General features: G+C 46.8%; 2 protein-coding genes and 1 long non-coding RNA gene across 6 annotated transcripts in view; 2 read left to right on the top strand and 1 right to left on the bottom strand.

The window, feature by feature from the left end:
* Positions 1-6,693, bottom strand: part of LOC142497736 (17-beta-hydroxysteroid dehydrogenase 13-like) — a 70,768-nt gene extending 64,075 nt beyond the window's left edge. Inside the window, exon 1 of the mRNA XM_075605983.1 lies at positions 6,391-6,693. Within this exon, the coding sequence (XP_075462098.1) occupies positions 6,391-6,600 (210 nt within the window). The 5' untranslated portion in view covers positions 6,601-6,693. The remainder of the gene's footprint in view (positions 1-6,390) is intronic.
* A 54,830-nt stretch (positions 6,694-61,523) lies between these two features.
* Positions 61,524-124,886, top strand: LOC142497724 (uncharacterized). Of its 3 annotated transcripts, none has more exons than XM_075605970.1 (5): positions 61,524-61,947; positions 111,292-111,387; positions 112,544-112,669; positions 117,177-117,440; positions 122,385-124,886. In XM_075605970.1, the coding sequence occupies exons 2-5, from the start codon at positions 111,337-111,339 to the stop codon at positions 124,482-124,484; spliced, it is 2,541 nt and encodes an 846-aa protein (XP_075462085.1). In that variant the 5' UTR covers positions 61,524-61,947; positions 111,292-111,336; the 3' UTR covers positions 124,485-124,886. The 3 variants fall into 3 exon arrangements, with proteins under 3 accessions (XP_075462085.1, XP_075462075.1, XP_075462067.1); XM_075605960.1 differs by lacking the exon at positions 61,524-61,947 and adding an exon at positions 64,109-64,643 and having other exon boundaries at positions 112,544-112,636; XM_075605952.1 differs by lacking the exon at positions 61,524-61,947 and adding an exon at positions 64,109-64,643.
* An 11,018-nt stretch (positions 124,887-135,904) lies between these two features.
* On the top strand, positions 135,905-139,006 carry LOC142470800 (uncharacterized). 2 transcript variants are annotated; one of them, XR_012789334.1, is made up of 4 exons: positions 135,905-136,105; positions 137,163-137,298; positions 137,904-138,064; positions 138,789-139,006. It is a non-coding gene; the product is annotated as an uncharacterized LOC142470800 (long non-coding RNA). The 2 variants fall into 2 exon arrangements; XR_012789333.1 differs by having other exon boundaries at positions 135,907-136,105; positions 137,157-137,298.
* The last annotated feature ends 5,173 nt before the right edge of the window (positions 139,007-144,179 follow it).

Raw genomic sequence — 144,179 nt, 5'->3', positions numbered from 1 at the left:
CAGCCAAGGTAGCTGAATTGGGGAGACCCTTGAGGGGTATAAAGTGTATGTGCTTGGAAAATCTGTCCACTACTACAAGGATCATATTCATCCCCTTAGAAGTTTGGAGTTCCACAATTAAGTCCATGGAAATATGCTTCCAAGGCCGTTCCGGAATAGGAAGAGGCAGGAGAAGACCGGAAGGTTTGTGTCGGGCGGACTTGCTCTGAACACAGACTGGACAAGCTCTGGTGAAATCAAAAATGTCTTTGTTCATTTTAGGCCACCAAAAGGTCCGTTTAATAAGATCCACTGTCCTCTTGAAGCCTGGATGACCAGCAGATCTGGAAGAATGCCCTCATTCTAAGATCTTGTGGCGAAAACGTGGAGCAGCGTACAGACGTCCTTCTGGCACCTTAAATCTCCTACGGATATGAGCCTGGGCTTTATTGATCTCATCCAGGATATCAAAAGTATTGGCAGAAATAATAAACTTTGCAGGAAGAATAGTCTCCGAAGATTCGTTAGATCCTTCCTCCGTAGAAAATTGGCGGGAAAGAGCATCGGCCTTGATATTCTTGGTACCCGGAATATAGGAAATCGTGTAATTGAAACGAGAGAAAAACAGTGCCCAACGTGCTTGACGGGATCCCAGGCAACGAGCCCCCTCAATGTACAATACATTTTTGTGATCGGTGAGAATAGCTACTGGCTCTTTGGTACCCTCGAGGAGATGTCTCCATTCTTGCAAGGCTAGTTTGATAGCCAAAAGTTCACGGTTCCCGACATCATAATTTCTCTCGGCCGAAGAGAATTTCCTAGAAAAGAATCCACAAGGATAGAGTCTTTCTTGGGGAGAAGATCTTTGTGAGAGTACTGCCTAAGCTCCCACATCAGAAGCGTCAATCTCAAGGGTGAAAGGAAGGGATTTATCCGGGTGCCGGAGGATGGGGGCGGAAACGAAAGCTCTTTTGAGAAACTCGAAGGCTTTGATGGCCTCAGAGGACCATATTGTCGGATCAGCCCCTTTTTTGGTAAGAGCAGTAATGGGTAGAGCGATAGTGGAGAAATTACGGATGAATTTTCGATAGTAGTTAGAAAACCAAAGGAAACACTGAATGGCTTTTAGGGAATTCGGCAACGGCCAATCCAGAACAGCCTTCAATTTCTCAGGATCCATGGTGAAACCTTTATCGGAGATTATATAGCCAAGGAAGGCAGTGGATGATTGGTGGAAGAGACATTTATCCATATTTGAGTAGAGGCTATTTGCACGAAACCGAGTGAGAACCACTTTGGTGTGACGAATTTGCTCTTCCAGGTTCTTGGAGAAAATGAGGATATCGTCTAGGTATACTATGACGAAAGTACCCAAAATGTCCCGGAAGATGTAATTCATAAATTCTTGGAAGACGACTGGGGCATTGCAGAGGCCGAACGGCATCACTAAGTATTCATAATGACCCATACGTGTGTTAAATGCAGTTTTCCATTCGTCACCGTCTCGTATTTGGATTAGATTGTAAGCTCCTCTTAGGTCGAGTTTGGAAAATATGGAGGCTCCTTGAAGTCAGTCAAAGAGTTCCGAAATTAGAGGAAGAGGGTACCGGTTTTTAACTGTAATTTTGTTAAGCCCACGAAAGTCGATACAGGGTCTTAGGGAGCCATCCATCTTTTTCACGAAGAAGAACCTGACCCGGTGGGGGAGGTGGAATTCCGAATAAACCCTTTCTTAAGATTCTCCTGGATGTAGGTCTCCATAGCCTCGGTCTCGGGCACGGATAGGGGATACGACTTAGACTTGGGGAGTGTGGTTCCAGGAATTCATTCGATGGGGCAGTCGTACGAACGATGAGGTGGTAGGACTTCAGCCTGAGTCTTGTTAAAGACATCCAAAAAGTCGTGGTATAACTCCGGCAGGGTAGAGAGAGAAAGTGAAGAAGTGTCGAGATGCGCGAGCATGGTAACGGGAGGAGTGACCGTCTTCTTCAAGGTAGGAGCCCACTGGATCGGTAGTTCGTCTGTCCAATCAACACGCGGGTTGTGAAGCTGAAGCCATGGCAATCCCAAAATGACCTGGACAGTAGGTGAGTGGAAAACATCAAAGATGATGACTTCAGTATGACCATCCGTGGTGGTCAGGGTGAGGGGAACAGATTCCCAAATAAGGAAGGCTGGTTGGAGCGGTCAACCGTCGATAGCCTCAAGGCCGACGGGTGACTTCTTCTTGACTAACGGGATTTGGTTGTTGCAGGCATAGTCGTGATCCAAGAAGTTACCACCAGACCCAGAGTCGATGAAGGCTTCAACCTCTACCCGAAGATTGGGACCCTCGAGAGTTATGGGAAGAAGGATTCTCTTCAGTAGCTCTTTGGGGGAAGAGGGACAAGGAGAAATGGTACCCAGTAAAAGCCCCTCTACCTTTACTGGGCGTTCACGTTTCCCGGTTTCACGCGACAGTGACGTAGTTGGTGTTCCGGGGAACCGCAGTAGTAGCAGAGACCCTCATTTCGGCGGCGTGTTCTCTTAGCGGTCCGAAGCTGTTGGCTACCGATTTGCATCGGTTCGGGAGCGTCCAACGCAGGAAGAGCCAAGGGAGGAGACCTAGGAGAAACAGGCAAGGGCGACATTAAACGGGAACGCTGGCGCTCGTGGCGTCGCTCCTGAATGTGCTGGTCCATCTGAATGCTGAGGGCAATGAGATCCTCTAGAGATGAGGGACGAACATGTGCTGCAAGATCGTCCTTGAGGGATTCGGACAAACCCTGCCAGTATGCCGCGGCGAGAGCTTCATCATTCCACTGAGTCTCTGCAGCGATGATGCGGAACTCCACCACGTATCTTGCAGCCGACCTGCGACCCTGGGAGAGATGAAACAAGAAAGAAGCGGTAGTCTCCTACATGTTGGTGTGTCAAAGTGAACAAAATATAAGTGCGCAACTACAATCAATATAGGTGAAGTGATAAAGTGATGTAATTAATATGTGACCTTAAATAAAATTGAAGTTTACGGAGCGTCTGCAGCTGTGACACCAGGGATGGCTCTGGTCCCCCCTATTAGCACACAAAAATACAAAAAACACAGCGCACAACGCTCATAGTGCATTAAAAGGTATCTTTAGTAACCAAAAAAGAAGGTAAGTATTGTGCGTACAATTAGATAAATATTAACAAGCATTTCAGGGTTAATGTTACCCAACACCAACGGACGCCCGTGATAGTCTCGTGGCTCTCTCCTTCTCACTCCATCAGCCTCGGGGTAGGGCCTGGGTAATCTTTAATCCAATCGCTGGTATTCAAGCCCTCAGCCTCGAGGTAGGGCTTCTACGGTCTCCGGTTAGGTGAACAGCAGTCCAGGTCAATCTCCGTTCATGTATGCAATGCCCGTCACTGCACAGGTCTCAATTGCAACGGAGCAGTGGAGCGCATGCTGTTCGGCGACTTGGTCAAACACTTCCGGGTCTGTGACGTCATACAACCGCGAGAGTTCGTCGCAAGTCTACAGATCACCGGACCGGTTCTCTGGGAGTGCTGTGGTATTGAGGGTTCGCAAAGTTCTTTAATCCAACGCGAAATCGAATCGAAACGCGTTGGATTAAAGAACTTTGCGAACCCTCAATACCACAGCACTCCCAGAGAACCGGTCCGGTGATCTGTAGACTTGCGACGAACTCTCGCGGTTGTATGACGTCACAGACCCGGAAGTGTTTGACCAAGACGCCGAACAGCGTGCGCTCCGCTGCTCCGTTGCAATTGAGACCTGTGCAGTGACGGGCATTGCATACATGAACGGAGATTAATCTGGACTGCTGTTCACCTAACCGGAGACCGTAGAAGCCCTACCTCGAGGCTGAGGAATGAATACCAGCGATTGGATTAAAGATTACCCAGGCCCTACCCCGAGGCTGATGGAGTGAGAAGGAGAGAGCCACGAGACTATCACGGGCGTCCGTTGGTGTTGGGTAACATTAACCCTGAAATGCTTGTTAATATTTATCTAATTGTACGCACAATACTTACCTTCTTTTTTGGTTACTAAAGATACCTTTTAATGCACTATGAGCGTTGTGCGCTGTGTTTTTTGTATTTTGGTGTGTCAAAGACCTGCTGGAACTCTCGCCGGAATTTGGGGCAGTCTTGTATTATGTCAGATCTGTGTTCCCAGAGGGGAGAAGCCCAAGCGAGAGCGTCGCCCGTGAGCAGGGCATTAACATAAGCCACTTTAGAACAACCTGAGGGAAACCGAGATAGGGACATCTCGAACTGGACGTCACATTGGTTCAAGAATCCCCGGCAAGTAAGGGGTCTCCGGCATACTGGTTGGGAGGTGGAATACGTGGCTCAGAGTTGCCTATAGGTACTGGGGCAGGAAGGGACGGTGCAGCTGGAGATTCCCACAGGGAGAGTTTAGAAAGTTCTTGCGCCACGGCTGTAACTTGGTCGCTTAAAAATTGCCAGTGATCCATAGTGACACCTTGGCCCACCTCATTGGATCTGCATTTGTTGGGCTCTGCATAATGTAACGCCTGTATGCCCGCAGACCTGGCCAGTCCCCAGTACTGAGGTGGGTAAGGGTAAAACACGCACCCACAGCAGTGAGGGCATGCCCGGAGTGTGGTAAGATGTGTTGCCGGGCCTGGTGAGAAAGGGTTAACGAGATACTTGATGCGTCCGGGGTGCCAGAAGTCCGATGGTTAATGTCCAAGAGCCGTGGGTTAGGGGCAGGAGAGAGCAGCGTAGTGAGGTCCAAAGCCGAGTCCAGGGGTAGCGAGGTACACGTAGTCAAATAAGAGCCGAGGTCAAATCCAAAGGTATCCAACAGGGGCAGGGACAGGAACAGGAACAAGAGCTGTAACAGAGAACAGAGCTTGGTATAGACAACTGCACAACAGGAGTCTCAGAAGAACTATGCAGAGCGAGGAATGAGAGGGCAGACTGGGGTTATAAATGCAGGAGGACCAATGGTAGCAAGGGGTGGAGCAGAGGCCTATCTGAGCAAGCCCAGGGATAGGTCCAGGTGCTCAGAGTAGGAGTCAAACAGGTGAGTAGTGGAAATCGCTTGCAGCCGATGGGGGTGGAGCCAGCGACACGGGAGGATGGACAAGAGGATCGGGTGTGCGCGCTCTCTGTAAGATTCCCGTGCGTGCGCCCCTGCAGCGTGTGCGAGGATGTGGCGAGCGCCGCGGAGGAGTGGCATGGCGCCCGAGCAGCAGAGGTAAGGAGCCGACAGGGAGGGGGACCGGAGCTAGCAGCCGCAGTGGGAGCCGAGGTGACAGGAACCCGCTGAGAGGCGCATGTCCCCCGATCCCTTACAAACAGTCAACCAGAGGTATACACAGAGCCCTGTTTTCCTATGGCACCTACCCCACCTTGTGATATGGTAATCTAATTACTGGAATTTAACGAAACTACCCTCTCTTGAGTTATACTTCTAACTCCTTACCTATTAACTCTTAATAATAACAAACCCCTATCCCTTGTAAGGGCTAACTTACTTCCCCAGTACCTTTCAGCAGGGCTGGAGGGATAATCCCATTACCAGCCTACAGTATTCCCCAAAGTCTCAAGAGATACCTTAAAGCAGATGGCCCTTAATGTCAGCCTCTGGTATGTTCCTGGGTCCCCTGTGTCCGGAAATATAGGTCTCTGGGTGTCTGGGTGTCTTGATCTCAGCACAGCCTTCCTGCTCAAGATCTCTTTCCTCTTGTCAGCACCCTTGTGTACTAAGGAATATCTGTATCCAGGTATAGAGGTCTTGTCCCCTTTATCTTGTTGTCAGCCTGCAGTTCCTCTGTAGCTCAAGACATCTGTTGTTCCCCAGGTCAGCCAAGTTGTGGGCTAGGGGAATCTCTGCTCTGTCCTTCCTGAGTTATCCCCAATTGTGAGCTCAGGAATCCTCTTCCTGTGTCTCAAATTACGCTATTTCACAGAGCTCTGATTAGGCAGGTGGGGTCTGGTTGATTACCTGTTGCACTTAACCAGCTCCCTGCTGGATTTAGAGGCATTATCTTTAACAGTAATAAGTCCCTGCTACAAGTCTGCACACTAATTATAACATATTTCCTTTAACAGTGATAAGTCCCTGCTGCAAGTCTGCACACTAATTATAACATATTTCCTTTAACAGATATGTGTTACAGGAATACAAAAAAATATCAACCTACGGAACCAAAAGTAATTACAAACAACGTAGGTTCTTACCTTCACATAACTGGACCCTACACCTAGCTGAAAGTAAGACAAGGCAGTTTGTAGATGTACTGTAGTTACTGAGCAACAAATAATACATGGAAAATCTCTGTATATAATGAACCAAGTTGGTGAAATTAATGTGAGTTGCCACTATATTGTAAGTGTTTTGCCTACTATTTTTACAGGAATGAAAAAGAATTAGACTCTCTGCCACCTCACCTTGTTGATATCCCACAAGACGAGAATGCTCTGGCGTTGAGCAAACTCAAAGGCTGTAGACCGTCCTATGCCGTGACCAGCTCCTGTGATCAGCACAATATTTCCACTCACAGATTTCCTCTTCAGCGGAATGAAAAGTTTAACAAACGACTCCAAATATGAATAAACTGCAATGGACAAAAGCAGCAGAAATTCCAGAATGATATGCATGGTCTCTGTTGAAATCTAACTATCTAAATGAGCACGTCTGCCTCTTGGCTGCAGCATATACAGTACACAGCACGTCTCTTCTATTGAATAAACTTGTGTACATGCCAAAACTGCTGCAGCCACTCACACCAAGTAACCCTGTTCGTCAACAGATCGTAGACTAATTTGCATGTATGTACAATAGTTGAGGAAGTTTTAATTAGCACTAATAATACACCTGGATTAGGAGAATTTCATCTAAAGAGGAATTCATGCGAATTTGATTACTTATAAGAATGCTGATTGAATTTCAAAGTGATTGCTAAATGAAATGTACACACCCTTAAGTAAGAAAAACATATTCACTGTTGCATGAATAGAACAGGGCTTTTCTGTGCGACAGTGCCAGAACAGCCTATTTTCTACTCTTGCAACTGATAACTCAATAAACAGCATCTGATTGGAAACTAAAGTCTGGAAATGAAACTATAAAGAGAACCATACAGAAAGTATGTTGTATAGACCGCACTACCGTGCGAGTGATTGTAATACCGATATAAGTACCATGTGGGTGCACGGGAACAGTGAAGAGACCCCTAATCTCTCCTAAGTACACTATAGAACACACGCACTCTAAATGAATACGAGAAAGTTAATGATGCTTAAAATACTATTGTGTAAGTACATACATATAACAACAATATGCAAACACAAGTTACAGATAATCAATTGCAGATCGTACACTAGTGTGTTTTTGTTCTTAGGTCCATTCTTTGCAAGGGTGTGCCAGGTGTTCATTGCATTAGGTTACATACATGCTAATGACATAGTCCATAGTATGTAATACAGTTTGCACTGACCGTTTTTCACAAGTGTTTGACCTTTCTTCACTTGTTTATTTTTAGACCAGGAGGATTAAGTTGTGAGGGAGTTGGGAAGTACCGTAGTCCCACTCTGTGGAGGCTATGAGAATGGGCCTGTAGTAGGGGTACATAACCCCGAAATGTTGCCCCCTGCTTCTTCCTACATTAACATCCTTCCCCGTTAGGGGTTTCTTTACCCTACCCTCACTTTACTAGTGATATCACATCCCCCTTCCCTCACCACCCCCCTCCCCTTCTTGCTTCCACTTATTATCTGTAACTTGCGTTTGCCTATTGTTGTTATATGTTCTTTTTGCTCATTAATACACAATAGTATTTTAAGCATCGTTAACTTTCTTGTATTCATTTGGAGTGCGAGGAACACCTGGTGTGTTATATAAACAGAACCAATTTTCTCGTGCACCTGTAAAATAAGAAATAACGTGCACTCAAATAAGGAGGGGGAGTTAGTAAGAAACCTTAAGGGGTGGTAGTGAGCAGAGCACCCCACTTAAGACCCACTGGGAAGTGAAGTCTTGTATCTGCCCAGCGGCCACAGCGTGGGTGAACTGTGCTCGGATATAGGAGCTCAACAGAGTCCGATACAGAGCCTGACAAGCAAGGGGAGCCTCCTCAGCCAAGCGCTGCTTCCTGGACTTATACTGTTTATAGCCAGTTTGGTTAATGCCAAGAGCAGGTTGGTTAGGAGGTCCCAGGCCCTATTGTTCCGGGTCTCTGGGCACCCAAAAATAAAAAGGTGCGGGGAGAAATACAACCAGAACTGCAGGAGGAGGCCCCTCAAGAATGACAAGAAGGGTTGCAGTCTGGCGCAACTAAAGTGAATGTGATACATGGACTCCATAGTGCTGCAAAATGGGCAAGCGGCCAGGGAGTCAGTGAAATGGGAAAGTTCTCTCCCCTACTGTGACCGTAGGGGGTAACCAGGCTCTCAAATAAAGGTTAAGCCCACTTGTTGTTACCCCTGATCTGTAAAAAAGGGTTTAAGAGAGTTAGCTCTTGGACCCAGTAACAGTGTATTGTTTTTACATACTGTCTGCAATAAAGATATTTTTTGTGTTTTTATCTCTCCGGGCATGCCAGCAAACAGGGATTGCTAGGGCATGAGTTTCAAGAGGAATTGTTGTCAGAATGTGCCTAGGTCATTTGGGTCCGGAGTTGTCGGTTCCCCTAAAAATGTACCCGGGAATCATGCCTGATTCTCAGATACATGTAAGCACATTGTCCCCATCAATATCTCCCCATGAAACCGCTTGCGCGACTCACCGGTAGGGTTCCCTTCTTCAGCATAGCCTAGAAAGGTATATGGGGCACAGGGATGAAAAATGTCCCTCTAACTATTGTGATACCTAGGTTAAAGGGGGTACCCCAGTTAATGCCCAGGTAGCACAGAACCTGTATTGGGTTTGTGGGTGCTCCAACCGTAGATAAGGTTGTGAGAGGACTTTCAGAGTCCAGTCTAAGTCCCATAGATAGTGTGTGGGGAATAAAGGCTGATAGAAATAAAAGTACACTTTTCTATTCTATTCCCCATACCCAGGGCTTAGGGATGTATTAAAGTAACTTTTATTAATGCATTGTAACATACTGTAATGTGTTGTTGTGTACTGTAAGGCGTGGACTTTCAGAACTGATGTCCAATCAGGCTGCCAGGGCTACCAAACTGGTGCCAGTAAGTCTGTTGGACATCGGAGTTCAAAGTAACCAGAGGATGCAGGAGGTGTGAACACCATTTGGGTAGCAGGGAAGGGCTCAAGTACCCAGGTCCGGAGGACAATGGCAGTCACCCGGGCTGCCATTTGTTCTGCCAGACCTAGTTGAGGCTGACCCAGTGGGTGGCATGTGATAGCCAGGGACGGAGGTGGCAAGCTTGCGCATGTCCCTTGGCAATTTCAGATTTCCCGCTGACCCAGCTTTTCATACCGGCTTTGCTCTGATTGGTGGCTGAGAAAGTTCCCTTGCAATAATTGGCTGCTGAGTTTCATGAATGCAACTCAGAAATACTATAAGAAGCTGTGAACCTATTAGATTGTAGTTCCACAGCAGTAAGAGCGCGGGCTGGCTTTTCAAATTTGCTTCTGTACTAACACCCTGTCAAGAAAAGTCCACGTTCTCAGAAGAGAAGGGAGCAGTGGCGTGTGGAACTTCAAAACGATTTGGGAACCAGAGGATTTCGGGCTAAGTCTCGGCCAGGAGAAAACTGTTATTTAGAGTTCTCTGCACCTAGAAGAGTCTAGTTTTTGACCCCCAGTAAGTGTGTTTTTCGTCTGTATTTTGTGTTTCATTGTGTGCATGCGAATTTATGCCGAATAAATTACAATTTATTTAATTACCTTGTTTTGCTCAATGAATGATCCTGCTAAAAAGGTGTAAACTGCCTGTTCGCCTGTGACACATTCTCAGTGCACCATGGAGGAACCTCCAACTCAGATCCCCGGTGGGATGGGTAACTAACTCTGAATAAAGTTTGCTCCTCCCGGGATTATCGCCCTTTTTAGTAGTATCTGCCTCCAGATGGTATTGGGATGGGCGACGAGAGTGAGGGAGGGAGTTACACATCAGCACTATTCGCACTTTACAGAATATGGAATGTAGTGTTGAGTGACTATGTTAACAATGAATTCACAAAATGTTTTGCATTTTTTATCTTTAATGTTGCCCTTTTGACAAAACAATTTACCAATGAATACAATACTTTTGATTTCGCAAACTTAGGGGCCTATGCAGAAACCTGCGAGAAGCCCTATCTCGCCAGTTTTTTGGCAAATATGCCTACAGCAATCCAGTAAATGCCGGAAAACTGTCAAGATGAGGAAAATCCGCCGTTTTTTTCCCCGAAAAAAAAACTCGCCACGCGGGTGGCGAGAATTAATATTTGCCAGTTTTAAAAAACGTCGTATTCTAGTAGCGCAGATCATCATCTCGGCGCTGATCGGCGCTCTAGAATGAAGAAATTTTCTCCAATTTACTCCGCCAACAAAAGTTGGCAAAAATCTGGTGCTGTGCAGCGATACATAGAAAAAATCAGGCCCTTTTCCTGGCTCGAATTGATGCCGGGGGTCTCCGGAGCTGATACCCATTAATACCAGCACCGGAGGCCCTCGGCATGCATTTGAGGCAGGAAAAATGCATTTAAAGGCCACTTCATTGCCTTAGCGGCTAACCGCTAAGGCAATGAAGGGGTTAACCAGCCATGCCAGGTTTATTGTGGGAAGCGGGGGTGAGCGAAGGGGGTATTTGGCCCTTGGTGGCTGTTTAGGGCTTCAGGATGGACTTAACCCCTTCATGACCGTAGCGGTTAATACCGCTACGGTCATGAAACGGTTAAGCCATCCCGCTACCCACCAACAAGCCCTAAACAACCACCGTAGGGGCTAATACCCACTTCGCCCACCCCCGCTACCCACAATAAAAAAAATACACACACAACAGCCCCACAATAAATAAATAAAGATATAATAAATATATATATATTACACCAACAACCCTCTCTCTTTCTCTCTCTCTCTCACACAAAATAACTATTCAAATATAGAAAAAAAGGCTGGGAAACAAATAAAGATACACTAACATTAAAAACATAAACACACTAAAGGCAGCAAAAATACATAAAAGCTGTGACTAACTAAAGATATACAAAATGAATAATGCTGAGGAATGAACCAATAACAAATATGTGTCTAAATAATGAGCATAACAACAATATAAGGCGACACAAAATAGCTAAATGGTACAAAAAAAAACTAAAAAAACCCTAGCTACAGAGCTTATAGCTGGACTAAGGGCATGAGGAAAAGTATGACATAAATAAACCTATATACATAATAATGTACATAAGAAAAAATAATTACTTAAACCAAGGGGGAGGCATAGGGGAGAGAAAGATAGAAAATACTCAAACCCTGAACAGCAAAAACCAAAAATAATATGAACAAATCAAAAACCATGAATGCATAAAATGCCTGTGATAACTGCACAGAAGCAAACAGGGTACATGGCTATGAAATGCAGAGAAAAGCCAGTGCCCTATGCCAAATCAAACAAACATGAGTATAAGTCCCACAAGAGATAATGACTCCAGGCAGCAGAGAAAATGATACTCAGCTGTCATTGAATTGTAGAAGAGTCAGTCCCGAGGAGTATAACTCCAATATTTGTAGAAGTAAATCATGCAGTCCACAGGAATAGCACGCCAGCAAAATCATGAATATCTGCCAATGGTGAACACTCTACGCGTTTCGCCCGTTGGGGGCTTCATCCCGGAGTGGTAAAAGAAAAGTGGAGGTGTGCTAGACTTTATACCGTAGCCAATACATATCGGCATCGCCTTCTGATTTCCGCAGCCAATAGAAAAGATGTAACTGGAGGGCAGCGTCATCTACACCGGTGCCCGTGATAGAGCAGTAAGTGCCCATGCATCAGAAAGAGGGAAATCCCAGCTGACGACGTAATTGCTCTGGTGCACAAGCTCATAAGCTGCAAGCAGTAGCATCTTGTTATAAGAGCCCTAAATGACGTCATCAGGACATGGGAGACGGACATAAACAGCATACATAAAGTTGTTATCTGTATGATGAAAATCAAAAGATAAAAGTACACAGATGTTAAACATTGTAGGGGAATCAAATGATTTCAAATGTAATAATGCATCAGAGCTCATCACGTTGTGACGTCGCGTGCGTCATGACGCGACGCCGCTCAGTGACGTCAGGGGCATGCACAATTAGGCGGTGAGATTAAATGCAGCTTGCACTTTTGGTTGTTACTGGGGAAGGTAATTATTTTGACCTTTGAAGGTAATTATTTTGACCTTTGGGGGTATATATAGATGTACTAATGTGTTATCACTTTTGAGGTGTTTGGTCTGAGGAAGGGACTGCTTGTCCTGAAACGTTACCACTGTTAGCTCTGATGCATTAATACATTTGAAATCATTTGATCCCACTAGAATTTGTGTGCCTCTTCCTTTCTCCTATCTGGCTATTACTTTGGATCCAGCTTTGGGACGCCAGGATCAACGGAAGGTGAGCACCAAATGTAAACTCCTTAAAAAAAAATTCTTTAAAACAGTGGTGTGCCACCTATAATCTCCTTTGTATTGCTGTAAAACAGAGGAGGGAAGGTAAAGTATAAGTAAGGGGAGCAGAGAGAGTAAAGTAGAATATGCTTGTAATAATATAGAGCGTAAATATTACTACAGTAGGTCCCATAGCTTCACTGAGCACTATAATCAAAAAAAATGAATGATGTAAATAGAAAAAGGGACAAAGTGAAGCTATAAGAACATAGCAAAACCAAGGGAATCATTCATTCCCTTGGGTTGCATATTATTTAAAGCTGCAGTTCAGTCTTTTTTTTTTTTAATTAATTTTTTTACTTCAATAGTTTCATGTGGGCAATCTCTAATTACCTAAATAACTGTATAGCTGCAGGTCAATTCGTTCTCCATGTATTGATCGGCAAAATTTGGTGACATCATTAGAGAAGGGATATGTTTTTCTTCTGCTTCTGTCACTCAGTGGAAGCTCATGAATATTCATGAGCAATCCTGCACTGACATGTGCTAGAGGGAGGGCAGGGCTTACAAAGGGGTGTGCCAGAGCTTGTGACAGGACATGAAGGGGCAGTGCCTTAGCAAATGGCTGTTAAAATAGAATATAAGAAAATTGGTCTTTCAAAGTTGTTTTTTAAAAACAGAAAATGCTAAAAGTATTTTTTCTTACTACAGAACTGATTTATTAAAAAAACCACACATGCAGGATATTGCCTGAACTGCAGCTTTAAAAGGACAATCCATCGGCATTTTTTTTAAGAAGGGCTTTCTCCAAGTCCCCTCCTCTAATACCCATGGACACTTTATCAAAGGCAAATGCTGAGATATATGTGCTGTCAGCAGCATGACATTGTAAAAAATGCCTTGCTACAGAAGTCATTTTTTTTAAAGCATCCAAATCCCGCTGAGCTGATCCAATATTCCTTGAATGCTTTAAAATTCTGAACCGAAGTTCGCGGGTCATCATGCCTATGTATTTTAATTTACAAGGACAGGTTAGACAATAAATGACTCCTTTGGATTTAGAGTTTAAGGTATAGCCAATATTGTAGATTTTAGTATGGTCACTGTTGGAAAAATTGTCAGTCTGTGTCATAAATTTAAAGGCCGAGCAATTGCTGCATTTGGAAAAGCCTTTTATTCTAATGGTTAGAAATGTCTCACTGGTATGGGGGGTGTAATGACTGTGTACCAGACGGTCTTGTAAGTTAGGTGAACGTCTGCTTGTTAAATTAACCCTGTCACCCAATGTGTCCCTAAGTTCCCCATCGGTACACAAGATGTGCCAATGCTTTTGGAGAATAGATTTAAGTTCTCCCCATCTGTCATTGTAAGTTCCAATGAATCGAATTTTGGAATCAATATTTTTCTTTTTTGGATGTGTAACAGGGGAGTTATCCCTGTTCAGGTAATGTGCCTCTAATCCAGCAGTGTGATGGTTAACTGCTGGTGGTCAATTAACAAACACCACCTGATTAGATTGCTTAGAAAAGCCTGTCTTTTGAGACAGGAAGGGAGATTGTCCCTGACTCTCACAACTTGTGAGACTGACATGGGGGACAGGCGTCTTGAGTCTACCAGAAGAGGCTGCTTGCAAGACACAGGGGAAACTTCTAAACCTGAATGCTGACAAAACCCTGAGGAAAAGGTAGCAACCAGGGACAGAGAAGATTTTCCCTCCAAACCACAAGGAACAAATAAGACTTTCATTTATAAGACTTTTTATATCTGCTCATTTCATGATATATGTTTGGGGCTGGGAGACATGCTTATCTAAAGGGAGTTGTGGACTGCATAGTATTTCACTAGAAATACTCCCAAGTGAATAGAAGCTTTGTTTACCCCTTGTTTGGATGGTTTCCTGATATTAAGCAAACAGGCGCAATAAAAGCCTTATTTAATTTCACCATAACCAGTCTCCCTTGCATACCTCTGTGAGCATCCGCCTACAGGATATAACAATGTTGTACGTTCATTCATTACACTGTGTTGGTACCCCTGATGCATATTTTTTCTGCTATATCCTCTAGATATAAATCTCTCTTTCATCTCTGCTGCCCTAAGTTCAAAGCATTCCTCTGTAGAGCAATTGCGTTTTAACCTAATAAATTCGCTACGAGGAATGCCCTGAATCTGGTCCTGCTGGTGGAAGCTGGAAGCGTGTAAAATAGAGTTGGTAGATGTGGACTTCCTGAAAATATCAGTCCCCACATTTCCACTAGCATCAATGAAAATTTTAAGATCTAAAAAATTAATCGATGTGGGACTAAATTTGCAGGTAAGTCGAATATTATGTTCGTTGTGGTTGAGTACATCGACAAAACTCCTAAACTCAGCGGCAGAGCCCTGCCAGAGGATAAGAATGTTGTCGATATATCTCAACCACAACAAAACATGCGAGGTCAGATGAGCATTGTCCTCACAAAACACTACTTCCCTCTCCCACCAGCCCAAAAATAAATTTGCATACGAGGGGGCACAAGTGGCCCCCTTTTCTGTAGATAAAATCTGTTCTTGAAAACAAAAAAGTTATGGTGTAAAATAAAGGACAGGAGTTGTAAAAGAAAATCAATAAGATTGGAACTGAGCTGTGACATTTTGAGGAAAAACCCTGTAGCAAATAAACCGTCTTGGTGGCTTATAGACGTGTACAGAGCTTCCACGTCACATGTAGCAATGATTGTATTTGCATCAACCGTGACACCATCGAGTCTAGAAAGGACATCCATGGTGTCACGGAGATACGATGGTAATGCTTCAACCGCTGGGCGTAAAAAGGGGTCCAGGAATTTGCTGATGGGCTCACATAGGCTACCAATACCGGCCACAATCGGCCTCCCTGTTGGATTGGTTAAGCTTTTGTGTATCTTAGGTAATAGATAGAATGTAGCAGTCGTCGGATGTTTCGTGATCAGACTGTCTCTATTTTTAGTTGTTATTGTACCCAAAGCACATGCTTCACTGAGAATGGTATCAAGTTCAATTTTAAACTTGTCAGTGGGGTCAGCAGCCAATTCCATATAGCATGTTCGGTCTCTTAATTGTTTGAAGGCCTCGCGCTCATACTGTATTTTAGGCCATACCGACGTTTTAGACACACGACGTTGCCTCCCTTATCCGCTGGCTTGAATTCGACTGTTGTCATTTTGCCAAGTTCCTTAACGGCAAGCCATTCTTGATAGTTTAGATTCTTCACCCCTGGTCGTTCAGATAATTTGAGAATGTCATTGATCCTGGCGTCCCAAAGCTGGATCCAAAGTAATAGCAAGATAGGAGGAAGGAAGAGGCACACAAATTGTAGTGGAATCAAATTATTTCAAATGTATTAATGCATCAGAGCTAACAGTGGTAACGTTTCAGGACAAGCAGTCCCTTCCTCAGACCAAACACCTCAAAAGTGATAACACATTAGCACATCTATATATACCCCCAAAGGTCAAAATAATTACCTTCAAAGGTCAACATAATTACCTTCCCCAGTAACAACCAAAAGTGCAAGCTGCATTTAATCTCACCGCCTAATTGTGCACGCCCCTGACGTCTGACATCACCGAGCGGCGTCGCGTCATGACGTACGCGACGTCACAACATGATGAGCTCTGATGCATTAATACATTTGAAATCATTTGATTCCACTACAATTTGTGTGCCTCTTCCTTTCTCCTATCCCGCTCCTCTGTTTTACTATTTATCTTTTTAACTAGCAGTTATTTTTTAGATGCTCATTATGATATATTGTTTGTATCTGCTTCCTTCTAATTTATGCCTTATATCTTGTAACCATATCACTCTACTTATGTTTAACATCTGTGTACTTTTATCTTTTGATTTTCATCATACAGATAACAACTTTATGTATGCTGTTTATGTCCGTCTCCCATGTCCTGATGACGTCATTTAGGGCTCTTATAACAAGATGCTACTGCTTGCAGCTTATGCGCATGTGCACCAGAGCAATTACGTCGTCAGCTGGGATTTCCCTCTTTCTGATGCATGGGCACTTACTGCTCTTTCACGGGCACCGGTGTAGATGACGCTGCCCTCCAATTACATCTTTGCTATTGGCTGCGGAACTCAGAAGGCGATGCCGATATGTATTGGCTACGGTATAAAGTCTAGCACACCTCCACTTTTCTTTTAACACTCCTGGATGAAGCCCCCAACGGGCGAAACGCGTAGAGTGTTCACCATTGGCAGATATTCATGATTTTGCTGGCGTGACTTTAACTTTATGGTGCTATTCCTGTGGACTGCATGATTTACTTCTACAAATATTGGAGTTTTACTCCTCGAGACTGACTCTTCTACAATTCAATGACAGCTGAGTATCATTTTCTCTGCTGCCTGGAGTCATTATCTCTTGTGGGACTTATACTCATGTTTGTTTGATTTGGCATAGGGCACTGGCTTTTCTCTGCATTTCATAGCCATGTACCCTGTTTGCTTCTGTGCAGTTATCATAGGCATTTTATGCATTCATGGTTTTTGATTTGTTCATATTATTTTTGGTTTTTGCTGTTCAGGGTTTGAGTATTTTCTATCTTTCTCTCCCCTGTGCCTCCCCCTTGGTTTAAGTAATTATTTTTTCTTATGTACATTATTATGTATATAGGTTTATTTATGTCATACTTTTCCTCATGCCCTTAGTCCAGCTATATGCTCTGTAGCTAGGTTTTTTTTAGGTTTTTTTTTGTACCATTTAGCTTTTTTTGTGTCGCCTTATATTGTTGTTATGCTCATTATTTAGACACATATTTGTTATTGGTTCATTCCTCAGCATTATTCATTTTTGTATATCTTTAGTTAGTCACAGCTTTTATGTATTTTTGTTGCCTTTAGTGTGTTTGTGTTTTTAATGTTAGTGTATCTTATTGTTCGCTATTAAAATCAATTCCTTTTCTACTTTGACTTTGTTTCCCAGCACTTTTTCTATATTTGATTAGTTATTTTGTGGTATATTTAGAGTGCTTTTTTTGGGGATTGTCTTAGTCTTTTGTGTGTTTTATATTATCTTTATCCCCTGCACCAGCAGTTCCCCTTTATTATTATACTTTGGACTCTCTTGGTTTATCATTCAAGATAGTCAGTATTATTTTTGCATCTGGTTTATCCACATATATATAGTGTGAGCAACATCCTTTTTGTGTGTTTGTCATATATATATATATATATATATATATATATATATATATATATAAAACTGTAAATATTACTGTACGTTCATTTGCATGTCTTAGACAGGTCTGCAACCCTGTCTTTCCCCATTATCGCCCAGCATACAGCGCTTCCACTGCAGCAAGGGATTCTGGGAAATGACATGCAAATATGTATATGTATATATGTAACGGTGTTTCCCCCCAATCTCACATTGGCCCCTTACGTGAGGAAACTGCCCCATGTTACATGTAATGTAGTGTGGTACACCTGCTGGCTTACAGGACTCCTGAGTCTTCCGCGGTGATATGGGGAAGTACATCAGGACTGGCTCATGAGGTAATGCTGAGAACTACTCACTTCTGGTACAGCGCCTCCATCCCTTCCAGGTCCCCACGACAGCAGGGAGGAGTCTCTGAAAGAGAACCTCTGGGTACAGCTTCTTCCTGAATGACTCCACTCTCAGGCAAGAAGGTTTTTTCAAATTGGACATTCTTTATTGTCATCTTTAGTGGCAAACTGCCCATCATTGCGGCCGGTCTCTAGCCGCACATCATAAAGGTTGCCCACCTCAAGGAAGTCCCTGGACACCACTCCTAGTCAAGGGCCTTGAAGCTGTCCTTGCCCTTCCCTTACTCTCTAATAGAGTAAGGGGAATAGTCTGCTCACCTCTCCCCTAAGGGAGGGCCACAATCCTTACCAGATCCCTGGCACTGTGTTGGGTCAGACAGTCTCATTTAAGTGGGATGAGACACTCACACACACTAATTTCAGGAAGTGATGCATTCTATATAGCTCCAGTAGGCACCACCCCTGTGTCATTGTAAGTGGACACAGAGAATGATGTCACTTCATTCACTACACAATACACATCACAGGGGATGAGGGCAAACCTCATGATTACTCCTGGCAAACCTGCCCTTTTAATAGGGATTATTGCACAGGAGGAGAGAGGCATGTAACCCCAAAATTACACAGGGCTACAATCTCCCTCTGGTGTATTCAATGGTCCCCACTTGGTCCTAAATTTGCGGGCCTTCTTTCAAACAGGCAACTGCAAAACATACAGGAAACAACAGTATCATCAATACAAAAATACATTGGCACACTCCATACATAATTCAACTTAATGCCTAATCACATAACCGCATTACTGTATTCAGAACTTTCATATTACTACAGATAGTGTACTACTAACATTATTCCCTAGGAGAATTCAAACCTCAATAGTAATTTCTGGGGTCAGGCTTCTTTACCTCTCGCCCGTTGTGATCAATTATTGTAATACTGTATGATCTAGGCGGCCCATTTTCTGGTCTATACTCCATTTTATGCATGTAAATGTTGCGCCCAAAATTCCAAATCCTCATCAAATAACATATCCTAGCCTCTGTTCTGTGTTCAGAGTAACTAGACTTGGACTTGAGGTAGTCTCCACTGCTTACCTTAGCCAGGTACCCCGATTGTCCTCTATCTCCTGCATTAGAGGCTCGGGAACATAAGGATACTCCAATGCATGAGATTGCTTATATCTCGCTACTATGGCCCTCTCAGCCTTGCTTATCCTCACTAGCTTCTTATTCCCCGCTTTGCCTGGCAGGACCCAAGACAGTGTTTCTTCAGGGGCAATGAGATCATATAATATAGATGACCCCCTTGGAATGACTATTCCCTTCTGGATTTCATACCACCTCCTCACTAACTTCTCATGGCTTTCCTCAGCTGAGTATTCACCCACATCCCACCAGTGATCAACTACATCTCCCAGCATTAAGATAAATCTGGTGCGGTCCAACCACTCAGAATACCCCTAATACAACGGAGCCCACCACTTGGTACTATGCTCCGAGGACTGCTTCTTTACTGCTAACGTAGTCTCAGACTTCTCAGTCCCTCCACCAGAAGAGACACCAGATGTAGTATTTGAACAGGTGGCCGTCCCATAACGTTTTGGCCTTCCCTTTACAATATGGGTATTATTTGTGGGATTCATTTTCGGGGGTGTCACAGCAGGTATTACTTCCCTCCCCGACCCTTCATCAGACGTAAAACAGTCCCCCCAGTCCATGGCCGACCCAGGCTGTTCCTCCGACGTGTCCCGTGACTCCCCAGACCACCCTTTGCTCGATCGGGACCCCGAGGGAGACATGACAGGGGCAGGGATAGGGGCAGTGGCCTTGGGCAAAGGGAATGGGGAAGTGTTCTTACGTTGCGGTATCATAATTAACAGCTTGGCTATGCCATGACCCGTTGTGACGTTGGGCAGGGCAGGCTCACCACTCTTCTTGTTGCCCTGATTCTTCACCGCTTGCCGATACCTGTCCATTTCTTCCTGGGACAGACTGGTACTGATCAGCTGCGATGACGGATGCTTCTGTTTGGCTCTGCTGTGGCTACCGGAAGTGACATCATCATTCTCTCGTGAGTGCACGCCATCTTGGGTGGGGTCCCCCACTGGAACTTCCTCCTCCATCTCGACGTCCAGCGCGGATATTCGATGTCGCCCCTCAGCTCCACTTGGGCATTGATCGGGCCTTTCTCTTCGGCCGCCTCCATCGGAGCCTGTGGGAGGTAAGAGGGTATCTCACCACTCCGCTGGCTTGCAATGGGATTCTCTTCCTCCAATCTCACCTCAGGTGGTTCCTCCGATATGCTGAGAGTCGCCACGGCCATGGGACTCTTCCGCTGCTCCGGTCAAACCAGCGCGTGCAGTCGGGGAATTTCTATACTCAACAGCTCGAGATCACTGGTAAGTAGCTTTTCCTTCTTTTCAGCACCGCTGTAATGGCCCGCCGGTAGGCGCATCACCATCGATGCATGGCTTCCGCTCTCATCCTCCGACGAGGCAGATGCCGAGAACGGTAAGGGTACCTCCACAGGGTCCAGGTAAACAAGTGAAGGGGCTCTGAGCACTGCTGGATAATATCAGGCTGGAGGCACCGTGCGGTATGAAAAAGCTTTATTGCGGCATGACAGCCAAAGTTAAAAAAACATGAAGATCAATCCTCTGACGCGTTTCGTCTTTCGACTTTATCAGGGGACTGACAGCGAGGTTCCAGGTTCTCGCTGCGGTTGCAGGCCTCAGCGCCATCCTTCTTGGGTACCATAATTAGTAGCGATCCCCATTCTCCGGGATCGACCTCCTCTTTCTTGATTTTTGGCAAGGCCCCAGCCGTCAGCATGGCTGTATCTCCGCCCGCCTCCGCGTGCCCAGGCATGAACGGCTCCACGGCCCATAAGTAATGGATGCCGCATTGAGGGCATCTCGCTGTGGTGCTCGTTTCTCCGCCCGGTAGCCTACACTGCATACATAGGCACAGCAGAATCTCTCTATCACCCATCTTCACTACCAAGAAGCCTCCTGGAAGTTGGTAGGGGTGTATGTCAAAGTTCGCCATGACACAATTAGTAGTTGCACTGGGTAAGGGAGACACATGGCACAGCAGTCTCTCTTGCTCACCAGCTCTTCGCAACTGAGGGACAGGAAGCGCACATCCGGCTCCTCCCACAGTTAGTCCATTGGCAGATGCAGGGACCCCTCCCTCTGGTGGAGATTAGAGGAGTGTCCCACAGCTTCACGTCATGACCCGGAATCGGCTCTGAGCCTGTCACATCCCAGGAGGGTGTGGCCACGGCTTTCGCGCCACTTCCCCGATCGGGTGGGGTTCTCTTTTTCGCGCCACTCCCGGCCAAGTTCTTGCAAAATCATTTTCTGCACACAGCCCATGCGCTCTCCCAGGGAAGCAGGAGCCGCCATTTTGGATCGCTCTGCAATCCCTACTAACAGCAGTTGTGACTTGAGTAGTAATCACCGTCTGGCAATCAGATACTCCATCAGCCTTCTCATGCATAATTGCATCCTCCAGGGTTGCACCCCGGGAATTTAGGCAGGACAATAAAGGTGCGGCTACCGATTTCGCGCCACTCCACAGCCTACTCAGTATAGGCACCTCCGCACACGGTTCCTCCACTGTCCATAAAGTACGTGCGCTTCCAATCTCTGGCACAAACCGCCATTTCGGACTCTCCGCACCGCGCGGGACCTCATCACTTGTCGCCATCTTTACTTTTTCTCTGCAATCGCACATGGTGCTCCTCTGCTGGGCAGTCGCCATTTTGATGCAATAAAGTATGACAGGGCACCTTTACATGTATCTCAAGTGTGTCTTACTCAGTTGTGTTGCACTACCTCAGGCTAGGCTTAACTCTTTCTGTATATGCGGTACACGGTATCAGTCCAGTATGTGTGCTCTGTGGTTAGTAGTCTGGTTACTGGCTAGAAGTACTCTGTGCTTCTCCATTTAATACTTAGGGCGTCACCTACTGTTGGCTACATCTAGCGCAGACCCTCCAAGGAGTTCCTGACCCGCGTTAACTAGGCTACCCCTAAGGCATCCTATGACTAGCTGCCTCAAGGTAACAAGAACAGCAATAGCCCTGTCTCCAGATCTACTTTACACCATACAGGGCCCTAGGGTGTGCTTTGCGAGCAGACATCCCACCCCTGACTACCCCTAGGCTCCCTTCCATTCCGCAGCGCTTTCCTGGTAGCATACATGTTCCTTTCCTACAATTCACCTAGCTAAAGCCTGTCCTGATGATCTCAGCAGCGCCTCCAAAAATGTAACGGTGTTTCCCCTCCAATCTCATATTGGCCCCTTACGTGAGGAAACTGCCCCATGTTACATGTAATGTAGTGTGGTGCACCTGCTGGCTTACAGGACTCCTGAGTCTTCCGCAGTGATATGGGGAAGTACATCAGGACTGGCTCGGGAGGTAATGCTGAGAACTACTCACTTTTGGTACAGCGACTCCATCCCTTCCAGGTCCCCACGACAGCAGGGAGGAGTCTCTAAAAGAGAATCTCTGGGTGCAGCTTCTTCCTGAATGACTCCACTCTCAGGCAAGAAGGTTCTTTCAAATTGGACATTCTTTATTGTCATCTTTAGTGGCAGACTGCTCATCATTGCGGCCGGTCTCTAGCCGCACATCATTAAGGTTGCCCACCTCAAGGAAGTCCCTGGACACCACTCCTAGTCAAGGGCCTAGAAGCTGTCCTTGCTTTTCCCTTACTCTCTAATAGAGTAAGGGGAATAGTCTGCCCACCTCTCCCCTAAGAGAGGGCCACAATCCTTGCCAGAGCCCTGGCACTGTGTTGGGTCAGACAGTCTCATTTAAGTGGGATGAGACACTCACACACTAATTTCAGGAAGTGATGCATACTATATAGCTCCAGTAGGCACCACCCCTGTTTCACTGTAAGTGGACATAGAGAATGATGTCACTTCCTTCACTACACAATACACATTACAGGGGATGAGAGCAAACCTCATGATTACTCCTGGCAAACCTGCCCTTTTAACAGGGATTATTGCACAGGAGGAGAGAGGCATGTAACCCCAAAATTACACAGGGCTACATATATTACACCAACAACCCAATAAATAAATATATATATATATATATACACATATATACATATACATATTACACCAACAACACCTATACCCCCTAACATACTGTAAGGATCCGCGCTGTGGGTACACCCGCTTCCAGCTCCTCTTTACCTTGTCTCCGTGCCGCTCGGGCTCCCCGGCGGCATGCCTCACTCCTCGCGGTCCCCCCATGGCTGCTCCCGCACTTCCGGACCCAGGCTTCCATTTACTGTCGCCGGGCGCCTGACCCCGCCTCCTCAGGTGCAGCGCGCGCATCAAACGCTTCCCTGCCCCTGCTCCACCAGGTCCGCCTCTAAGGCCCTTCTCCCATATCAGGTCCTCCCTCGGGCCGCTCCTCCGCTTCCTCTGATAGGCCCCAGCCCCCTATTTAATCTCCCCTCACCATTACCACCTTGCTCTGCATATCTTCTGTACCTTGGTGCGTTCTGCTCTTGCCTGGCTCTTTGTTTTTCAGTCACTGTTCCTGTCCCTAGATATTCTGCTGACCTCCCTGGATTTTGACCCTTGGCTTTGGACTTTGACCACGCTGCCCTCTGGAACCCCTTGGACTTGGCTTTGGACTCTCTACCTTGCAGACTTCTTTATCCCCTGGACACGGCTTACGGACCCCTACTACGCTAGTCTCTCCGCTCGACGACCCAGGCTTACGGACACTCTACTACGCTGCTCTCTCAACTCCTTGACCATTGGCTTTCGGACTTTACCCTTCTACGCTGGAGTTGGCAAGTACTGTAACGCTTTCTATTTTTGTTACCTGGACCGTCTACGCTACTTCCACACTCCGGCCGTGCCCCCGTTTACTGTTAGGTGTGTGGTATTTCTCCTTTCCACCTCAGTCCCGGGGTCTTGCCTGGCTTGTGGGCAGGCCGAGCGTTACATTATGCAGAGCCCATCAGACCAAGACCCCCCCTTAGGTGGAAGATACCCTAACTACCATCTCAAAACACTTTACCTTCTTGGACAACCAGGTCACCGCTCTTAACCAATAGGTTGCTACCTTAACCGTTCAGATTCCCAAGGTTAATGTCTCCAGTTCCGTTATCTCTCTCACTGTCTCCCGTGAAGGAACAGGGTCTTCGGAGTTGCGTATCCCTACGCCCAGTAAATACGCGGGAGATCGCTTGTATGCCGTGGGTTTTTTAATCAGTGTGAGATACTATTCGAACTGTCACCATCTCGCTTCCCCACGGATCGAACCAAGGTAGCTTATGTTTTTTCCCTTCTCACCGGGGATGCCCTTGCCTGGGCTTCACCAATCTGGGAGCTAAAACCTGAACTCACTTACAGCTTCCCTAACTTTAAGAGAGAATTTCGTTTAGTCTTTGACACCGCTGGACGTAGTGATATGGCTGCTTCCTCCTTGTTCCACATTTCGCAGGGTCGGAGATCAGTGGCACGTTACGCTCTGGAGTTCTGGACTATCGCAGCTGAAACTGATTGGAACTATGGTGCACTTTCCGCGGCCTCCTGGCAGGCACTTTTGGAATCCTTAAAGGATGAGCTGGTGGCTCGTGAGAGGCCATCCTCATTGGAGGCCTTATTCGCTTTGTGCATCAGGGTGGATCAATGACTTCTGAATGTCAACGTCCTCGTACTTCTGTTCCTATGAATTCTACTTCCAGGTCTCCTGCTCTTGTTCTACCAGCATTGGATGCTCGGAATCCATACAACTGGGCAGTCATCAACTTTCTTCTATGGAGTGACTACGTCGTAGAAACGAGGCCCTGTGCTTCTATTGTGGATCTCCTGGGAACAACCTGCCGCGTTGTCCCTTGAGGCCGGGAAACGCCAATGCCCAGTGAGGTATACAGGGATCTCACTGGGTACCATCTCTTCTTTTCCCTCTCCTGCACAGGGTCTTCCCAAGCGCATCTTACTGCCTGTCCTCCTTAAGTATGCCAGCGTTCAAATCCCCGCTCTGGCCTTCTTCGATTCCGGATCCGGAGGGAATTTCATGAATCATGCTTTTGCAATCCAGTACAACATTCCTCTCCGGGAGAAGGCCTTTCCGGGTGGGTTGGAGGCTATCGATGGTCGACCCCTGCAGCCAGCTTTTATTTCCTTGGAGACACTTCCCATTGAACTTTCTATGAATGATGGACATTTGGAACTCATTTCTTTTGATGTCATCCATTCCCCTTCGGTCCAAATCATCCTGGGCTTACCATGGCTACAACTACACAATCCCATCATCGATTGGACTGCTAAGTTCTTCGTTCAATGAAGATCGCCCCATGTGGAATTGCCTCCTCCATCTGCTGCGGTATTGGCCGTCTTGGAAACCTTTCCCCCGCAAGACGCCACCCTACCGGATGTCTATTCGGAGTTCCTGGATGTCTTCAGTAAGACCAAATCCGAAGAGCTTCACCCTCATCGCCCTTTCGACTGCCCAATTGACTTAATTCCGGGTGCCCCTTTTCCCAAAGCCAGGTCAAATCCATTATCTTTGCCTGAGACGGAGACCATGTCCGAGTATATCACAGAAAACCTTCAAAAAGGCTTCGTCCAGAAATCCACTTCTCCCGCCGGAGCAGGATTCTTTTTTGTAATAAAGAAAGATGGGACACTTCGCCCGTGCATCGATTTCCGTGGCCTAAACAAAATTACCATAAAAAATCGCTACCCTTTGCCTCTTATCCCGGAGCTCTTCGATAGGCTGCAAGGCGCGACGATCTCTCTAAACTTGATCTACGGGGGGCATATAACCTGATTCGCATCCGCAGTGGCGACGAGTAGAAGACCGCGTTCAACACACGCAATGGCCACTATGATTACCTGGTGATGCCGTTTGGGTTGTGCAATGCCCCTGCAATCTTCCAAGACTTTATGAATGAGGTTTTCGTGATCTATTGAATTCTTTTGTGATTATCTACTTGGATGATATCCTCATTTTTTCCAAAACCCTCGAGGAACACATTCTCCATACCAAGATGGTGCTCTCTCGTTTACGTGCCAACAAGCTCTACACCAAGATGGAGAAGTGTCAGGAATCGGCGTTCCCCTCGCTTCCCACACAGAGCACTCCCTCTCCGCAGGGAGCCCCCTGGACACACAAAACAATCCTGCCTTACCGGCCTCCACGGCTCCTCGCCCCTGCCGCCGTCGCGGGATCACTCCCCTCTGCGATTCCTCTGCTCAGCACCGGGCGCGCCCACGCCCTCCTGCACGCACACCTACACGCACGCCAGCCCCAGACGTTATGTGCATGCATTCCCAGCTTACAGAGCACACGCATAACAGAGCACTTTTAACCACTGCTCCTGCAGTGAGGCGTCGCCCCCAAGCATCACACAGTTCCATGCAAATCAAGGATTACACTCAGCTGGGCTGTAACACCTCCCTCCTATCAGGGAAGACTCCTTGTAGTCCTCCAGGCCTGCCCCCTTTTCCCATTGGCCTGCCCAGCTTTATTATGCCTGTGCTTCCCATCACTCGTCGCTCGACATAGTCTCTGTATGGAAGTACTTCTGGATTCTCTCAGTGTTTTCACAGGTTCTGACGCGGCTTGTACGACTACCCCCTCTGGCTCTCGATCTCGGCACCCCTTGGACAACGCTCACTCTGGTAACCCCTTGAACACGGCTTGGACTACGACCTATCTCCACTCTCCACTCCCTGACCTCGGCAAGGCATTCATCACTCTATCTCTACAACCGGTACCGGCAAGTATTGTCTACCTTACTACACCTGGCCTGGCAACGCTTCATACCACACTCCGGACATGCTCCCTTTGCTGCGGGTGCGTTTATTACCACTTCCCCCTTCAGTTCAGGGGACGGGTCTGGTCTGCGGGCAGCACCGGCGTAACATTATGTTGAGCCCACAAGACGCAGACCAGACCGAACTACAGCAGTTTCTCTCTAATCTGCTTCAGCAAAACCAGGCCATGGCGGATCAAATTGTGGCACTTACACGCCAGGTCGCAGTACTCTCAGACAGGGTACCGACCGCGACCCCGCCAGATGTAAGCCCCCACTCCGCAAGCGCAGTTAGCAGCTCAGATGTAAGGATTCCTCCCCCCAAGCCTTATGCAGGTGAACCGCAAGATTGTAGGGGTTTCCTAAACCAGTGTCAGGTGCAGTTTGAAATGGCCCCCCATCTCTACAATACTGATCGCAAGAAGGTAGCCTACATTTATAATCTCCTCACTGGCAGCGCCCTGGCTTGGGCTTCCCCGGTTTGGGAGCGACGTTCTGACCTTACCCAAGATTACCCGGCATTTAAAGCCGAGTTTCAACGGGTATTCGATTCCCCCGCTCGTCGGGAGATGGCATCTGTTTCTCTCCTCCAGATCACTCAGGGACGGCGGATGATGACACAGTATGCTGTGGAATTCCGGACTCTAGCAGCCGAGACTAACTGGGGACAAGAGGCTCTCGTCTCCGTATTCTGGCAAGGCCTGGCAGATCCCATCAAGGACGAACTCTCTCGCCAATCCAGGCCGGATCAACTGGAGGTCCTGATTGATTTGGCCGTCCGAGTGGATCAACACATCCAGGTATGCCGCTCAGAGCGTCAGTGCACTCGCTTCCATAACTTTCAAGTTCCGTTCCCCAGTACTCTCAGCAGCACTCCTGCTCCCCCAAGTACTACCACACCTCTTCGTCCTGCACTGGAGTTGCCAGAGCCAATGCAATTGGGGGTACAACGCATCCGCACACCGATACGGCAGTTCCGCCACGCCGGGGGATTGTGTTTCTACTGCAGATCCATGGAACATCTGGTTCGGGAGTGTCCACTGTGTCCGGGAAACGGGAACACCCAGTGAGTACAGAGGGGCTCTCTCTGGGTGTAATGTCTCCACGTCCCCTTCAAAAAAATGAACTCCCTAAGAAACTTACTTTTCCAGTCTTCCTTTCAGGCGATAAGTTCAAGACTTCTACCGCCGCATTCATTGACTCAGGAGCTGGAGGAAACTTCGTGGATCTTGAATTCGCCAGGGTAAACCGAATACCACTAGTGAGAAAGAAGTTTCCCATCGCACTCGTCGGTATCGATGGACGTCCTCTTACCCCGGCCCACATCTCCTTAGAGACGGCTCCCTTGCTTCTGTCTTCACATCTGCAAAAGGAGACCTTAGTTCTCGATGCCATTCACGCTCCTGGGATACCCATCACCCTTGGTCTTCCTTGGCTACAGCTTAACAATCCTCTCATTGACTGGACTGCCTCCGCTCCCATTTCCTGGAGGTCGAGGTGAGGCGAGACTCATCAACTGCTGGCCAATACCTCTGTTCCCGAAGTTATTCTACCTTCCGTTTACCATCAATTCCGGGACGTTTTCAATAAGGTACAGTCAGACCTCTTGCCGCCACACAGGACTTACGATTGTCCAATCGATCTAGTTCCAGGTTACTCCCTACCCAAGTCCAAGACCTACCCCTTGTCGTTACCAGAATCTCACGCTATGGATGAATATATCCAGGAGAATCTCAAGAAAGGCTTTATTCGTCACTCCAATTCCCCAGCAGGGGCTGGGTTTTTCTTCGTCAAGAAAAAGGACGGGTCATTGAGGCCTTGCATCGACTACTGGGGTTTAAACCACATAACTATTAAAAATCGTTACCCCCTTCCCCTTATTACCGAACTGTTCGATAAATTACAGGGGGCCAAGATTTTTTCCAAGTTGGATCTGCGTGGTGCCTATAACCTGGTGCGCATCAGGATGGGGGATGAATGGAAGACGGCCTTCAACACGCGTAGTGGACACTACGAATATCTGGTAATGCCTTTCTGCTTATGTAATGCTCCCGCTGTCTTCCAGGATTTCATCAACGACGTCTTTCGTAAGGTACTCAATATTTTTGTTATTGTATACTTGGATGATATCCTCATTTTTTCCAAAGATCTCCAGGACCATATACGCCACACCTCCTATGTCCTTTCCCGTCTCCGTGAACACCATTTGTACGCCAAACTGGAGAAGTGCACCTTTCATACGACCTCTACTCCGTTCCTGGGGTATATAATTTCTGATGAGGGGTTTATGATGGACTCCGGTAAACTTCAAGCAGTCACTGAATGGCCAAGACCCAATTCTCTCAAGGCCATACAACGTTTTTTAGGGTTCGCTAATTACTATCGTAAGTTTATACGGAGTTTTTCCACCATTGTGGCACCCCTCACTGCGCTCACCAAAAAAGGAGCTGATTCTTCTGCTTGGTCATCCGAGGCCATTTCCGCCTTCGAGACACTCAAGGAAGCCTTTATATCCGCACCTATTCTCCGTCATCCCAACATCGAACTTCCCTTCGTCCTGGAGGTCGACGCTTCTGATTGCGGTGCTGGTGCCGTTCTCTCCCAGAGACCCACGCCCCAAGATAAGTTACATCCCTGTGCATATTTTTCCAAGAAATTTTCGTCTGCCGAGAGGAATTATGACGTGGGTAACAGGGAACTTCTGGCCGTGAAGATGGCTCTTCAAGAGTGGAGACACCTGCTGGAGGGGTCAAAAGAGCCGTTTACTATTCTCACGGACCACAAGAACCTTCTTTACATAGAGAACGCTCGACGCCTTGTTCCACGACAGGCTCGTTGGGCTCTGTTTTTTTCTCGATTCGATTTTCACCTTTCCTATATACCCGGGACCAAGAACGTAAAGGCAGACGCACTCTCCCGAATACATTCTTCTGAAGAGAGGCCAGAGGAGTCGTTGGAGACTATCCTTCCACATGAGAGGATTCTCGCCACGTCTACGTTCAAGAATCTTGACAAGATTTTGCACTCCCAGAGACGCATTCCCAAGGGCTTGGTCGTTCCCGACAACAAACTCTTTGTACCATCCAAATTTGTTCCAGAGGTCCTGTCTTGGAGTCACTCTTCTAAATCTGCAGGTCATCCAGGTTTTAAGAAGACTACTGATCTCATTCGTTGGAATTTCTGGTGGCCAAGGATGTCTCAAGATATTCTGAGTTTACCCGCGCATGCCGCACGTGCGCTCAAAGCAAGACTCTCCGTCAAAAGCCTCAGGGTTTTCTGTTACCCCTTCCAGTTCCCGACCGCCCCTGGTCCCACATTTCTATGGACTTCATCGTGGAGTTGCCCAAGTCCAGAGGAATGAACACTATTTTGGTGGTCGTGGACAGGTTCTCGAAGATGTCCCATTTCATTCCACTTAAAGGATTACCCACCTCCCCCGCCCTTGCAGATATCTTTACGGAGAAGATTTTCCGGATTCATGGGATCCCTTCGTCCATTGTTTCTGACAGAGGTTCTCAGTTCGTATCCAAATTTTGGTGAGCTTTCACGAAGAGATTGGGCATTTCTTCTTCCTTCTCTTCCGCCTATCATCCTCAGTCCAATGGACAAACGGAGAGAATCAATCAATCCCTGGAGAAGTACCTGAGATGTTTTATATCCGATTTCCAGGATGATTGGGCTCAACTCCTCTCTTGGGCAGAGTATGCCATCAATTCTGTAAAAAACGAGTCCACCCGGGAGTCACCCTTCTTTATAAATTATGGGTTCCACCCTCCCTGTCTTCCCATCCCCAACATTCCTTCTGGAGTACCAACCGTAGATGAACGCATTTCTTCCCTCCAAACCGCATGGTCCAGGATTCAGTCTACCCTTCTCAACTCCTCCCGCAGATCGAAACTACAGGCCGATTGTCGTCGTCGTTCGGCGCCCAGTTACAAACCAGGGGATTTGGTATGGCTCTCCTCTAGGAATATCCACCTCAAGGTACCATCTCCTAAACTGGCACCTAAGTTCCTGGGACCCTTCCCTATTTGTGAACAAATCAATCCTGTGGCATTCCGGCTCCAACTACCACCCAGTATGAAGATTCCCTATGTCTTTCATGTGTCCCTCTTAAAACCATTCATCTCCAGTCACTTCTTTCCGGATCAGACTCGTAAACCGGATCCCATTATTGTACAAAATAACGAGGAATACGAAGTTCACTCTCTTTTGGATTCTCACCTATCCAGGGGTCAGCTCCAGTTCTTGGTGCAGTGGAAGGGCTTTGGCCCTGAAGAGAGATCCTGGGTACCTTCAAAGGACATTCATGCCCCGGCCCTTCTTAAGTCCTTCAGGAAAAAGTTTCCAGAGAAACCGTTCTTGGACCGTCCTGAGGCCGTTCACAGGTTCTGACGCGGCTTGTACGACTACCCCCTCTGGCTCTCGATCTCGGCACCCCTTGGACAACACTCACTCTGGTAACCCCTTGAACACGGCTTGGACTACGACCTATCTCCACTCTCCACTCCCTGACCTCGGCAAGGCATTCATCACTCTATCTCTACAACCGGTACCGGCAAGTATTGTCTACCTTACTACACCTGGCCTGGCAATGCTTCATACCACACTCCGGACACGCTCCCTTTGCTGCGGGTGCGTGTATTACCACTTCCCCCTTCAGCTCAGGGGACGGGTCTGGTCTGCGGGCAGCACCGGCGTAACAAGAAGTGTGTCTTTCACCAATCCTCAACTATCTTCCTGTGATACATTGTCTCGGATCAGGGGTTCACCATGGATCCGGAGAAGCTCAATTCTGTATTCGAATGGCCACAACCTAACTCTTTAAAGGCGATTCAGTGTTTCCTTGGCTTCGCAAATTATTATAGGAAATGTATTGCTTTTTTTTCTACCTTGGTAGCACCTATTACGGCCCTTACCTAAAAAGGGACCAATCTTTCCTCTTGGCCATGGAAGGCCAGCCGGGCCTTTGAGTTTCTTAAAAGAGCCTTTTTCTCTGCTCCCATTCTGCGACATCCCGTCCCCACCCTCCCCTTTACCTTGGAAGTTGATGCTTCCGACATGGGAGCCGGTGCGGTTCTCTCTCAAAGAACCACCACCGAAGATAAACTACACCCCTGTGGGTTTTTTTCTAAAAAGATTCTTCAGCAGAAAGAAATTACGACGTGGGGAATAGGGAGTTGTTGGCCATCAAAATGGCATTACAAGAATGGAGACATCTTCTGGAAGGAACCAAGGAACCCATTCTGATCCTGACGGACCACAAAAATCTTTCTTACATTGAAGGTGCTTGTCGTCTTGGGCCCCGTCAAGCTCATTGGGCGTTATTATTCTCAAGGTTTAACTTCATCATCTCTTATATTCCTGGGACAAAGAATATCAAAGTGGATGCATTGTCCCGTCAGTTTATCACTGAGGAGAAGTCACAGGAAGTCCCGGAGAGTATTCTGTCCCCCCAATTGTTTATCTCTGCCGCCTCCTTTGACTTACTGGATAAGATTTTGGAGTCTCAAGCACAGGTCCCCGAAGGGCTAGAAATCCTTGATGGTCGTCTTTACGCAGCCTCACGTTTTCATCTCAAAATTCTTGAATGGGGTCACTCCTCCAGATCAGCCGGCCATCCCGGGTTTAAGAAAACTACTGATTTGATTCGGCGAACCATCTGGTGGCCAATATGTTATAGGACATTAGAGCTCTCACCTCCTCTTGTCCAGTCTGCGCACAAAATAAATCTGTCCGTCAAAAGCCTTCCGGTCTTCAACAACCCCTCCTGGTCCCGGACCGTCCTTGGAGTCACATTGCTTTGGACTTCATCGTGGATCTTCCCCGTCTAATGGTATGACTACTATTCTAGTAATTGTTGACGGATTCTCCAAGCAAGCTCATTTTGTTCCCCTCAAGGGTCTACCCAATTCTAGTACTTTGGCTGATATTTTTGTAAAAGAAATTTTCCGTATTCATGGCGTTCCATGGTCCATTGTCTCGGATCGTGGTACTCAAATGTTTCTAAGTTCTGGCGTGCATTTTCCCAGAGGTTGGGAATTACCCTTCTTTTTTACTCAGGCTATCACCCCCAAACGAATGGGCAGACTGAACGTATGAACAGTATTTGCGTTGTTTTTCTTCCGATTCTAAGGATAATTGGGCAGAGTTACTTCCTTGGGCAGAATTTGCGATTAACTCTCTCAAGAATGAGTCCACTCAAGAATCACCGTTTTTTGTAAACTACGGAATTCATCCTACCCGCCTTCTCATGCATTCTTCCAGGTCCGGAGTTCCCGCAGCAGATGATAGGGTATCCACTTACAGGGGTCATGGAGGAAGATTCAAACAGCTTTACAGTAGTCCATGCTATGACAGAAGAGACAAGCGGATAGGCTTCGTCGGGAGGCCCATAAGTTCGTACCTGGAGAGAAGGTCTGGCTTTCTTCTAAAAATATCAAACTGAAGGCCCCAACCCCTAAACTTTCTCCCAGGTTTCTGGGTCCTTTCTCTATTCTGAGACAAATTAATCCTGTGGCCTATCAGCTTCGCTTGCCTCTCTCTATGAAAATTTCACCCGCCTTCCATGTTTCACTCTTGAAACCGTTCATCCAAGGCACACGATTTGCTCATCCTTCACTTCGGCCTCCTCCCCCCATTATACCAGGACAACAGGAGTTTGAAATCCAGTCCATCATTGACTCTCGCATCTCCAGGGGCAAACTCCAATTTTTGGTCCACTGGAAAGGATACGGACCTAGAATCGTTCTTGGGTCTCGCATGCGGATCTTCACGCCCCGTCTCTACTCATACGATTCCACCAAAAATTTCCCCTCAGACCTAGGATGGTTCATCCGGAGTCCAACCCTCGAGGGGGGGATACTGTAAGGATCCGCGCTGCGGGTACACCCGCTTCCAGCGCCTCCTTACCTTGTCTCCGTGCCGCTCGGGCCCCCCGGCGGCATGCCTCACTCCTTGCGGTCCCCCCCACGACTGCTCCCGCACTTCCTGGTCGCGCGCGTCACCCTTACAGGCTCGCGCGGACCCAGGCTTCCATTTACTGGCACCGGGCACCTGACTCCACCTCCTCAGGTGCAGCGCGCACATCACACGCTTCCCTGCCCCTGCTCCACCAGGTCCGCCTCCCAGGCCCTTCTCCCCTATCAGGTCCTCCCTCAGGCCGCTCCTCCGCTCCTTCCCTTCCTCTGAGAGGCCCCAGCCCCCTATTTAATCTCCCCTCACCATTACCACCTTGCTCTGCATAGCTTCTGTACCTTGGTGCGTTCTGCTCTTGCCTGGCTCTCTTTGTTTTTCAGTCACTGTTCCTGTCCCTAGATATTCTGCTGACCTCCCTGGATTTTGACCCTTGGCTTTGGACTTTGACCACGCTGCCCTCTGGAACCCCTTGGACTTGGCTTTGGACTCTCTACCTTGCAGACTTCTTTATCCCCTGGACACGGCTTACGGACCCCTACTACGCTAGTCTCTCCGCTCGACGACCCAGGCTTACGGACACTCTACTACGCTGCTCTCTCAACTCCTTGACCATTGGCTTTCGGACTTTACCCATCTACGCTGGAGTTGGCAAGTACTGTAACGCTTTCTATTTTTGTTACCTGGACCGTCTACGCTACTTCCACACTCCGGCCGTGCCCCCGTTTACTGTTAGGTGTGTGGTATTTCTCCTTTCCACCTCAGTCCCGGGGTCTTGCCTGGCTTGTGGGCAGGCCGAGCGTTACATTATGCAGAGCCCATCAGACCAAGACCCCCCCTTAGGTGGAAGATACCCTAACTACCATCTCAAAACACTTTACCTTCTTGGACAACCAGGTCACCGCTCTTAACCAACACGGCTTACGGACCCCTACTACGCTAGTCTCTCCGCTCGACGACCCAGGCTTACGGACACTCTACTACGCTGCTCTCTCAACTCCTTGACCATTGGCTTTCGGACTTTACCCTTCTACGCTGGAGTTGGCAAGTACTGTAACGCTTTCTATTTTTGTTACCTGTACCATCTATGCTACTTCCACACTCTGGCCGTGCACCCGTTTACTGTTAGGTGTGTGGTATTTCTCCTTTCCACCTCAGTCCCGGGGTCTCGCCAGGCTTGTGGGCAGTCCGAGCGTTACACATAAAATACATATATGCACAGCAATTATACTATAGGCAGACGGTTGCCCCCGGGTGTTACCCGCAGGTGGCATTGGCCTGCAGTACCGATTCTGTGCCCCCCCCCAAATTAATTTAGAAACACAAATATTAATAAAGAAATACCCCCCCCAACCCCCACCTAAAACATACAGTATAGTAATGGACACAATTACTATTATCACATCTGGATAATAGCGAATTTGCCCATTTAAAATACATAAAGCCATGTCCGGCTGGCACAATGAAGGTCATCCTCATCTTCATCACCATCCATGCCCCCCCCCTCCTGCTACAAAACATAAACAAGAATAAAAACAGCCAATGTAATGTCCCCTAATCCCTTAATCACCACAGCGGTTATTAACCGCTACAGTCATTAAGGGGTTAACCCACCCTCACCCACCACTCGGGAGGCCTAAATATCCTCCCCCACTACCCACCCCGTGAGGCCTAACCACCCTCACCCAATACCCAGCCGGGAGGCCTACCCACATACCCTTGGGGCCAATACCCACTTCCCCCACCCCCAGTACCCGCAATATAAACAATACACAGCCCCCCAATAAACATCATTATATTTATTAAATACATAACCCACCCCCTGTGCCCCCCCCATAAATACATGATTTATTATTTTACATATAGGGTTAATACCCCAGGACCACGGGAGTCCCCTGTGTGCATGACGGGTCACCTCACAGACCTACCCATGTTTCAAACAGATTCTGGAGGCCTGCGGATGGTCCCCGACAGGCGCCATGGTCCACCAGGTGGACCACAATGGAGTCTCCACGGTAGGCCCGCGGATGTCTGGGGGGCCCTGGGTCAGACCCACAGGTGTCTGAGGGGCCTCGGGTGGTTCCCATGGGGGTCTGGGGGCCCTCGGGTGGTCCCTATGGGTCTGCGGTGTCCTCACATATGTGGGGCCACCGGTTCTTCCACACAGGTGTCCCCCGTGGACCCGGCAGCTGTTTACACGTGAGAAGTCCGAGGAGACCTCAGGTGGTCTCCATAGGTCCCCCGCAGACCTGAGGAAACAACCCTCTATGTAAAAAAAATAAACATGTCCTATTGTCAGGAATCTGCCCCTGGGTTTGGCTGGAGCCCATCCATCCGGAGCTTTGCAGGTTCAAAAACAAACTAGTCCCTGCTTCTGCAATCACCTGCCTCTTGCTGCCGTGCAGTTCCGGCCCGATTGGCCTCCTGTGCTATTTAGTTCCTGCCCCACCCGCAGGAAGTTGCTGGACATAGACTTTGCAATCCAAGTTGCAAGTAACTGTGCTTGTCACAGACTCTCTGTTTGGCCTGCTAGGCCTGCTAGGCCTCCTTGTGCCTTTTATCCTGCTTCCAGTCCCCTGCATCCCAAGGCCTTCTTGCATAGCATCCCCGGCGCTGCTTTCCTTGTTCCTGGTAGACTTCGCCGCGCTGTAGCGACAACACTGGTTTCCCCATCGTTTCCTGTGGCGTGTCTGCACCTCTGGTTCCTGCTTCCTCCAAGTGGAGTTTACTCCTGGCCTTTTCCTGACGCACTGCAGCACCTTCGCTGAAGTATCTCCGCTGCAGTGGGTTCTCTCAAGGTTCTAGCCTCCTATGCTGAAGTACCATCACCCAAGATTTCCTGTTGATGACCTCGGCTTGTTTCCTCGACCACCGCTCCGGTGCCGCCTGCCTTAACCCCTGCCTGGATAACGTTAACCCTACTTTCTCCAATCCTGACCTGCTATGTCTGATTATGGAATCCACACTCCGGACCTGTCCCCGTGGCTTAAGGTTGGTGCTTATACATCCCCACATCAGTCCCGCGGTCCGGTACCAGTTTGTGGCAACCACGTACGTTACAGTATGTCCAGCCCCACAAACTCGGACCCCGCTGACGTGGGGTTAGGCCAGTTCCCCTCTAAAAACCTGGCCCTCTGTGAAAGCAGGTCCCTGTCTGAATTGCTCTCTGAAAACCGGTCCCAGTCTGTAAACCCGCCCCTGTCTAAAGATCAGTATATATTTGAGAGACTGCCTCCGCCTGAAACCCAGTCCCTGTTTATTGGCCTAACCCCGTCTGAGAAACAGCTCCGTAAAGAACTCCTGATTAAGGCCCAGTGCCTTAGAGAGTTAAAACAGACTATGATCTCCTACTGTAGGTTCCTGCCCCTGGCTCCCCTGTGACCTGGGAAAACGTGGATCCTGTGAAATTGGCGCAGACTCAAAATATGTTTCATGAATTATCCCTATCTTTGGGCCAGTACATAAGAGAGCAGGATCCTATCCTCGCCTGTGACGCTGTTATGGGACTGCTTCCCTGTGCTACCAGTCCTGTTGCTAAATACTTGGGGTTACCTCCTTCTCCTGGAAATTACCAAGCTGATTTTGTTCCTCTTAAGCCTAAGGGAGAAGCTGCCACAGTCCCTAGCCCTGATTTAACCTCCCTGTGTTCAGACATCGAGGTTATGCCTGCTTTAACCCCTGCTAATGAAACCTTTGAGCCTCCCTCTGTGTATCTTTGTAATTCCCAAGCTGATGTTGCATCCCCAGAGCAAAAAGTTGAACTTACTATGCCTTCAGTTTCAAAGTCAAACTCTCCTTTTTCTGACTCTCATGCAGGGTCTGCTGTTACCCATGCTACTTCTCACTCTGTGTTTAAAGACAGACCTTGCATATTATGCTCCTCCTAAAGCTCAAGCTACCGAGCCTGTTGGGATTTACTGCTTTCACCGCTCTGCCCCAACTAAAGTTCCCACTCCAGAGACCAGTGTCCCTGTCTCTAAAACCTTTGCAGCACCTAGTGTTACCCCTTCAGTTTCTCAGAAAGTTGAAATCCCTGCCTGTGTCTCTAAATCTCTTTCCTTAGAGCCTTCCTTTCCTGCATTGACAATTCAGCTTTCCAACTCAAAGTTCTCTTTCACTCCTTCCACTGCAACGTTTCAGCCCCATGCTACGGTATCTCAGAATCAAGTTTCTAAGTCAAAGTTTTCTTTTTCTCCTTTCCCTGCAAAGTGCCAAATTCCTGTTATTGCGTCTAAGGATTCTCCAGCACTTCCTGTGTTAACCTGTACCACTGTTAAAACCCCTGATGTAATAGCAGCCTTCCCTTTCTCTGATTCTCCTGTAGTACTGTATGTGATATGTCTATCACTAATGTTAAAACTCATGCTTTAAACAGTACCCTCTCTGATATGTCTGAGTTTTCTGCCATTGTTTCTGAGTCAATGTTATCTTTGTCAAAGTTTCGTAATCATGTTGTAGTACCTAGCAGTAGCTCTCACATGCCCATTTCAGAGACCAGTGCACTTTTCTCTAAACCCTTTACAGGAGCAAGTGTAATCACTGCTGCCCCTCAGACATTTGCAATTTCTGCCTTTGACTCCAAGCCTGTCTCTTTAGAGCCCCCCACAGCATTTGGCTCTCCTTTTGCTGTTTCTCAATCTACCACTTCAGAGATCAGCCTTTCTGTCTCTGATTCCTTAGCAAATTCTCAGTTCCCTGTTACTGCATCCCAGGATTTTCCAGCAGTTCGTGAGTTAATTTGTGAAAGTTACAAAGCTCCTGATGAAAAAACATGTTTTCCTCCCTCTGCCTCTCCTGTAGTAAGTGATTTGTCTATCACTAAAACTCCTGCTGTAAGATGTGTTTTTCCTGATGTCCCCGCATGGTTAAATGCACCTTGCCCTGTTTCTAAGGTTCCTGCCATGAAGATCTCCCCAGGTTCTGTTATGCCTATTGTTGTTCCTCAATTATTCCCTTCAGAGACAAGCGCAACTTCCTCTGATTCTACTGACGCATCTACTCTGGCCCTTGCTGTTTCACAGATATCCACTTCAGAGGCTAGCGCAAAGCCTTCTGACTCAATCAAAATACCTAGTTTGGCTCTTGCTGCTTCTCAAATACTCATTGACTGTTCTATACGTCCTGTTATAACCATAGATGAACCTAAGATCCTCACAGTAAAGCATCCCCACCCTTCCCTCCCTATCCCCCCCACAGTACCTCATGTTACCTCTGAATCTGGGATTCCCACTCCTCAGACAATACTGTTTCCCAGTGACTCCTCCACAGGATTTGAGGTACCCGCTGCATGACTGCTTCTGCGAATTTAGGATTATCCCTCATGGAACTTTCTGTTCTACCTCATGTGTTCTCTCTGTATTTCACGTTGTCATCGTCAAAGACTGCAACGCTCCTATTGGACTTCCTTGCCTTGCCTGAGGTGCCCGTCCCTGTTTCTTGTGCTCTCACTCTGGGCACGGGCATGCTTCTCTGCTTTTTCCTTCGTGCCTACTGCGTTCTATGTGGATGTCCAGACTTCGGACCTGATGTTCTCTAAACCTCACCTACCTTGGGGTGCTGACCCCCTATTGATTGCAGTGCCACTGCTTTTCCGTTTGAAAAAAGCGTTCATTGACAAACGCCCTCGGCGCACATCTACAACCATACCCAGAGGGTTCAGAAATAATTCCATGTCGCCCAGACCTCTGTGGGACCCTATCTCTGCTCGTCCAGAAGTCTCGCGTGAAGGGGGGGGGGGTAATGTCAGGAATCTGCCCCTGGGTTTGGCTGGAGCCCACCCATCCGGAGCTTTGCAGGTTCCAGACAAACTATTCCCTGCTTCTGCAATCACCTGCCTCTTGCTGCCTCCTGTGCAGCTCTGGCCTGATTGGCCTACTGTGCTATTTAGTTCCTGCCCCGCCCGTAGGAAGCTGCTGGACATAGACTTTGCAATCCAAGTTGCAAGTAACTGTGCTCGTCACAGACTCTCTGTTTGGCCTGCTAGGCCTTCTTGTGCCTTGTATCCTGCTTCCAGTCTCCTGCATCCCAAGGCCTTCTTGCATAGCAGCCCCGGCGCTGCTTTCCTTGTTCCTGGCAGACTTCGCCTTCGCCGCACTGTGGCGGCTACGCTGGTTTCCCCAGCGTTTCCTGTGGTGTGTCTGCACCTCTGGTTCCTGCTTCCTCCAAGTGGAGTTTACTCCTGGCCTTTTCCTGACGCACTGCAGCACCTTCGCTGAAGCATCTCTGCTGCAGTGGCTTCTCTCAAGGTTCTAGCCTCCTATGCTGAAGTACCTGTTGATGACCTCGGCTTGTTTCCTCGACCACTGCTCCGGTGCCACCTGCCTTGACCCCTGCCTGGATAACGTTAACCCTACTTTCTCCAATCCTGACCTGGCTATGTCTGATTATGGAATCCACACTCCGGACCTGACTTCGTGGCTTAAGGTCAGTGCTTATACATCCCCACCTCAGCCCCGCGGTCCGGAACCAGTTTGTGGCAAGCTCGTACGTTACACCTATACATTAAATACATCAATCCCCCCAAACAAATACAGTATAGTAATGTGCAAAATAACTGTTATCCAGATATGGATAATACATTATTTGCCCATTATTAAACACATTAACTATCATAATAAAATAAATAAAGTTCTATTAACCTCATCAATATGAATCCCCCTCGACAGCAAATTTCGTGTCCTCAGTTGCCAACCAAATACATAGTCAATACATTGCAATGACAGTCTGATATCAATTAACCAGTTAATCACCTTATCGGATAATAACCGCAAAGGTAATTAAGGGGTTAAGCCACCCTGGTCCGATACCCACCCTTCACCCATTAATTTGTACAGTGGCTTAATCATTCACATAATATAAATATATATATATATATATATATATATATATATATATATATATATATATATATATATATGATAAAAAATCACTGGCACTCCAATAGAAATTCAATAATAAATAGGTGTATGTCCCATATAAATAATAAAAGTATACATTAGCGCATAGCAGCAAAAAGGAGACAGCACTCAGGTGAATGAAAATTAATGTATGTAATACAGCACATAACTCCAACGTTTCGATCCCACAAGGTGATCTTCCTCAGGGTGGTGCAACAGACACAGGACAGTGAGTGACTTATATACCCCAACACCCAAGTGACTTAAACATCTCCACATCATCAAAAAGCCGCATCATCGGCCGACAAAACAGCTGTGAATAATACAATCTAATTAGATCATGCTCCAACTCCATGTCTATACTCCTATTGGGGATCCAAGTCACATGATCAAACCCAAGCTGTCAGTGTGATTGCATGTAAACAAACTGATGCTGCATCAGCAGGCCCGGTTGTCAAGGCAACAACAACATGTGTGCTCAACTCTTTAAAGGCAGCAGACACCAGTGGTAGTCATGTGTACTGCACGTGTACAGGTACACCACTGCAAATGTGTATGTGCTGTAGAAGTGATGAATTTAGTCCTAAACAGCACCTAAGAATAACAGATACTGGCATGCGTATATCTGTAGAATCCTATGGCAGATGGAACCCGCTGTAATCCCAGTCGAGTAACCCATAATACACCTGTCGGCGTCACATGCGGCATGGTTATACATAGGTTGCTAGTTAACCCCTAGTATACCAGTACTGCTGAAGGCACAAAGTGCGGTCAAATAAAGGAACATGCTGTCTGTAGGACTACATAAATATACAATATACGGACCTGCAAAAATGTGGAATAAAGAACACCCAATACACAGTGAGGGTAAAGTGAAGAGAACCGGGAGGGGAAAATAAAATCAATGGAAGAAGCTGGACGACAAGAATATGCAAGCTGTAATAAAATATACTCTATAAAAAATGCATTTTAAACTAATCATTTTGAACTACGCTGATCCATGTATACATACAGTTGATGTTGAACAGTAATAATTACAAAAAATTACAAAAAACAACCCAAGTTCATGTCCTCATTCAGGCCTTTGGGGGCCATATAATCCAGTCTGTGAATCATCCTCGCCTCAAGCTGGAGCAAAAGCCTGTGTCTATTTCCTTTCCTGGCTGGAGTATGGGCTTGTACAATGGGCATACAACGAAAGGTGGCCAAGCTGTGCTGTTTTTTTTTTTTTTTTTCAAAATTTTTTATTAGGCATTTAGATAATTCACAGTATGCATGAAACAAACGATAATACAGCCTAATACAGATTTTCTCCTTTTGTTGGTTAGAGAAACCGGAAATAAAAGAGGAAAGCTCACCGCTCCCCTGACCCTCCAGGGGCTATGTGGGGAGCGCGAGTATGGAAACAGAGAGTAAGAGTGGGAATAGGAAGGGGAGGGTGGGTGGGGGGGGGGGAGATACCCATTGCTTCCCGTATCCTCAGTCTATTTTCATTGGTGCCCCTGACCTGATTTTCCTTTCTCTCTCTCTCTTTTTTTTTTTTTTTCTCCCATATGTGGATTAGTGGCGTAGAGGTGCCATATGGGATAGCCACGGATCCCATATTTTGTTAAAGGAGTCAGTGGATCTTTTCAAGAAGGCAGATAGTTTCTCCATATTCATCACCTCTTGCACCCTATTTTTTACCGTTTGTTTTGAGGGGGGAGACACCTTCTTCCAGGCGGCTGCCACCGCACATCTAGCCGCTGTAAGAATGAAGGAGATTAATTTACTTGTTGGTCGGTCCAAATTTTCTAAGGGCCTGGCCAACAGGTAGGTCAACGGGTCAATAGGGATTTTGAGGTCTGTGACCTCCTCTATTAATTTTTGTATTGTTCCCCAATATTTTTGAATTTCCGGACATGTCCACCAAATATGGGCCATGTCCCCCTTCTGACCGCAACCTCTCCAGCATAAATCGGACGCCTGGGGGTAAATTTGATTTATTCTAACTGGGGTAAGATACCAGCGAAACAGTATTTTATATATGTTTTCTTTGATTGTGGTACATATGGAAGTTCCTGAGGCATTTTCCCAAATTCTTTCCCAATCCTCTCGGTCTATAACTATTTCCAATTCTGCTGCCCAATGCAGCATATAGTCATGTGTAGGGGCTTCTATGGCCCTTTCCAATTCACCGTAGATTTGTGTTATAAGACCTTTCTGGTGGCCTGTTTCTCTACAGAGCCGCTCGAAACTGGTGAGAGGGGGAAATTTCAACGTTGGGGATAAAGTTTGAATAAAATGCCGAATTTGTAGATACTTGAAGACATCCAATCTTGCTATTTCATATTTGGTTTTTAGGTGTTGATAACTCAGGAACTCCTCAAAGCTCAGGAGGTCAGCAACCGCTCTAATATTTTTTGTTTTAAATTGGTCCCATTGTCTGGGCTCACAGCCAGGGGGGAATTTCGGATTTTTATAAATTGGTATGAGTTGGGATTGAGGTGTGGTGAGCTTAAATTTAAATTTGCATTTTGTCCAAATCTCCCATGTGTGTCTCATTGGGCCTAACTTAAATTTACTGTTCTGCATGTCTTCCCTGCTCAGGGACCAAAGGCAAGCCGGCAGTGAAGGCGTCCCGGCATAGTATGATTCTATATCTAGCCAACAGTATTGGTTTGGGTTGGCATTCCAAACTACTACCTGTCGCAATTGGGCGGCTTGGTAGTATTTTGTGATGTCTGGAACACCAAGTCCTCCTCTCCCCCTTGATGCCAAAAGAACTGTCCTGGTGATTCTGGGTTTCTTACCCTGCCAAATAAAGTGGAAGATTAGTTTTTGAATGTTCTTTAATTCTGAGCCAGGGATGTGGACCGGGAGAGTCTGAAAATAATATAATAATCTAGGGAGTATGTTCATTTTAACTGATATCATCCTCCCGATCCATGATATCTGATATCCTCCCCATTTCTCTAGATCTTGTTTGATTTTCCGGAACAGAGTCGGATAATTTTGTTGATATAGGGATTGGTAGTTCCTCGTTATCTTTACTCCCAAATATTTGATACTCGAGGAGCTCCAATGATAGTTAAAGTTTAGTTTGAGGAGTTTCACCTCTGGCTCTGACAGGCTTAAATTTAGTGCTTCCGATTTGTCATTATTGATTTTATAACCTGAAATATCTCCAAAGTCCCGGAGCTCTTTTTGGAGGTTAGGTAGGGATGTTTGGGGTTGTGTAAGGGTTAGGATGACATCATCTGCGAATAGCGATATTTTGTGCTGCCTGTGTCCAATTTCTATTCCTTTGATGTCTCTATTGGCTCTAATTGCAGATGCTAGGGGTTCTATGGTTAATGCAAAGAGGAGAGGAGATAGGGGGCATCCCTGTCGAGTTCCATTAGTGATCTCAAATCTCTGGTTACTGCCCCCTGGTAGTTTTACTGTTGCAGACGGGTTTTGATATAATCTACGGACTCCTTCTAGGTATGCGTCTTTGAATCCGAATTTACACATAACTTGGTCCATGAATAGCCAGTCTATTCTATCGAACGCCTTCTCTGCATCTAGGCTTAGGAGTAGTGCTTTGGTCTCTGTGAGATGGACATGTTCGATAATGTCTATTATCTTCCGAGTATTGTCCGAGGCCTGTCTGCCTGCTACGAATCCTACTTGATCACTATCTATTAATCTCGGTAAGATGGGGTTTAATCTATTTGCGAGTATTTTGCTATATAGCTTGAGATCACAATTGAGCAGGGAGATTGGACGATAGCTTCCACATTGCATCGGGTCCCTGCCTTCTTTATGTATAATGGCCAGGGTGGCCAGGGACATTGACGTGGGGATTTGATTTCCTTCCATGAAATCGTTAAATATCTTTAGAAGATGCGTGGATAGTACTGGCAAGAATCTCTTATAGTAGACATTAGTGAACCCGTCGGGGCCAGGAGACTTAGTAATTTTTAGTGCTTTGACCGCCTCTTCCAGTTCCTCTTTTGAGATCTCAGCGTTGAGGACTGTGTTTTCCTCCTCCGTTAGTGTGGGGAGCTTACATTTATCTAAATATTGCGCTATTAATTCGGATGCTATTGATTCAGGCCGGCCATTTTTTGATCTTAGATTATACAGTTCGGTGTAAAATTTTGTAAATTCAGCTGCTATTTTGCTATCACTATGTTGTATTTCACCAGACCTACTCTTGATTGCCGTGATTTGGGACCGTTTATGTACCCCTCTTAATTTAGTCGCCAAAAGTCTGTCTGCCTTGTTCCCCTTGTCATAATATTGTTGATTAGTCCATTTGAGGGCCTTCTCAACATCCTCCAGCTGGATTTGTCTAAGTTTTACTCTGGCTGTTGTCAATGTTTTATATATTTTTTTTGAGGGGTTGGTTTTATGAGATTGTTCTATTATTTTGATATTATCCGTAAGCTCCTTTATTAATTTTTGGCGGGCTTTTTTCCTGTGGGATGCGATAGAAATGAATTTCCCTCTAATGGTTGCCTTATGGGCCTCCCACAGGATTGCTGGTGAGGAGACGGATCCTGAGTTAAAAAAAAAATAGTCCCGAATAGCGGCTCTGATCTCTCTTTCTATCTCAGGATGATTGAGTAATGAATCATTTAGTCTCCATGAGTAATTTATTGTTTTTTCAAAGGGGGTCGTCAAGGTTAAGGTAATCGGGGCATGATCAGACCATGTGATTGGTCCTATGTTGGAGTCGGATGTCGCCGCCATCACATTTTTTGTGGCCAAAAAGTGATCTATTCGAGAGTAGGTCTGGTGAGGTGCTGAGTAAAAAGTATAGTCTCTCTGGCCCTGATGTTGGGCCCTCCATATGTCCACTAGTGAGAACTCGCTTAAGATTCCCCTAAACCTTTTCCCTATGATCTGGGAGGGGGTTGTGCGGGGGGGACCCATTGTGGTTGATCTGTCCTCGGTAGGGTTAAGGACCATGTTTAGGTCTCCTCCCACTATCATCGATGACAGATATCCCGGGTCTATGCCCTCGAGAACTTTCTTTAGGAATTCTGTTTGATTCTCGTTCGGGGCATATACATTGACCAGAGCGATTGCTGAGCCCGCTAAGGAGCCATATACCACTAGAAATCTACCCTCTGGGTCCGCCGTTGTTTTGATATGATTAAATGGGGTGCCCTGTCTGATCAGGACAGCTACACCCCTCTTTTTACTAGTAAACGATGCGCAAAAACACATTGGGAACACTTTTTTGAATAAATTTGGGGGGTCTTGTGATGTGAAATGGGTCTCCTGTAGGAATATGATGTCTCCCCCTGATCTTTTCATATCTTGAAGTGCTACTCTCCTTTTTCGGTTATTTTGGAGCCCTTTTACGTTGAGTGAGGTTAATTTAATTGTGGCTTGGCTAGCCATTTGGGTTCTTTTTTTTTTTTTGGATAATACCATAAGGCCTTCTCTTTCCCACTTGAGAGGCCATGATCCAGTAACTCTGAGTCTGGTTTAAATTTCTGAAGGTATAGAGGTTGTGTGTTTTTTTTTCCGGTTAGAATAGATATCTTAAGCTGAGGAAGGGGGGCGTGGGAAGGGGTAGGTGGGGGTGGGGCGGAGATCTGCTGGGACAGGGTCAACAGATAGAGATAGGTTGTAACAAGGCCCACAAAAGGCCTTAACATATTTTCACCAGCCTTAAGAACGGCTGGCATTTGGACCAGGTGGGTCCCTTGGGGGTGATTCCGGGTTCGTCAACCGCTGGAGGTCAGAGGAGTCCAGACCCTCTATAGAATTTACTTAACCCATTTAGTATAGACCCCCAGTCCATGTGTGTGGGGAAGCAAAGAAGGCATAGGAACATTTCAAGTAATTCAAACATTTCACATCTCAAAAGGACAACCATATTGTAACTATGCGTTGTGAGAGTGGAGTAACCTCTTAAATATCTAACTTAAACAATTTCCGTTTTCTTTTGTATGCTCGCTTCCCTTGGGTGGGAGGGATAGGGGGAGGAGGGGAGGGGGGGGAGGAGGGGAGGAGGGGGTAAGGAGGAAGGGAGGGGGGAGGAGGAGGAGGGGGGGGAGGAGAGGGGGGGGGAGGGGAGGAGGAGGGGGAGGGGGGGGGAGGAGGGGGAGGAGGGGGGAGGGGGGGAGGGAGGGGGGGAGGGAGGGGGAAGGGGGGGAGGGGGGGGGGAGGGGGGGGGGAGGGGGGGGAGGGGGGGAGGGGAAGGGGGGAGGGGGGGGAAGGGGGGGGGGAAGAGGGGGGAGGGGGGGGAGGGGGGGAAGGGGGGGGAGGGAGGGGGGAAGGGGGGAAGGGGGGAAGGGGGGAAGGGGGGGAGGGAGGGGGGGGGGAGGGAGGGAGGGGGGAAGGGGGGGAGGGAGGGGGGGGAAGGGGGGAGGGAGGGAGGGGGGGGAAGGGGGGAGGGAGGGAGGGGGGGAGGGGGGGGAAGGGGGGGAGGGAGGGGGGGGGGAAGGGAGGGAGGGGGGGGAAGGGGGGGGAAGGGGGGGGAAGGGGGGGAGGGGGGAGGAGGGGAAGGGGGGGGAGGGAGGGGAAGGGGGGGGAGGGAAGGGGGGGGAGGGAGGGGAAGGGGGGGGAGGGGAGAGGGGGGGGAGGGGAGAGGGGGGGGGAGGGAGGGGAAGGGGGGGAGGGGAGAGGGGGGGGAGGGGAGAGGGGGGGGAAGGGGGGGAGGGGAGAGGGGGGGGAGGGGAGAGGGGTGGGGAGGGGGGTGGGGAGGGGGGGAGGGGAGAGGGGTGGGGAGGGGGAGGAGGGTCTAGGTGCAATTAAAACATTTCAAATATTTCACTTCACATTTTTGTGTAACATAACTCTTATACAACTCTGCGCAGAAAACATATTTTATACAATTCTGTGACCATACAAGATAAGTTCGGCTTTCTTTCGTATGTTTGTTTTCCTCTTAGTGTTTTTCCCTCTTATTTATCTTTGCGTTTATGTGAGGTACTAGGTAGGCTTGTTAGCAGGGGTAAGAGGGGGGGGGTCTAGGTGCGGCCCAAGCATTTCACATTTCTGTATAGCACAACTATTATGTAACTCTACACAGGGAGTATAGGGAGGGGAGGGGGGGGGGAGGGAGAGAGGGGAGGGGAGGGGGGGGGGAGGGAGAGAGGGGAGGGAAAGAGGGGAGGGGGGGGGGGAATGGGGGGAGGGGGGGGGGGAATGGGGGGAGGGGGGGGGAATGGGGGGAGGGGGGGAGGGAGGGGGGGAAGGGGGGGAGGGAGGGGGGGAAGGGGGGAAGGGGGGGAGGGGGGGAAGGGGGGAAGGGGGGGAGGGGGGAGGGGGGGGGGAGGGAGGGGGGGAAGGGGGGGGAGAGGGGGGAGGGGAAGGGTTTGGAGGGGGGAGGGGGGGAAGGGGGGGAGGGGAGGGGAAAGGGGGGGAGGGGAGGGGAAAGGGGGGGAGGGGAGAGGGAGGAGGGTCTAGGTGCAATTAAAACATTTCAAATATTTCACTTCACATTTTTGTGTAACATAACTCTTATACAACTCTGCGCCGAAAACATATTTTATACAATTCTGTGACCGTACAAGATAAGTTCGACTTTCTTTCGTATGTTTGTTTTCTCCTTAGTGTTTTTCCCTCTTATTTATCTTTGCGTTTAGGTGAGGTACTAGGTAGGCTTGTTAGCAGGGGTAGGAGGGGAGGGGCCTAGGTGCGGCTCAAGCATTTCGCATTTCTGTATAGCATAACTATTATGTAACTCTACACAGGGAGTATAGGGAGGGGAGGGGGGGGGGAGGGAAAGAGGGGAGGGAGAGAGGGGAGGGGGGGGGGTATAGGGGGTAGGAGGTGGGCCTGGTTGCAGTTCAAACATTTCAGACATCTCCCATGTCTGTATAACACAGCTATTATGTAACTCTGCGCTAAAGATATATTGTGAATCGTTTTGTGACTAAATAAGATTAATACAACTTTATTTTATATATTCGTTTCCTCTTAGTATGTTTCTCCCATTGTTTTTGTGCTTAAGTAGGGTGCTAGGTGGGTTTGCTAGTAAGGGTGGGGAGGGGAGGTGGAAGAGAAGGGGAGATGAGGGGGGGGTGGGGGAATAGGGGGGAGAGGGAGGGGGAGAAAAAGGGGGGGGGGAGGGGGGGAAAAGAGGGGGGGGACACGTGGGACATGCGAGTGTGTGGGGGGAGGGGTGGAAGAGGGGGGGGTATGCATGGGGAAGGGGGGAAGGGGGAGGGGGGGGGCGATTGCGTGTCTGGGTTACAGGGGGGGGGGGGGGAAGGATAGAGGGGAAGCAAGGTGTTAATTGAGATATAACAGTTATATTATTTTAATCTACTCACGACCTCCGGATCATCACTATTAACTTATGATTTTAAGTTCTTTGATTCAGTCTGGGTGGTCCGTCTTCCTGGTATCCTAGCCGCCCCTAGTCCCACAGACTGGGGAGTCCTCTGTGGCAACGGGGTCCATGGATCGTTGGCGGAAAGGCTGGATGCCGACACCGACCCCCCCCCCTCCCCCCAATCCAGAGCCCCGCTCCACGGGACCGGAGAAACCGGCAAAAGGAGGGGGAGGGAGATCATATTTAAAGCGGGACCGAAAAGCCGGAGATTGAGGCTGGTGGGGGCAAAACCGGGATCTAAATTCCTCTTATGCTCCGGAGTTAGAAGATCAGCGATCCTACTGCTCCGGGTTGAGTCAGTCGGTTTCCCGGTCTTACCGTCGGCGGACGGGATCCTCTTCTGAGTCATCGCAGGAGTAGGCGGTGTTCTGTGTCAGCTCATCCTAGAAGTTGGCGGCTTACTTCTTGGTGCTGTTCTGGTCTGGTAAGATGATTTTAACGATGAGCAGAGGCGTCCCCCCTCCTCGAAGTCTCCTCAGAGCCATCTCGAGAACAGGCGCCTCGTGACTTCACATTGGGAGTGGAGGTTGGCGCCGGATTACCATGGGGGTCCGCAGCCCGCGCTCCAGTGCGGCCCTGGACCAACAAGGTAAGTGGGGGCACTCTTCCCCCTCCGGGTCTGTCCGGGGGGATTTCTCTGAGTGCCGCGGCGGTTGTCATTTTTCTCTAGGGTGTTGGGCCGCAATTCTCTCCGATGTTCGGGGGGGGTCTCCTGATGTATTTTCAGCGGTAGGATTGGTCGTTGTCCACGTTTGAGGTGGAGTTAGACCTAATGCTTTTGCGAAGGGGGCCATGTCCACGGGGTATTTCATGGACAGGAACTTTCCATTCCTGTTAACTGTGAGTTTGAAAGGGAATCCCCATCTGTATTGGATTCCTTTCTCGCGGAGTAGGTTGGTTAAAGGTTTTAATTCACGTCTGCGGTCTCTCGTTGCCTTTGACAAGTCGTTATAGACTTGGAGAGTTTCGTTTTGAAAGGTTATTTCCCCCAGGTCCCGGCAGGCCGCAATTATTTTTTCTTTTGATGTGTATTTATGCATCTTTATTATAATGTCCCTACGCCGCCTCGGGTCGTCTGATTTAGGTCCTAGGGCACGATGAGCCCTATCCATTTCGAGCTCTTTCTCCTCCAGCTCCCCGCATACTAAGTTAAAGAGCTCCATGAGGTATGGTCGGAGTTGATCCTGTGCGACCGACTCCGGTACGTTCCGGACGCGGATGTTTTGGCGCCGGTCACGATTTTCTTGCTCCTCCATAGCTTCTTTAAGGAGGGTGATCTCTTCTCCTAGACGGCCTATCTCTTCCTCCGCTTCACTCTGTCTTTGTTGAGACTCAGTGAGTTTTTTCTCCAGGGTAGTTGTTTTCTCTGTCAGCCCTGAGATTTCCTTCCTTATGTCGCTCACTGCGGTTCTGAGCTCAGTCTGAAAGGAGGATTGGAGCGTCGTTGCCATAGCCCCCAGGAGTTCTTCCAAGTATGCCCTGGTTATGGGTTGATCAGGGCTTGCTGGGGTGTGATCTTTTGGCTGGGTTTTTTTCCCTGAAAGCGCCGTGGCGCCATGCGGTCCGCCGCCATCTTGAGGCTCCATCGTGCTGTCCCTGGCCCGTTGCGACGGAGAAAAGTATTTGGCAACTCCCTGATTGCTCGCTTTTTTGGTTTTTGACATCGCCTAGTTCTTTAGCTATCCGGGGGTGTAAGTGTTACCCGGCAATTTTGGGGAAAAATGTGGGTTTTTGCGTCTTTTAATGCGCGGGTCTATGGAGCTCCTCTTCTACCCGTCCATACCGGGTGACGTCTCCGGAAGTCCCCCCATTAGGTTTTATTTTAAATCATGCATGTCCCCTTTAATTATGGGGGGGGGGGGGGTGGGCTGTGTACATTTGTTAAAGCCCTCTCCTCTGTGGGCTCTTTGTGCACTTCTGCAAAAGTGCTCTTTCCCCAGGGGATGTCTCTTCTGGGTCTTCCCAATCTCCTGGAGTCCCTGGTCTGTGGTTTTTGGGGAGTGGGGAGGGGGGAGGGGGGTGGAGGGGGCCGGGGTAGTCCGCACACTCCGCAGGCACTTCTGCAGAGTGCCGGGTCAAAATGGCCGCCCCCGCTCCTCTCAACTCTCTGCCCCACCAACCTCCAGTCGCACACTTGCAGCCGCGCGGGGACTAACGGCAGACAGCCTCTCGTCCCGCTTCTTACCCGGCCACCCACGCACTGTGGGGTCAAGGAGGAGCGCCGCTCTCAGCCGCGTCCGGGCCGTCCCCTGGGGAAAATGGCTGCTGCACCGCGTCTCCCGGCTCCTACTTGCTCTCCGCCGGCTGGTTGGTGTTTTTTTTAAAATATTTTATTATTTATTTAATAGCTCCGCCGCCCGCGCCTTCCGCTGGTATAATTCCCTGTGGGTTTGCAGGGGAAAGGCTGCTTTACGGGGCTTTGGGGCCCGGAGCTCATGAGCTGCACGTCTTCTCGGCTCTGCAGTTGGCCACGCCCCCAAGCTGTGCTGTTTAAGCTTAAAGTGCCTTGCCACTGGTAACAATTTAAGATCATCAGAATTGGTGGGGTCAGCAAGGGCCTTGCGTATTGTGGAACGATGCATTGCTATTCGTTCCTTAAGCATACGCGATGTCTTGCCCACGTAAACAAGCTCACAGGGGCATATGATAATGTAGACTACAAATTTCGAGTCACAATTGAGAAAATCCACAATTTTTATTGGATAACCTTTATGCGGATGCATAAAAGTGTTGCCCAGCATTAAATACTGGCAATTTACACAACCTCTGCACTTGGTGCACCCCCCTGAGGAAGGTCCTGCCAGGACCGAAACGTTGGGTTTATAGTGTGCTGTTTTGTCACTGCCAATACATGTCTTTTTGCTATATCTGAGTGTTGCTGCTTTTGTGCCTTCTCTTATGGGAAGACAGGGTTTCTATATTGATTTTTATGGAGCATGCACCTTGACTTTACATTTGTTGCTTGGAGTGCTGGCTGCTGCTTTTTGCTTAAATATATATATATATATATATATATATATATATATATATATATATATATATATATATATATATATATATATATATATATATATATATATATATATATATATATATATATATTTAAGCAATCTACAAAGAAATGGTAAAGGATATCCATATACCAATTTAAAACATCCGATCTCAAATTGACAACATCACTGCCAAATTATAAACACAGCCAAATGAAAATTAAAACACATCTCCTTCAAGCATGCAACCGTTATACCATTACTCAAAAACAGCAAGCTTGACCCTACCTGTCCTTCTAACTATCGACCTGTTTCCCTCCTGCCTTTTGCCTCCAAACTCCTTGAACGTCTTGTATTCTCTCGATTGCCACACTTTCTCAACACCTATTCTGTCCTAGACCCTCTACAATCTGGCTTCCGCACTGCTCACTCTACTGAAACAGCCCTCACTAAAATAACTGACGACCTCCATGCTGCCAAAGACTGAGGTCATTACACTCTGCTCATATTACTCGACCTCTCTGCAGCATTCGACACCGTGGACCACCCTCGTCTCCTTCACAGTCTCCATACTCTTGGTATTCGGAACAAAGCTTTATCCTGGATCTCCTCTTACCTCTCCCATCGTACTTTCAGTGTCTCTTTTGCTAACACCTCCTCCTCCTCCTCTATTGATCTCTCTGTGGGGGTACCCCAGGGCTCTGTCCTGGGACCCCTTCTCTTTTCTCTTTACACACTCTCTCTAGGTGACCTAATCACATCTTTTGGGTTTAAATATCACCTCTATGCTGACGACACACAAATTTACCTTTCAACCCCTGACCTTACACCTGCTATACAGACCAAAGTTTCTGAATGCCTCTCTGGAATATCATCCTGGATGGCCATCCGCCGACTGAAACTTAACATGGCAAAAACCGAGCTCCTCATACTTCCTCCCCCAAACCTGGCCCTACTACCTCCTTCCACATTGCTATTGGAAATACGATCATTCACCCAGTAGCCCAAGCACGCTGCCTAGGGGTTACACTTGATTCCTCTCTCTCATTCTCCTCTCATATTCAAAACGTTTCTAAAACTTGTCGTTTTTTCCTCCGCAATATCACAAAGATACGCCCTTTCCTCTGTTACTCGTCTGCTAAAACTCTGACTCAGGCCCTCCATTCTCTCCCGTCTCGATTACTGCAACCTCCTGCTTTCCGGCCTCCCTGCCTCTCACCTGTCTCCCCTACAATCTATACTAAACGCTGCTGCCAGAATCACTCTACTCTTTCCTAAATCTGTCTCCACGTCTTCCCTCCTGAAATCCCTCTCCTGGCTTCCGATCAAATCCCGCATCTCACACTCAATTCTCCTCCTCACTTTTAAAGCTTTACACTCCTCTGCCCCTCCTTACATCTCAGCCTTAATCTCTCGTTATGCACCATCCCGACTCTTGCGTTCTTCTCAAGGATGTCTTCTTTCTACCCCCTTTGTATCTATAGCTCTCTCCCACCTTAAACCTTTCTCACTTTCTGCCCCACACCTCTGGAATGCCCTTCCCCTCAATACCTGACTAGCCCCCTCGCTATCCACCTTTAAGACTCACCTTAAGACACATCTGCTTAAAGAAGCATATGAATACCACTGGATAATCATGGACACATGATACATAAAGCTTGGCCCCTTGCAGACGCACTTACTAGAATTCCCTCCTAGTGTCTCTGTACATTCCCCCTACCTACCAATTAGATTGTAAGCTCCTCGGAGCAGGGAGGGACTCCTTCCTTAATGTTACTTTTACAGTATGTCTGAAGCACTTATTCCCATGATCTGTTATTTATATTATTTGTTATTTATATGATATGTATTACTACTGTGAAGCGCTATGTACATTTATGGCGCTGTATAAATAAAGACATACAATAAGGGAATACAGCAAGCACCTATCCAAACCAGTAAATTGCAATACAACATACAATTGAACAATGTGTACATGATGCAAATAATATTTCCATCATGTACACAATAGCAACCAATTGTCCAAAACAAATACACCATTTAAAGTAAACATTAAATATAAACAAAGCAAGTAGACAATAATAAATTACCAACACACAATTTATGGCATCCGAAATACATTACAACAAAACAAAATCCAAACCAAAATCCATATTGAATATTGTAATGCAAAAATAAATCCATGCAAAAAAAATTATATTTCTAACTAACACGATCATACACAATTTAAGTTCACCAAATCATCCACAATAAAAAATTAAGGCAGGGTCCCAACATATACCCATGCAACCATCATCATCTTAAATGACATAACTAATTATACAAAACATTTCACACACAATTCTAACCAAACAGGGGAAATACTAGTACAAGACATGAATTTTTTTTATTAACATTTGCAAAACAACCCTTTAATTAACATTTATGTATATAGCTCCATAGGGATATATATATATATATATATATATATATATATATATATATATATATATATATATATATATATATATATATATATCCCTATGGAGCTATATACATAAATGTTAATTAAAGGGTTGTTTTGCAAATGTTAATAAAAAATATATATATATACACATGGCATTAAATAGACAGTAAAAAAATAGATCTGACATTTAAAAAAAAATAAAAAAATCATTTACTACATAAATAAAATACATAAATACATAAAAAACCTTTGTAATCCAATGTGGTGTCTTCTTTTGTGTCTTTATAATCCATACCGTCTGTGGTCTTCTTTTCTGTGTCTTCTTTGCCGTCTGCGGGGTCTTCGGGGTCTTCTGACTTCTTCATCTTCTTCTGCGACGCACTGGCCATCTTCTTCTGAGGGGTGGTCCTCTCCCCACGGCGTCTAGCTGGAAAATGAGACGACATAGGCTTTTATAGGCCTATGACGTCACATTTTGCATGAAATGGTTCTCACGGTCCTGATTGGTCCGAGAAAAGCATGTGATTTTGGTTAAGGAAAAAAAAATGCTGACGTCATTTAAAGGAAATGAAGCCAGCCAATCAGAATGGCTTTGCTTCATTTACCTTTAACATGACGTCAAGAAAACCAAAATGGAGCTGTCACATGGGACTAGAGCCAATGAGCCAATGAGATCGTTGATTTAGCTCCACTGCATTGCATACTTTTTATGATTTTTGCACTCTACAGGATATGAATGATCTCTTATCAGAGCAGATGCCTGATGAATTTAGTGTCCCTACATTTTCTGAATGGAATTCTGGTCTAAAAAAGAGCTCTATCTTCTACCCCACTCACATTAAAGGTCAATTTTTAACAATGTTTGAAAACTTGGTTATCAGGGACCTTCGTCTTCTAGCCCAGGGGTTTTCCTTTTCACGAATCAATCATGATAATTTGAGTCAAGACGAACGCTTAGCTTTGAAAGCTCTTCAAACTAATTCTTCATTGGTTATAAAGAGTGCGGATAAGGGGGATGCTGTGGTGGTACAGAGTAGAGACAGTTATATCAGGGAGGCTTTACGCCAACTTGATGATGGCTTGTCCTACTCTGTGCTATCCGCAGATCCTACACAGTGCTTTTTGAAAGCCCTTGTTGAACTAGTAGACTCAGGTGTCATTATGGAGTTCTTTCCAGTGATAATAACAAGAGACAGGGGGTGCCCAATGCTGCATCCAATTGACAAAACATATAAATAAAATACTTCAATAATAATAATTGGTTATTTAGTTAACCCTTTGGCCAAAGGCGTCATAAGCCTGCATACCAACGTCAAGGTATAACCAAAATAATGCAGGTCCTACACTATACTGTGAACCCTTCCTTTTACCTCTGTGAGAGTGGAAAACCATAATGGGTCTTGGTCCTGCAGCAAGTGAAATGACCTTCCAAGTTAAAAGGGTGAAGGAGGAGGAGTGAGCTCTGGGGGGAGATGCCACAGCCTCCAAAGAGACATAGGTTAACACAGATACCCAGCAAGCTCAAACTCCCACACCTACCACAAAGTGAATATATATTTATGTCAACCAGAGAGCTACTGAGCGTGGCAATTGTATATAACAAGAGACAGGGGGTGCCCAATGCTGCATCCAATTGACAAAACATATAAATAAAATACTTCAATAATAATAATTGGTTATTTAGTTAACCCTTTGGCCAAAGGCGTCATAAGCCTGCATACCAACGTCAAGGTATAACCAAAATAATGCAGGTCCTACACTATACTGTGAACCCTTCCTTTTACCTCTGTGAGAGTTTAAAACCATAATGGGTCTTGGTCCTGCAGCAAGTGAAATGACCTTCCAAGTTAAAAGGGTGAAGGAGGAGGAGTGAGCTCTGGGGGGAGGTGCCACAGCCTCCAAAGAGACATAGGTTAACACAGATACCCAGCAAGCTCAAACTCCCACACCTACCACAAAGTGAATATATATTTATGTCAACCAGAGAGCTACTGAGCGTGGCAATTGTATATAACAAGAGACAGGGGGTGCCCAATGCTGCATCCAATTGGGAGTTTGAGCTTGCTGGGTATCTGTGTTAACCTATGTCTCTTTGGAGGCTGTGGCACCTCCCCCCAGAGCTCACTCCTCCTCCTTCACCCTTTTAACTTGGAAGGTCATTTCACTTGCTGCAGGACCAAGACCCATTATGGTTTTCCACTCTCACAGAGGTAAAAGGAAGGGTTCACAGTATAGTGTAGGACCTGCATTATTTTGGTTATACCTTGACGTTGGTATGCAGGCTTATGACGCCTTTGGCCAAAGGGTTAACTAAATAACCAATTATTATTATTGAAGTATTTTATTTATATGTTTTGTCAATTGGATGCAGCATTGGGCACCCCCTGTCTCTTGTTATATACAATTGCCACGCTCAGTAGCTCTCTGGTTGACATAAATATATATTCACTTTGTGGTAGGTGTGGGAGTTTGAGCTTGCTGGGTATCTGTGTTAACCTATGTCTCTTTGGAGGCTGTGGCACCTCCCCCCAGAGCTCACTCCTCCTCCTTCACCCTTTTAACTTGGAAGGTCATTTCACTTGCTGCAGGACCAAGACCCATTATGGTTTTCCACTCTCACAGAGGTAAAAGGAAGGGTTCACAGTATAGTGTAGGACCTGCATTATTTTGGTTATACCTTGACGTTGGTATGCAGGCTTATGACGCCTTTGGCCAAAGGGTTAACTAAATAACCAATTATTATTATTGAAGTATTTTATTTATATGTTTTGTCAATTGGATGCAGCATTGGGCACCCCCTGTCTCTTGTTATATACAATTGCCACGCTCAGTAGCTCTCTGGTTGACATAAATATATATTCACTTTGTGGTAGGTGTGGGAGTTTGAGCTTGCTGGGTATCTGTGTTAACCTATGTCTCTTTGGAGGCTGTGGCACCTCCCCCCAGAGCTCACTCCTCCTCCTTCACCCTTTTAACTTGGAAGGTCATTTCACTTGCTGCAGGACCAAGACCCATTATGGTTTTAAACTCTCACAGAGGTAAAAGGAAGGGTTCACAGTATAGTGTAGGACCTGCATTATTTTGGTTATACCTTGACGTTGGTATGCAGGCTTATGACGCCTTTGGCCAAAGGGTTAACTAAATAACCAATTATTATTATTGAAGTATTTTATTTATATGTTTTGTCAATTGGATGCAGCATTGGGCACCCCCTGTCTCTTGTTATATACAATTGCCACGCTCAGTAGCTCTCTGGTTGACATAAATATATATTCACTTTGTGGTAGGTGTGGGAGTTTGAGCTTGCTGGGTATCTGTGTTAACCTATGTCTCTTTGGAGGCTGTGGCACCTCCCCCCAGAGCTCACTCCTCCTCCTTCACCCTTTTAACTTGGAAGGTCATTTCACTTGCTGCAGGACCAAGACCCATTATGGTTTTCCACTCTCACAGAGGTAAAAGGAAGGGTTCACAGTATAGTGTAGGACCTGCATTATTTTGGTTATACCTTGACGTTGGTATGCAGGCTTATGACGCCTTTGGCCAAAGGGTTAACTAAATAACCAATTATTATTATTGAAGTATTTTATTTATATGTTTTGTCAATTGGATGCAGCATTGGGCACCCCCTGTCTCTTGTTATATACAATTGCCACGCTCAGTAGCTCTCTGGTTGACATAAATATATATTCACTTTGTGGTAGGTGTGGGAGTTTGAGCTTGCTGGGTATCTGTGTTAACCTATGTCTCTTTGGAGGCTGTGGCACCTCCCCCCAGAGCTCACTCCTCCTCCTTCACCCTTTTAACTTGGAAGGTCATTTCACTTTCTGCAGGACCAAGACCCATTATGGTTTTCCACTCTCACAGAGGTAAAAGGAAGGGTTCACAGTATAGTGTAGGACCTGCATTATTTTGGTTATACCTTGACGTTGGTATGCAGGCTTATGACGCCTTTGGCCAAAGGGTTAACTAAATAACCAATTATTATTATTGAAGTATTTTATTTATATGTTTTGTCAATTGGATGCAGCATTGGGCACCCCCTGTCTCTTGTTATATACAATTGCCACGCTCAGTAGCTCTCTGGTTGACATAAATATATATTCACTTTGTGGTAGGTGTGGGAGTTTGAGCTTGCTGGGTATCTGTGTTAACCTATGTCTCTTTGGAGGCTGTGGCACCTCCCCCCAGAGCTCACTCCTCCTCCTTCACCCTTTTAACTTGGAAGGTCATTTCACTTGCTGCAGGACCAAGACCCATTATGGTTTTCCACTCTCACAGAGGTAAAAGGAAGGGTTCACAGTATAGTGTAGGACCTGCATTATTTTGGTTATACCTTGACGTTGGTATGCAGGCTTATGACGCCTTTGGCCAAAGGGTTAACTAAATAACCAATTATTATTATTGAAGTATTTTATTTATATGTTTTGTCAATTGGATGCAGCATTGGGCACCCCCTGTCTCTTGTTATATACAATTGCCACGCTCAGTAGCTCTCTGGTTGACATAAATATATATTCACTTTGTGGTAGGTGTGGGAGTTTGAGCTTGCTGGGTATCTGTGTTAACCTTTCCAGTGATGAGGTTCATTATATTATTCCATCACATCCTATTGTTCCTATCTTCCACCATCTCCCAAAGATCCATTAGACATTGGTCGACCCTACTGGTTCGGCCAATTGTCTCTTTGGGAGATGGTCTTTCTAGATACGTTAACAATTTTCTTCAACCTTTTGTAAAAATGTTACCCTCATTTATACTGGACTCTGGTGATCTTCTTAGTCAAATTAAGCATGTTACTTGGGACATTCATTATTTATGGGCAACACTTGATGTCATATCTCTTTATTCAATTATACAGCACGATCATGGGATGGCAGCTGTCCGCCAATTTATTGAGATACCAGAAATTTCAATCTTTCAATCTTTCAATCTGCATTTATTTTAGATGCAATCTTATTTCTTCTCGCACACAATTTTTTAACTTTTAATCACAAATTTTATTTACAATTTATTGGCACTGCCATGGGTACGAGCTTTGTTCCTTCGTATGCAAATCTTTTTATTGTGGTGGTGTGAAGCACAATTTATTTTTTCATGCACTAACACTTTTTGTAACAATATCATTTTTTATAAAAGATTTGTGGATGATCTAATTATTGTTTGGAAAGGGGATGTCACTACACTGCACTCTTTTGTTAATTATCTTAATAATAATGATTACAATCTTAAATTCACTCTTAATTTTCACTCACACCATATTGAGTTTCTGGATCTACAATTATTTGTGGATATTGATAAAATAATTCAAACAGATGTTTATAGGAAACTAAACTCAAGAAATACCTGGTCGGACATTTGCCATCCATTCCATGTTATTAGAGCTATTCCTAAGGGACAGTTCCTCAGGCTGAGAAGGAACTGCTCTACACCTGGTAGTTTCCTCTCTCAGTCTGAGGACCTTAGTCAATGATTTATTGACAGAGGTTATTCGTAGACTAGCATCAATGAAGCATTTGATATTGCCCTCAATACAGAGAGATCATCGTTGTTGCCCACTCGGGATATTGGACACTCTCCGTTTGATACACATGTATAAACTTATAAGAATAAATATAAGAACCAAGGACATAATAAATTTGACAATAAATGTCCACTTTCTCTACCAGTTTAATAAACAGAGTGGGAAGATAAAATCAATTATATCCATGCATTGGAATGTCTTATCTATGGACCCAGTGTTGAATAAATACATTGGTTCAGGTCCCAAGTTTGTGTATCGTAGGGTGAGAACTGTTGGTTCATATATCTCCCCAAGTGACATAAAAGAAGAATTACTAATTCTAGGGATAGTTATCACCAGGGGTTCTTTCAAATGCGGTTCTTGTAGTGTTTGCAAACACATGAAACCTTCATATTTTTTTCAGGACAGTTTACCGCATCCACATGATAACCAAGTGGGCAATCACATAAAAAATTCTACATTACCAGCTTTATAAACTGTAAAAGTCAATTCGTGGTACACCTCATAACATGTGGTTGTGGTAAAAGATATGTGGGGAGAACGATCAGAGTTCTTAAAGTCAGGATATTAGAGCATTTAAGACTTATAAGATTGAATGATACTAATCATCCAGTATCCAAACACTTCTCCGAATGTAGAATCGGCTGCAGGTAAGAGGGTATTTATTAGGTGGTATCACATTGTATTTTATCCTTGATAAAGAACGCTGTGACGTTCGAAACGCGTTGGATGGGTCTCATGACACAATAAAGTACCCCTTTTAAGTATTTTGATTCTGGGTCCTTTCCTGCTCCATTCGGTTTGTGCGCTTCTCCCAATTTTTTACTCCTGCATACCAGCATTGGAAGCTGCGCAGCCAGCCAGCCACACCAAGGAACGTGAGTACTTTTGCTACTTAGGGGAACCTACCAATGAGATTGATCGTGGGTGGCCTTGTACTACCCACTACCTGTCTTCAGGAGGACTGTACCCATTATTGTTGTTGCATTATCACTACTTTATATTTGTGATTACGGATTTCCTTTGGATGGTGGTTGTGGAATTATATCATCATTGGCCTGGCGTTTGAGCGCTTTTGTCATTTCTCTATCTTACGCAGATACCCACTACTTACTTACTGACTTACTTAACTCTTATTTAACCCTTACTTACTTAACTCCTATTAAACTTATTCTTAACTCTTAACCTATTTACCTATCTACCTATCTACGTATTTACCTATCTATATGCTTCTTAACTGAGTGAGCTCCTCCCTATTTAATCCATTATTTTAGTTCCTAATTCCTAAAAGAGTCTGTGCTACCTTGATCATTAAACATTAATCCTATCCTAGACCTATCCTAATCCTATTTTAAGAAAATTATATCCTACAGAACCTTAATCCATAATCTTACTTAATCTTACTTTAAACCTATGTTAAACTCTATTGATTACCTGCCTAACTACATCTAATGAAGTGACTTGTATTTTGCTACGAAACGCGTTAGAAAATGACTGTTTTTTAAACTGTTTTCGCTGCTGTTTGTTGCCACACATTTGCTAGTCATTTTTCTCTTCCATTTTTGGTGACGTCACTATGGGCGACGCACGCCGCTGACGCCTACACAGAAAGAAGCTTGGCTTTCGGCGACTTCACCTCCGCTGTTGAACCTGCCACCCAGGAGTCACACCAGTAACCTCACGCTGGTAGTGAGTCATTGATAAGTGGACTGTGGTCTCCCGGACAAGCAGTTTAGGTTCACTGCCATACACAGGACCTTACCATCTCCAATTTGGGAACTCTGTTCACCGCCCGTGTGGATTGTTCAATCCTTTACACGTTCTCCTGGAGGACTTCTAGTGCCCCTTGCTGTGGTGCCACCTACCTAGGATTTAAGGACATCTGCGGATCACCCCCGTTGCGTGACGAGAGAGGTTCCCCTTTCCTGATTGGTCCGTTTTTCTCTCCACATGGGAACCTCCTCTGTTTACATTTTTACTGGATGTACGCACCAAAGGACGGTACATACCAGCAACGACGGCACACACCAGCAATGTGAGTACAAATCTCCTTGTTTTTCATGAAGACTGAAATAACGAGAATTATACTTTAGGGTCATTGCCTACCTAAGGGGTTTATGGAGTCACCAAAGTTTTAACACTACAGTTGTTGACTCAGGTATTACTCCATTTATTGGCATGTTTTAACCCACCAATGAGTTCTTCTATCAAATCTATCAAGTTCAACAAACTGGTGTGTTACAGATACCTGTCCTTTATCCATTTTGAGACATTTATTAATCTATGGTGATGCTATCCCTTACTCAGATGCACTGATGCTTGATATCCTTTTCTCTATGGTTCACTGTATGATACTACTATTCAGGATGCTCGAGTATTAAGGATTTTTTCAAGTATTTAAGTTCGGGGGCTATCGCATTATTGTTCCACATTGATTTGTGACATTTTATTATATTTTTGGTGACACTTGACAAGTTGTTTTTAAAGTAATTCTTTTCACAATGGAACCTATGGAATCGGCTGTTGAGGATACTGAGACTATTACGACTAAGAACAACACATATTTACATAAATGCTCAGACAACACTGGACGTGCACGAAGAGCAGCATATGTATTTGAGGGCACTCAGTTACCATCTTGTGAGGACAGTATTGATTTATCCATGTATTTTCAAAGTTTGAAAAGGCTTTATCTCTCAATATTCTCCTTTGGTGGGACATTACTACCTTAGAAAATTATTTAAAAACAAAAAGGATACCCAGAGGGCTCTGAATAAAAAAAGACGCCATCGTTTGGGTTCCCATCAAAAGTTTTTGAGGAACATTGGATTAAGATACTAGATGATTGTTCCACTAAGCACATGGAGCTGATTGTACAATCAAAATTGGAAGAGAAAATTGTTTTGGAGAAAACCATTGAGACCCTTCAATGAGTTCTTCTATCAAATCTATCAAGTTCAAGAAACTGGTGTGTTACAGATACCTGTCCTTTATCCATTTTGAGACCTTTATTCATCTATGGTGATGCTATCCCTTACCCAGATGCACTGATGCTTCAGATCCTTCTATCTATGGTTCACTGTATTCTTAATTTGGTTACTGTATTCTTTATTTGGTTGAGATGTCAAACAAAAAAGTAATGGTTTAATTGCATGACAGTATTAAAAAGTAGTCAAGGCTATTTGGAAACAATTTTTAGAAGATGAATACTTTATTGATATGAAAACAGATGTTGCAAACCTGTTTTCCATAAAACAAATGTATAGGAAGTTTGTTACTTTTGAACACTTGAAATCTTAGTAACTAATATGTTTGTCATCTAGCTCCAGATATCTGAATAGGTTTGGCTGAATCTGTCCCAGCGGCCCTGTTCCATATGGACAACTTTTCAATATCATAGGATATCAAAGTCCTGGCAGCTTGGTCTGTGTCACCCTTCTCCTTTCACTCTGGGGACAGACACTCTAAATAGAAAGTGCCAGGAGGGTTTAAAAGCAAGCACTAGCTAAACCTGTTCTGGAGTCATGTAGCAAGCTCAAAGGATGTAGTCGCTCCTGTAACCCTTATTTCCCCCTTTCCCCCCCAATCTCTGATAGGGTCACCTTGGGAATCTAATGCTCAGGCTACGTGTCTCTGTGTGGTGCATTGCTGCTGGCAACAGGGGGCCCTGAGACTCCCGCGATGACATGGGGTAGAACAGGACAGGCTTCTGGGGTTGTGCCTCCGTCTCTTCTACTAGTGCAGCGCCTCCATCTCCTGCAGCCCCCAGCTGTATGGGGCGAAGTACCTACAAAGAGTTCTCCTTCCCCTCTTCCCGATACACTTCACTCTCAGGCAGGAGTATAGGCAAAAGTGCAAGATCTTTATTGGTCTCTATTCAGCAGCCAGATCACACTGTGTTCCTTCAGGATGTCCCTGACCTCACTCCCGGCCTACGGCACCAAGAGTGGGTCTAGCTCTTCCCCTACCCTCTAGGCAGGGTAGGAGGTATGGAGTGCACACTCTCACTCCCGTAGGGAGGCCTCAAGCCTGCCAGTCCTGGCAGCTTTGTCTGTGTCATCCTTGTCCCTCTCACTCTGGGGACAGACTCTCCAAATATGAAGTGGCAGTACACAAGGTAGCTCCAACAGGCACCACCCCTGTGTCTTCTGATTGGACACAGAGCCTGATGATCTGCCTTCACTGACTCACTGCACTGCCTGAAGTGGGGAAACCTCATGATTGCTCCTGGCAAACCTGCCCTTATGCAGGGATTACCGCCAGGAGGAGGGCAGATCTATAGCCCAAACCACACAGGGCTAAACTCCCTTACATTCAACCTGTTTGATGCAAGAGGCACTGGGACCCAGAAGAACAATCTGTATTATGATAGATTAAATGCACCTGCAAGAAAAAGAGGAGTAGGAATGGAAAGAAGAAAGTCACAGCTCAGTGGTCTGTCAGAGTTGGTAAATAAATAGCATCCATGGCAACATGTGTAGGAGGGGAGGGTTCAAGGCTTTGAAAGCTTACAATATATTCATATTGTGGGAACAGACGGCAGTATTATACTAGGCACTAGCCTTGGCAGGGAAAGTTGAGCATAAAGAAGAAGCAATAGTACTATACCCTGTTGCTGCAGAGGAGGGAAGCATGAACCGGAGGAGGGGATGGAGCAGGCTGCTAACTCTGCAGCGGTCTTGGCATCAAACAACCAAACTCATTCTCCTGCTTCTCATAATTTTAACCTTGGTAAGAATCTCCAACATAAATAATGACCGTGGTTGGAATATATATTTTTAATCGTATAAACAGCTTTTTGATGTAGATCATCAGGTGAAAAAAAAAACCCTAAACAGAAATTGATACCCATCTCATCAAGGCCTTGCAAAAACAATTACAAATATTGTTTAATACTAATTGCGTGACATATATGTACGCCCGGATATATACAGATGTACCAAATGATATTAAAGGCGCGTTGCAGTGGGACATGCATAATGCCAGTAGGAGAAGCCTCCAATTAAGCAGAATTTACACAAAAAGGGTGCAGGGTAGCATGTTATCGGAGCCACTGCAACGCGCCAGTCGATGCAATAACGTTTGCTACATCTATGTATACAGATGTGTGTGTGTGTGTGTGTGTGTGTGTGTGTGTATATAAATATATTTCATTAGTCAGTGAGTGCTGGAACTATTATTACTGTTTTGTAATTATTTAGGAGTAATTGGGTCCTTCTTTTGTTCCTCTATTTTGCACCCTGCATCTTGCGTAAGATTATCAGTGATTTTTTTGAGTGCTGTCTATCTTTATTCTCTCTCATTATTCAAACCTCGGTTACAGCAACAACTAAGCACACATCTGAATATGTGAGAAAACTGGTGTCCATAAAACTGCATACTGTATGCACAACGGTGTACTATCCTTACACTAAAAATCAGATTTATCTTATCCTGTAACCATTTCTACATACAGTATGTGTTTAAGTTGTTACAGTACTTGAAGGGAAGCTCTCAACCCAGGACAGCGCATTTATTTTAGACAATGGTAACAACCTCTCTAGATACACTGTATGGATACTCTAGTTATATTTTAAATACATCAATTTAAAAATAATAATAATTGGACTTTTAGGACAGTGAATTATAAAGTAGTGGGTACAATGTTTGTATCTATTGCATGCTGTTTTCTTCTGTGTGTGTTATGTGGCCCTGCTATAGGATGTTATGTCATGAAAGGTAAGTCAGATCACAAGTTCATACTTTGAATTGATGCATCCATTCCACACGTCCCAATCCTCCTTTCATGGGGTTCTCTAAACCGAGGCCATGGATATGGAATTGCTGCAGTACTGAAGCACAAAGCTGGTCTGTGCGACTATTTTTGGGATTGCACTCAACTATGGCCGGGCCTGTTTCTAAGCTGAGGGGGAAAAATTCTTAATTCGTACTATTTTTATTGAGTAATTATTTTGATGGAAGGATAGCCTGGTTTGAAGGAAGCATTTTGGTGCAGTTTTGCCAGACACGTGAACATCTAACTGTGTGAAATAAGTACAACTGATTGAATTATCATCCTTACTAAATCCAAATCCTCCAACAAGGATTCACGGTTTTAAAACAGCAGTTTAGGCTGATGGGCATTTAAAAATCTCTCTCCTTGTCCTTTCTTAATTATTTTTTTACATTCTGCTGCTTCGTTCAAGAGAGATAAGAGTTTGAAATATTAAGTGTCTGGGAGATAAATATGAAACTCTTCGCAAAGCCCAGTGCAGTCTAAAGGTTACCATGGTAACCTCAGAAGTTCGAGATCAAGACAATCCTTCTTCACCACTTCAAAGACATTTAAAAAGGAAAGAAGAGCACAACGTGCTCTAGGGGCAAGATATTAACATTTTTTGAGTTCAACTCATGCAGGCTTTGTAGGGGGGATTGCTGCTTTAAAGCAAAATGTTTCAATTAATAAACCTTTGTTAATCCAGCCATGGCCATGGACCATAACAGGTTGTTGAACTGCCTCCTGGAACAATAAGTATTTGCTGCAAGTATCTTAGCAGTGAGCCATGATTGCAGGCCACCTTTGTGTCATGAACCAATTCCTGAATCCTCATACCATACACTTAAAATCTGTCTGCTTCATACAATGAACACACAACGCAAGCAAGCTCTAACCCCAGAGTGCTACTGAGCGTGGCCAAATGTATACAACAAAAGACAGAAAAGCCCAATGCTACATCAAATGTGACAAAATATATAGTATATAGTTAAATACTTCAATAATAATATTAATCTCATGAGTAAGGGTCATTTAGTTAAACCCTTTGGCCAAAGCGTTATAAGCCTGCAAGCCATGTCAAGGCATAACCACATTTTTCAGATCCTAACACTAAACTGTTGAGACTTCTCTTATACCTCTGTTGGAGGGAGAATGACTGCAGTGAGTCTATCCATACAGCAACATGAAAAACCCTTCCCTACAATAAAAAGTGGGGAGGGGTTAGCTTAAACCCTGGGAGGCGGGGCCACTAACCGCCAAACTAACTGATACCAGTTGAAAATTGAAATATACAAACACACAACCCCATCAAGCTCTAAACCCAAGAATATTTAATGCATTTTATGTTTTGTTTGATATGGTCAGGCCTGTTTTTCAGGCAATCACTCAAGGGTCTACAGCAGGGATGGGCAACCTATTTTTCAATGTAGCCACAGGAGCGAATTATAAGTGAAAATAGCCTCACCATGCAAAAATTGTTATATATATATGTTTGTGTGTGTACACACACACACACACACACACACACACACACACACACACACACACACACACACACACACACACACTTAAGTTATGGTGAGTAAAAAAAGTGACAAAAACCCTCCACAGGAATATATATATCCATATAAGCTCCATGGGCTCCATGTGAATGGATATTCCAGGCAAAAGGTGGCACATTGTGTGCTCATTTGCAAGTCATTTCCCAGAATCCCTTGCTGCAGTGGGAGCACTGTATGCGAGGTGATAATGGTTGAAAGACAGGGTTGCAGACCTGTCTAAGACATGTGAATGTGCTCACAAGTGATATTCTTTATTGGATATATATATATATATACAGTGTTCGACAAATCACCCAAAAATCTACTCGCCCAACCAAAAAATCTACTCGCCCCTAGTCCCGCCCCCAACCCTAGTCCCGCCCCCAACCCCACTTTAAAATAAAATATATAAATAAAATACATTTAATAAATTCCTAGTCAGAACAACATTCGTTTTTGACATAAATGTATTTATTGTATTACATTATACTACAATTAGTCCTTGTTACGTGTGTGTGTGTAAATGTCGGATCTAGAAATAAAAGCCCGGTGTGAATGACTAGTTTCCTGAACCCCTTAACCAGTGTCTGGATGCCCCCGCTTCAGAATATCAAAAGCAGCAATCCCGCCTGGGATCTTACCTGATCCGCAGTCCCTCAATGTACAGGTACCTCATTCCCGCAATGTTATACATTGGAGGGGAGGTGTTCCCTACCTCTCTTCTGGGTTAGGGGGGGTTCCGATGTCTTCCGTGTGAAGCTTGAGTCAGATCTGGAAGAAAGCAGTATAGGTTATATCGGTGAAGTATAGGGCAAGTAAGATATATAGAGTAAATAAGAGATCCAGAGTGTGGGGGGAAGAGAGAGAGTGTGGGGGGGAGAGAGAGAGAGTGTGGGGGGGAGAGAGAGAGAGAGTGTGGGGGGGGGAGAGAGAGAGAGTGTGGGGGAGAGAGAGAGAGTGTGGGGGAGAGAGAGAGTGTGTGGGGGAGAGAGAGAGTGAGTGGGGGGGTGGAGAGAGTGTGGGGGAGAGAGAGTGTGGGGGGGGAGAGAGTGTGGGGGAGAGAGAGAGAGAGTGTGGGGGAGAGAAAGAGTGTGGGGGAGAGAGAGAGAGTGTGGGGGAGAGAGAGTGTGTGGGGGAGAGAGAGATTGTGTGGGGGAGAGAGAGAGTGTGTGGGGGAGGGAGAGAGAGTGTGGGGGAGAGAGAGCGAGTGAGTGAGAGTGTGAGAGTGGGGGAGAGAGAGTGTGAGAGTGGGGGAGAGAGTGAGTGTGAGAGTGGGGGAGAGAGAGAGTGTGTGAGAGTGGGGGAGAGAGAGAGTGTGAGTGGGGGAGAGAGAGAGTGTGGGGGGAGACACAGAGGGGAGAAACGGTGGGTGACACACAGAGGGTGGGTGATACAGAGAGAGAGAGAGGGTGACTGACTGGGGGGGGGTGACTGACTGACTGTGGGGGGTGACTGACCTGGGGGGTGACTGACTGGGGGGGGTGACTGACTGGGGGGGGTGACTGACTGGGGGAGATGGGGTGACTGACTGACTGGGGGGGAGAGGTTGACTTGCTTATTGGGGGGAAGAGGTTACTAATTGGGGGGGAGGTTACTGATTGGTGGGGTACCTCTGGTGTCACACACATACACATACTCCCATACACACATACACATTCATTCACACACACACACAAATTCTCACACACACACACACACACATTCTCCCACACACACACACACATTCTCACACACACACACACCCATACACAACCACACACACACACACACACACACAGGGGAGGAAAGGCCGTGACCAGCACCACGCTCCTCCCCCACCCACCTGCGCCCATCTCCTGCTCGTGGGGGGGGGGTGGCAGGCCGACATCCCCCCCCAATCAGCAGGGTGGGTGGGAGGCACGTGGCAAGGTATCCCCCAGCGGGCGCCCCAGGGGACAGTCAGCCCCGCCGTGGCCGCCACTGCCCTGCTCCCCTCGCCGGCATGTCGTCACAGTGCGCGGCCAAGCAGCTTTGCAGGTTGCTTCTTCCCCAGCCCGCGGCGACATGAAGCTGGTGGGGGGGAGGGGGGGGGCAGGCCGACATCCCCCACCTCATGCGGCGGCTGCGCCGTCATGAAGCTAGCTGGCGCATGGGAGGCACGTGGTGAGGGGTGAGGGCCGAGGCCCCCCCCGCACGCCAACCGGGCTGCAGCAGTGGGGACCTCCCGCCCCGGGCAGCGATCGGTGGATCGAGGGGAAGGGGACAGGAGGAGGGGAAGGGGACAGGAGTAGGGGACAGGAGCTAGGGATGGGGACAGGAGCAGGGGACAGGAACAGGGGACAGGAGCAGGGGACAGGAGCAGGGGATGGGGACAGGAGCAGGGGATGGGGACAGGAGCAGGGGATGGGGACAGGCACAGGGGACAGGAACAGGGGACAGGAGGAGGGGAAGGGGACAGGAGCAGGGGACGGGGACAGGCACAGGGGACAGGAACAGGGGACAGGAGGAGGGGAAGGGGACAGGAGCAGGGGACGGGGACAGGAACAGGGGACGGGGACAGGGGATGGGGACAGGAACAGGGGACAGGAGGAGGGGAAGGGGACAGGAGCAGGGGACAGGAGCAGGGGACAGGAGCAGGGGACAGGAGAGCTGCTGCGGTGGGGAGTAGGGAGCCATGTGGGGACCAGGGGGATAGCAGGGACGAGCAGAGGGGCCGCAGCATGGAGAGTACTTACCCTCCAACAGATGTCTGGGCAGAAAGAATGGCCGCTCGTTGGGGGCGGGCTCTTATAGAGCCTGGCCGAGCGCCCACAAAGCCTGGGAGCGCGTGGCAATCAGCTGTCAGGTAGGGGGAGTTTTTTTTTTGTTTTTTTTTCAGTGCGAGCAGGGAAAATTTCAGCGCGAGCAGGGAAATTTAAAAAAAAAACACGTGTGCTGCTTGGGCCAATATTTACTCGCCCGGGGGTTAAATCCACCCGCCCCGGGCGTGTAAATGTATAGCATTGTCGAACACTGTATACTGCACCGACACACTTTATTCGAGCAAATACCCAGTATGTACCTGGCAGATACCTGGAATGCGCCGCTCCTCACCTCTGACAAGCCCCGTTGCGTTTGCCTTCCCAGCCTGGGTTCATGCCTGGCTGACGGGCGGCTGATCTGTTAAATGATAATGATTAGGATTTAATAGGCTGCAATGCTTCGCGTGTCTACCAGATGGCAACAATTCATGAATTGTAATGCAGTATCTTACTATATATAATTGAAAGCACTGTATGTTTGCCTGCCTGGATGTCCGGTGTCCCTAGGGGAAATCTCATTGGTCCCTTGGGCCGCCCGCCCCCGCACACCTCTCATTGGCCTGAGGCGGAGTGACGGGCCAAAGGGGACGGACGGGGACACACACACAGACACACACACACAGACACACACACAGACACACACACAGACACACACACAGACACACACACAGACACACACACACACACACTCTCTCTCTCCCCCCCGTCAGTTGGACCGCAGCTCACCTTCCACACACCCCCCCCTCCTCTCCCGGTGCCCCTCACTCTCTCCCCCCTCCCCCCTCACTCTCTCCCCCCTCCCCCTCACTCTCTCCCCCCTCCCCCTCACTCTCTCCCCCTCCCCCTCACTCTCTCCCCCTCCCCCTCACTCTCTCCCCCCTCCCCACCTCACCCAAATCCCACGCTCCGCATCATCCCCAGCCGCACCATCACCCTCACCGTGCGCCGCGGAGGAAGCGCGGCCCTCCTGCTCAGCTGCAAACTACAGGCTCCTCCCCCCTCGCGGCGCGGCCCGGGCCTCCTGCTCTCCCCCTCACGTGCGCCGATCCCAGAGAGGGGAAGCGCGGCCCGGGCCTCCTGCTCTCCCCCTCACGTGCGCCGATCCCGGAGAGGGGAAGCGCGGCCCGGGCCTCCTGCTCTCCCCCTCACGTGCGCCGATCCCGGAGAGGGGAAGCGCGGCCCGGGCCTCCTGCTCTCCCCCTCACGTGCGCCGATCCCGGAGAGGGGAAGCGCGGCCTGGGCCTCCTGCTCTCCCCCTCACGTGCGCCGCTCCCGGAGAGGGGAAGCGCGGCCCGGGCCTCCTGCTCTCCTCCTCACGTGCGCCGCTCCGGAGAGGGGAAGCGCGGCCCGGGTCTCCTGCTCTCCCCCTCACGTGCGCCGGCTCCCAGACGGAGGGGAAGCGCGGCCCGGGCCTCCTGCCACTCTTGCCCCCCGGGGTCAAGGTAAGTCACCCACCGTCTCCCACCCACGCACTGTCACCCAGTCACCCACCCACACACCCACCCAGTCACCCACCCACTTTCACCCAGTCACCCACCCACCCACTCAGTCACCCACCCACCCACTCAGTCACCCACCCACCCACTCAGTCACCCACCCACTCAGTCACCCACCCACTCAGTCAACTCAGTCACCCACTCACTCAGTCACCCACCCACTCAGTCACCCACCCACTCAGTCACCCACCCACTCAGTCACCCACCCACTCAGTCAGTCACCCACTCAGTCAGTCACCCAGTCACCCACCCATTCAGTCAGTCAGTCACCCACTCACCCACCCAGTCAGTCTCCCACTCACCCACCCAGTCAGTCTCCCACTCACCCACCCAGTCAGTCACCCACTCACCCACCCAGTCAGTCACCCACTCACCCACCCAGTCAGTCTCCCACTCACCCACCCAGTCAGTCTCCCACTCACCCACCCAGTCAGTCTCCCACTCACCCACCCAGTCAGTCTCCCACTCACCCACCCAGTCACCCAGTCAGTCACCCACCCAGTCAGTCACCCACTCACCCACCCAGTCAGTCACCCACTCACCCACCCAGTCAGTCACCCACTCACCCACCCAGTCAGTCACCCACTCACCCACCCAGTCAGTCTCCCACTCACCCACCCAGTCAGTCTCCCACTCACCCACCCAGTCAGTCTCACACTCACCCACCCAGTCAGTCTCCCACTCACCCACCCAGTCAGTCTCCCACTCACCCACCCAGTCAGTCTCCCACCCACCCACCCACTCAGTCACCCACCCACCCACTCAGTCACCCACCCCACCCACTCAGTCACCCACCCACTCAGTCACCCACCCACTCAGTCACCCACCCACTCAGTCACCCACCCACTCAGTCACCCACTCACGCAGTCACCCACTCACTCAGTCACCCACCCACTCACCCAGTCACCCACTCACTCAGTCACTCACTCAGTCACCCACCCACTCAGTCACCCACCCACTCAGTCACCCACCCACTCAGTCACCCACCCACTCAGTCAGTCACCCACTCAGTCAGTCACCCACTCAGTCAGTCACCCACCCATTCAGTCAGTCAGTCACCCACTCACCCACCCAGTCAGTCTCCCACTCACCCACCCAGTCAGTCTCCCACTCACCCACCCAGTCAGTCACCCACTCACCCACCCAGTCAGTCACCCACTCACCCACCCAGTCAGTCTCCCACTCACCCACCCAGTCAGTCTCCCACTCACCCACCCAGTCAGTCTCCCACTCACCCACCCAGTCAGTCTCCCACTCACCCACCCAGTCAGTCTCCCACTCACCCACCCAGTCACCCAGTCAGTCACCCACCCAGTCACCCAGTCAGTCACCCACTCACCCACCCAGTCAGTCACCCACTCACCCACCCAGTCAGTCTCCCACTCACCCACCCAGTCAGTCTCCCACTCACCCACCCAGTCAGTCTCACACTCACCCACCCAGTCAGTCTCACACTCACCCACCCAGTCAGTCTCCCACTCACCCACCCAGTCAGTCTCCCACTCACCCACCCAGTCAGTCTCCCACTCACCCACCCATTCAGTCTCCCACTCACCCACCCAGTCTCACCCAAAACCACCCACCCAGTCTCACCCAAAACCACCCACCCAGTCACTGACCCCACCTACCCACTCACCGACCCTGAAAAAGTCACCCAGTCACCGACCCACCCACCGACCCAAAGTCACCCACCCACCCACCGACCCAAAGTCACCCACCAACCCAAAGTCACCCACCCACCCACCGACCCAAAGTGACCCACCCACCGACCCAAAGTCACCCACCCACCGACCCAAAGTCACCCACCCACCAACCCAAAGTCATCCACCCACCGACCCAAGTCACCCACCCACCGACCCAACTCACCCACCCAACCACGACCCAAAGTCACCCACCGACCCAAAGTCACCCACCCACCGACACAAAGTCAAACTGACCCAAAGTCACCCACCCACCCACCGACCCAAAGTCATACACCCACCCACCGACCCAAAGTCACCCACCCACCGACCCAAAGTCACCCACCCACCGACCCAAAGTCACACACCCACCGACCCAAAGTCAAACCGACCCAATGTCACCCACCCACCGACCCAAAGTCACCCACCCACCGACCCAAAGTCAAACCGACCCAAAGTCACCCACCCAGTCACCCACCCACCGACCCAAAGTCAAACCGACCCAAAGTCACCCACCCAGTCACCGACCCACTCAGTCACCAACCCACCCACCCACTCAGTCAAGTGTCACCCACCCACCCACACACTCAGTCAACTCACTCACCCACCTAGCTGTCATGGGGGGGGGGGAAAGCCCAACCCTGTCGTACGCCCCCCCAAAATTACATCCCGGGCAACGCCGGGTCTCTCAGCTAGTATATATATATACTGTGCAGTATTGCAGCCAGCGGGAATAAAATGCTTCAATCCCTGCCTTGAAAATACCTCAATGCACTCGGGCAGAAAACAGTCACAAACCTCAATACACCCGGGTATACCCGAATTCGTGGGAGTAGCCGAGCTCGAAAAAAGTGTGTCGCCAGTGTATATATATAATATATATATATATATATATATATATATATATATATATATATATATATATATATACTAGCTGAGAGACCCGGCGTTGCCCGGGATGTAATTTTGGGGGGGCGTACGACAGGGTTGGGCTTTCCCCCCCCCCATGACAGCTAGGTGGGTGAGTGAGTTGACTGAGTGTGTGGGTGGGTGGGTGACACTTGACTGAGTGGGTGGGTGGGTTGGTGACTGAGTGGGTCGGTGACTGGGTGGGTGACTTTGGGTCGGTTTGACTTTGGGTCGGTGGGTGGGTGACTGGGTGGGTGACTTTGGGTCGGTTTGACTTTGGGTCGGTGGGTGGGTGACTTTGGGTCGGTGGGTGGGTGACATTGGGTCGGTTTGACTTTGGGTCGGTGGGTGTGTGACTTTGGGTCGGTGGGTGGGTGACTTTGGGTCGGTGGGTGGGTGACTTTGGGTCGGTGGGTGGGTGTATGACTTTGGGTCGGTGGGTGGGTGGGTGACTTTGGGTCAGTTTGACTTTGTGTCGGTGGGTGGGTGACTTTGGGTCGGTGGGTGACTTTGGGTCGTGGTTGGGTGGGTGAGTTGGGTCGGTGGGTGGGTGACTTGGGTCGGTGGGTGGATGACTTTGGGTTGGTGGGTGGGTGACTTTGGGTCGGTGGGTGGGTGACTTTGGGTGGGTGGGTGGGTGACTTTGGGTCGGTGGGTGGGTGGGTGACTTTGGGTCGGTGGGTGACTTTGGGTCGGTGGGTGGGTGGGTGACTTTGGGTCGGTGGGTGGGTCGGTGACTGGGTGACTTTTTCAGGGTCGGTGAGTGGGTAGGTGGGGTCAGTGACTGGGTGGGTGGTTTTGGGTGAGACTGGGTGGGTGGTTTTGGGTGAGACTGGGTGGGTGAGTGGGAGACTGAATGGGTGGGTGAGTGGGAGACTGACTGGGTGGGTGAGTGGGAGACTGACTGGGTGGGTGAGTGTGAGACTGACTGGGTGGGTGAGTGTGAGACTGACTGGGTGGGTGAGTGTGAGACTGACTGGGTGGGTGAGTGGGAGACTGACTGGGTGGGTGAGTGGGAGACTGACTGGGTGGGTGAGTGGGAGACTGACTGGGTGGGTGAGTGGGTGACTGACTGGGTGACTGGGTGGGTGACTGACTGGGTGACTGGGTGGGTGAGTGGGAGACTGACTGGGTGGGTGAGTGGGTGACTGACTGGGTGGGTGAGTGGGTGACTGACTGGGTGGGTGAGTGGGTGACTGGGTGAGTGGGTGACTGGGGTGAGGGTGACTGACTGGGTGACTGACTGGGTGACTGACTGGGTGACTGGGTGGGTGACTGACTGGGTGACTGGGTGGGTGAGTGGGAGACTGACTGGGTGGGTGAGTGGGAGACTGACTGGGTGGGTGAGTGGGAGACTGACTGGGTGGGTGAGTGGGAGACTGACTGGGTGGGTGAGTGGGAGACTGACTGGGTGGGTGAGTGGGAGACTGACTGGGTGGGTGAGTGGGTGACTGACTGGGTGGGTGAGTGGGTGACTGACTGGGTGGGTGAGTGGGAGACTGACTGGGTGGGTGAGTGGGTGACTGACTGACTGAATGGGTGGGTGACTGGGTGACTGACTGAGTGGGTGAACTGACTGAATGGGTGGGTGACTGGGGTGACTGACTGAGTGGGTGACTGACTGAGTGGGTGGGTGACTGAGTGGGTGGGTGACTGAGTGGGTGGGTGACTGAGTGGGTGGGTGACTGAGTGGGTGGGGTGACTGAGTGTGGGTGGGTGACTGAGTGAGTGACTGAGTGAGTGGGTGACTGGGTGAGTGGGTGGGTGACTGAGTGAGTGGGTGACTGAGTGGGTGGGTGACTGAGTGGGTGGGTGACTGAGTGGGTGGGTGACTGAGTGGGTGGGTGACTGAGTGGGTGGGGTGGGTGACTGAGTGGGTGGGTGGGTGACTGAGTGGGTGCGGTGGGAGACTGACTGGGTGGGTGAGTGGGAGACTGACTGGGTGGGTGAGTGGGAGACTGACTGGGTGGGTGAGTGGGAGACTGACTGGGTGGGTGAGTGTGAGACTGACTGGGTGGGTGAGTGGGAGACTGACTGGGTGGGTGAGTGGGTGACTGGACTGGGTGGGTGAGTGGGTGACTGACTGGGTGGGTGAGTGGGTGACTGACTGGGTGGGTGAGTGGGTGACTGACTGGGGTGGGTGAGTGGGTGACTGACTGGGTGGTGTGAGTGGGTGACTGACTGGGTGACTGGGTGGGTGACTGACTGGGTGACTGGGTGGGTGAGTGGGAGACTGACTGGGTGGGTGAGTGGGAGACTGACTGGGGGGTGTGACTGGGAGACTGACTGGGTGGGTGAGTGGGAGGACTGACTGGGTGGGGTGAGTGGGTGACTGACTGGGTGGGTGAGTGGGTGACTGACTGGGTGGGTGAGTGGGGAGACTGACTGGGTGGGTGAGTGGGAGACTGACTGGGTGGGTGAGTGGGTGACGACTGACTGACTGATGGGTGGGTGACTGGGTGACTGACTGAGTGGGTGGGTGACTGAGTGGGGTGGGTGACTGAGTGGGTGGGGTGACTGAGTGGGTGGGTGACTGAGTGGGGTGGGTGACTGAGTGGGTGGGTGACTGAGTGGGTGGGTGACTGAGTGAGTGACTGAGTGAGTGGGTGGACTGGGTGAGTGGGTGGGTGACTGAGTGAGTGGGTGACTGAGTTAGTGGGTGACTGAGTGAGTGGGTGACTGGAGTGGGTGGGTGACTGAGTGGGTGGGTGACTGAGTGGGTGGGACTGACTGAGTGGGGTGGGTGACTGAGTGGGTGGGTGGGTGACTGAGTGGGTGGGTGGGTGACTGAGTGGGTGGGTGGGAGGACTGACTGGGTGGGGTGAGTGGGAGACTGACTGGGTGGGGTGAGTGGGAGACTGACTGGGTGGGTGAGTGGGAGACTGACTGGGTGGGTGAGTGTGAGACTGACTGGGTGGGTGAGTGGGAGACTGACTGGGTGGGTGAGTGGGTGACTGACTGGGTGGGTGAGTGGGTGACTGACTGGGTGGGGGTGAGTGGGTGACTGACTGGGTGGGTGAGTGGGTGACTGACTGGGTGGGTGAGGTGGGTGACTGACTGGGTGACTGGGTGGGTGAGGTGGAGACTGACTGGGTGGGTGAGTGGGAGACTGACTGGGTGGGTGAGTGGGAGACTGGTGGGTGAGTGGGAGACTGACTGGGTGGGTGAGTGGGAGACTGACTGGGTGGGTGGGTGGGGTGACTGACTGGGTGGTTGAGTGGGTGACTGACTGGGTGGGTGAGTGGGTGACTGACTGGGTGGGTGAGTGGGAGACTGACTGGGTGGGTGAGTGGGAGACTGACCTGGGTGGGTGAGTGGGTGACTGACTGACTGAATGGGTGGGTGACTGGGTGACTGACTGAGTGGGTGACTGACTGAGTGGGGTGGGGTGGACTGAGTGGGTGGGTGACTGAGTGGGTGACTGAGTGGGTGGGTGACTGAGTGGGTGAGGTGGACTGAGTGGGTGGGTGACTGAGTGAGTGACTGAGTGAGTGGGTGACTGAGTTGACTGAGTGGGTGGGTGACTGAGTGGGTGGGTGACTGAGTGGGTGGGTGGGTGACTGAGTGGGTGGGTGGTGACTGAGTGGGTGGGTGGGTGACTGGGTGAAAGTGGGTGGGTGACTGGGTGGGTGTGTGGGTGGGTGACTGGGTGGGTGGGTGGGTGACTGGGTGAAAGTGGGTGGTGACTGGGTGGGTGTGTGGGTGGGTGACTGGGTGACAGTGCGTGGGTGGGAGACGGTGGTGTGACTTACCTTGACCCCGGGGGGCAAGAGTGGCAGGAGGCCCGCGGCCGCGCTTCCCCTCCGTCTGGGAGCCGGCGCACCGTGAGGGGGGAGAGCAGGAGACCCGGGCCGCGCTTCCCCTCTCCGGAGCGGCGCACGTGAGGAGGAGAGCAGGAGGCCCGGGCCGCGCTTCCCCTCTCCGGGAGCGGCGCACGTGAGGGGGGAGAGCAGGAGGCCCAGGCCCGCGCTTCCCCTCTCCGGGATCGGCGCACGTGAGGGGGAGAGCAGGAGGCCCGGGCCGCGCTTCCCCTCTCCGGGATCGGCGCACGTGAGGGGAGAGCAGGAGGCCCGGGCCGCGCTTCCCCTCTCCGGGATCGGCGCACGTGAGGGGGAGAGCAGGAGGCCCGGGCCGCGCTTCCCCTCTCCGGGATCGGCGCACGTGAGGGGGAGAGCAGGAGGCCCGGGCCGCGCTTCCCCTCTCCGGGATCGGCGCACGTGAGGGGGAGAGCAGGAGGCCCCGGGCCGCGCTTCCCCTCTCCGGGATCGGCGCACGTGAGGGGGAGAGCAGGAGGCCCGGGCCGCGCTTCCCCTCTCCGGGATCGGCGCACGTGAGGGGGAGAGCAGGAGGCCCGGGCCGCGCTTCCCCTCTCCGGGATCGGCGCACGTGAGGGGGAGAGCAGGAGGCCCGGGCCGCGCCGCGAGGGGGGAGGAGCCTGTAGTTTGCAGCTGAGCAGGAGGGCCGCGCTTCCTCGCGGCGCACGGTGAGGGTGATGGTGCGGCTGGGGATGATGCGGAGCGTGGGGATTTGGGTGAGGTGGGGAGGGGGGAGAGAGTGAGGGTGAGGGGGAGGGGGGAGAGAGTGAGGGGGAGGGGAGGGAGAGAGTGAGGGGGAGGGGGGGGAGAGAGTGAGGGGCACCGGGAGAGGAGGGGGGGGGGTGTGTGGAAGGTGAGCTGCGGTCCAACTGACGGGGGGGGAGAGAGAGAGTGTGTGTGTGTGTGTGTGTGTGTCTGTGTGTGTGTCTGTGTGTGTGTCTGTGTGTGTGTCTGTGTGTGTGTCCCCCGTCCGTCCCCCTTTGGCCCGTCACTCCGCCTCAGGCCAATGAGAGGTGTGCGGGGGCGGGCGGCCCAAGGGACCAATGAGATTTCCCCTAGGGACACCGGACATCCAGGCAGGCAAACATACAGTGCTTTCAATTATATATAGTAAGATATATATATATATATATATATATTTTTTTTTTTTTTCTTGGAAGACCTTAATAGGACTATCACAACATGAATGTTTTGGATGTCACCTGTGGGTCTTTCTTATGTATTAGTGCTTATGTGCAAAATCCTGCTGAATGTCACAAATTGAACAAAACATTGCTATTTTTCTTCAAAGAAAGCTCTCATAAGATTACATGTGTGTCTGTAGATGTTTTAGCATTTCATGCATTTACTTTGCTGGTAACTCTGTGCGTGTGTGGCATGTGTTACTCTGTGCATGTGTGGCGTGTGTTACTCTGTGCGTGTGTGGCATGTGTTACTCTGTGTGTGTGGCGTGTGTTACTCTGTGTGTGTGGCGTGTGTTACTCTGTGCGTGTGTTGCGTGTGTTACTCTGTGTGTGTGTGTGGCGTGTGTTACTCTGTGCGTGTGTGTGTGGCGTGTGTTACTCTGTGCGTGTGTGGCGTGTGTTACTCTGTGTGTGTGGCGTGTGTTACTCTGTGCGTGTGTGGCGTGTGTTACTCTGTGCGTGTGTGGCATGTGTTACTCTGTGTGTGTGTGTGTGGCGTGTGTTACTCTGTGCGTGTGTGTGTGGCGTGTGTTACTCTGTGCGTGTGTGGCATGTGTTACTCTGTGTGTGTGGCTTGTGTTACTCTGTGCGTGTGTGGGGTGTGTTACTCTGTGTGTGTGGCGTGTGTTACTCTGTGTGTGTGTGTGTGTGTGTGGCGTGTGTTACTCTGTGCGTGTGTGGCGTGTGTTACTCTGTGCGTGTGTGGCGTGTGTTACTCTGTGCGTGTGTGGCGTGTGGTTACTCTGTGTGTGTGTGGCGTGTGTTACTACTGTATGTGCGTGTGTGTGTGGCGTGTGTTACTCTGTGCGTGTGTGGCATGTGTTACTCTGTGCGTGTGTGGCGTGTGTTACTCTGTATGTGTGTGTGTGTGGCGTATGTTACTCTGTACGTGTGTGTGGCATGTGTTACTCTGTGCGTGTGTATCATGTGTTACTCTGTGTGTGTGGCGTGTGTTACTCTGTGCGTGTGTGGCGTGTGTTACTCTGTGTGTGTGTGTGTGGTGTGTGTGTGTGTGTGTGTGTGTGTGTGTGGCGTGTGTTACTCTGTGCGTGTGTGGCGTGTGTTACTCTGTGCATGTGTGGCTTGTGTTACTCTGTGTTTGCTCCATTTCTTATTCTTCTCTTTTCTCTTTTGCCAGCTTCCACAAAGCAGAATCAGTAACAAAGTTCAAACTAATTCAATGGATGAAATGTCTTTAAAGAGGGACTCCGAGGGTCCATTTAAAAAAAAAAAAGTTTGTGTGCCGAGCACGCGCATGTTACATGAAACTTCTTTGTCTTTTGTCACTGTTTTGTCACAGAAATTGTATTTGTGATGGTGATGTTTTTAATTAAAAATAAAAACACAATTTCAGTGCCAAAACGCAAAGAAGTCGAACGCGTGTTTTAGCTATTCGCACTTCTCTAATTATCGTAACTGTGAATTCCTTGTATGTGTCAGTGTGTGTGTCTGTGTATGTGTCAGTAAGTGTGTTTCTGTGTGTATGTGTCAATTTGTTTGTGTGTGTGTCTCTGTGTGTGTGTCAATTTGTTTGTGTGTGTGTCTATGTGTGTGTGTCAATTTGTTTGTGTGTGTGTCTCTGTGTGTGTGTGGTCTGCGTGTACTGCTGCTTGGGCGCCGGTGCCTTCTGCGCAGGCGTGCCGAGCCGGAGCCGGCACCTACTGCACAGGCTTACCCAGCCGGAGGGTGTGCCAACTGCGCAGTCTCCGTGTGCTGATGCCTTTGCGCAGACGCGCCAAGCCAGCACCTACTGTGCAGGCATGCCCAGCCAGCGCCGGCGCCAGCCATTGCCAATGGCTCCTGCGCATGTGCGCTGAGCTGGCAACACTGATGGCCTCTTCTGCCAGCAGTGACGTCACTTCCATGGCTGCATTTCCGTCACCATCAAGGTGATTTACTCCAAGGCAAATTTTCATTTCGTAGGTATGCCAGCAAAGAAGTTTCACTTAAAAAGTTTGAAGCAGGGGGTCTGCGAAGCTGAACCGTGTTAATTTCAGCTTTAGGGACGCTCTGCTTCCCGGGATACTTACCTGTGTAGGGGTTGCCAGTAATAGTGCATACGGGGATATTTGGGGCTAAAGAAATGGCATCTTTAAAGCTCCTGCATCCGGTGATCCACTAGGAAGTCATGACGTCATCTTTTGCCGTTTCCTATTGGCCCACGTGATGCAGGTCATTTAAAAAGAAGAGATACCGTTAGCCCCTATGGAGGTAAGTATATTGGGAAGCAGGGGATCCCTGGAGCTGAAATGAACACGGTTCAGCTTCGGAGACCCTTCTGCTTTATTCTGATTTTAAAATTAATAAATGGACAATAGGGGTGATTCTTTAATTGGGTTTTCTGCGTGTGTGTGACATTTGCGTGTCATTACCCAGAATCCATGTCTGCAGTTTAACCACTGTAGGAACATGGGAACATAGGGTGAATGAAGCAGGTTGAGAGACCTGGGAAATATATATACAGATGCCCTTCTTTATCTTTATTATACTGTACCTCTTATGGTAGATATATATATATATATATATACTAGCTGAGAGACCCGGCGTTGCCCGGGATGTAATTTTGGGGGGGCGTACGACAGGGTTGGGCTTTCCCCCCCCCCCATGACAGCTAGGTGGGTGAGTGAGTTGACTGAGTGTGTGGGTGGGTGGGTGACACTTGACTGAGTGGGTGGGTGGGTTGGTGACTGAGTGGGTCGGTGACTGGGTGGGTGACTTTGGGTCGGTTTGACTTTGGGTCGGTGGGTGGGTGACTGGGTGGGTGACTTTGGGTCGGTTTGACTTTGGGTCGGTGGTGGGTGACTTTGGGTCGGTGGGTGGGTGACATTGGGTCGGTTTGACTTTGGGTCGGTGGGTGTGTGACTTTGGTCGGTGGGTGGGTGACTTTGGGTCGGTGGGTGGGTGACTTTGGGTCGGTGGGTGGGTGTATGACTTTGGGTCGGTGGGTGGGTGGGTGACTTTGGGTCAGTTTGACTTTGTGTCGGTGGGTGGGTGACTTTGGGTCGGTGGGTGACTTTGGTCGTGGTTGGGTGGGTGAGTTGGGTCGGTGGGTGGGTGACTTGGGTCGGTGGGTGGATGACTTTGGGTTGGTGGGTGGGTGACTTTGGGTCGGTGGGTGGGTGACTTTGGGTCGGTGGGTGGGTGACTTTGGGTCGGTGGGTGGGTGGGTGACTTTGGGTCGGTGGGTGACTTTGGGTCGGTGGGTGGGTGGGTGACTTTGGGTCGGTGGGTGGGTCGGTGACTGGGTGACTTTTTCAGGGTCGGTGAGTGGGTAGGTGGGGTCAGTGACTGGGTGGGTGGTTTTGGGTGAGACTGGGTGGGTGGTTTTGGGTGAGACTGGGTGGGTGAGTGGGAGACTGAATGGGTGGGTGAGTGGGAGACTGACTGGGTGGGTGAGTGGGAGACTGACTGGGTGGGTGAGTGGGAGACTGACTGGGTGGGTGAGTGTGAGACTGACTGGGTGGGTGAGTGTGAGACTGACTGGGTGGGTGAGTGGGAGACTGACTGGGTGGGTGAGTGGGAGACTGACTGGGTGGGTGAGTGGGTGACTGACTGGGTGGGTGAGTGGGTGACTGACTGGGTGGGTGAGTGGGTGACTGACTGGGTGGGTGAGTGGGTGACTGACTGGGTGGGTGAGTGGGTGACTGACTGGGTGACTGGGTGGGTGACTGACTGGGTGACTGGGTGGGTGAGTGGGAGACTGACTGGGTGGGTGAGTGGGAGACTGACTGGGTGGGTGAGTGGGAGACTGACTGGGTGGGTGAGTGGGAGACTGACTGGGTGGGTGAGTGGGTGACTGACTGGGTGGGTGAGTGGGTGACTGACTGGGTGGGTGAGTGGGAGACTGACTGGGTGGGTGAGTGGGAGACTGACTGGGTGGGTGAGTGGGTGACTGACTGACTGAATGGGTGGGTGACTGGGTGACTGACTGAGTGGGTGACTGACTGAGTGGGTGACTGACTGAGTGGGTGGGTGACTGAGTGGGTGGGTGACTGAGTGGGTGGGTGACTGAGTGGGTGGGTGACTGAGTGAGTGACTGAGTGAGTGGGTGACTGGGTGAGTGGGTGGGTGACTGAGTGAGTGGGTGACTGAGTGAGTGGGTGACTGAGTGAGTGGGTGACTGAGTGGGTGGGTGACTGAGTGGGTGGGTGACTGAGTGGGTGGGTGGGTGACTGAGTGGGTGGGTGGGTGACTGAGTGGGTGGGTGGGAGACTGACTGGGTGGGTGAGTGGGAGACTGACTGGGTGGGTGAGTGGGAGACTGACTGGGTGGGTGAGTGTGAGACTGACTGGGTGGGTGAGTGGGAGACTGACTGGGTGGGTGAGTGGGAGACTGACTGGGTGGGTGAGTGGGTGACTGACTGGGTGGGTGAGTGGGTGACTGACTGGGTGGGTGAGTGGGTGACTGACTGGGTGGGTGAGTGGGTGACTGACTGGGTGGGTGAGTGGGTGACTGACTGGGTGACTGGGTGGGTGACTGACTGGGTGACTGGGTGGGTGAGTGGGAGACTGACTGGGTGGGTGAGTGGGAGACTGACTGGGTGGGTGAGTGGGAGACTGACTGGGTGGGTGAGTGGGAGACTGACTGGTGGGTGAGTGGGTGACTGACTGGGTGGGTGAGTGGGTGACTGACTGGGTGGGTGAGTGGGAGACTGACTGGGTGGGTGAGTGGGAGACTGACTGGGTGGGTGAGTGGGTGACTGACTGACTGAATGGGTGGGTGACTGGGTGACTGACTGAGTGGGTGACTGGACTGTAGTGGGTGGGTGACTGAGTGGGTGGGTGACTGAGTGGGTGGGTGACTGAGTGGGTGGGTGACTGAGTGGGTGGGTGACTGAGTGGGTGGGTGACTGAGTGGGTGGGTGACTGAGTGAGTGACTGAGTGAGTGGGTGACTGAGTTGACTGAGTGGGTGGGTGACTGAGTGGGTGGGTGACTGAGTGGGTGGGTGACTGAGTGGGTGGGTGGGTGACTGAGTGGGTGGGTGGGTGACTGAGTGGGTGGGTGGGTGACTGAGTGGGTGGGTGGGTGACTGGGTGAAAGTGGGTGGGTGACTGGGTGGGTGTGTGGGTGGGTGACTGGGTGACAGTGCGTGGGTGGGAGACGGTGGGTGACTTACCTTGACCCCGGGGGGCAAGAGTGGCAGGAGGCCCGGGCCGCGCTTCCCCTCCGTCTGGGAGCCGGCGCACGTGAGGGGGAGAGCAGGAGACCCGGGCCGCGCTTCCCCTCTCCGGAGCGGCGCACGTGAGGAGGAGAGCAGGAGGCCCGGGCCGCGCTTCCCCTCTCCGGGAGCGGCGCACGTGAGGGGGAGAGCAGGAGGCCCAGGCCGCGCTTCCCCTCTCCGGGATCGGCGCACGTGAGGGGGAGAGCAGGAGGCCCGGGCGCGCTTCCCCTCTCCGGGAGCGGCGCACGTGAGGGGGAGAGCAGGAGGCCCAGGCCGCGCTTCCCCTCTCCGGGATCGGCGCACGTGAGGGGGAGAGCAGGAGGCCCGGGCCGCGCTTCCCCTCTCCGGGATCGGCGCACGTGAGGGGGAGAGCAGGAGGCCCGGGCCGCGCTTCCCCTCTCCGGGATCGGCGCACGTGAGGGGGAGAGCAGGAGGCCCCGGGCCGCGCTTCCCCTCTCCGGGATCGGCGCACGTGAGGGGGAGAGCAGGAGGCCCGGGCCGCGCTTCCCCTCTCTCGGGATCGGCGCACGTGAGGGGGAGAGCAGGAGGCCCGGGCCGCGCCGCGAGGGGGGAGGAGCCTGTAGTTTGCAGCTGAGCAGGAGGGCCGCGCTTCCTCCGCGGCGCACGGTGAGGGTGATGGTGCGGCTGGGGATGATGCGGAGCGTGGGGATTTGGGTGAGGTGGGGAGGGGGGAGAGAGTGAGGGGGAGGGGGGAGAGAGTGAGGGGGAGGGGGGAGAGAGTGAGGGGGAGGGGGGAGAGAGTGAGGGGGAGGGGGGAGAGAGTGAGGGGGAGGGGGGAGAGAGTGAGGGGCACCGGGAGAGGAGGGGGGGGGTGTGTGGAAGGTGAGCTGCGGTTCAACTGACGGGGGGGAGAGAGAGAGTGTGTGTGTCTGTGTGTGTGTCTGTGTGTGTGTCTGTGTGTGTCTGTGTGTGTGTCCCCATCCGTCCCCTTTGGCCCGTCACTCCGCCTCAGGCCAATGAGAGGTGTGCGGGGGTGGGCGGCCCAAGGGACCAATGAGATTTCCCCTAGGGACACCGGACATCCAGGCAGGCAAACATACAGTGCTTTCAATATATATAGTAAGATATATATATATATATATATATATATATATATATATATTTTATTATATCCACTTTTAGCTTTTTGAGTCTAGTATAAAAATACAATGCTGCTTTTGAATTCCAATTGTTGCACAAATGTGATGGAGTTTGTCAGTTGTCAGTAGGTGCAGCACAAGTTCACAGCAAATTGTGTTGCTGGAGAAGCCCATACAGGCATACTCGGTTATCCAACGCAATCCGTTCTGGAAGTAGCGATGGTTAGTGAAACCGTTGTAAAGTGAGACCCCATGTTAATCAGTGGCGGTGAAAATTGGATAACGCATTCAGGCGTTGGATAACGCATTCCGGCATCGAAAAACAGCCCTTAGGGCGTTGGATATGCCATTCGTTGTAAAGTGAAATGTTGGAAACTGAGGACTGCCTGTAATAGTTTCAGAAGTCTTGCAATGCATTGCAACGCATTTTATTCACTCCCACGTGCAACAGCAGATACTGTGATATTCTCTACACTTGCATTTCGCTCCCAGCTCCCTGAGTGCCGGGAATGTGATCTTCTCTGTGATCTTCTCTAGAAATGAGCAGAAGTGCCCTGAGGTTTACTGTCTGAATATCATTAGGGACACTGGCCCTTTTTGACATTCAGTGAACAGCTTCTCTCCTGTTAAAATCCCTCTCCTTTTCTTTTAAGGCAACACACACCTCTGCCCTTCCTTACATTTCAGCCCTAGTTTCTCGCCATACACCTGCTTACCGGTCTAGGACATTTGGTCGTGGCCATTTCGCCGCAACCAAATGCTTGGCGGCAACTCACCTCACATCCACCTGTCGCCACCGGCCACTTCACCGCTAAGGTAAATCCATGACCTTTGCCCTTATCCTAAAACACCCTAATGTTAACCCCTAATACTAAACCCTTGACCTATTGCCCTAAAATCCCTTAAGTTAACCGTTAAATTAACCCCCTACCCTAACAGCTAAAACCCCTAAAGTTAACCCCCTAAGCAATAAAAACATAACTTACTGTAGAAGCAGCCGGCTCGCGGAGGGTCCAGTGGTGGATCTTACCGGCGGTCATTTGGTTGCTGCGAAGCGGCCACGACCAAATGTCCCATTCTGCCTGCTCGCCTCTTGTGTTCTGCTCAAGGATAACCAAAGAGAAAAAAGCACGGTATACGGCACTCAGTCAATTATAGGTGAATGTGATTGAAATAAAAATTAACTTTTAATATTTGTACTATAAAATAAAGGCCACAGTTAACTAAATATACAATGGTAATATTAACACATCTATCAAAAATATTTCATACAAATAAAGTATAAAACGTGTAACAAGTACAGGGACTGTAACTTTAATGGTGGAAATAATCCTGTCCTGGGTGAATGCACCATTGCTTATGGTGTCTGTTATGGCCTGCTAAATATTGCAGACTTAGGCCTCGGACACGCTTACCGCTGGCGTGCTGAGGCGCGCTGAGGCTCAGGGAAAGCGGGTGCTTTCCCTGGCCTTGCAGTTGCTTACCGCAAGCGCTCACAGCAGGCCGTCAGGGGGCGGTCCGGGGGCGGGCGCGTCACTGGCCGGGGGCGGGCCAGTGACATCATGGAGCTGGTTCGCCCTCTTTGGGCGAACCGCTCACTTTGACCGGCCTGTTTCGCCGGCAAGCGGGGGAATTTTAAATTCCCCTAAGACCTGCGCTTCCGCAAGCGCGTGGAAGCGCAGGTGAGCCCCTACTAAAGCCGCTCTAATTGCGGCTGCAGGGGCTCAGTGTTGAGCGGGAGCGAGCGTCAGCGCGCTTCCGCCAGCAAGCAAGGAACATGGCCGAGGCCTTAGTTTAGAAGCAGCTATAATCAATTGTCTCTGAGTTATTGGGGATCACAATTAATATTTTGGTAGTACCCAGACACTTTACACTCCTGTCATACATATCAGATCACACTGTAAGTGAGAAACAGTCCCTAGATTGTCAGTGTTGCAGTGATACAATGAATAGATCTTGTATTAGCTGCTCTATATAGACACATAAGGGCAATCATATGTATAGTACAGTAGTGCCAGGGACTTATTTGAAACAATATGATTTCTGGTGTAATATATATGCAACCAGAGTAACCATAAATAGCAACAATATAGTTTCCTGACCTAAATTGGTTAATTATGCATACAGCTTCAGATGTTAGGTAAACTCTAATAAGATTGTGGGAGGGGGAAGTAGAGGTCCTTGCTAGGCTGATCTAGTGAGGCTGTATGCTAACTCCATACAGCCGCAGCCCCTTTTATTCTCCAACATCTCCGAATTTTTTCGGGGATTTTTTCCAAATGCCACGCACTTCACCGCACTTCACCATGTTCATGCCGCATTCTGACCGCATTCATACCGCATTCATGTTGCATTCACACCCGCGGTTGATGCACGGTTGATGTGTTTATTGATAATGGTTGGGATTTAATTGGTTGCAATTCTTCGCGTATCCGCCAGATGGAAGATATTCATGAATTGTAATGCGCATGCGCTTCAGTAATGTGTTGACTTGCAGGTGTTTAAAAGAATACCACAGAGGTCCATTGTAAATTGGCCTTGGGACTGAAGAAGTTACAATAATGTATCAATTTAGGCTTTTCATATTAAAACTAAATGTGCAGTGTCTGGTGTTCTACTGCAGGGGTGAGCAAACTTCTTATGCCGAGCCCCCCTTTTCATCCATGAAATTTCTCGGGCCCCCCCTGCCTGATGTAATCAAAATCACATGACGTCAGCGCACGTGAGCTGGTTCAGCCATTGAGGGCGAACCAGCTTTGTAACGCCCCCGCCAGGCGTCTACAAAAAAAGTATTTATAGCACAAATTACATAACTTAAAAATAAATATTATAATATTTGTCTAATAGCGTTCCCATTTCTGCTGTATTATTAAACTCTCTCTTCCCGCCACATTAGAACACCTCAGGACCTCTCTAACCTCTTCCAGTCTCTCCCTGTATTTCTCACTCCCCCTCCAGTCCCTCTCTATTCCTCCACTCAGTGTCTCCCCCTCCCCCCCACTCTCTTTCCCTCCCCCCAGTGTGTGTCTCTTTCTCCCTCCCCCCATTGTCTCTCACTCTCTCCCCTCTTCCAGTCTCACACTCCTCTTCCAGTCTCTCCAACTCCCTGTATTTCTCACTCCCCCTCCAGTCCCTCTCTATCCCTCCCCTCAGTGTCTCCCCCCACTCTCTTTCCCTCCCCCTGTGTGTCTCTCTCTCTTTCTCCCTCCCCCTAGTGTCTCCCTCCCTCCATTGTCTCTCACTCTCCTTCCAGCCATTGCCTCTCCCTCCCCCCAGTGTCTCTCTTGCACTCTCCAACCAGCTATTGTTTCTCCCTCCACCCAGTGTCTCTCTCACACTCTCCCTCCAGCCATTGTGTGTCTCTCTCCCTCCTGCCAGTGTCTCCCTCCCTCCCACCAATGTCTCTCTCATCCCCATCCCCATGTAGCTCTTTCACCCCCCCCTCCCCATGTCACACTCACTCTCACCCCCCTCCCCATCTCACACTCTCACCCCCCTCATGTAACTCACACCCTCCCCATGCCTCAGTCTCACACTCCCCCCCCCATGTCCCAGTCTCACTCCCCCCCCCATGTCCCAGTCTCACTCCCCCCATGTGCCAGTCTCACTCCCCCATGTGCCAGTCTCACTCCCCCATGTCCCAGTCTCACTCCCCCCCATGTCCTAGTCTCACTCCCCCCCATGTCCCAGTCTCACCCCCCCATGTCCCAGTCTCACCCCCCCATGTCCCAGTCTCACTCCCCCCATGTGCCAGTCTCACTCCCCCATGTGCCAGTCTCACTCCCCCATGTCCCAGTCTCACTCACCCCATGTGCCAGTCTCACTCACCCATGTCCCAGTCCCACTCCCCCATGTGCCAGTCTCACTCCCCCCCATGTCCCAGTCTCACTCCCCCATGTCCCAGTCTCACTCCCCCATGTCCCAGTCTCACTCCCCCATGTCCCAGTCTCACTCCCCCATGTCCCAGTCTCACTCTCCCCCATGTCCCAGTCTCACTCCCCCATGTGCCAGTCTCACTCCCCCATGTGCCAGTCTCACTCCCCCATGTGCCAGTCTCACTCCCCCATGTCCCAGTCTCACTCCCCCATGTCCCAGTCTCACTCCCCCATGTCCCAGTCTCACTCCCCCATGTCCCAGTCTCACTCCCCCATGTCCCAGTCTCACTCCCCCCATGTGCCAGTCTCACTCCCCCATGTCCCAGTCTCACTCCCCCATGTCCCAGTCTCACTCCCCCATGTCCCAGTCTCACTCCCCCATGTCCCAGTCTCACTCCCCCCCATGTCCCAGTCTCACTCCCCCATGTCCCAGTCTCACTCCCCCATGTCCCAGTCTCACTCCCCCATGTCCCAGTCTCACTCCCCCATGTCCCAGTCTCACTCCCCCATGTCCCAGTCTCACCCCCCCATGTCCCAGTCTCACCCCCCCATGTACCAGTCTCACTCCCCCATGTGCCAGTCTCACTCCCCCATGTGCCAGTCTCACTCCCCCATGTGCCAGTCTCACCCCCCATGTGCCAGTCTCACTCACCCCTTCTCCCCATGTCACACACGCTGATACAGGAAGCAACGAGATGCTGCTGTGTACTGTAGCACAGCGCAGCACAGCGCCACCTAATGGCCAAAAGAAAAATTGCAGCTGCAGACGGCTTTTTTCCCTCTGCTCCTGGCAAAATCGCCGCTGCTTCCTGCGCCCCCCCTAAACAATCTTGCGCCCCCCCAGGGGGGCGCGCCCCCCAGTTTGCGCACCGCTGTTCTACTGTATTGTCCTGAGAGTTCCGAGATGAGTGCACAACTGCAGCCAGTGTTCCAAAAACCCGACAGAACGTACGCTTATTTAATATGGGCCGCGATCAATGCAACAGATTATAAGATGGCAACAGTTGGTCAAATTTATCAGTATTTTATCGAAAACTATGACTTTTACAAATTTTCACCAGATGCTCATGTGTGGAAGAGTGCAATAAGGAAAAAGTTATGTATTGATCCATGTTTTTTTCGTATTGATCCCGATGTTATTGGAGGTTATTGGTGTGTAGCACCAGATTTTTCCCGTACCTTTGATCATGGAGACTTCAAAAGGCGAAAGGTCATGTTAAAACCAACTAAGAAATGTCAGACGCTGGCAAGCAATGCGCCAGCGACAGCGCCAGCTTCCAATAACGGTCCGACCGTCAGTGAAAACCTGGTGACCGGCAACCCTTGCTGTCTGTCCCCGCCCGGATACCTGCAGCCTGAGCTGGATTTCACGTACAGATTCCAGCAAGCTTGCATGTACCAAAGCGATTTCCAACCTCATCAGCTGTCAACTACAGGTGTAGTAGTCCTGCTGTCACCTGTCAATTACGTGTATAATCGAGAATACGGGACTGGCAGTGGCTCGGCGCCAGCTGATTGGCAAAGTCTATGGTGAGTAATGTTGCCGTATTTTATTCTGTTTTTGAAATATCAATATCAATGCACAGTCAAGCGATTCTCCTGTAAGCAATATCATTGGCTGAGCAGCTTCTACAGTAGATACTGGAGTCTACAGTTTAGTGGCCATTGTTATTGATTAGGATAGAATACTGTAGCTGAGAGCTTCATAGAAAACCTGAAACAGTATGCTGTTGTTTTCAGACCGTATACAATACTTTTTTATATATACTGCTGCGGCCAAGTTTATTCGAGCATTTGCCCGTTCTTGGCCGCAGCAGTAGCCTGGTGCGCGCCCGAGGGTGACGGGGGCGCGCGCCGAAGCAGCGGAAGAGCGCCCTCCGATCGGGGCGCTCTCCCTACCGCTGCCGGGTCCGCCGGGTCCCCCGGAACCCCCTGCCGCCGTCCCGCGATCGCGGGACACCAGGGCTCCCTCGGGGAGCCCTGGACGCGCGTGCAGGGGGCGCAGGCTCCCGAAGACGCGTGACCGCGCGTCTATGACGCGCGGCACGCCGAGGGGCGGCCACTAGCAAGCCGGGAAATCTCCCGGCTTGCGGTACCGGCCACACTTTAATAAAGTGTGTCGATAGTGTACTGTATAATAAACCCGAAAAATAAAAAGTATACATTTATTCTACATGTATTCCAGTACATATGTGTATTCTATACCCGTACAGCATGTATTGTTTTAATACTCTTGTGATGTACTGTACAGTGCTGAGCATGCCTACAGTATACTGTACAGTATGCCTGGACAGTACTGTACAGTATGTTCTAGAAACACTGTATTTGGTTACAGTATAAAATGAGACAATGGAACAATTTAAAACAAATCAACATTTTCTTTTATTGGTGTAGTAAGTACAAAAACATTTATTTACAAATATAATTTAAAAACATTTTACGTGTACAGCAATTCAAAACATTAACAGGTGTATGGTTTACTGCTAGTGAAAACATTTATGTACAGAAAGTCAAAACATTTACAGTAGGATGGTGTACAGAATAGTCAGTCAGGCCTGCACAACTCCAGTCCTTGAGGACCGCAAACAGGCCCGGTTTTATCCTGAAAACCGGGCCTGTTTGCGGCCCTCGAGGACTGGAGTTGTGCAGGTCTTGTGTAAGTAAAAACATTTCTTTATTAACAAAAGTTAAAACACGCAACATCTCCTTTATTAAAGAACAGAAAGTCAAAACATTTACAGCACAACAGTATGGTGTTAGTAAAAAAAATTCTTTATTCATAAAATTTTAAAAACGCAACATCTCCTTTATTAAAGTGCAGAAAGTCAAAACATTTACAGTAGGATGGTGTACAGAACAGTCAGTCAGGCCTGCACAACTCCAGTCCTCGAGGGCCGCAAACAGGCCCGGTTTTAAGGATAACCTTGAAAACCACGCCTGTTTGCGGACCTCAGGGACTGGAATTGTGCAGGTCTTGTGTACAGTAAGTAAAAACATTTCTTTATTAACAAAAGTTAAAACACGCAACATCTCCTGCAATAAATATATTGACCATATTGCGACTGTGTTTCCCATTGTGATCGCGCGTAATGGGCAAGCATCAGGAAGGTAGTATGGTATAGTACTGTAGTATTGTAAGTACAGTATGATACAGGTAAGTATGGCACAGATTTTTTCTTTCCTGAGAGAGCAGCACTAGCCACCTGGTTACAAAGTATTTAACAGTAGTCACAGTATACAATAGTTCCAGTATAGACTAGTTTGACAGTACTAACTGCATACTGTAGTCCAATATGGAGAAGCTATACAGTACACAATGCCATAATATGCACCTAACTGCTCAATTTTTTTCTTTCCTGAGAGAGCAGCACTAGCCATCTGGTTGCAAAGTATTTAACAGAAGTTACAGTATACAGTAGTTCCGGTATAGACTAGTTTGACAGTACTATACAGCATATAATGCCATTATACAGTATGCACATAACTGCACTAATTTTTTGTTTTCTTGTCTTTTCAGAAAAAAAGGATGGACTGGGGGAGAGGGGGGTGTCATGTGTAAAGTTTGTGAACTCTTTGTATCTAAACTGCTGTCATGATGTACACAAAATCTCCCCTCCCTCAATGAACTACTGTACTGTACACAGAATGAGGAAGAAGATAAAGACGGAAAAATTTATATTATTATATATATATATTATTATATATTATATATTATTAATTAATATTATTATCAATGTGCAATATTCATGATTATCCACCGGCCCTCAATTTTCAACCAACAGAAGAACTGAATAAAGACTGCATTTTGTATTATTCATGATTCTTTGTATATTTGTATTTTTTGTTCCTGATAAAATAAAATAAATATTTCTTTACATTCATGCTAATCATAATCATTGACCCCCCCCCACCAAATAAAAAGAAAGACTGACAAAAAGTGGTAACTTATTGCATCAAAAACATGCATCAGATAATGGTTTTTTAAAACTCTCAATTTCACAGTGTTGTGCAAATCAGATTTACATATCAAATTCGAGAAGGGATTATCCCAAGCATTACCGTAAACAAAGCCTCAAAGGGTTGGGGGGGTGGATGGGTGAGTCATGCGCAGTAATCATCAGTTAGCTCCCTTCCCAAAGAGGATTACAGAGAGGTGACTCAAAGCCAACAATAGGAAAATTAATTAATGATAGGCATGCAGGCGCAGAGAGGTGATGCTCGGCTAGGGACGGACGATTAAAAACACAATGACAAGCTTTAGAAACGGAATGGTTCTGGAGAGGTGTCTGTCGATAAGAGGTTCAAATCCTTGAGCGAGCCTTGTGTGTGTGTGGGGGGAGGGGGGTACAGGGTACAGCTCCATGAAGGACTAGCTGTACTGTAGTTCAAAGAAATGACATATTTTCAAAAGGCAGGTCATCATAATAATTTGATCCCTACACCCCCAAATACAGTACATAAAAAGCACACAAATCAACAATGTGCAGTCAAACGCAGTGTCGCAGTCAAAAGCTACAGCACAGATTTAATATTGTAATATCAAGATGGTTTAGGCAGGCTTGTGGAGAAAAAAAAAAAAAAAAAGAGGAGAATTTTTTTTTTTTGGTCACTCACTCTTAAACTTCGCAAGCAAGCAGTGGTGAAGTTACAGACGCATGCGCAGTAATCATCAGCTATCAAGCAGGAATGTGATTGAAACCAGAAAGACACACATTCAAAGGAATGGTGTGGGAGAGGTGTACTGTACTGTAGATAAGATAAGAAGTTGAAATACTGCAGTGCAGCAAATTATCCTGTGTGTATGCGGGGGCGAGCGAGGGGAGAGCACTGAATACAGTGTATGCCGAAATGTGATACTGTTACAGTACAGGCCTATGCGTTTCAACAATTTTCAAATGAGACATACAGCACTGCACATGCATTTATAAATATGCAAATTTACAATTACTGTGCGCGCACACACAGACTGTATACTGACGTAGGTTGAACTGCTGAAGTATTAGACTTTGAAGACAACAGCTCGCGAACGCCCCCCTGAGTTTTTAGACGGTATTGCAGTATTGCAGACAGCGCTAATAAAATGGTAATATTACGAGCACTAAAATACCACAATATATTCCGGGGGAAAAAAAACATACTGCATCTGCCCGTGGTTATCAGAGTTGCGCTGCTACGGCCGCACTAGGGTAAAGGCGGCCTCAGCTGTAGATAGATTTAAATTGGGGCATTCACTCTTGTTTATGCTCTGTTGGCCGCAGTACCAAACCGAAGCTAGCAGTGTTAGGCGGAGTCCCCGGTGGTCGCTACGGTGTGCGTGCCACATATGACAGCACAGCCCTCTATGGGTGTGAGGATTCGCCATTCTGATGGCCGGAACGTACCTATTCAGCCTTCTACATCTGGCACTCAATTATTACGTTCCCACGGCGGTTCCACTGCACGCGCGCGATCAATCAGCCCTCCCAGATCCATTCCCAGTCTCCGCCCCCGCTCCGAAGACGAACGAGCGTGAGTGCCGTGCGATCGAGTCGCCATCCCTTGATGTCAGTGACACGCGGAAGACAGGCTTCCCCTGGACACGCCTCCAGGCTTCGTTCCCGTTCAGATGACGGGCATGCGCGGTGCGTGACGCACGATCAGATCGCCACCCCCGACATCAGTGATGCGCATGGGACGTAGCTCCGCCCCTAGACATATTCAGGCTGCACAATAGGGCGCACCTGCGCGACCCAGCAGCCTATCAGCACGTCCTCTTTGGTTCCACCCCACTTCCCATTGGAGGGAGGTTCCTTTTATACCTGCTCAGCCCAGACTATCATTGCACACCTTCTGTAACGCCGTGCCTTGCTGCATTCTGTTCCTGCCTTGTTCCTGATCTCCCTGCTGCCTGACCCTGTTTCGTTCACTGGACTCCTCAGCTCTCTAATTCTGACCTGGCTACATACGACCATCCTATTTTCTACAACCCTGACCTTGGCAAAGTACCCCAACGATCCGCTACTCTCCAATCCTGACCTTGGCAAAATACTCCAACGATCCGCTACTCTCCAATCCAGACCTGGCAAGTATAAAGTTTACTCTACCTTCCGTACTCCTGACCCAGCTTGCAAGACAAATCTACATCCTAGGCGTGCCCGCGTGGCTGTGGGTTGGCGTTTCTCAATTCCCCACCTCAGCACCGCAGGCGCACTTCGTTTGTGGTGAGCTACGCGTTACAATGGGGCAGGCCCCAGTGGCTGTGTGTGGGTGAGTGTGCAAAGCGCTGTGATGCGTTTGCTGGCAGGGAAGACAATAATTTTGTTTTCCTGTGCTGCGATGTGGTGACGTGGCCGCACACAGCCAATGGCCCCGCCGCGCTCTCCCTAGATCTCCCCTACAGACCACCGATCGTGGCTGTAGTCTCTGCACGTAACGCCATGCCGCCAGGCACGTGTGCAACAGGGAGGACTGGGGTGTAGCCTATAGGTACAGAGTCCCAGGTAGGAACACGGAGATGTCAGTGACATTAACACAATAATTTCGCGTCATCATGACGCTTCTTCTCAGGTAGCCCGATCGAAGCATTCAGGTTCCCTTTTGTAGCTAGTGCATTTCCTAGGTTACCAAGTTGTATTGGTTACGTTTTTCAGACCCACACACTGTAGTAAAGGGCTGTTATAATATGTCTGATGGTTCTTTGTATTATCGGCTCGTTTTAGATTCTGTAGCTAGATAGAACAATATGTAGACATATTATAGAGAAAATGTAAAACAATACAACAATGGCCATTAAAGTAATGGTTCTAAAGGACAGCAGATTTGTTTTTTTGATTCATAGTGTAGATCAGGGGTGTGCAAACTGGGTGGTGAGATTTTTTTTGGGGGGGGGGGGGCACAGCGGTTACAGAGGCCCTGCACTCTTCCCCAAAGCATTTACATTAAATGCCGGGGACCGAGCAAGGCTCCTGTAACTCATTTACTTGACTCAGACGGCTTCGGGTGACGCGTCGCCATGACAACGCGGTGTCAAATGATGCAGCGGGGTCATGTGATGTCACTTGACACCGTGGTGTCATCTGATGCTTGTGACAAGGTAAGGGGGGCGCAAGCAGCGGTTGGAGAGAGCAGGCAGGGGGTCAGGGCAAAAGGTTTGTGCATGCCTGCTGTAGATAATTTCAATGATTATACTTTAAGGTGGTTACCTGTATTAGTCTCAAAGATGTCTTCTGTCTACCCCTTTTGTATCTAAAGCCGTGTCCCACCTAAAACTTTTCTCACTGCCTCACACCTATGCAATGCCCATCCCTTCGAAACCCGACAAGCAACCCCTCTCTCCAATTTTAAGGCAAATTTTAAAAAACACCTCTAGTGAAGAATTTGTGTAGCTCCCTTGACTAGTATTGTACATCTTATATGCATTTACAATGACCCCTTACATAGGCACTTACCATAACACCGTCTTACTACTGTATCTCTCTAAGTTCTTCCTGCGTAATAAGCTCTTTGGGACAGGCACTTCTTCTCCTAATGTTTTTACTTTTATGTCTGAAGCGCATATGTCTCATATTATTTTGTAACTGCTGTAAAGCACTCAGAATAATAATAATAATAATAATAATAATAATACTTATTATTATAATAATAAACGTTATATTTCTCCCAATGGGACTCAAAGCACTTCACAGTTGCAAAAAGAAAAAAAGAAGAAAACATGTAAGGTTATAAACGAGACCATGCACAAGGAAAGATACAATACAGGCCGGGACGGTACTGTAGTTATTAATTGCCAGACAGGTTGTGGTTCATTAATTAAATGCCTGGGTAAACAGGTAGGACTTGAGCCTGTTTTTATACATTTAATTTATGGCTGTTAAATTCCATGCGACATGTGAACTTTGTGCACAAGTGAGGCAAAGTTACTAAATCTATTTATTTACTGGCTATTCTTTGAAGTACAAAATGACAAATGACTCAGAAAACCACAGCCAGAAATGTATCCTCCCCAAGAAAGGCGATTTCGGGGTTTTGCTGGAGAGGGAGACACATTTAGGAGAAGGCTAACAAATAAAATACAAACAAATAAATCAGATTTCTACACAGTGAGACAAATGGTAGCTGGGAATTATGCAAAGAAAAAAAATATACAAAAATGATTGAAATCCTTGAATTACATATTTCCTAGGTAACATGTGTCTTACCACGTGGAGTATATGTTCATTTGTTTGTTGGTATATAAGCAAATGGGCCTATTCCTAAATTGATCTACCTCTGGGGCGGAAATACAAATAACTGTTTAAAAGGCTTGTTAATCTGGTCCTAGTTTATTTCCCTTGTATTTCTATTTCTTTATTTTATTAATAAAATGTTTTACCAGAAAGTAATACATTGAGAGTTACCTCTCATTTTCAAGTATGTCCTGGGCATAGAGTTAAGATGACAAATAATACATGTTACAAATACAGTTACATAAGTGAACAGGGTATACATTATATACAAGACATTGCATGCACAGTTAGAGATAATATATATTATAGACGTATATAGCAGTTTCAGACCAGGTTAAAATGTGAGACATTGTTTTTCTATACCATTGTCTGTTACATTCCTTCCGTACCATGAGATGTATCTCAAGGACTAGAGGGACAAATGTTTCAGTGCCAGCTGGCTGACCCATTCCTCACCTTGAATCGGCTTGACCGGCACCCTCACCAATCTGCTGCACCCTTCACCAATTGTTTCAAAGGTATAGGTAGCACTTTCCCTGCTTGCTCGACAGGTCCGACCAAACTCTCCCTCCCATTCGACAGGTGATGGCGTGAGACCCAGGTCAAGACTTCAGTCCTTGACCCCAGAAACCTGTCTGCAGGCCCGAAGACAGCACTTATTAGTCACCCAGAGCTAGAGATAAAAGCACAACCTCAATAAGTTATACCTTTGGATATACAGGCAATTTGGATGTTAAGGATGGTGTATTGTACAGCACGTTTCTTCTATCTCAGCTTGTTTAGTAAGTACGTCAAACTAATATTGGTTGGCTACAAAATGTACAACTACTGTTTTATAGTGTGGTTATAGAGAGCGTATTAATACTACAGCTGATATGTGCAGAAAAAGTTATTGAACAGATTTCCTTCTGCTAATAGCAAATTTGGGTTAAGGCAAATACAGAACAAATTTTCTAGAGCTCAATAATGCAGTTTATTAATGGTTTTGCACAATCATTTTCGGGTCTAACTCTGTATTCTCTAACGTATGTATTTATATATTTTGCGTGATAACCATCTAATTTAAATACAAGAAATGTGCAATAACTTACAAATCAACATTAAGAAGCACTTGCACTACATTTTTGTGCAGGAGTAAGACTTTATAAATATAGATATTGGAGGTAGAGGAATCACACAAGAGACTTTCAGTGGAGTTCAAAAACTTCTGCTGTATTTAGTACATCAGAGCAGATATATAAACAGGGATGTTTCAGGACAACCCTGTCCTTTCCTCAGACCATACACCTTACAAATGATTATTGCAAACCAACTATAAATACCCAAAAGGGTTGAAAAATCACCTTACCCCCAACACCTGTGATTCAAGGCTGAGCAGCCACTACAGCCTAATCAGTTCCTGATCCAGTGTCTGACGTCATCGCGCATCGTAGCGTCATATGACGCTGCTGACGTCATGACACGTCATTTTGCTAGGCAATGAGCCGTCTGTGCCAACAAAGAATAGAGAAAAGACAGAGCATACAGTACAAAACAGCACAGCAAGGCAGCTGTGCAGCATGCAATGGAAATGTAGGATACATAGCACAAGAGTAATGCTAATACAAGTACAATAATCATTATTATAGAGCAGGAGTTTTGTGGAGAACCCCGTAGAACTCTTCAGCATTCATTCTTTCAGTCTTTTCTGAAGTCCAGTATTAAGGTTGTTAGAGCTGTAACTAAAATTATTAATAAATACATTTAGGTAAAGGAACACTGAGCAATTTTAACGATCTTGACATGATGGTCTAATAACTAAGTTTAGGATATCAAGGCAAACAGCCCTTTGGAGAGGTATATTAAGCTAATAATCTTTTGGAGAGGTATGGATAATGAAAATGGTAGATGATTTAAAAAGTATAAATGAATAATCGTGAATAACCGTGGTTCAGAGTGATAGACAAGGGACAACATCACTGGTGTGACCAGGGACAACATTTCTGATATGACCACCTGTTTACTATTGAATTGTGCAAAGACCCTTTGCAGTATGGACCAAAATGACAGAGGTTAAAAACCAGGTCCTTCGTGTAACCACCCGCATGTTAATGGCTCTACAGTGGAAGCTGACCTTATCCCAGGAACCAATTGGGCTCTAATCTCTCATTTAGGCCCCTAGGAGATACTGTATCCAGTATAAACGTCAATTTTGCCTCCTTTTGCTAAGAGTATTCTTTCTCTATCACCATCCCCGGTCATGGTCAATAACCTGATATCTTAGCTGGGCTGAATTGCGCCCCATTTGCCTAAAGTGATGTGCCACTTTTAATATTCTTTTGTGTTGAGATATACGTTATTTTAGTGTATTTATTGTTTTTCCAACATACAACATCCCACATGGCCATTTAAGTAGATATACGATGTATGTGCTAAGGAACCTATAGAAACCATTCATTCTGAATTGTTTCTCCATGTGTGGGTGACTAAAGTGTTCACTACTAATCACACCGTTGCATTGACTGTAATTTCTTCATGGGAAATGTAACAGGGGACTTATCCTTGTTCAGGAAATGTGCCTCTCATCCAGCAGTGTGGTGGTTAACTGCTGGTAGTCAATTAACCAACACCACCTGGCTGATTAGGTTTCTTAGAAAAGCCTGCCCTTGAAACAGGAAGGGAGATTGTTCCTGAGTCTCACAAGTTGTGGGACTGACCATATGGACAGATGTCTTGTTTGCATATGCTTGGATGATTTTCTTATGTTAAAGAAACAGGCGCAATAAAAGCCTTATTTAATTTCACCTTACAAAAGTCTCTATTGCATACCTCTGTGCACGTCCTCCTACAGGAATGTACCAATTTTTGGTTTAGACAGGAAGGTTTGTTTAGATGTTCTTAGATAATCTGCCTTAACTACTACTGTACATCCTTGATATTTCTAGGCCTTTTATAGGCAAAGATTGGGGGATCTTTAAAAAGATGACTTATGGTGTTATCATCTTGTAGTAAGTGCCAGTATTTTGACACGGTTTTGATGCCTTACTAAAGGTCATAACAAAGGGAATACCCTCTTTAGATTTTTAGATTTTTGTGCAAGTAATTCCTCTCTTTGGTAGCTGTTTGCCTTGTTGGCTGCCTCCTCGATCGTTTTTCTATTATATCCTTTACTAAGAAACTTCTGCTACATCGCATGGGTAATTGTACAGAATCGTTAACAATTCTCTTATCCCTTACAAGTTGACTGTAAGGTAAACCCATTTTTAACCCATGCGGATGGAAGCTGTCTGCCTGCAGCAGACTGTTATTATCTGTTTCTTTTATGAAAAGATTTGTAGCCAGTTCATCACCTCTCAGGGAGGTTCTTGGCTGTGGCTCATAGTGAATCTGATGGTGTCATGACATTGATTAAGATACTCAATGAACTGCAACAATGTTTCAGCATCCCCTATCCACACCATGAACACATCATCGATAAAACGCCTCAATGTGTGGATATTCTCAGAAAAATCTTGATTATTCAACACAAAATTAGCTAATGCTTTTGCCCATTTAAATACAGTATACCGTACAGTCAAATAGAAATGAAATTAATAAATGTTTTACTTAACCCTACCATGATAAAGGCCACCCTTCTCTTTTTCACCAACATGGAAGGGCAGGTGCCCAACCATTAAAACACCAGTAGCCCCGTAATTACCTTAATTATCTTAGCGGTTTCTACCGCAAAGGTAATTAATGGGTTATTGGTGTTGTAATAGGGTGGGTGAAGGGTGTACTGTAGTTGCCCTGGAGAGGGTGGTAATGCCTCCCATGAGGGTTGCAGGATGGGTTAACCCCTTAACTACCGTAGTGGTTGTAACTACTATGTAACCCCCCTGTTAACCCCTCCTGCGACTGCCTAGGGAGGCCTAACCACCAGACCCGGGGAAGTACCCCCATTCCCCACTCCCTCTAACGCACACACAAATGGTCAAATACACTAGTGGCCAAATAGCTAATAGCCCTTCTGTTCATTTGTTCAGTAAAAAATATAATTACAGTGACAATACATATACTGTACATTAAAAATCCCAAGTAGGCAATAAACCGATTTATTGCCACTGTGGTTACCTATTCCCTCAACATGGGAACAGATTGCCAATGTGGTTATCAATGAGCACCCTACTATCTAACACCTTTACCCCCAACAACCCCCACCCCCAACACATACAATAGTGGGCAAAAGCCATACTATCCAGATCTAGATAACAGCGCATTTGTCCACTAATTATAAAACAGTACACAGCCAGCATATAGTAAATAAAAGTTGTACTTACCCCTGCCAGGATGAATGCTGACATCATCCTCCTGGTCCTCTTCCGTGGGCAGCAACAGTAAGATTAAATAACTAGCTACTGGCCTGTAACCCCTTAATCCCCTTATTGGTAATAACCGCAATGGGAATTAAAGGGTTAACCCCCCTGGTACCCACAGAGGAGGCCTAACACCCTCCCTGGGGCAACTAACCCTATCCCCAACCTCCTCTACCCCAATCACCACAAATACAAATGAGCAAAAGCACTAGTAGACGAATATGGCTGATAGCGCTTTTGCCCATTTCTGTTGATATACTGTACAATTAAATACACAATAAAATATAATTTACATTACAGTACAATACATTACAATATGCAGTAGGCAATAAACCCATTGCTTGTCAATGTTATTGACACTCAATGGGGGCAAGGATTACCACAATGGCAATAAATGGGCAACCTAAAAAATGACATTTTAATAAATAAAATACATTACAATTAAATATAAACAAACATTAGCCAAAAAATGCATTGATTGTTAATGTGGTTATATATAACCTCAAAGGGGGCATAAATAAATACATTGCCAATCAATGGGCATCCAAAAAAAAAAACACAGCAGCAGCACTACCACCATCATCACCACCAACACCATCACCATCAATGACAGAACAAGATGCCTAGAGATTCCCCAAAGAGCAAGTTGCCTTCAGGCATACTCTAAGGCGGCGCTTATAATGCCTGGCGACGGCGACGCGACGTCACTCCAAAACAAATCAATTGAATCCGTCTTATGCGCTTATAGTAAGTGCGACAGCAATGGAGCGACGTCGCGACCAAAAAATTTGAAGCCAGTTAAATTTGATTTATTTAGAGACAGTTGCCACATGTGACTGTCTCTAAACCAATCAGAGTGCTGCCCTCCACCTTGGTGACGTCACTGGCCTTGTCGCCAAGTTCAATGCTTTCTACACGCATTTGAGCTATCTGGCCTTAGCATTTTCTAGTGCCCTGGTATCTAATTTATCAGAATTATACTATTATTCTAGTAGGCAATTTTTTATTTTCTTTATTGCCCCTTTAGCTTGGATAAGCTCCACATGCATTTTAACCTTTGCTTCAGATCTCTTTGAGGGTAGAATTGTTACATTTTTTTAGCACAGGAATTACATTTTGTACTTATTGTATGTTCTGGATTCTATGTTGCTATAGTTCCACAGGGTTTGCTCTGTATACTTTGTTGCAGTCTGTACATATCCACATACTGGTATGTTTACTTACACTGAGGCTTATCATCCTTCAGTTAGCTGCAGCTTTACATTTCTCTCTTGGGAGAGGTATATCACTTTGTCCTCTCCCCTATAACTGGGATTACTGTGAGGTTTGTTTACCTTAGTAGTGTGTTTAGTTATACTAGGGCTCGCTAGAGGCATGTGCCTTTTTATTCAAGATATACACAGGAGCATTTAGTATTACTATATTGTTTATTGCATATAGCCGCGGCCGCTTTTTTTTAACACTTCTCGGTTATTCCGGTGACTTTTTCAGAATGCCACGCACTTGACCGCGTTCATGTCCCATTCATGCCGTATTCATGCCGCTTTCATGCCTGCTGTCACCCGCGCTTGATCTGTTTAATGATAATGGTTCGGATTTAATTGGATGCAATTCTTCGCGTATCTGCCAGGTGGCAAATATTCATGAATTGTAATGTGTACACTACAGTACTGTACATGTGCTTCAGTAATGTGTTGACTTGCAGGTGTTTAAAAAATACCACAGTGGTCCATTGTGAATTGACCTTGGTACTGAAGAAGTTACAGTACTGTATCAATTCAGGCTTTTCATATTAAAAACTAAATGCACGGTGTCTGGTGTTCAACAGTATTGTTCAGAGTTCCGAGATGAGTACAGCACCACAGTACGTGTTAAAAAAGCCCGACTTAACGTACGCTTATTTAATATGGTCAGCAATTATTGCAGCAGATGATAATATGGCCACAGTTGGTCAAATTTATCAATATTTTATCGAAAATTATGACTTTTACAAATTTTCACCAGATGCTCATGTGTATTGAAGCGTGAAATAAGGAAAAAGTTATGTATCGATCCATGGTTTTTTTCGCGCACCCGGAGTTAGAGGAGGGTATTGGTGTGTTGCGCCATATTTTTCCAGTATCTTTGATCATGGAGATGTCAAAAGGCGAAAGGTCATGGTAAAACCAACTAAGACTCGTCAGTCCCAGGCAAGCAATGCGCCAGCGCCAGCACCGGCTTCCAATAACGGTCCGACCGTCAGTGAATACCTGGTGACTGGCAACCTTTGCTGTCTGTCCCGCCTGGATACCTGCAGCCTGAGCAGGTTTTGACGTACAGATACCAGCAAGCTTGCATGTACCAAAAAGATTTCCAGCTTCATCAGCTGTCAACTACAGGTGTAGCAGGCCCGCTGTCACCTGTCAACTACGTGTATAATCAAGAATACGTGACTGGTAGCAGTGGCTCGGTGCCAACCGATTGGCAAAGTCTATGTTGAGTACGGCGGCCGTATTTTATTCTTTTTTTGAAATATCAATATCAATGCACAGTTGTTACGCCGGTGCTGCCCGCAGACCAGACCCACCCCTATTACTGAGGTGGGGACGTATATGTGCACGCACCCGCAGCAAAAGGAGCGTGTCCAGAGTGGGGTGTTTTAGGCGTTGCCAGGCCAGGTGGTGATAGCTATAGCAATACTTGCCGGTTCCGGTAAAGAAGAGCCGTAGTCGTTGCCATTAGCCAAGGTCAGGGATAGGAGAATTCTGGAAGGTCAGTGTCCAAGCAGGGGTCGAGAGCCAGAGATTGACGTCTGCCAAGCCGAGTCGTGACCTGAGTGAATGAAGAGAGAAAGTGCCAGAGTAGACATCCGCAAACTATGTTGAGCAATGAGTGAGTGGCAGGACAGGCAATATAAAGTGCGGCTGACCAATCAGAAGCGGGGCAGACCTGGAGGAGTGCGTGGAGCTGTCTTGGATAGGTCCCCTTGATTGGCAGGCAGGTGAGTAAGTTTGGTCTGGGGAAATAGCCTGTACGTCAGTTGGGGGCGTGGTATCACTGCTAGTGCAGCGAATGAATTATCTTCACCCGGCGTGCGCTGTCCACGCGCGCACCAGGGACAAATGGCAGCCGCATGAGAGGGAGGCGGCCGCGGAGCAGAGGCGGACCGCCGGAGACGGCGGGGAACCTCCAGGGTAGCAGGAGATGACCGGCGCCGGCGAGGGGGATGCACCACAGCAGCAGCAGGAGGTAAAGAAGGTGAGGAGGGGTCGCGCTGTGAGCGCCACAATCCCCGAATCCTCACAACAGTCAAGCGATTCTCTTGTACTGTAATCAATCGCTTTGCTTATGGTTATTTAGTTCTATTATTTTAGTCACAATTCGCGAAAATGTAGTTCAGCAATATCATTGGCTGAGCAGCTTCTACAGTAGATACTGAACAATTGGTGGACAGCTAGGTGCATGCGCCTACTGTATGTCTCATTGGGACCTTGTTGAAACGCATATGCATGTCATCACATCTAGGCGCATGCGTGTATGTGAACAAGAGACGCCCCCCGAGAAAATTATTGTTGGGACTAACCGAGGGGACTCTGGGGACTGACTGTGGGAACTTCTTTAGGGGACTGACTAATTTGAACAAAACATTACAGTAATACTTTTATTTTTCCTCAGAAAAGAAACTTTGTCTTTAGGCGGAGAAAGGCAAATGGAGGGATTTCGATGAAAAATGTCGCATTTTGTAACGATGCTTGCACATTGCAGAATCTGATTTAAAAATCCATGTACCGGAGGCAACAATCTATTGGCAGTGCCATTTTTATGGATTAGGATAGAATAACTGTGAGCTTTATAGAAAATCTGAAACAGTATGCTGTTTTTTTCATACAGTATACAATACTTTTTTTACATACTCTATAATAAATCCCAAAAATAAAAAGTATTTACATGTAATAAATGTAGAATAAATGCATTCTATACCCGTACAGTATGTATTGTTTTAATACTGTTTTGATGTAATGCGCATGCCTACAGTATACACTACAGTACTTGAACTAACTTCTAAATGAATGGGAAGTTACAGTATACAAGCATTCGCATTAATAAGCAACAAGATCGGGAAGATTAAAGCCACAAAGCCAACCATTTGAAAATGAATGGTTTGTGAGAGGTGTCAATAAGAAGTTGAAATCCTTGAGCCTTGTGTGTGTGCGGGGGGGAGGGGGGAAGCTGTATGATGGATTACCTGTAGTTCAAAGAAATATTTTCAACAGGTCATCATAATGTTTTGATCCCCACACCCCCAAATAAAAATTACAGTACTATGCCTCCCACGTCATAAAGAACGTACATGACTAGTGTAGAATTAAAAAGCAACAGTACTGATTGATTCTCATAATATCCAGAATTTTTATGCAAGCCCATGTCGATAACCGAAAAAAATAGATATTTTTAAAACTTGATTCTCATAATATCCAGAATTGTTATGCAAGCCCATGTCGATAACCGAAAAATATATATATATTTTTTAAAAACTTGAACTAACTTCTAAATTAATGGGAAGTCATACACGCATGCGCAGGAATGTAATGCCACGCTCGGGAAGATTCAAGCCAGAAAGCCATCCATTACAAATGAATGGTGTGGGAGAGGTGTAGATAAGAAGTTGAAATCCTTGAGCATTGTGTGTGTGGGGGGGCGAGGGAGGGAGCGCTGTATGATGGATTATCAGTTCAAAGAAATATTTTCAAAATGTCATCATAATGTTTAATGTGCCGAAATGTGATACTGTAACACGCCTATGTGTTTCAACAATGTTCAAATGAGACATACAGTACTGTACAGTACACGCATGCGCATAAAATAAACAGTATGAAAATAATTAAAAGTATTGATTACTAAATAATACATATACTGTAGAAATTTGATAATTTTATATTCAAAGAAGACGCAACGTTATATTTTTGTAATACTGTATAAATCTTCAAATTTACAAATACTGTGCGCGCACACACAGACTTGCAGAAAATGTATGGCTGTACTGTACTGTAGGATGAATTGCTATTAGACTTTTAAGATCCAGGGCAGGAAGGGAGCAGGATCGTCAGGAACACCCAGAAAAAAACATATAGATAAAAATCATAGTGTAGTACAGTACTTAAAATAAATGTGAGTCAGAACTCAGGAAAAACTTGGCTCTTGCGAATAACCTACTTACAAGAAGTAGAATAAAAGACAGCGTTTGTTTTTTTAGAGATGAGTATATAGGCTCCTCAGCTTAAGATCGCAGCACACAGCAGTCACTACTGGTGGCAGACTGGATGGTGTGTCCGCCGGGGCTTTAGCTTTCACAATACAGCAACCGCATTCATACAGAGAAGGGAGGAAAACATAGTGTTTTACCAGGTAACACCAAACTTTATCAAGGTAGCATAAAAGATGTGTACTCACAATATATCGTATGAGCACAATCACATAAAGGTTTCTTTTAGGCGACAGAAACAACGGCTCGGCAGATGGGAAGAAAATCTGCCTTCCTGAGCCGAGCCAAGGAAGGAAGCAGAGTACAGCTGTATTACAGTCTGACAGTCTGACAACCTGCTCCAACCCCAGAGGCACAGCTGCGGTCCGGCGAACCTTCCAACCCTCCGATCTTCCCGCTCCTACCGGAAGTCGTCACCCCCAGGCCAGGAAGTGACGACAGACGCCATCCATCCGGCACCGGACGAGGGGGCACCCTCGAGGAGGGAAGTTTGAGTGGAGTGGAGGACGTTTTCTTCCCATCTGCCGAGCCGTTGTTTCTGTCGCCTAAAAGAAACCTTTATGTGATTGTGCTCATACGATATATTGTGAGTACACATCTTTTATGCTACCTTGATAAAGTTTGGTGTTACCTGGTAAAACACTATGGGGCCTATGCAGAGAGCAGCGCTATTTCAAAACTCGCCATTTTTTGGAGAAAATCGCGCAGAAAACAGCAGAAAATGGCGAGTTACGAAAAACGCGCCAATTTTTTTTTTCTATTTCTAAAACTCGCCTCGCGGCTGGCGAGAACCTCCATCTCGCCAGTTTTAAAAATATCCTTATGCAGAGAGGCGCGAACGGCATCTAGCGGCTGTTCGCGCCAATAAAATGGCGCGATTGTCTCCTTTTTGCCTCGCCAGAAAAAGTTGGCAAGAAGCTGCCGCTCGCGGCCATAGCAAAGGGAAAAAAAAGGCGCGAATTTTTTTTAACACATTTCTGCAGCGCGCATCTCGCCAATTTAAACTCGCCACACGCATTCATGTTAAACATAGCAGAATTCGCACATTTCTGCATATGGAGAATAAAACTCTCCAAAAAAGCTACTTTTTATTAAACTCGCCAATTTTAAAATTCGCTGCTCTCTGCATAGGCCCCCTTGTTTTCCTCCCTTCTCTGTATGAATGCGGTTGCTGTATTGTGAAAGCTAAAGCCCCGGCGGACACACCATCCAGTCTGCCACCAGTAGTGACTGCTGTGTGCTGCGATCTTAAGCTGAGGAGCCTATATACTCATCTCTAAAAAAACAAACGCTGTCTTTTATTCTACTTCTTGTAAGTAGGTTATTCGCAAGAGCCAAGTTTTTCCTGAGTTCTGACTCACATTTATTTTAAGTACTGTACTACACTATGATTTTTATCTATATGTTTTTTTCTGGGTGTTCCTGACGATCCTGCTCCCTTCCTGCCCTGGATCCTAACGTTTTGTGAGGGAATCAGTGTATATTCCCTGGAAGGTTGAGAGTTTTTTCAGTTTCACAATTAATATTATATTATCTAAGATCACAATCACTGTGTTATAGCGCCACTCTAAATCACTGGGTTTCACATTATTAGACTTTTAAGACAACAGCTCGCGATCGCCCGCCTGAGTTTTTAGACGTATTGCAGTATTGCAGACAGCGCTAAAAATCAGAGCGCTATCATATCGAAAACCGCTCCGGAAAAAAAGAAAACAGACCGCGTCTGGCCGCGGTTATCAGAGCGGCGCGGCTACGGCCGCCTTAGGATAAAGGCGGTCGCAGCTGTTTAATGGCATTTCCAATGTTCACAGGTGACGGTCCACTATATGTTTTTGAGTGTTTTTATTATAGTCAGACTGTTTTGTCCTTTTTAATTGCTTGTTCAATAAACTTTATATTTTTTGTACCCACCTCAGAGTGCCCCATGTGAGAGTTTCTGTAAGCCCTTTCTGTGGGTCTTACAACTTTCCCTTTTTGATAATAACGCATGAGAAGGAGGCTGGGCTGTCATACCGTTTCACTTATTATTATTTATTATTATTATTTGCTGGAGCCCTCCAAGGGTTGCAATAACGATGGCTACGTCTGTAACACTTATGATTCAAGGTTAGCATCCACATAAATTAAAAAGATACAATAACTACAATTGGAAAACAGGTAAAAATATTAACAAATCTTCTTCATAGCCTATTAGGATAGCAAAGGGAAGAATATATTGTGTTATACTGTAAGGCTGTACTCTTCAACTTACTTTCCAAGGGAGTCGGATCAAAATGTAAACAAAAAAACAAAACAATATAATAATAAAAAATAGCACAAACTTTTGTAAATATCTCTATTGTATTTTTTTTTTTTTTCAAAATAATTAATTGTAATAAAGATTATTTCAGTTCCCTACTTGAGCAACCCGGAAAGATGTCAGTTCAATACAGAAACAGTGCTGTAGTCTGTCATTGCTCAGTCAATTGTGGTGTTACTTTTAATCATATTCATGAGACTCACATGTACAGTAGAGCCAAACATATGCCCAGATCCACACAGGTCCATTATCTCAGGGTTTATAACACACTGTTATCAAAATCCATAATAAACATTATGTTACCCGAGGTTAACGCCAATCCACAAAACCAATCGTATGCAAAAACCATGTCCATTACTTATCTCACTAGCATAGGCTTAACGCCATGTGAAGTTAGCACTGCCTTGTGTTAGCCTCAAATAACATGGCAATAAGTCTGTCTTACCCAATGTTGCCATTACTCCCATCCAGACCCAGGATAGGTGTTTCATTAAATTAAAAAAAGAGAAGACATGAGAGGGAAAAATCCCTGTAAATAACAATATTTGAGTTAAATCATACCTAACAGTGGTCTTACACTCATCCAGACCATATAACAGATCTATTTCAGTGTCTGGATGGGAGTAACCAAGATTAGCTACAGTATGATCTTCTACAGGAACTAACCTCTCAATAAATCTCTGTATTAACTGTAACGGGGCTCTGGGGATATGCGTTGTTAGAGAGAACACCTCTTTTGCATGTCATTAGCACGTCCGTTACACTAACGCAAGAGACATTGCGGCTGAAAAAAGCACTTAACACTGGTTATTGAGCTTTGGAGATACTTGTTGACATTTAATGATGCATTATCTTAAACCGGACCTCTGTGGATCTGGGCAATAGCTTCTGTTTAAAAGTTGTCACATAAACTTTTCTAGTTGAAACATTTCAATTTTATTTGAAATCATGGTTTCCACGATATACATTTCTTTAGGTTCTGTTTCTAAACTCTCGTCCATTGAGAAAATAACTGATTGCTGGGGGAGAATGTGAGGCCTCTGTAAAGGTCTCTTATCTTCTCCTTCGTGCCGCCCTCCTCCTTCTTTAGCATCCCAGCATCAAATTATGCTGCGACATCACATGGCGTCACGTTACCATGACAACATGATTTCACATGGCGTCTTGTTGTCATGGAATGCGTCATCACGTGATGTTGCGGCATCGTTTGACGCTGCAGAAGGAGGAGGGCAGCTCTGCAGGAGGAAGCAGCCTGGTCGGTAAAAGGTAAGTTCCTATGGGCTGCAACTTTTTAAATCCACCTCTGGCCACAGCTCCTGTACATGCATGGGGTCTGTTACTTGTAAATCAGAACCACCACTGAGCAATTCTCCACTGCATGGGGAGGCAGCAGCTAGGATTCCGGGGGAAAAGTTAGTCTGGCTACATCTGTACATTTACATACAGTAGAATAGGAGTCAAATCAAAGACCCCTGAAAATATACTGTACACCTGACCTAGAGGTATTCAAATAAGAGAGACATGAATGTTGCTTACTGATCTGTACCCGGCCACATCAACTGCTACATTAAAGTGAAAAATGCTGAGAGATGAGAGACGAGAAGTCACCCATTGGTGTGAGAGGAGATGAGGGAAAGGCCCCAGGAGGAGCATTTTACGGCTAAGATTTGGATTTTTTTCTAAGTTTAAAATGACGTACGATATGGAATGTGATTATTGATGTATAAAAACTATGTATAAGATGGTTGTTCCCCTCTCCCTCCCTCCCTTTTTCTTTTTTGTACCCCACCCCATCCCATTTCACTGTTGAAATTCTTAATAAAGATATGTTATAAAAAGAAAAAATGCTATATGTAAGTGGAGCATGAAATAGAGATCTCCCGTACATTTGTGTTTCTACAGAACAGCACAATTGTTAAAGGAACATCAGAGAGATAAGTATATTGCATGCGAAGTCCGGCTAACTATAATATGGTAACCCAACAACATTCTTTCTTTTTGCAGAGTATTCTGTGGCTTGTGCCTATTTTCCAAGGCTCCTCTCATTCAATGAGATCGCCTTACACCCACAGCCTACCTCAAGTGACAATAAAAGAGCAGGTAACCTTGTTTACTTTATTGCAGACATGCAATCTAGACTGTATGTCCAGAAGTAGTCCTTCTCATCATAATTAATTACATTGTCATGTCTTAATGGAATTAAGTAAGGGAAGAGATAAATCAAAGGAAACCAGCAGCACTTAAAGGAGAGGGCGAAGGAAAAAATAAAAACAAAAGAAATGTAGGGAGTTCACTGGTTTATAAAGTCCTGCGGCTCTAGATGAGACGGGAACAAATTGTACTGGGGGAAACTGCTGTTTGACATCTTTAGCATTATTTTCATTCCAAGTCTTCTTAGAAATCAGAAATTAGCAATGTTATCCCTTAGGTCTTACTGCTATAAATAAAATTAAAAAAAACAGAATAGCAAGGAAATTCTTCTTTGAATTTATGCATATTTTTAACTGAGATGGGGAACAACAACTTTAAAGAACATTTGTTCTATAGTTGTGAAGCACTGATACCTGTTAGGGTCAGGAGAGCTGATCTGATCTGCGGTATTGTGGAGATCAGGACAGGCTTAGGTTCTTCCTCTGGTTCTTCTCATGGTGCTTAGCGCCTCCAGCAGTAGTTGGCTCCAGGATGTTCGGAGGTCAGCCCCCACTATTGCTGTCTTTCCCCTTCAGCCCAAGGACTGACACTCAGACTGAGGTATATTAGAACAGAATGTTTATTGGGTGGCACTCACTGCAGTTCTTCCTCACAGCGGTGCATGGTCTCAGAGGTTCCCTTCCTCTGGATGGTGCTTGCCCTGATAGTATAGGGCCTTAGGCTGAATCTGATGTTCCCCTAGCTCAGAGGCTGGGGGTGAGTACGCACATCCTGCCATAAGAGAGACTCACAGTTCTCTGCTTCCTCTCTCTTCAAGAGCTCAAGTAGGACTCTCTCTAACTTGGTCACGCCCTCCTAGGAAACTCAAGAAGGGGCGGGCTCATGGTCTATACCTATCTCTGATAGTCTTACACAGGCCATGAGTCACCACCTTACTTCTATCACTCATAAGAGGGGCATAAGGGGGGGTCAAGAGCCAAGAGATTTAACCTGTTACTGCCTGCAGCTAACAGGACTTACATAACAGGGATAACAGGGAGAAAGAAAAGTATAATGGGACATACCCTGTTACAGTTGTGTTATGTTTTCTCTTCTCCGTCCAAAGGCCAAGCACTTTGAAAGTGAGAAAATCTTCACGACACCCGAAAGTAGAGAAATACAAAACAAGGGAAAGGGGCAAGGCAGAGAAAAGGAAGAGGTGCAGTACAGATGGATGGCCACAAGTCTATATGTAACTAAAAACGTTCTTTTTCTGATGTGTTAATTGTATACATATTATCTGGGAAACACAGTAGGGTGAAGTTTGGTGCAATATTGAAGCTAGTAGGGTTGCCAACTGTTCCAAGTTTATCAGGATAGTACTAAATTTGAAGGGAATGTTTCAACTTAAGATGTCAGAACAATAATACTGTATGCCTGAAGCTGAAGACATCTGACTTTATTTGTGGTTTTGAAAATAGGGTTTGTGGTCAGCGCAAGATGGAAGATTATTACTATAATAGTATAATGCTACTCACACGGCCATGTGTGAGTCAAATTCCCATCACTGTTATCTTTAGACAACTAGTGTCTGTCCTCTGTAATGTTTGTGTAGAACACCGTCTGTTTCCGTTTGTGAGCCCACACTTCTCCCGAGACCCGTAATTGGGATGACAATCGTACGCAGTGTATAAGTAAAAAGCTTTAATTAAACAACAAACATAAATATATGTGACTCACATGTTAAAAATACCAGCTGCACCTCTGTTGTCGCCCTTTCTGGTCCGCTGCTTGCGGCTGGCTCCCGCTTCCACGTCCGTCAGTGGGGCCGCTTTGCAAGGGACCTTCTGTGCTACGGTGGCTGGTATGGATCAAAATGGTGCACATCTGACAGGAACAACGCATTTCGCACTATAGTGCTTCGTCAGGTTCCTGTCATAACGTGCTAACGTCTCTCTATTTATCCCCTGCGCGAACACTTCGCATGTGCAAGCAGTAATTCTATCATATCAATTGTTGGGGGTGTCAGAGCATTACAACATACCCCTGTCCCCTTGCCCTGAGGAAGTGACGTCGTCATGAAACGCGTAGGGTCAGAGGTCACGGCGCCTTAGAGGAAGTCGGAAGTGCGTGTTGTTTCACGTGTTGTTTCACCTCACAGCATACACAGACTGTGTCGGAGCGGTCCCTGCAAGCTGCGGCGCCATTGCTGAGATCCTTGCGGTCAGAGGGAGAAGTGTGCGACTACTCCCCACCTGTGCAGGTGTCTGCAGAGGACTTTCTTCGTCCAAGTATTGCCATTGTGTGGTGCTCAACGCGTGTTTTATCCGATCCTGTTGCAAGTAGGGTTTTGGGTTTTAACCCCTGATGATCCGCTGCAACAGGCTTCCTTGTCTTAATAAATTAGTTTTGTATGTCATCAGCTTCTGTGTTTCATGTTCCATGTTGTTTGTTGTCAGTCAGTTTTGTTATATGTAAATTGTTTATACTTTATACACTATGATGATTTTTCTTTTTATATTTTTCTGCATGTCACGGATCTACTTTATCTTAGACTCAGAGGACATTTATTATTGTGGGTGCTGGTCTGTATTTGTGTTTGTTGATTAACCTGGTGGTGTGATAGAAGAATCGCACCGGGCATGCGTGGGACAGGGGGGTGTTGTAATGCTCTGTCACCCCCAACAATTGATATGATAGAATTACTGCTTGCACCTGCGAAGGGTTCAAGCAGGGGATAAATAGAGAGACGTCAGCACGTTATGACAAGAACCTGACGAAGCACTGAAGTGTGAAACGCGTTGTTCCTGTCAGATGTGCACTATTTTGATCCATGTAAATGTCTTGCTTTCCGCCGTATAGTTGCGACCCTCTCCCTTGGTCCGAGAACCTCCCAGGAGGACACCCTACGATATCTAGTGCGCTGTTTCAGGAAACTCAGACGTCCGGGAGAAGCAAATAAGTTCAGACACGCAGTAGTCTTGCTCAATTACATCTCTATTTTATTGTAGAACACAGCCAGTTTATATAGTTAGTTCAGGGCGTAGTCTTGGAATGCATAGGTCCTTTATCACAACACTTCAAACAATATATGGCATTTGATAGATAGTAGTTTACTGGTAGTTACTGGGTTAATTTCCTTTCATCCTTGGCCTCAGGGCAGTTTCCTGCCTATCGTAAAAGATAACAAAAGAATGTGTTTACTTCATCCACATAGCTGCCGAAAGCAATTCTTTGCAGAAAGACAACTGTAAGTGAAAATACTTTCGGTTCCTGAATATATATTTGTGACACATCTTTTATACCAAAATGCCTGTTATAGTAGAATGGAGGACCTACTGTTATACTTATCTTAACACTATCCCTCATATATACATTAACAATCCATACCAGCCACCGTAGCCCAGAAGGTCCCTTGCAAAGCGGCCCCACTGACGGACGTGGAAGCGGGAGCCAGCCGCAAGCAGCGGACCAGAACAGGCGACAACAGAGCTGCAGCTGGTATTTTTAACATGAGTCACATATATTTATATTTGTTGTTTAATTAAAACTTTTTACTTATACACTGCGTACGACTGTCATCTCAATTACGGGTCATGGGAGAAGTGCGGGCTCACCAACGGAAACAGACGGTTACAGAGGAGAGACACTAGTTGTCTAAAGATAACAGTGATGGGAATTTGACTCACACACGGCCGTGTGAGTAGCATTATACTATTATAGTGATTTCCCATAAATGCTCCATTCTAAACCTGTGCATATATATGAAGTACTAGAAATACAGTATATGTTATAATACTAATCATTGTCTTCTCATATATTCCGTTCCATCTTGCGCTGACCATAAACCCTATTTTCACTGCTCAATAAGGATCAAGGGAATATCCTCTCCAGGTCAAACAGCATACCAACAGAGGGGCCAGTATATTGATTTTTATTTCTGGTTTTATCTCATTTCTGCATAAAATTGTATTTGGATATTATTCCATCCCACTATTATTGTAGACTGTGTGTACAGATAGCTTTCAGGGAGCGCCATAGTTACCTTTGAATACTTTATTTATGATTTTGCCTGAATTAGGCCTCGTTCAGGGTGCCAGAGACAGGAGTTGGAGGGAGGGAGGGCGGAAGGGAGGGAGGGCGGCAGTTTGCTAGGCGATCTGTGTTTATCCCCCAGCAGACTGTTTCAGGAGTTGAGGAGGGGGCGGGGCTACACATGGCAGCTTAGGGATCCAAGCTGCAGTCATGAAATCATTCTCAAGAATGATTTAATTGGCTGCCTAGGTCCCAGTGACGCTGCTGCTGCTTCAAAAAATGATTTTTTCATTTCTTGAAACTGTAGCCAGCTTCATCTCCTGTCTTCGGAGACAGGGCAGCTGCTACCCTGACAACCAGTATTCAATTTGAATACTTTGTGTCCCACGGCAGCTCGCACGGCAGAACGCCCTCCCTCCGAAGCCTGCACCCTGAACGAGGCCTTAGTCAGTGTGGACTGGAGAATTACAAAGGAAAGAGTGCAAAAGAAAAAGTGGCTTGAGAGGCAAGTTGCCTGGTCAGGAATCCTAAGCTTCTTTTATTTGGGGCTTGGATAGGCTCTATACTAGTGTTTCTCAAACTTTTCTAACCCATGCCCCCTTAAACATAAAAATCTCACGCCCCTTCAAACCTGCCTCCTCCAATAATTTTATTTGAAATTTGAGATATCGCTTCTAAAAAAACAAATCAAAGCATTTGTAAATTTAGAAAAAAATATTTAATTCGGTTTTTTTTTCTATTAGACATTATTTGCTTCTATTGTTATCAATGTGAGCTTTGAGGCTGCTTTCTTGCCACAAGATTTTGCATTCACATTTGATTCCAGACTTCTTTTTGTACGAACTATAAATACTACACTGTATTTTATGATGTATTTTTTATACTAAAATACAAATGTATATTTTGAAATGAAACATGAACTCACCTTAAAACAGAAAAATGCAATAGCGGTATACAGTACCACATGGCTGTTTAGTTGAACAGCGGCACCATCCACCCCTCCTCCCCCCCGAACTCTACAGTGTAACTCAGAGATTAAAAAAGATAATGGCTGCACTACTGCACGTCATAGGATGATGCAATAAGCTGCGTTTTTCTATAGTATGAAAGCAATAGGTATAATTGTTTTTTTTTCCAGTTTTCCCTTACCTTTTCTCCGGCATCATGTGATGTCACGGCGGTCATTTGACTCTGCGTTGCCACGGGGACAAGGTAAGGGATATGCAGAGGCCACGTGCGCTACTTTGGCATTTCATTTAAACGTTGTGGGGAAGAGCGCGGGGCCTCTGCATGCTACGCACCCCTACAGAAAAATGTGTGCCCCCCAGTTTGCACACCCCTGGTCTAAAGCACCGGTGGTACTGTCCTGCCACTCATGCTAACATTTTCTGAATTTATTTGAGCTTCCTATGAGAATACCCAAAATACTCAACCACTCACAAATTCAAAGTTGGTTTCAGTAATGAAAGGAATGAATCACTGGAAAAAAATAATAATAATGAACACCAGATTTATACTATTGATAATTGTTTTTTCTTGAACAACCAATGGTACTTGGAGAATATGGCAAGTACACTCAATTTAAAAAAAAAATGTTGTACTTATTCAAGGAAATACAGTAAAGTCATAAAAGCAGCTAAAGTTTAGGAGATCTTTATGCTACATAGTATTTATCGTTATTCATGATAACTTTGAATTTTCTCCTTCATTCTGCCGTTTTGCAGCATTTGCACCAGAAGACTACATCAGAATTAAGAGTTCCTGTTTACAAAGAGAACGTTGCAGGGATTAACGAGGATGAGGAGTACGGGGATGTGGATGATACATGCCCAGTATTTAGGTTGACTCCTAGCGCAAACACATCAGACAAGATCGCTTGCAAACGGACAGACTTTGTGCCAGGCTCTTGTCGTTTAATGAAAACGCTTTTTAGGGGAAGACCTGCAAATTGTTCCCATCAACCCTCGTACATTATTTGTGAGATTAAGGTATCAAGGGGAAGTTTTTGTTTTCTTTAGTACTTAATGTGTTCCATTTGTATTCTATAGTGTGCGTTGTTATGTACAGTATCTGTATGCGGCGTTCCAGCATGTTTTCATTTGCATAGTGTTATCAGTTATTACCACATGGGAAGCCTGGCAAGAAACGTGTGGGGAGGAAAAGAAGCTGAAAGGCATGGTGTTGCAGATCATGTTTGCACAAAGCAGTTTAGTGGATCATCCCCCTTAGAAGCAAAGTGAGCTAATGGGCTGTTATAAGTTCATTGGGTTAACTCTTGGTGGTCAAAATTTGGTTATCTTGTTTTCCCACCCAATATAATAATATATACATACCTATAGATGCATCCATCCCCTCACGGTATCAAGTAGGAGAGACAGTACCTAACACATAGCAAGACAAACAAAGCGACATTGAGGGTAATTCCTTCAACTGTGATTGTTTGGATCGGTGAACTCTCAAGGAAACCAGCAGTGACTTGCATGGTTGTTTCTATGCGATAGTGCACCCATTGGAAATATCGCAATTTAATGAACAACCGCCACTTATTACAAACACTTTCATGTCAACACATTAAACATATCACTGCTGTTACTTAATTTGGTATATACATGGCACTGTACCTCCCAACTGACTAGTAACTGCGTACATTAATAAATGTTTACGCCACCACAGAATGATCAATTTAGACTCAGCAGATTAACACTAACAGGTCACCTATGTAAGGATAGGTACCCCACTTATACTCCACTTGTGTATTTGCTCACTGGGCACTACAGCCAGTCATTGTCTACCCTCATTTTGTCCCATAGGGGAGCTGAATAGCAAGCCCTCTACCTACAGGCATATTCAGCACCTATCGATCAAAGCAGGAATCCAGTGGGCTAGTACTATGGCTCACTACCAATGATCCATAAACTTATACAAGGCACGAGTGGCATTGCTATGCTCTAGTTACCAGTTAGTGGTCCAAAAGCAACAACTGTGTTTAAACCTTCTGTCTAGCAGCTTACCATCTAAAGAGATCAGATTTGCTGATCGCTAATAGAGTTTTATTTAATGTCACTGTATTCAACAGTAATTCAACAGAATATCCCCTATATTTTAACTTTTTGTATTATTAAAATTGTGGTTTTAACTGCAATCCCTTTATTCAACCTGTACCTCCTGAGGATAGCTGATCGCTATCAGCTCATTTTTGTGCTGCACATGCACACTATCCTCCATCTTAAAACACTGCATTAATCAAGGAGGGGATTTCCTCCACTCAGCCATTTCATATCTATTTCACTACTACTACTACTGGTTAGGAGTCTGAGTGCATGTCATTTGGGGTCTTTCCTGTCATTTCCTCACCCAGGAGACCGCTGACAGGACCCCTTACGTTTTGCCTTAGTGTCCTATTTTTAACACAATCCATAGCTCAAAACTGGCTGGCTCGGTACATTTCATGGAGACTCCCTGATACAAGGTTGATCAATATGTCTGGGTAAATGTTCTCTCAGCCTCATTCTTATTCTCATACTCAATGAACAGAGGTTAACTCTTAATTAACCGTAGAAGCCAATTGTTTGCACTCAAAGTATAGTATATAATTTACATCGGCTATGATGGCCTGGGATACCAATTGTCCCATTAGGTGGAGTTGATTAACCCCTTCCCAATGACACACTAGAGTGAGTATAGCAAAATTACTTATATTTGGATTTGCTCTAAACTGACTAATTATGTATCTCATTTGAGGATTATTAAGATATATCCCACAATGTATCAATTCGCCTAGGCCGACTATGAACCTTAGTCTTTATACAGACATTATCCATTGAGCTATAATTTTGTCTCCGACTATTTGGAGCGGTGAGATTTTTGATATTCTAATACTGCTAGCGATGGATATTGAACTGAGATACCACTGTGGTTATTGTCTGTAGTAAGGATTATCGTCCTTTTTCTGGCAATTTTATAATCTGGTCTATCCAGAATCGCCAAGAGCTGCCCCCTAGGGGATTTTAACATATTTGGGTTGTGTTATTTTTTAAGTCGTCGCTGTCTGAATATTATTAATAAATTTTTTTTTTTTTTTCGTGAGACTATACTCACTCTACTGTGTCTTTGGGAAGGGGTTAATCAACTCCACCTAGTGGGACAATTGGCATCCCAGGCCATCATAGCTGATGTAAATTATATACTATACTTTGAGTGAAAACAATTGGGTTCTACTGTTAATCAAGAGTTAACTTCTGTTCATTATATATGCAAATATCCCAATGCACCTTTGTTTACCTCCTTTGTTTATTAGGTTGAGCGTTGAGTTCAATCTCTAGTTTATTCTCATACTCTCAAGATAAAATTAGTAGTAATTATACCGAATGGTTTTGTCTGGAGATTGATACCCTTACAATTGATACCCTGTCTAGGTTTAAAAAGATTGGCTTTGGCTTTAAACAGCTCTACCACAGATGGTATCTGTCAGTGAATTTGCTCTTTTTGTGACACTGTTTTGTTTAAGTTTATACATACATACACTAAAGTGGTGTTTGCGACACTATTATATGTCGATTGCAAATTCCCCTTCCCACTGGACACTGTAAAATGCCATTGAAGTAAGATCCATGGGCTAATATTACTACAAATGCATTTACCAATATTTTGGTAGGGGATTTTACAGTTCAAGTTTTCATCTCCTAAATGTATTATTGCACTAAAATAGATTGAGCCAAAGACTTCAAACGTTAAAATATTCCACACTGGGGTGATAACAATCCCAATAGTCCCCCAGTTCTTCCTATTTGCAAATGTTGCTTTGCCCTACTGAGACCAGACCCCTTCAAAGTTGGTGCAACTGGTGTGCTACTAGCAGCTCTAGCACTGAAGGGTTCATATGGTTAATTATACTAAACAGATTTTGTACTTCAATTGCCACACAATCAAGCAGCATGTTATCTTTTCTCTTTCACAAAAAGCACACACTGGATTCATTTCAGAAGTAGCAAAGGCATTGGAAGTTTCCAGTGTGTAGAAGATCACCTGCCTCGTAGACTATATGATTATTATTTTAATGAAAATGCAAAAATATTTTTTACGAAAGCTCTATTTTTGGATCTTTCTTAAGCTGTGATTGGTCCAATTGTCATGTTTAAAAGAAAGGCAAGATACAGCATGCATTTTTTATTTACTGCGGAAGTGGACTGATTGTATGGCCTAGTGCAGATGTCAATGTGGCTTACTTTACAAACAGGTGCTGTGGTAATGTGCCTATCCATGCCTTGGTATTTAACGGATTGCATGATTACAGCACAATAAGGCACTTCATTCTATCACGGACAGTTACAGAGGTTAATCAGGAACTGAACCGGGAATTGGAATATTGAGATTTCTTGAGCAATGGATTAGCCAATGGAAAAGCATATATGGTTTTTGATTCTCTAGTAGTTGGATTCATTAAGATAGCGATTAGCCACTTTAAATATAATTCATTTTGTTATCACGATAAATGGTAATGAAGGTAGTTTAAGACAAGCAGTTCCTCAGCTTGAACCACTGCTTATTCCATCTGTATTGAAGGATCTGTAAAACGCTTCTGTAATTTTGTAACACAGATACATATTTTGTAAACCCCATTTTATTTTTCTTCTTATGGGGTCAAAGTGCCATTGTTGAAGTCACTCTTGCAATAGTATTGCCTATACTGGGTCTTGTAATAAAGTGCCGGAGTCCATTAGATGGCATCCATCTTAATTGTGTACTTGAAAGAAAGTGTTTTAAATATAATAATCACACTAAGAAAAACTTACAGTAGGCTTCAAGTTAAGTTTCAATGTAAAGTTTAAATGTTTAAAAACAGTTTTTTGCTTTCACTGTAGTCACTGTAGCACTGGATTTGGGGCAAAAAGGCTTGGAGAGATTTCAGTGACTGAATTGCAGGATTGCTGATTCCTTGGTGGCTTTTTAGTATAATAAGCTTGTTAAAAAAGTTGTGAAAAGTTTCCAAAATATCCTTACCAAATTTAAAACCCAGATATTTTATCTATTGTATAATACTGAATATGTTGTGCTATTTGAAAATATATTTGTCACAGGAGGCCAGTACTTTTAACACCTTTACCTACTGGGATCATTCATTAGGCAAAACAAGGTAGTGGAATAAAGTGAGGAACAGTATATTCTGGTGAGACCAGCAGACATACAGATATTACACAAAATACAGAAAATATATACTTACTGTGGGTCTGGGGGAGACACTAGCCTAACTAGGTGTAGGGCGCCTCCTTCAGAAGGCTTACCCAGTCCACTCCTGGTCCAGAAACTTCACAGTACCTTCTTCCGGGAAGATACCAGCCTCTATCCCTCAACCACGAGCAAAGCGGAAAATAGAACTTGGCCGCAAAATGCAGGACTTCGTCTCAGCTGGTCAGGCTTCTCCAGCTAAAAACGAAGCCGGTCGCTCTGCTATTCGCAACAGAGCAACTTTGAGAAGCCCGCCAGGGCCTCACCGACCTAAGCCTGAAATTGTCTGGTTCCCTGATCAGCCAGTCTCCTTACATAGACCTGTTCTATGTCTAACATGAAGCAAGGGCTGGCGACCAATGAGAGAATGGATCGTAACTCAGCCAGCCAATCAAAATGGGATAAACATAAGGCTATACTAAATATAAAATAAAGCCTCTGGTCAAATATGGTCGGAGGTTTTACAACAGATAGGAAAATAGGCAGGTGGACCAAGTGCTTCTTCTGGGTGCATCTGTACGAGTGCAAAGTTTTGCAAACAAATATAAGACAATTAAGTCATTTATTCTCTGTGGTGTAATTATTTATTAAACTCCGTGGCACACATACAGTTTACATGGTGATATGGTTAACATTTTATTTAGTGAGAAATGTTATATTTTAATAATACTTTCCTTTTCTTTCTTTTTTTGTATGAATCTTACTAGGATTATAACCCCAAGAAGCCGAAAGTATTTTGCCATCATAATATTTGCAAGAAATGTTCCCCTGTCTTTATTGGCTTGTACCTTTCTGAAATAGGGGAATATACATGGCACAAGCTCCACTCAACTGAAGAACTTGCATCTTTTGTTAATTCTGAGTTGCTTGTAGACTTCCAGAACCATTATTCACACATGGGCTATTGTCTAATTCAATGTACTAATGAAGATGGGAAGTTTATTTCACAACTTCTAATTTTACCTCCAATATTTCGACCCACCAGTATCCAATTCAGGAGTGTGCAAAGCCAAAGTCCATTATTAAATGTTAATATTTTGTTACTGGATTCTCTTTCAAGGCACCATTTTTACAGGACCTTGCCAAAGACTATTAAGACATTTATAGATTTAAATGAACATCGTTTTAAAAGTGGGCATGTGTTTGACTTTGAACTTGTGCAAGGGATCAAGGGGAGGACATTTGAGTCCTTACAAGCTCTTTTTGGGGGTGATGCAACAACCCTTCCCATATTCAATGCTTTTGAGTTGCCTCCAAAGCGTGTGGATCTCATTGAAACCCTAGGGAAATTCAAGGCTCACAGCTATGAGACATTGTACATGGAAGACATGTGCTGGCTGGGAGAGTGGGGTCTTGTGAAGGAACAAAGGGCTATGAATCTGTCTGCACCTTACTCAGAGAGAGTAAAGCTATTTAATGAAGCCGTTCACAGGGCTGGGATAGACAGAGTGGATGTTTCCTATAGTAGCTGCCTAGTTCTTCAAGAGAACAAAGTGAAAGATGTTTTTCACGGCCCTGATTCTATCTGCTACAATGGAATTCACCAACACACCTACTTTTTCCAATACATGGAGTACTTTATAAGCCGCTTCTCAAGTTTACACAAGCCCACTTTTACTTTCCTCATCTTGGACACAAGTCATGAGGACACAGGGATTAGGATAAAGCAACTCGATGAGGACCTAGCTATATACACCACTTTTTTGGCACACCAGACAAACACAGTGTCCTTTATTCTTTCAGACCATGGCAACACTTATGGGCGCTTTGTTTCAGCATCATCAGAATCTCAGGTGGAAGTATTCCATCCTTTGCTCTTTGTAATGGTACCAGATGAAGCATCTAAAATCCTTGGTGATGGCAAAATGAAATCATTGGATATAAATCAGAACCGACTGGTCAGCCTTATAGATGTCCATTATACTTTAAAAGGTCTTCTTCCTTATGCTGAAAAGGTATATGGAAAATTGCCAAAATACAACATAAACATTGATGGGCTTTTGAGCCCTGTTTCGCCAGCCAGAACATGCAGAGACATACCAAGAATACACCCAAATCTGTGCATTTGTCAGGCCTCTTACACATTGGAAAGGAACAACTCCTATTATGCTTTGTTTGCAGAGTTTGCGCTGGGCTATATGAACAGACAGGTTGTTGAACTGCAGACTGGTAACAGCGAAGGTACATGTCTTAAGTTAATTGCAATCAGATTTGATTCTATAAAACGCAGCACACAGGACAGTCTCAGTGAGGCTACCATCTCGCTTGACCTCTATGTTAAACATGCAGGTATGGTAAATAATGAGGAGGAAAGGTTCACAGTGACTGTTCTCTTCAGCTCTGCCATCCACATGGAGGGAATTCTCTTCCTGGGATACAATAGGATGACGCCTTACAGTACTTACAGGCAATGTGCTGATCCTGCTGTTGACATAAGGTTGTGCATCTGTGAAAGAGAACACTTTAGGGGTAATAAGACCAGTAAAACGGATAGAGATTATGTTGTAGCTGAGTCTGTGTTATGGACAAGGACCTACAGATCAGTAGTCCATAAACCCTGCCTCTATCTTCTTACAAGGAATTATACTGCAGGTGTTGTGCTATCCATATGCAACATCTGCTTTGATATGCAATACAACATACATTTTGATTTCTTAACTATAAACCTGCACTCATCTAGCAAAATGCCTATTTCTCAAGTAATTGGGCCAAAAATGGAAAAGTTGCTTGTGGTTAGAATCCGAAAAGTTGAACATTTGCCTTGGAAATATAAGTACACTGTGAACTTTAAAGCTTTTCCTCTATGAAACGGTTGGATTTCCTATCACAAGGTAATCATGTTATGATCGGCTTAAAGTACTGCAGCTATTCAGCACTCACTCAGCAAACATCCTTACAGCATTTACCTATCTTACTTGAAGGTAAAATTAATTTAAACGTCAGTTTAAAAATACATCGGAGTGTTATTAATTTAAGAAAATGGTTGTCGTTTCAATCTTCATATGCCTCACAACATTTATGGAATGCTGCATTATTAAAAGGAAAAATACGTTACTATAAAAAATGATTTACACGTGTAAATAGTTACCAATAAAAAAATGTTATATAAGTTTGAGAAAGGAAAGACGCGTGATTTAAGGGAACCATGCCTACTATTGCTTATTAACTTATTTACTTATTGTTTGTGTATTTGCAGATAGAAACGGCACACCAAGAATAAAAAATCTAATTTAATAAGTGACTGGAGACATAACAAAAAGGAACAGAGTAATGCACTCTCTGTTCCTTTTTGTTATGTCTCCAGTCACTTATTAAATTAGATTTTTTATTTTTGGTGTGCCGTTTCTATCTGCATTCTACAGTACCTGTGCCCTACCCTGCTTGCAGTGCTCCACAGATTCCTCTCACGAGGTTGCCTTCTCTTCCTTTTGTCACATACAGTAGGATGTAGCATTGGTTATCTTTGTCTTTTGTTGAAAATATTAAAATTAACAGATTGCTTTTTAGTGGCCGTGTATAATGTATTTTTATCAATGCGAAGTATGATTGTCAAGTATGTCGGGAATGTTGCACCATTCTTTCCCCCCCCCCTGTACCCACCCCACCCCTCTTTATTTCTGTACCCTTACCCCCCCCCCCCCAACTGTTGGAAACAAATAAAAAAAACTTCAGTGAAAGAAATAAAAAATAAACAGATTGCATTGTAATGTTTTTTTATTAACAAGAAAAAAGTTAAGTAAAAGTTTTGCGCTAAAAATAATTTTTTCGTGGTAGTTGCGCTATGGGTGGGGGAGGCCCTGCTCCTTTCATTTGTCCTGGGCCCTATGATTTCTGTTGGCGGCCCTGCATAACTATACACATAATGTGTTATATAATATAAATATGGTACAGGTAACTTAACGCGTTGCAATGCTCTACATTAAATTGTACATTTGAGTGAACATTACAATAAGGGAGTGTATCTTACTCCGAGACCAAAGCTGAACCTCATAGTGCGGTGTCCCAAATGAATCGTAGGCTACCCGGTTGGGAGGGTCCCTAATTTCTTTGGCTTTGGCGAAGCTCCTGTTCTACTCCCTCTGGAGAGAAATATACAGTTGTGTGAAAAAGAAAGTACACCCTCTTTGAATTCTATGGTTTTACATATCAGGGCATAATAACAATCATCTGTTCCTTAGCAGGTCTAAAAATTAGGTAAATACAACCTCAGATGAGCAACAACACATGACATATTACACCGTGTCATGATTTATTTAACAAAAATAAAGCCAAAATGGAGAAGGCATGTGTGAAAAACTAAGTACACCCTTACTGCTTCCATAGGAATTAAGATGCTAAGTAGCAGACAAGGTGCTGCTAATCAAATGCCCTTGATTAATTGATCATCAGCAAGTGTGACCACCTCTATTAAAGCCGAAGTTTTAGCAGTTTGCTGGTCTGGAGCATTCAGGTGTGTGTTAACACAATGTCAAGGAGGAAAGACATCAGCAATGATCTTAGAGAAGCAATTGTTGCTGTCCAGCAATCTGGGAAGGGTTATAAGGCCATTTCCAAACAATTTAAAGTCCATCATTCTACAGTGAGAAAGATTATTCAAAAGTGGAAAACATTCAAGACAGTTGCCAATCTTCCCACAAGTGGACGTTTCAGCAAATTCACCCCAAGGTCAGACCGTGTAATGCTCAGAGAAATTGCAAAAAAAAACAAGAGTTAGTCAGACTCTACAGGCCTCAGTTAGCATGTTAAATGTTAAAGTTCATGACAGTACAATTAGAAAAAGAATGAACAAGTATGGTTTGTTTGGAAGGGTTGCTAGGAGAAAGTCTCTTCTCTCTAAAAAGAACATACAGCACGGCTTAGGTTTGCAAAGTTGCATCTGAATAAGCCACAAGACTTCTGTAACAATGTCCTTTGGACAGACGAGACCAAAGTGAGATGTTTGGTCATAATGCACAGCGCCAAGTTTGGCGAAAACCAAACATAGCATATCAGCACAAACACCTCATACCAACTGTCAAGCACAGTGGTGGAGGCGTGATGATTTGGGCTTGTTTTGCAGCCACAGGATCTGGGAACCTTGCAGTCATTGAGTCGACCATGAACTCCTTTGTATACCAAAGTATTCTAAAGTCAAATGTGAGGCAATCTGTCCGACAGCTAAAGCTTGGCCGAAATTGGGTCATGCAACAGGACAATGATCCCAAGCACACAGGCAAATCTACAACAGAATGGTTGAATAAGAAAAGAATCAAGGTGTTGCAATGGCCCAGTCAAAGTCCAGACCTCAACCTGATTGAAATGCTGTGGCGGGACATTGAGAGCTGTGCATAAACACATGCCTGCAAACCTCAATGAACTGAAGCAACGGTGTAAAGAAGAGTGGGCCAAAATTCCTCCACAACGATGTGAGACTGATAAAGTCATACAGAAAACGATTACTTCAAGTTATTGCTGCTAAAGGTGGTTCTACAAGCTATTGAATCATAAGGTGTACTTGGTTTTCCACACATGGCTTCTCCATTTTGGCTTTATTTTTTAAAATAAATCCTAATATGTCATGTGTTGTTGTTCAGTGTGGAGGAACCAGGCGCTTACCTTTAGTGACAGAATTTCAGAGAAGCGATGAAACCAATAATTGTGGTTAATTCCTATTGGTGTGTAGTTATTCTTGCGATCCCTTCTGCTTCTACCCCTGATAAATGGATGATCCAAAGCCCTTAGGTAAACGTAGAGACAAAACAGAGTAGGGGGAGCGAGGGATGAGTAAAAGCACAGATGGAACAGATATGGAAGAGCAATATACCACAGTTAGTATACCACAGCTTATACCCAGTGGGGGGGGGGGGGGGTTGGGATGGTGAAAAGATAATCAAAAGTTGTAAGCTATATAGTAAATGCTTACACGGCCTTGTGTAAACACAATCCCAAGTTGGTATCTTTGTGGTAGATGGTACCCCTTCTGCAATTAGCAGACGCAGCTTGCACATCGGGAGATTTCTTATTCCGATGCACCTCGGTTTCTTCTCCGAAGGATTATATGATACAGAGATCGCCGGGGCAAAGGGGGCATCACTGGGTGGGAATACCTCTGACGGGGGACATAGGTGTATACCTCAAAGACATCTGCCCTGCGCCTTTACTCACACTGGGCCGTGTGAGTATTTATTGATATTGTAAATTATTAAGACCCCCCCTGCACCTAATTGCAGAAGGGGTACCATCTACCACAAAGATACCAACTTGGGATTGTGTTTGCACAAGGCCGTGTAAGCATTTACTATATAGCTTACAACTTTTGATTATCTTTTCACCATCCCAACCCCCCCCCCCCCCCCCCACTGGGTATAAGCTGTGGTATACTAACTGTGGTATATTGCTCTTCCATATCTGTTCCATCTGTGCTTTTACTCATCCCTCGCTCCCCCTACTCTGTTTTGTCTCTATGTGTTGTTGTTCATCTGATGTTGTATTTACCTCATTTTTAGACCTGCTAAGGAACAGATGATTGTTATTATGTCCTGATATGTAAAACCATAGAATTCAAAGAGGGTGTACTTTCTTTTTCACACAACTGTACATAGTCCTGAGGCTCAGCCTCTCCCATGGTGGGTATAAATGTCTCTGAAACGTCTCTTTGTGGCATGAAGCGTGGGCTTCTAGGATCTAGAGGTTGGCTCGTTGGAGCCGCCTTAGTAGGCGTTGTTCGTAAGGGCACTTTACCCGTAGCTCCTCCGGGAGGTGCCACATGACTTTGAGGTCCTTTTTGAGAGGGTCCCTCCATAGGATCCTCTGCTGTGTGGTGAACGGTTTCTTCATTAGCTTCCACTAGTTCCGGCTCACCGTCCAATGGTGTAGCCGGTATTTCTAGCTCGCCGTCTCCCACCCGCGGGATAGGGAGAAGGTGACTATGGTGCCAGACCTTTACCCGGCAATCCCCGTCTCTTATGCAGTAGACCAGGAGGCCCGGCATCTGTGAATTGACTTCATAGACCCCATTATGCCAGCGGTTGGCCAGCTTGTGTTTGCCAGAGACTCCTATATTGTGGCGGAGAACGGCGTCTCCAGGACGGATCTCCTAATGGAGGACCTTATGGTCGCAGCGCCTTTTGTTATTGGCTTTCAGATGAGTGGAAGCTTTCTCTGCTAGCTGGTAGGCTTGTTACAGGCCTTCTTGGAGCCGCTGCACATATCTGAAGTGCGTCATGTTGGATACTCCGTCGGTAGATACACTCAGACGTATATCCACAGGAAGCCCTGCTTCTCGGCCAAACATTAAGAAGTAAGGAGTGAACCCTGTAGATTCGTGGCGTGTGCAATTATAGGCGTGCACCAGGTGCTTACTCCACTTGCTCTTCTGAGACCCTTTTAGAGTGCCGAGCATGTCCAGAAGGGTCTGGTTGAACCTTTCCGGCAGAGCATCTCCCTCAGGGTGATAAGGAGTCGTTCGGGACTTAGTGATATTTAACAGCTTAAGCAATTCTTTGATGAGGGTACTTTCGAATTCCCGGCCTTGATCCGAATGCAGACAATTTGGCAGTCTGTAATGGATAAAGTTGTATAGTGAACAAAAGAGTTCACAAATTCGGCGCTCAGAGAAATATGAAGGAACTGCACAGCATCACTGAATGTATCTTGGAGAGGGGGGAGTGACCGAGTTACGGGCTAACCTCCAGAAGTATCAAGCGTGAGATAGTTAATGTTTTTTGTGATTAACTTGCATATATGTAATAAAGCATTGAAATCACAGAACTCACGGTTAGCAGGAGGGCCCAGCGGTATCCCCACAGTGTCCGGAGATTCTTCCGTTCTTCTTACCCACGATCCCAAGTGCGACTGCTCTGTTGCACCGGGTGAAGGGAACTGGATAAGATCTTTTTCCGGCTGTGTTGTCAGCAACCTAGCGTGCTACTGATGACGTCTCGCGTGAATGTAATGCTCCTCCCAAGGGAGAAAGAATCGATGCACCGCCGGAATAACTCGTGCAGAGGCTGAAGGATGTGACTACAAAAAGACTTTATTGCGGCATAGTGGAGCTCTTGCTCTTCTGAGACCCTTTTAGAGTGCCGAGCATGTCCAGAAGGGTCTGGTTGAACCTTTCCGGCAGAGCATCTCCCTCAGGGTGATAAGGAGTCGTTCGGGACTTGGTAATATTTAACAGCTTAAGCAACTCTTTGATGAGGGTACTTTTGAATTCCCGGCTTTGATCCGAATGCAGATGATTTGGCAGTCTGTAATGGATAAAGTACCTTTCCCATCGTATTTTGGCCACCGTGATGGCCTTCTGGTCTTTGGTGGGGAAGGCTTTTGCGTAGTGGGTATAATGATCCGTGATGACCAACACGTTACCGATGCCTCGGGCGTCAGGTTCTATGCACAGAAAATCGATGCACAACAAATCCATGGGGCCCGAGCTCTTTAGTTGAGCCATCGGTGCAGCTCTGGTAGGGACAGTCTTGCGGTGGATACATCTTGAGCATCGGCGACAGTGTCGTTCTACCAACTCGCGCATCTGTGGCAAGAAGAAGCGGTCTCTGACCAGTCCAAAGGTCTTCTCCATGCCGAGATGTCCATGGTCATCATGCAGAGCTTTCAGGACCATATATTGTAGGTTCCTAGGGAGAACCAGTTGTCTTCTTTCCGGATGGTCATGGTATTGTACCACCCGATATAGTAGACAGTTATCAATCTCGAACTTGTCAACTTCTCGCATGAGTATGGCGACCATGTCGCAGGGGGCACATTTCAGAATTTCCGGCCTGTTTTTCTGGATGGCTTGGCAGATAATGCCAGCCTTGGGGAACCTAAACTGATATTGTTCCATATCCTTCCATGTGATGATCTTATCTGGGGTGATGTTTATCCCATCGGGGTCACAGTAGGCAGCGGGGATGGCCTTGGATTGGCATCCCAAGGAATCCGCGCTCCTCAGTTCTGTGAAGACTACTCTATCTCCTATGATAGCCGCTGTGTTGCACATGGCTCGCATCTCTGGTCCTGGGATCTCCTCCAAGAGGTCATAATCCGGAGTGGCAGTTAGTCCTGGTCTTCAGGAAAGAGCATCGGCTCAGATGTTCAGTGGTCCTGGCTTGTACTTCAACGTGAACTGGTAATTCGAGAGGGCCACCAGCCATTGTGGCCGGCGGCATCCAGTTTGGCGGACGTCAATATGTACGTCAACGGATTGTTGTCCGTACGCACTTTGTAGGTAACTCCATACAGGTAGTCATGGAGTTTGTCCACGATTGCCCACTTGAGCGTGGGGAATTCCAACTTGTGGACGGGATAATTCTGCTCGCTCGGGGTTAAACTGCAACTGACATAGGCCACTGGTCGAAGGCCAGCCGGTACGTCTGGTGTAAGACTGCACCTAGACCTGTTGAAGCTCGCATCCACATGAAGGATGTAGGGCTGCTCGGGATCAGCGTAAGCGAGAACGTGTGCATCCGTTAAGCTTTTCATCAGGCCAATGAATGCCTTTTTAAAGGTGTCTGTCCACTTGTCGTTGAATGGCAGTTGCACTGAGGTGGCCTTCCGCCCTGTCTCCTCGGGTATATCTTGAGAAGGATGTTAAGGATCTTTGCTTTGCTGGAGTACCCCTCCACGAAATGGCGATAGTATCCACAGAATCCTAGAAAGGAACATAGCTCCGTAACGTTTTCGGGTCTTTGTCAGTTCACCACAGATTCAACTTTGGCGGGGTCAGTACCTATCCCATCTGCGGACACTATGTGTCCCATGTAGGTCACTGAGGTGCGGCAGAATCGACATTTGTCCAAGGACAGCTTCAAGCCTTCTTGGCCCAATCGATCCAGTACTTTCAGTAGCCGTTCTTCTGTTCCTCCAGATTCTTGCCAAAGACGATGATATCGTCCAGGTAGACGATAACATTCCCGTGGGTTCATGTCGCCGATGGTCTTCTCCATCAAACGCGGTAACGTTGCAGGGGCACTGTAGGAGGACGCGCACAGAGGTAGGCAAGGGAGACTTGTTCCGGTGAAATTAAATAAGGCTTTTATTGCGCCTGTTTCCTTAAACACAGCAAAAAGCAACATAAGAGAAATAGTGAGCCAAACAAAACCTGCTCCACTTTGGCATATATGTATCCTTATATTCCAGCCCTTTTAACTGGGTGGCTACACAAGCTATTCATCAGCCCAAGTCATATAGATATATATATATAGACAACAGTCATTGGAAAATAAAGTCTTATCTGTTTGCTGGGTTGCTGCCTTTTCTCCGGATAATCAGCATCCAGGTTTAGAAGTCTTATTTGTCAGCTCCAGACATCTGTGTTCTCTCGGTCAGTTTCACCTGGGAGACTCAGGAACCTCTGCTCTGTTTCCTAGTTCAGATCACATGTGAGCTAAGGAGTTTCACTTCCTGTCTCAGAGGCAGGCTTTTTATAACACCTCTAATCAGCCAGGTTCTAGTCAATTAACCAGTACACTGTTGAATTAAAGGCAAGTTTTCTGAACAGGGTAAGTTCCCTGTTACAGGCACCACAAATGCCTTGGGGCATGCAGGTGAATTGGTAGAAGGCAAGGGGACATACGAATGCCGTCTTCACTTGGTCTTCTTCACTCATTGGTACCTGTTAGTACCCAGATCTCAAGTCCAGTACACTGAACCACTGACTTCCCGACAGCGCGTTGAGAATTTCTTCAATTCGCGGAAGGGTGTACTGGTCAGGAACGGTACGGTTGTTCAGGGTCCGGTAGTCGACACACAATCGAACCGAGCCATTCCTCTTCTGCACCACCACAACCGGTGACACTTAGGGGCTACGAGATTTGGTTACAATGCCCGCCGTCTCCATCTCTTGTAAGACGTCTCTCATCTCGGGGAGCGATGCGACGGGACCGTTCCCGAAAGGAACTTGGCCGTTAGCCGATCCTTCCACTCGGCGTGCAGGGTGTATTCCACGAAGTCAAATGCCAGTTCAGTTGGTTGATCTGGTATAGCCGCGTCATTCACCTGAGCGGCCATTGTCTCGACGGGGGTAATGGGGTATATCTTACCCAACTGTTGTCTTTGGTCGAGGGGCATGGGGTAAGGAGAGATGTTTTGGACAAACACCTTGACCTTCCCGGGTAGTTCGGACTTCCATTCTCGGATCTCGGCTATAAGCCGATAACCTCTATTGGCATCGTCCTCTGGTGCACTTTCTAGGGAAAAGAGATTATCGGCCTCGTCTTGGTCTGGATAGCAACACGCAGCGTCCATAACCTCCACTCCCCCTGGTGAATTGTGGTCAACCTCTTGGTGGAAGTAGCAAACCTTTCCCTTTTTACAGAGCCTCTAGGCGGTTTGGACAGATGCAGCCGTAGGGTACTCTCTTGGGCTTGCACTCTATCCATCAAGAGGGTGCAATTGACACATATAGCAACCGGGTGCATAGGCAATGCACCCCTCAGAAGTTGCTGTATGTGCAGACCGTTGGCATGGGATGCCGGGATAACCTTTTTCTTCACTAGAGGCCATAGGACCAACTGGATCCAATGAAGGAATTTCGACACATCTTCTCCCTCGTCTTGCGTGAGTGCATAGAACTGGGCCAGCAGAGAGATGGTGTCATCCGGAATGCCATAGTTCTTGGTTAGCGCATGTATTAAGGCTTGTGCATCAGCGTTGCGGTGACAATAGTCGTAGAAGTGTATCATATGGGCAGCCGGAGGCCGCAGGCACTCAATGATTCGCTGCTGCTTTACTGCGTCGAAGCAGGTCCACTCAGGGAGCACTTGTCCCGCATGATCCTTCCACTCTTCAAACTCTGCCTCGCCAAGAGGCGTAGGCTTGATCCCCGAGAAATCCTTGAGCTTACGATATTGGTGAGACTAGGATGGCTGAGTAAAGGTGTCCACTAGTTGCGGTAACGTTATGTGACGGTTCAGGGGATTCCTTCCTCTCCATGTGTCCCCGTCACCGCACTTCCCCCTGCCTCTGATCTTTCCCCCTTACCTCCTCGTTCTGCTCTCCCTTCCTCCTCCCGCACCCGTCCCTCTGCGGCATGCCCTGATGCACTCCCAGCTGCCGCACGAGTTCCCCGCAGGGCGCGTGCATGTTCCCAAACATCCGATCCCCTCCGCGGCACTCTCTGCTCGCGGCATCCCTCTGTCTCCCCTCTGGTCTCAATACCTTCTGCAGTCACTCCTCCGGTTCTCTCTCCTCCCTCGGCGGGCGCCCCTGCGGCGCGGCGCTCCGCACGCTTTCTGACGCAGCCTGTGCGCGCGCATCCCAGCCTTTCAGAGGGTGCGCGCACACGCTCCTCTTGTAAACTTCCCCAGACCTCTGGCTCCGCCCCCCGTGCTGTATAGGCCATCTCCCTCTCTGATTTACCTGTCTCCTCCCTCTCTTCTTCTCACCTATCCCTGCTGCCTCTCACTCTACCCTCTACTCCTCCTCTCTCTCCCATTGGAGTTCCCTCCTTTATAACCCCTATCTGTCCTCTCACTCATTGTTCTGCATAGCTTCTTGTGACCCCTGTGTGTGCAGTCCTATGCTTGGCTCTCCTGTCTCTTTCAGCGTTTGTTCCTGTCCCTGCTTACCTTTGGATCTCCCGGGCTTGAACTCTGCTTTGTACTGGATTACCCTGCTCTCTCCTGCCCTTGAACCCTGCATCCGGATACGACTTTGATGCCTTCTGTTACCCCTGGACTATGGCTTACAGACATCACTATCCTGCTCTCTATTGCCCCTGGACTCTGGCACACGGACATCACTATCCGAACTCTGAAACCCAAGGAGTTGCAAGTATACCTTAACCTTCTTTCTACAGGCCCGGCAACGCATTACCACACTCCGGGCACGCCCTCACTACTGTGGGTGCGTGTTATAACCCTACCCACCTCAGTACTGGGGACTGGCCAGATCTGCGGGCATACAGACGTTACACGTTACTCCCACTGCTGAGTTCCCTGGGAACAGGGGTGGATGAGATTCTGGCCTTGGGCTAGGGGTGGGTCTTAGACTGGTCCGGTGCTCTCTGGTAGTGTAGGATGGTCGCGGGGCCTCTGTTTGGAAAGGGGCTACCAGTGGGGTCCCAGGACTGAAAATCACTCTGGGTAGGAGAGGATCTGAATAAAGTAGTGAGCACCCCGTGAGTAAATCGTCATACTTCCCGGGGGTGTGAGACGGACGCAGTGTTTCTGCTTGGTAGGGCACTGTGTAAGAGGGTTTGGGGTTAGAAGTCACCCTTGGCAGTGACAGTTCGGGAAAGATGATCAGGCAGCCCGTGGGGCAGAGCTCCCGGAAAGTGTAAGGCCCTGGGAGTATCATACTCACATACCTCATGGTGGGTTGCCAGGATGAGGATGTGCCAGTGAAAAGTGTGGTCCCACTTCCGACCTATCTGTCGGATGTTGGCGAACCCTGGGAGGGGCCTAAGTCTTTTCATGACTTTTTGAGGGGTCGTGTCAAATGGCACATCCCCCACCGTAACCATGTGGCGGGGTGATCGTTGAGCTCCATGGACTTGTTGCTTGGAGGGGGAGAATATGCTGTGATTTTTTGGGCGAGCAAATTTTTCTCAGCAGCGCCTCCAAATGTAATGCACTTTCCCCCACCCCCTGGGAGATGTGTGGCTACGTTGCGTGCGATGCAATGCGATACCTGTGGCTCACAAGAAACCTGATCCTCCGCTGCTGGGAACCTGGGGTGTACCTGAGTTGGTGCTCGGTCTATGGCCTAGTGCAGGTGCCACAGACACCTGCACACATACACCCTACCCTGATGGTGTCCCAGCTCCGACTAACATGGCTGCAGCACGCAAAATGTAGCTATATTCCCCTTGCAGGGGAAGCTGCAGACCTATTATACCTGCCATGTGACGTGTCCCCGAGGCTCATGGGATATGTTGTCCCAGCTCGGAGCCTCTTCCTATTGGCCGCCATTCGCACGCTTGTCCTGTGCATGCGCAGCATCTCGCGCATACGCAATGGCCTCTAAGATGGTGGCGCACTGCAATGTGATCGCCATCACAACCTTCCCGGGGCTTCAGCTCCTGCCCCCAGCCTTCCCCGTACCCCCCCCCCCCCCACCTCCGCTGTTGATTGCAGCCGCTGCGGCAGGTAAGGGGATGAAGGGAAACCCGGAGGAAAGCAACGGAACCAAGGGGAACCCAGAGGGAGACCCATGCTATAATTATATAGTCATAAACACTCAAATATTGGGAATGAACTCACGACTGATATAGTCAGAATGATGTCATAATTTGCCATGTCACTTGCCTGGTTTATGAAGTCACTCCTTTATTGATGTTTTAACTGCATTTTTCCATTGTTTGTGCCTATAAGATTAGTGTGAGTGATTACCAATGCGACAAAAGTTCATCCCGGGATCGTGCCAGTGAAGGAGTGGAGGGAAGTGGCAGGTGGAACCGTCCAAAATAGACATGACGTGGAAGGGGGGGACTATTTGAAGGCTGGAGTGGGTAAATTTGGTCACAGTAATAAATGTAGGCTTCAAGCCTGGCAAACATCATCGTAATAATAAGAATTTACAGTTGTGAGAATCTGGAATATTTAGTTGCCATCATTTAAAATTGCATTGTAAAGGCAGGGTTAAAAAAAACTCAGCTTTCAGCTAGAAAACAATGAATGTTCCTATGCAGCTAAGCGCCACACCAGCACCAGAAGTGTTCAATCTAGACTTGCAGGCATGTTCCTAGGGTTGCCACATTTACATTTCTATAATATGGGATGCCGAAATCCAGTATGAAATTGGAACGGCATCATGATCGTGAATGATTTGCTAATGCTTCGAGCTGGATGGTGTCTCACTGCTATATTCTTTGGTTTTTATCCTCTTTGCGCTTGGCAGGGCGAGGCAAGACGCGCACTCAATTAACAGGTAGCGGTGGGAGAGACAGTAACGCCTATAGGGGTGGGTTTTCTGGTATTATGAGATGACCAGGCAGTGCCCTAACTTTATTATTTTAATCATTTAGTAAGGAGACATCTATTGGAAAAGGTAACTTACACTCAAATAGAAATCTATAACTTTTTTTATGACTGATTTAATTACAGTCATTTTAAGTTCAGGCATTTCTGGGACAACGGGACAAGCCAATGAAATTAGGAACAATCTTGTATATAGGGGACACCTGGCAACCCTACATGTACCTCTCATCCCTCCTTGTGTCTGAGTTCATACAGTATATAGGAGATACAGTATGGCAAGATTACAAGTAACAAAACAAAAAAAGAATACGTTAAAAAACATTATTCTTGATCTTTAGAGCAGTGATCAGCGTATAATTACACAGCATTTTTGAGTTTTGAATGTTGCAACTTTCTGTTTAAAAAAAAAATCTTTACTAAAATTAGTATATTTATGTATTTTGAAACAGAAAGGTTTCTTATTACATGTATTAGGCTATTAAGAATCATTTTTGAATAAAGGTGATCATCAGATCAGACCACTTTATTTTTGTACATATTTGGTGCCTAATCTGTACTTGGTATAAGATTTCATTTTTGAAGTTACAGGTAAAAGGCTGAGCTGAATATGCCTATTTAATGGCATGCCTGTGTGCATTGTAAACCAGCCAGCTATGGAGCGATGCGCACACATATTACCAAGAAAGAAGGCATTGGAGGACATTCTATGCCGAAATTACACCATGTAAGCTCTACAGTAATAGAAAACTTGTCAATTTCTATATGCTTAATATATTTAAGCTTAAGGATCAATCTAAGGCATGTAGCTTAAAAGTAAATAGGGAGGAAATTATGCAGTTTCATGAAAAAACACTTTGGAGCTGCGATCATTTGAAGTCACTACAACATGTCCACCATATTTGCTGTATGTTTCAGAGCATGAGACGTTTAAAAGCTTTTGACATTTAGGTCTAACCATTTGTAAGAGTCCCTGAACTTCTTGTGTTGCATGAATAATTGTCTGAGGTGAAAACTGCTGGATCACGTCATAATAAAGTAAGGTTAAAAAAATAATAATACAGTAATAATGAAAGCAAGGGCAATGTATATCGAAGAAACATTTTTGGAAAGTGCTTTAGAGCTAGTTTTACTACTGAAAAACACGTCACTGTGCAGAGGTTTATTTTGCCAGTTTTAATTACAACAGGTTTATATTGGCCTTCTGATTGACTACACCATTAAAACCCCAGTCCCAATGAGAAACACACAGTTAATTTGCAAAACTCATTTTAGAAAATATTATTGGCTTTCCTTATTGAGTTCCAATAACCCAGTGTATGTGTTCTTTAGACAGGATCCGTGGAAGCTGGCTTTATTTACAAGAGGCCAGATGGAGAATAAAACCAGCAGAAGCTCGGTGAACCCTGTGATTGCAGACATTGAATTTTTCCACACTTTTTTTCTTAAGCCAGTGACAACAGTCGAAAAGGGACGCAAACCTTCCCTTCAAAGTAAGTTTGCACAGTGTGCCTTGAAATACTTAGCCGAGTTACAAAAAAAGATGAAATAACTCACTGTAAACTAATGCTCTTAACCATGCTTCCAAATTCTTGAGCAAGGTCAGACATAATCCTCCACTTGGCATAATGTACCCTGGATAAAGAAAATGTACTTGTTCTACAATTTAAATGTGGAATATATTAACATATTGGCACCGCGAGTCTATTTTTGCTATATTAAGACAATGGAAATGTTGACTGCCATGTTGCCGCTTTAGCTGCATAAATAAACATCCCTCATGTAATGGGTGAAGGGGTTAAAAAAATAATGGTACTATACCTACGTTAAAAAATATATTATAAACATTGGGGACATTTTATTTTCTTGTATTTTACAAAGATTTCGGGAATCTTTTATCCTAATATCCATAGTGACTAGTTTAATTAGCTGTTAAAATGGAGGTATAAGTATTTTATTATGCTAAGAAATGGGATAACACACAGACCATGATGCATTAACTTCCATTCACTTGCATGTAAATTAATTCATTGCTAACTGTGTGTTACTGTGTGTTACTGTGTGTTACTGTGTGTTACTGTGTGTTACTGTGTGTTAATGTATGTGTTACTTTCCAGTGTTTTGCAAAGGTAATTTCTCTGCTTTTTGCGTCTGTGTAGTTTCTGTAGATGACATACAGTAGATTGAGATATTGATTGATTTAGCTATTTTATTCAGCAATACAAGAAGAGAAGAAAATTGAAGCAAGAAGATTAAATAAAATTGACATACAGAGCAAAGCTATCTCAGAATTGCAATCACAGCTGGTGGGTAAGAAAGTAGGTACAAGATGCCTGCTCTCCCAGCTTTAACCCACAATAGCACTGATTAAGACGATGCGTGAAGATCACACAGAAGTGAGGAGCAGGTTGCTTTGCTGTTAAATAAAGATGTGTTCAACATACAGTACAACTATTTCATATGTTTGACATTCTTACAATGTGCTTTACAGCAATTTATTTTAAAGAAAGGACTGTGTGCTCCAAGCATTTGAAATAAAAATAAACCACAATAATTTAGTGATGTCAAGATGATTTATAAATCTTCCACATATATAAATATATAACAGACCAATACTCCACCATAACAAATGTGAAAATAGCGATAAAGGAAATGTCAGTGTCCAAAAGTAAAAAGTATATATGCACAAAACGCCCCCAATGACGTATCTTAAGGTCTTTATAATATTTGGGGGTGGGGGGGGGGGATAGCTTCTATATTTAAAGTCCAAACTCTAGGCCTAATCGTAAAGGACAAACACAGTTCTTTGTACAGAACTCTTCTTCCCCGGGGGATAACATTCTGCAGTGTCCAGCATTCTGTAGCTTCTAGTAGATGGGCTTTACTCGTCCAAGGGTGTGTCAGAAAAAGAAAAGTGCAAAAATGCCAATAGCGTAATACAGCTTAAATACAAACAATCCTAGAAAGGTAAGGCTTGAGTCAAGCTTACCTGAGGTAGTATTCAGATACCCTCCATCCACGTGGCCCAGCATCTGACTGTGTCCTGACAAATGGCAGAGAATCAGAATTTGGTACATCCCATCAACTCTCTACACTACTGAAATCCAAAACGGATACATAAGAAGAAACACAGGCGCAAAGAACCAAGATACTAGGGCACAGAATAATACCTTTCATATCAGCTATTTCATGGCAAAATGCTTATTTTCCAACTGATATAGACTGTAGACCCCATTGTATTTAGTATCCAACTCATTGTTTTTTTTAAAATTATCCACCCCTATAAAATATACTGTACCTTGAAATTGGAGATGTGTGAAATTTACCAAGCATGAAGAGTCAAGGTCCCATTACCTCACAGCAAAGGCCGTACAGCCTTCGCTCGCGAGGAGGCGTGCGAAGGCTATGATGTCACCTGCGTGAAGCGGGTGCTTTTACTGTCCATGGTAGATGCACCGTGGGGCACGTGCCTAGGGGCGTCACAGAGCTGGTTCGACCTCATTGGGCGAACTGCTCACTTGACCTGGCTGTCGCGCCGAAAAATCAGTTTCAACTGATTTCTCGCGCAACGTGCGCACCCTCCTGCTGCCGCGCTCGCCCACACAGTCTATGGTTGCGATCAATGCCTTTAGGCAGTGTGATCGCTACCCATGCAGACGCCTCTGCGCGGTCTGCAGCAGTATGAACCTGTCCTACCGTAGTTTCAGTCCACGTGACTCTTAATATATTGCCATTTTTACTACATTCTTAGTAAATTAGACAAGTTTGTACGATACATTTTGCTAAACACTTTAAAAAAAACATTCACACATCTCTACTTGCAATATCATCGGACACACCTGTAAGAACTACAACTCTGTATTTCACGCTCTTTTTGGGGAAGTGTGACAGAAACGCAAACACAAGTGAATATATAAAAATTGTATTAATATGAACAAATCAAACTGTTGTTACAATACAGTATATATAGCAATAAAATAATAAATTACGTTACAATTTGCTCTTGTTATAAAATGATGTTACATAGTACAGATTACATACAGATATACAGTATACATCAACCTCATTTTCCTACTCATATCATGTGGTGTTTGAGGAATTTCTTCAATTCATGATTCAGGTCAGCCTTGTGGAGCAGCTTACTGGAACCTCCTCTTCTGTAGGGAAAAGCTGACCTCACTAACTCACAGGTCTCTGGGCTTTTAATACCAGTTTGGGGGTCATACTCTCTGAAAGATTGATTAAGATCTTAATCAATCTCTTTGAAACAGTTTTTTCGCATGCAGTAACTGGGGTGAGAGGTCCCATTGAATTGTTATTCTGATCTCTGTTAAACATATTTTGTTTCTCGCAAATAGTAACTGAGGATAGAGGTCTCATTGAATTATTAATCAGATCTTTGTCTCGCATACAGTAAACGAAGGGAGAGGTCTCATTGAGGTGTTAATCGCATCACTGAGTTTCACCTGGTATCCTGTCATCTGTTCAGACATGCAAAAGGAAAGAGGAGGGGGGGGGGCCCTCTTGTGACGCTAACCTGGAGCAGACTATGTTTGGATATAAAATATCAAATCTTCATTGCAGGAGACAGTTCATAAACTCAGGAATCCAAAATGTCCAATAATAAACACACTCCCATATGCTTGGCACTAGCCTATATAGGTATATCTTGTGTGGTAATAGGGTTGTGTGGAGGACTGATCACATAAATGAAGTAAATATTACTCACTGCTGACCTTGGAGGATATCCTGGTCCTGTCGGCATGCTCCTACCTAGGAGTAACTGCAGAAGGTGAAGGAAAAACGGCGGTGCATCAGCTGCTGTAGAAGACAAATCGTGACCACAAAACTGCAAACTGCAAAGATCTAGGTGCAAAAATGTATTATAGGCATATTAAAAACAGCCAAAGGGACACTCTGACGCGTTTCACGTGGTAACCCACGCTTTATCAAAGAGATCTGTTCAGACATGGCATGTAAGCTGAACCCCGTTATAATGCGGTCCTCTGGTTCCACAGAATAAGACCACATTATAACCGGGATAGCGTTATAACATTTCACCGCGCGAGGACTTACCGGCATCTGCAGCTCTCTCTTCTCTCCTCTCTGCAGCTCTCTCCACTCTAAAATAAAAATATAAATAATGTTCCATTTGTCACTCAATATAACTCATTGGCACCCCAAACCACAAAGGTGCTAAAGATGCATTGACATTCGGTACTTAAAGATCCCATCCTTCAATCCCATCTTCCTAAAATTCCTAAAATATTGTTCACCCAGGCTGATACACTTAGGACCCAAATAGCATCTAGTTGCTTTAAACCTTTACACACTGGGACATCTTCTGGGACATTTATGGATACCAAGGGTTTCTATAAATGTATCAAATGTAATATGTGTAAGTTGGACCCCCATGGGCCCAAACACACAAAAGAGTTCATTTCCACTCATACAGGAACTAATCACAAGATTAGTCAATTTATTAATTGTGATTCAACGCCTATTGTTTACCTTATACAGTGTCCCTGCAAAAAACAATATGTACGGCGTTCAACAAGAAAGCTAAAATTACGGTTTGCTGTACACATTACAAACATTCAAAAATGATTTTTACAGCACAATTTTTCTAGGCATTTTGCTGAATTTCATGACAAAAACCCGATGGATATTATACTTTATAAGCTTTTGTACCCGGCTTCACCCGGCTTCACCCCTGCTACGCCACATCCCTCCCCCCCCGTTGGTACATCTCCCCCCCTGCCCCTCCCCCCTGCTGCCGGCACATCTCCCCACGCTGCTGCCTCATCTCCCCTCGCTGCCGGCCCATCTCCCCGCCCCCTCTCCCCTGCTGCCGGCACATCTCCCCACGCTGCCGGCCCATCTCCCCGCCCCCTCTCCCCTGCTGCCGGCACATCTCCCCACGCTGCCGGCACATCTCCCGCCACCTCTCCCCTGCTGCCGGCACATCTCCCCACGCTGCTGCCTCATCTCCCCTCACTGCCAGCACACTTCCCCACGCTGCTTTAGGCCTGGGACCCGCTGCGCTCGTTGGCACGGGCGGCAATGTAGCGAGTTCCCCACCAGCAGGGGAATCCTCGCGAGCCGGTCCCGGTCCCCACTGGCTGCACAGCTGACTACACGCTGTGGCACGTCAGCCGCTAGGAGACACAAGAGAATGGTGTTTCCTAGCTTCGACGCGTCACGTGGTGTGGCTGTGAGCCAATGGGGAGGGGAGGCTGCGGGAGGAGGAGAGGCTTCGGGGAGCGGGGAGGAGAATCTTCGGGGAGCGGGGAGGAGTGGGGAGGAGTGTGGAGTGAAAGCAGCGTGAGTGCCTGTCTGTGTGTGTGTCTGAGTGCGTGCGTGCGTGCCTGTCTGTGTGTGTGTGTGTGTATGTGTGTGCCTGAGTGCGTGCGTGCCTGTCTGTGTGTGTGTGTGTGTATGTGTGTGCCTGAGTGCGTGCGTGCCTGTCTCTGTCTGTGTATGTGTGTGTATGTGTGCGTGAGTGCCTGCCTGTGTGTGTGTGTGTGTATGTATGTATGTATGAGTGCCTGTGTGTGTGTGTGTGTGTGTGTGTGTGTGTGTGTGTGTGTGTGTGTGTGTGTGTGTGTGTGTGTGTGTGTGTGTATGAGTGCCTGCGTGTGTGTGTTTTTTTACTTACCTGCAGCCCGTGGCAGCCCGTGGAGGGAGGGGGGGGAAGAGTAGCGGGTCCCTCCGCTCAAGCCACGCCCCCCCCTCCCTGTCAATCCTCCCACTCCCGCCCACCTCCCGCTCCGGCCCCCCACGTCATGGCCGCGCCTCCTCACGTCATGGCCGCACCCCCCCCCCCCCGACCCGTTTGGCCACGCCCCCCGCTACTACTGAAGTTTCCTGTAGACCGCAGATCGCGGTACAGCGAGTTGCACGCGCCGCCGGCAAGCAAGCCAGCCGTGCGGACGCGTGCAACGGGACCTTAGCCTTAGGCTGCAGCCACGCTGCCGCTGAGCTCGCTCATGCTTGAGAGCGGTGACGTCACCAACTCTCCAAGCATGAGCGATCGGCTGTCCTGCAATTTTTTTAGGATCCAGGGCAGGAAGGGAGCGGGATCGTCAGGAACACCCAGAAAAAAACATATAAATAATGATCATAGTGTAGTACTTAAAATAAATGTGAGTCAGAACTCAAAAAACTTGGCTCTTGTGAATAACCTACTTACAAGAAGTAGAATAAAAAACAGCAGGTGTTTTTAAAGATGAGTCTTTAGGCACCTCAGCTTGAGATTGCAGCATACAGCAGTCACTACTGCTACAACACACTAGTGTGTGGATGATGTTTTCACAGGGGCTTTAACTTTCACAGTACAGCAACCGCATTCATACAGAGAAGGGAGGAAATCATAGTGTTTTACCATGTAATACCAAAATTTATCAAGGGTAACGTAAAAGGCATGTACTCACAATATATCGAATGAGCACAATCACATAAAGCTATCTTTTAGGCGACAGATAGAACGGCTCGGCGGATGGAAAAACGTCCTCCACTCCACTCACTTTCCCTCCTCGGGGGTGCCCCCTCGTCCGGTGCCGGATGGATGGCGTCTGTCGTCACTTCCTGGCCTGGGGGTGACGACTT

Source organism: Ascaphus truei, chromosome 1 (genome assembly GCF_040206685.1).
Source record: "Ascaphus truei isolate aAscTru1 chromosome 1, aAscTru1.hap1, whole genome shotgun sequence".
NCBI classification, from domain to species: Eukaryota; Metazoa; Chordata; class Amphibia; order Anura; family Ascaphidae; genus Ascaphus; species Ascaphus truei.
The sequence above is the reverse complement of the archived record's forward strand: the minus strand, read 5'-3'. Positions and strand labels throughout refer to the sequence as shown.

Coding starts and splice junctions, on each gene's coding strand:
- LOC142497724 (XM_075605952.1), top strand. CDS start 64,545: ATGAACCGGAGGAGGGGATGGAGCAGGCTGCTAACTCTGCAGCGGTCT. Junction 64,644..111,291: donor TTCTCATAATTTTAACCTTG/GTAAGAATCTCC, acceptor TTCTTTTTGCAG/AGTATTCTGTGGCTTGTGCC. Junction 111,388..112,543: donor AAGTGACAATAAAAGAGCAG/GTAACCTTGTTT, acceptor CTCCGTCCAAAG/GCCAAGCACTTTGAAAGTGA.